The sequence below is a fragment of the Hylobates moloch genome, unplaced genomic scaffold (assembly GCF_009828535.3).
Source record: "Hylobates moloch isolate HMO894 unplaced genomic scaffold, HMol_V3 SCAFFOLD_5, whole genome shotgun sequence".
Classification (NCBI taxonomy): Eukaryota; Metazoa; Chordata; class Mammalia; order Primates; family Hylobatidae; genus Hylobates; species Hylobates moloch.
Genome location: NW_026652280.1, coordinates 5879166 through 6023344, shown reverse-complemented (window position 1 = coordinate 6023344; position 144179 = coordinate 5879166). Strand labels below are relative to the sequence as shown.

At 41.1% G+C, this 144179-nt stretch overlaps 2 protein-coding genes across 3 annotated transcripts; one reads left to right on the top strand and one right to left on the bottom strand.

The window, feature by feature from the left end:
- Window positions 1–56599: 56599 nt before the first annotated feature.
- On the bottom strand, window positions 56600–132548 carry FBXO15 (F-box protein 15). 2 transcript variants are annotated; one of them, XM_058438266.1, is made up of 11 exons: window positions 132385–132413; window positions 132209–132294; window positions 124963–125073; window positions 120534–120638; window positions 115232–115474; window positions 114225–114434; window positions 110798–110924; window positions 109303–109385; window positions 108175–108317; window positions 66329–66453; window positions 56600–56962 (listed from the first exon to the last, which is right to left on the bottom strand). In XM_058438266.1, exons 4-11 carry the CDS (start codon window positions 120635–120637, stop codon window positions 56693–56695), a joined length of 1305 nt encoding a protein of 434 aa, XP_058294249.1. In that variant the 5' UTR covers window position 120638; window positions 124963–125073; window positions 132209–132294; window positions 132385–132413; the 3' UTR covers window positions 56600–56692. The 2 variants fall into 2 exon arrangements, with proteins under 2 accessions (XP_058294249.1, XP_032007954.1); XM_032152063.2 differs by lacking the exon at window positions 132209–132294 and having other exon boundaries at window positions 132385–132548.
- A 673-nt stretch (window positions 132549–133221) lies between these two features.
- On the top strand, window positions 133222–142161 carry TIMM21 (translocase of inner mitochondrial membrane 21). Its single transcript, XM_032152062.2, has 6 exons — window positions 133222–133820; window positions 138452–138514; window positions 138613–138710; window positions 141298–141371; window positions 141455–141560; window positions 141660–142161. Exons 1-6 carry the CDS (start codon window positions 133520–133522, stop codon window positions 141762–141764), a joined length of 747 nt encoding a protein of 248 aa, XP_032007953.1. The 5' UTR covers window positions 133222–133519; the 3' UTR covers window positions 141765–142161.
- The last annotated feature ends 2018 nt before the right edge of the window (window positions 142162–144179 follow it).

The following is a 144179-nucleotide window of genomic DNA, read 5'->3' as shown; positions in this document are numbered from 1 at the left end:
AAAAAAGAGCCCGCATCGCCAAGTCAATCCTAAGCCAAAAGAACAAAGCTGGAGGCATCACGCTACCTGACTTCAAACTATATTACAAGGCTACAGTAACCAAAACAGCATGGTACTGGCACCACAACAGAGATATAGATCAATGGAACAGAACAGAGCCCTCAGAAATAATGCCGCATATCTACAACTATCTGATCTTTGACAAACCTGACAAAAACAAGAAATGGGGAAAGGATTCCCTATTTAATAAATGGTGCTGGGAAAACTGGCTAGCCATATGTAGAAAGCTGAAACTGGATCCCTTCCTTACACCTTATACAAAAATTAATTCAAGGTGGATTAAAGACTTACATGTTAGACCTAAAACCATTAAAATCCTACAAGAAAACCTAGGCAATACCATTCAGGACATAGGCGTGGGCAAGGACTTCATGTCTATGACACCAAAAGCAATGGCAACAAAAGCCAAAATTGACAAATAGGATCTAATTAAACTAAAGAGCTTCTGCACAGCAAAAGAAACTACCATCAGAGTGAACAGGCAACCTACAGAATGGGAGAAAACTTTTGCAACCTACTCATCTGACAAAGGGCTAATATCCAGAATCTACAATGAACTCAAACAAATTTACAAGAAAAAAACAAACAACCCCATCAAAAAGTGGGCGAAGGACATGAACAGACACTTCTCAAAAGAAGACATTTATGCAGCCAAAAAACACATGAAAAAATGCTCATCATCACTGGCCATCAGAGAAATGCAAATCAAAACCACAATGAGATACCATCTCACACCAGTTAGAATGGCCATCATTAAAAAGTCAGGAAACAACAGGTGCTGGAGAGGATGTGGAGAAATAGGAACACTTTTACACTGTTGGTGGGACTGTAAACTAGTTCAACCATTGTGGAAGTCAGTGTGGCGATTCCTCAGGGATCTCGAACTAGAAATACCATTTGACCCAGCCATCCCATTACTGGGTATATACCCAAAGGACTATAAATCATGCTGCTATAAAGACACATGCACACATATGTTTACTGCGGCACTATTCACAATAGCAAAGACTTGGAACCAACCCGAATGTCTAACAACGATAGACTGGATTAAGAAAATGTGGCACATATACACCATGGAATACTATGCAGCCATAAGAAATGATGAGTTCATGTCCTTTGTAGGGACATGGATGAAACTGGAAAACATCATTCTCAGTAAACTATTGCAAGGACAAAAAACCAAACACCACATGTTCTCACTCATAGGTGGGAATTGAACAATGAGAACTCATGGACACAGGAAGCGAAACATCACACTCTGGGGACTGTTGTGGGGTGGGGGGAGGGGGGAGGGATAGCATTAGGAGATATACCTAATGCTAAATGACGAGTTAATGGGTGCAGCAAAACAACATGGCACATGGATACTTATGTAACAAACCTGCACATTGTGCACATGTACCCTAAAACCTAAAGTATAATAATAATAAAAAAAAAATTCTCATGAATTTTCTTGGTAAACCAGAAAGGACTGGACATTACTCCATCATAAATAGCTTTTCTTAAACAAATGACTTTTACTTAATTATTTTATTTTATTTATTTAAGTTATTTGTATTTAACCTACTGGGTCGGGGAGGAAGCATTTGTGGAAGAGAGTGATGTCCTAGAGCAAAGGCTGGCATTGGAAAGGAGCTGGGGGGGAAGGCTTCCCCTCTGAGCTCTTTGCTCCCTGTCACATTTCCCTGGGAAGGCCACTGACTGACCCCCCTCTGATGACCATGAGATTAAAAAACAGCAGTACTTCCTCTTGGGGGTTGAATTGCATCACCCAATAAAATATGTTGGAGTCCTAGGTCCCAGAACCTCATAATGAAGCCTTATTTGGAAATAGGGTCTTTGTATAAGTAATCAATGTAGATGAGGTTGCACTGGATCAGAGTGATCCTGAGTTCAATATGGCTATGTCCTTATAAAATGGGGAAATTTGGAAACAGAGACAGACATGCACACAGGAAGAACACCATGAGATGATGACAAAGGTCGGGGTGATGCTTCAACAAAGCTAGAAACACCAAAAATTGCCAGAAAACTTCCAGAAGCTGGGAGCGAGGCCTGGAATAGATTCTTCCCCAGAGCCGTCAGCAGGAACCAACCCTGCCAACAACTTGATTTTGGACTTCTGACCTTCAGAACTCTGAGAATAAATTTCTGTCATAAGTCACCTAGCTTGTGCACTTTGTTTCAGCAGCTCTAGGAAATGAATGCAGAATGATTATCTTTGATTATTCACACAGGCCCTAATGCAATAACTGGTGTCCTTTAAGAAAGGGTAAGTGTGGACTCAGAAACACAGAGAATGCCAGAGGATAACAGAGGCAGAGTGATCCTCTGACAAGCAGGGAAGGCCAAGGATTGCTGGGAGCCACCAGAAGCTGAAAGGGACAAGGAAGGATCCTCCTTGCTACAGTTTGAATGTTTATCCCTATAGACCTCATGTTGAAATTTGATCCCAATGTTGCAGGTGGGTCCTAGTGGGAGGGGTTTGAGTTCTGGGAGAGAATCCCTCATGAATAAATTAATGACCTCCCTGGAGGAGCAGGGCAGTCTGTTCTCACTTTATTAGTTCCCTTGAGAATTGGTTGTTAAAAAGAGCCTGAAACCTTCCCCATCTCTCTTTCTCGCTTCCCTTCTCCCCATGTGATGTCTGCACACACAAGCTCCCCTTCACCTTCTGCCATCGGTGGAAGAAGCCAAGGCCCTCACTTCAGATGCAGATGTGGGTGCCATGCTTCTTGTACCACCTGCAGAACTGTGAGCCAAATATACCTCTTTTCTTTATAAATTGCCCAGTTTCACGTATTATTTTGTAGCAAGACAAAATGGACTTGCTACATTCCCCTAGGCCTGCAGAGAGAACATGGGACTGCTAACACCTTGATTTTAGACTGCTAGGCTCCAAAGTGTGAGAGAATACATTTCTATTATTTTAAACATTTTCGTGGTACAGTAATACCTCACTTCACAAATGCATCTTTAGGCAATTTTGTACCTGTGCAAACATCACAGAGTGCACTTACACAAACCTAGAGGGCAAAGCCTGTTACACACCTAGGCTACATGGTATAGCCTATTGCTTCCAGGCTACAAAGCTGCACAGCATGTTACTGTACTCAGTACTACAGGCAACTGTGACAGAATGGTAAGTATTTATGCATCTAAACAACTAAAGGTTACAAAGGTACATTAAAAATATGGTATAAAAGATGAAAAATGTATAGGACACTTACTGAGCTTACAGGACTGGAAGTTGCCCTGGGTGAATTAGTGAGTGGTGAGTGAATGTGAAGGCCTAGGACATTACTATATGCTACTGTCGACTTTGTAAACACTGTACACTTAGGCTACACTAAATTTATCTTTAAAATTTTTTTGTCTTCAATAATAAATTAACCTTAGCTTACTGTAACATTTTTATTTTATAAATGTTTTAACTTTTTTAAACTTTTTGACCCTTTTGTAATAACATTCAGCTTAAAACACAAACATATCGTACAACTATAAAGGTTTCTTTATACCCTTATTCTATAAGCTTATTTCTAATTTTTAAATTACTTATTATTTTTTTACTTTTCAAACTTCTTTCATTAAAAAACTAAGACACACACACACACACACACACACACACACACTAGCATACTTCTACCTACGTTAAGATGATCAATATCACCATCTTCCACTTTCATATCTTGTCCCACAGGAAGGTCTTCAGGAGCCATAATATGCATGGAGCCTTCTCGTGTGATAACAATGCCTTCTTCTGGACACCTCCTGAAGGACCTGCCTGAGGCTCTTCTTGAGGAGGTGCCGCCCTTTCCTGAAATATGTTCAGGGTGGTTTGCTTGGTGTGTTTCTTTTTTCTGACATGGATGTGCATGAGTAATATGTTGCACTACAACATTACGATGGCTACAGCATCACTAGACGATAGGACATTTTCAGCTCCATGATGGCTGATAGTCTTACGGGACCACTGTTGTATATGCAGTCTGAAACGTCATTATGTGGTGTATGACTGTATTTTGCTGCAACGGCCCTGGAAAACTAGCAGACCACCCCATGCCACAGACGCTACAGATATTGCTAGTGACTCACCAGAGACCAGGAAGGTGAAGAGTGACAGGCAGGAAATGCAGGTGGATGGGCCAGCCCCTATGGCCCCTTTCCTCCCCTCCCTCCTCACAGGGAACATTAGGCTACTACATTCAAGGGAGAAAAGGCCTCAGGGGCGGAAAGAAACAGCCAGCACTGTGGGGACTAGAAATGATAGAACAGCCAGATCGAGACTTTAAAATAAGCTTGACAAAGAGATAGGAGGTGATATGAATAACATAAATGAAGAACAGGCAGTTAACAAGAAAAATCATTGGGTTTGAAATAATAAACTCACTAGATGGAATAAATAAACTAAATAAAGGTAAATAAAATCTCAAGAGCTGAACAATTAGGTAAAGAAACTTACCAATCATTATTGGAAATAAAGAGACAGAAAATATAAAAGAATACATAAAAGTTATGTGAGCTAAGAAGTAAAAGTGTTTGTGGACTAATAAGAGACATATCAGAGAAAGAGAAAAAAATTAATTGAGAGAAAATATTGGAAAAATAATCCCTGAGAATGTCCTGAGTTAAAGAAAGGTGAAAGACTTCTGGAAAGACAGCAGACACAAGAAAGAGAATTCATACCTAGATATTAATATACTATAATAAAACTTAAGGACATTAAGGTTGATATGAAAATTCTAGAATGGCTGGTCAAAAATAATAAATTTGGCCAAAGCTAAAAAAAAAAATAGGTTAGCATCAGGCTTCTCAAGAGCATCTTTGAATAAACCATGAGGTAGTATTTTCAAAGCATCAAAAAAAAATCTCCAATGCTTGAACATAAGCAGAAGAGGCAATGGGTATTCTTTCAGTATAGTGCAGGATGTCATTCACGGGGCCTCTGGGATCATCCGTTCCTATAGGGACGTGTGTCTTTGATTGATTATCTATTGAATGATTTCCTTTATGACTCTGCAGGGGTAGAAGTTTGCTTGTAGAAAACTGTGGGAAATGCAAATGTCATTGTCCACAGTTATGCAAAAAAATTCATCTGGAAGAGATAAAATTGATTTCTTCTGGGTAGAAAAGATAACTCCACACATTACATTTTACTCCCCTATAGGGGTGCCTCTATTAGCAAACTGATTTCAGAATGCTTAACTCTGGTATGCGTTGTGTGTGTTCTTCAAATACTCTTTTGAATCTTGGTGGTTTCCTCATTAATTACTAAGTTGCATAAAATCTTTGGTATGTGTTCATTTCTTATTTGCATGTGAGTCTTATTTTTACCTTTTCAAAAATTATACTTTGAAAAATAATTAAAGAAAAAGAATGTCAAGCCTATGACTTTGGTACAACTGAATTATTTAAAAGTGAGTAAACAAAAAATATATTCTCAGATACATATAGATTCAGAAGGATTATCATACAAGGATCCTAAAAGAAAACACTCTTAATAGATGTACACAGGAGGATACAATGAAATATATGGGAATGGTGAGTAAATAAATTAGTAGGTTTATTGTTGTTTAAGAAAACAAGAACCTAAAAAGAGTTGAAGAACAACAAAAACAAAAAGTAAAGGAGGAAGGGAACGAGGATGAATATCTATAACAACTCAGAATTTAGAAGCTGGAGGAATATGAAATAGCAATTCACACCACCAGAATAACTAAAATGGAAACAAAGGAAAGTATCAAGGATAGATAAGAATATGAAACAATTAAAATTCTCATAAAGTGCTGGTGGGAATGTGAATCAGAACACCACTTCAAAGAACTGTTTGGCAGCATCTACTAAAGCTAAATGTGTGCATACCCTATGCCCCACCAATTCCATTCCCAAGGCATACATCCAAAATAAAGCCTTATATAGGCTCAAACACCAATAGACATGCACCACCATGTTCATCCCAGCACTATTTGCAGTACCAAAAGCTGGAAACAACCCAAATGCCTTTAAACAACAGAATCAATCAATAAACTGTATAGGCATGCAATGGAACACTAAACAAAAGTGGGAATTAATCATCTACAACTAAGTGCAACAATGTGGATGACACAACATGATTCCATCTGTGTGAAGAACCAAAACAAAAGTAATCCAAGGCATTAGGCATCCTTTTGGGGAGTGGAGGCAAGGTAATAACTAGCAAGGTGCATTGAGGACACAGGAGTCTGGAATGCTTGTCGTGTTCTGCTGGCAGATGTGCCTGCTGCACCCATGTGTGAATTCAGTTTGTGAACATTCACTTATCTATACACTTATGATGTGTGTCCTTTATGTATATTTATCATACTTTAACTAAAAGATTTTTTTTTTTTTTTGAGACAGAGTCTCGCTCTGTCACCCAGGTTGGAGTGCAGTGACGTGATCTTGGCTCACTGCAACCTCTCCCTCCAGGGTTTAAGTGATTCTTCTGCCTCAGCCTCCCAAGTAGCTGAGATTACAGGCGCATGCCACCATGCCCAGCTAATTTTTGTATTTTTAGTAGAGACAGGGTTTCACCATATTGGCCAGGCTGATCTCAAACTCCTGATCTCGTGATCCACCTGCCTCGGCCTCCCAAAGTGCTGGGATTACAGGCATGACCCACCACACCTGGCCTAAAAGGTTTTTTTTAATGAGGACAGCATCTTGGAGGTGGAAGTAGAGGGAACCAGAGAAAAGTAAGTTATATTAAATCACTTGTCCTATTCAGAGAAGTAATACTGAAATTAATAAGTTTAAGATAACAAGTATAGACTGGGTGCAGTGGCTCACACCTGTAATCCCCAGCACTTTGGGAGGCCGAGGTAGGCAGATCACTTGAGGCCAGGAGTTCGAGACCAGCCTGGACAACATGAAACCCAATCTCTACTAAAAATACAAAAATTAGCTGGGCATGGTGGCACATGCCTATAATCCAAGCTACTCTAGAGGCTGAAGCATGAGAATCACTTAAACCTGGGAGGCAGAGGTTGCGGTGAGCCAAGATCACACCACTGAACTCCAGCCTGGGTGACAGGGTGAGACCCCATCTCAAAAAAAAAAATAAGTATAATAAGTCAGGAGTAACCACACAAAGGATGAAAATAGTTCATGGTTTTTATGACAATAGAAAGATAAATTTAATCTATCCAATGAAAGGCAGAAAAAATTAATTTGCTATATAGAAAATAGGAAATAAGAAGGCATAAGTAATTCTTAATATTATAGTAGTCATGATAAATAAAATAGTATTAAATTAGCCAATCAAAAGATAGAAATTCTCAGATTAAACCTAAAAAAAACAGAAAAATTAGATCTAGTAATATATTGTGCATAAAAAAATTTAAATAAAAGTTTAAAATACATGAATAAAATGATACACCAAATTTTATTTTAACTAAAATACAATTGAGGTAACAAGCTTAATATTAGAAGAAATGGAATGCAAAGAAAACAAAATGTTGTTAAGTAAGAGGAATACCGTCTTCTGCTAAAAGGAGCAGTATATAAAAAATGATTATGAACAGATCTATACCTAACAATACAGATTTTAAAATGTATAAAAACAATTGTCAAAAAACGGGAAGCAATAAATACTTAAAGAAATTTACATTGTAATTTTTTAAACATACCCTTCTCAAAATGATAAATACAACTGGATGAAATATAAGCAGATATATTTAAATTTTAAATAACGCAGTAAACTTCCAGTAATATACATCTAACAAGTCTGCACATTGCACATAATCTTTTGGTTGCATTTAATACATTTACTCAGACACACACACACACACACACACACACAAATGATTAATATTAATCCCCAAAATATTCTTCAAATAAATTCCAGAAAATAACATTATAAAATTCTGTTCTCTAATTGTATTGCTTTAAAATTAGAAATAAATAACAAACAGAAAAGTAAATAAATAAATAATATACCTAGGAACAAACTGCATATTACTAAGCAATATTTTGTTAAAGAATAAATGAAAAAGAAAAATTAAGGAATTTTTTAACCTGAATACCTTGAAAATATTGCATACCAATTTTTGTGATGACAGAAAGAGCAATTATTTATAGGGAAATATATAACTTTAAATAAATTTATCAAAAAATTCACGATATTATAAACAAATAAACTAAATATCCAACTCAGAGTTAAAATACAAAGACCAAAAAGGAAAGAAAGAAAAAACAGAAAAGACAGAAGAGAAAGAAAGAGAGAAAGAAGGAGAGAAGGAGAGAAAGAGAGGAAGAGAGGAAGGAAGGAAGGAAGGAAGGAAGGAAAGAAGGAAGGAAGGAAGGAAGGTAGGTTAGTTGGCTTATAGGTTTTGGCTATAGCCAACTAAAAATCACTGAAAACAACTGGGTGAAATGGCCCAGAAAACAACTATAAAGCTTCAAGCCGAAAGGAAATCACGCCAGTCACTTCAATCCGTAGGAAATGAAGGAAATGGAGAACAATGGAAATGGTAAATTTGTTAAGTTAATATAAAAAACTCCAAATATATTTCTTCTCATTTCTTCTTTTAACTTATTTAATGACATAAGACTGTTTAAAGTGACCATTGTAATATTATATTGTTAGGTTCATAACATATTTATATGTAACAATATGACAACAATGGCTCAGAGAAGGAGGAGATGATGGAGCTACATTGGAGTTTCTCATTTTGCCAGAATTAAGTTAGAATTAGATTGCAATAAAGTAAAATGCATAGTTTAACTCATAGAGCAACTGTTTTAAAAACCACAAAACTATTAAAAGCAAAAATTATTTTTAAATCTACAAAGGAATTAAAATTGTACATTAAAAATATTTAGCACAAAACAAAACACTAAGGGAAGACGGGAGAAACAGAAAAGACAGAAGGCATAAAGAAAATAACACTAAAATGTCAAGTGTAAATCTCACTATATCAATTATATCAAATGTGAATGTTCAAAAACCCTAATTAACAGGAAGACACTGTCAAACTGGACAAAACATAAAACCAAATATACTCTGTCTACAAAGGATACACCTTAAATTCAAACATGTAAATAGACTGAAAATAAGTCGATAAAAAAAGGTATACATTGCAAACTGCAGCTATAAGAAAGCTAGAATGGCTATGTTAATATTAAATTGACTTTAAGACAAATAGTTTTAAAGATAAAAAGAAACATTTTATAAAGATAAAAGGGCCAATATATCAGGAAGATATAACAACATACGCATACCTAATAACAAAGTTTCAAAATACACAAAATACAGTCTGACAGAATTGAAAGAAATATAGGGATGATTCTAGTAATGATTAGAATCTTCAACAACAATTGCTGAAGATTTCGGTATCGTGCGCCCAATCATTATTAGAATATTAAGACAGAAATCATCAAGAACATAGAAGACGTGAAAAGCACTATCAACTAGTTCCATCACATTGACATTTATAGAACATGCCACACAACAACTACAAAACACACAATCTCTGCAAGCACATATGGAACACTCTCCAGCGTAGACCATATGCTGGTTCAAAAAACAAGTTTCCAAAAATTTAAATAGCTTGAAATTACACAAAGTGTGTTCTCAAATTACAATGGTATTAACAGTGGAAAGAAATTTCTCTGTAGCAACAGAAAGAAAATCTGGAAAATCTTCATATATTGGAAAACTAAGCAATATGCTTCTAAATAACCCACAAGTCAAAGAAATAAGGGAAATTAGAGAATACTTTGAAATGAATAAAAGTTTTGAAAATATCGAATTTATGGGATGGAGCTAAAGAAGTAATTACAGGGAAATTTTTTTATTATACTTTAAGTTTTAGGGTACATGTGCACAACGTGCAGGTTTGTTACATATGTATACATGTGCCATGTTGGTGTGCTGCACCCATTAACTCGTCATTTACATTAGGTATATCTCCTAATGCTATCCCTCTCCTCTCCCCACACCCCACAACAGGCCCTGGTGTAATTTAGAGCTTTAAACCTTATATCATAAAAGAAAAAGGTGGCTGGGCGTGGTGGCTCATGCCTGTAATCCCAGCACTTTGGGAGGCCAAGGCAGGCGGATCACAAGGTCAGGAGATGGAGACCATCCTGGCTAATGTGGAGAAACCCTGTCTCTACTAAAAATACAAAAAATTAGCCGGGTGTGGTGGCAGGTGCCTGTAGTCCCAGCTACTCGGGAGGCTAAGGTAGGAGAATGGCATGAACCCAGGAGGCGGAGCTTGCAGTGAGCCGAGATTGTGCCACGGCATTCCAGCCTGGGCGACAGAGCGAGACTCCATCAAAAAAGAAAAAACAACAAAGTAACAAATAAATAACCTAAGCTTCTACCTTAAGAAACTAGGAAAAGAAGAGCAAATTAAACCCAAAGTAAACAGAAGAAACAAATAGTAAATTAGAGCAAAGATCAATGAAACAGAATGACTGTAGGAAAATATCAATGAAATCAAAACTGCGTTCTTTCACAAAAAAAAATCTAAAAAAATAACAAATCTTTAACAAGACCAGGAGGAAAATAACGAAGACAAAAATTAGCAAAATTGGAAAAAGAAAGAGGATGTCATTAAGGAAACTAGAGAAATTTAAAGGATTATAAGAGAATATACGAACCATGATATGTTAACAAATGAGACAACTGAGATGAAGTGGGCAAAATCTAGAAATACAAACTATCAAAACTGACTCAAGAAGAATTTATATTCTAACATAAGTTTATAACAAGAAAATAACAACCCAATACAAGAAAAGAACGTGAAACGGTAATAAAAAGTTTCCCACAAAGAGAAACCAAGGCCCAGGTGATGTCACTGTCAAATTTTAGCAAATATTTAAAGCAATAATACCAATCCTCCACAATTTCAGAAAATAGAGAAGACTTTTCAAATCATTTAATGAGTAGTACTTCCTAGTATACTACTACTATCTACTAACATTACAAAGCCGTAAAAAGACATCACAAAACAAGAAAACTGCAAATCAATATTCCTCATGAATGTAGACAGCAATGCTTATTACATATTAGCGAACCAAATCCAGTAACATATTAAAAGGACTATACATTTTGATCAAGTGATATTTTCCTAAGAAGGGAAGGTTGGTTTAACATTTGAACATCAATTACTATGATAAACTATATTAACAGACAAAAAGACAAAAAACACATGATCATCTTAATAGATGCAGGAAATGTACTTGGCAAAATCTAAAATTCATTCGTGATAACAAATTTCAACAAAATAGGAATGGAAGGGAACTTCATCAGCCAGGTCAAGGGTATCTATGAAAAACCAACAGCTAGTATCATACTTATAGCTGAAAGGCAGATTGCTTTGGTCCCTAAGTTTTAGAACAAGATCAGAAACTTCTATTCAACACTGAACTGAATGGTTTTAGTCAATGCAGTAAGATAAGTATAAAAAGAAAGAGGAAAAGGAGAAAGAAAGAGATGTGGAAGAAGAAGGAAGAGAGAGGAGAAGGAAAGGAAGAAGAGGAGGACTGAAGAGGAAAAAGCAAAAGAAATGGATAGAAAAAAACAGAGTCATCTAATTTGGAAATAAAGAAGTAAAACTATCTTATCATCTTGGATGTAGAAAATCCCAAGGAAATCCTCTATTTCTCTCTCTCTCTCTCTCTCTCACACACACACACACACACACACACACACACACACACACACATACTATTAGAACAAATAAATGAGTTTATCAAAGTCATGAAACCCAAAATCACTATACAAAAATAAATTACACTTACATATGTTATTTTTGTATTATAAATTTTATAGAAATATAAAATGACAAAATTAGTGCATGATGAAACAGAATAGGTGTGTTTGAAAGTTTATTAAAGCTCACGCATGGATCAAGGAATTCAGGGGTAATGGCTATAATTACTGCTTCAATTTTTCTTAAGCTTTTTTTTGCCACTATCATTGTGCTTTCATTATTTTGGGCTTGTGAGATGTTAATTTCCGCCCCCCAAAAAACCTATAAATTATCAATATAATCCCAACCAACATTCCAGAATAAAATTTTTGAAGAATTTTTCAAACTCATATTAAAATACATAAAGAATAATAAAGATCTGCAAATAGCTAAGTAAACTTTTTAAAAGAGTAAGCAGAGAGGACTCTCCCTATGTGATATTAAAACATACTACAAATTAGTGTAACAAAAGTAGTATTGTGCTAGCACAGAGACAGGGACATATTCCCATGGGATAAAAGAGAGAGCTCACAGATTTGCCTGTAATTTTACAAGGAAAATAGAAAACAAACAGGTAATTAATGATAGGAAAACTTCATATACTCTGCAAGGAAAAAAACAGGTAGATTTCTATTTTACACCACATACAAATTAAAGATTTATATGTAAAGTGTAAAACTAAAAGGCTAATAGATGTAAATGCACTGGAGTCACTTTATGACCTAGATGGGGAGGGGGAAAACTTCTTTAAAAGTACAAAAACACAAACCATGAGGGAAAAGCTGGCAAATGAGAGTCTGCAAAATATAATGCCTATGACATATAAAGAGCATCTACAAATCAACAAGCAAAAATACACTTAATAGGAAAATGGGCAAAGGATAGAAATATACAATTCATACAAAGAGGAGCCCAGATGGCTAAGAAATATATGAACTGTTACTTGATCTCATACAAGTAATCAAAGAAATATGGAATAAATAGTGTATCATTTTACAACCACCTAAATGGTAAAATTTTAGTAAGACAGATAATATTATATACTATATAGGTGAGAAAGTAGGGAGGTAGAAACGCTGTGTACAATTGGTGAAATGGAAACTGTTATCACAGCTCTGAAGTGCAAAGTGGTACAATTTTGTTAAAGAAAGTATATATATATATGCTCCAGGATCCAGTAGTCTCACTCCTAGCTATAATTCCCAGAAAACACACACACACACACACACACACACACACACACACACACACAAACTCAAACAGATTTGTAAGACTCATGTACGAGCCTATCCATCTGTTTGGGTAGCAGGATGTTAAGGTATCCCAGTGTCTGTGGTAGGTTGTTACAGCAACAGCTCGCGATGAATTGCACCTCCCTGTGTGCACACCCATCTTTATGCACTCTCAGGTTGGCCACTTGAATTGCTTTTGCCAATAAGAAATTAGCAAACATGATATGGCAGAGGCTTGAAAGTTCTTGTACACTGGGGTTTGTAAAGGAGCCAAGGCTACTTGCTAGACACTGGTGACACAGAGTCCAGAAGATAGCCAGCACTTGCCTCCAGACATGTTACTGAGGAGCTACCTGAGATGATCCAACCTCTGCCGAGCAAACAGATGGCCACAGGCATATGAGGGACCCTGGGCCAGGCTGGAAGAACTGCTCAGCTCTCAAACCGTAGTTCCACAGAATCATGAGCAAGTAAAGTGTCATCTCCAGGCACAAACCTTTGAGGCGTTTTGTGATGCAGCAAGAAATAATTGTGCTATCATTATGGGAAATGAATAAGAAACGTGGAAAAATATAGACTGTGGATTATGATGCTCTGGTCAAAAAAGACCCAAACGAGGTATATATTTAGCAGTATGAATAGTCTACTAAAAAAAAGTGAAGAGAAAAAAAGAGTAAGAATGAGATTAATAAATTAACACCATTTAGGTGAATTGAAAACAGAAAATTCACCGTCTACTTTACAAGGGTACACATCTGTTTAAGGGTAATCAACAAGAATGGGAATCTAGCGGAGGGCAGCAGGAGTCAAGACAGGTGTGGAAGAGTAGAAATTCTACAATGTGGCATAATGTAACATGACTTGATGTAATCTCATTTCATAATACAGCAGAACAAAGAAAGGACCTGCGCAGGGGCCCACAACAAGTCCATTATGACCTGAAGAATCAGGCTAATCCCACTCTCTACAACTAATCAAAAATATATTTTTAAAGGGATTCTGAACTCAGATTCCCTTGCAAGTGTCTTTAAGTTCTCATTCTACCGTAAGCCATAAATAAAATTCTAAGTCCCACAACCATCTGAATGGATCCCTTCCCTTGGCCAATTGCACTCCAAAGTTAACCTGAAAAACTAGATCAAGCCATGATGGGAACGGGGAGCCAGACATACCTCATTTGTACCCCCCTTTCCTCTTAGAATTACTGATAGAACAGACTCTTTAAGTCTGATAATAAACATTTGAAATCTATTCTTTCTGAAGCCTGCTACCTAGAGGCTTCATCTGCATGATAAAACCTTGGTCTCCACAACTCCTTATCATAACCCATACATTCCTTTCTATTGATAATAACTCTTTCAACCATTTGCTAATCAGAAAAATGTTTAAATCCACCTATGATCTGGAAGCCCCTGCTTTGAGTAGTCCCACCTTTCTGGACTGAACTAACGTACACCTTATATGCCTTGATTGACATCCCCTGTCTCCCTAAAATGTATAAAATCAAGCTGCACCCCCAAACACCTTGGGCACATGTCATCAGGACCTCCTGAGGCTGTATCACAAGCACATCCTTAACCTTGGCAAAATAAATTTTCTAAATTGATTGAGACCTGTCTCAGATACTTTTGGTTTACACTACTTTCAAGAAAGCAAAGTTGAACTCAGTAGATGATGAAGTATGGCCATGGTTTATGCAAGAAAGATGACACAGAATTAAACACTATACTCAGAGAATAAACCTTGGTTCTTCATCTAAAGATTGGCAAATGAAACCACGTACTTATGTTTGAAGTTAAAATAAATTCATGCATGCATGCAGCATTTCCTTATGATTCCCCATTTAACTGATGCTTTTAATTAACTATCCAAATATTGGAGTACTTCAGGTACAGGGGCTTCTTCTGCATATACTATTGCATAGCACAGACTTTGAGAAGTGGATTGTATTGTGAATATCTTCCTTGTGTCATGCAAAGCCAGTCTAACACTCAAGAAAATGGGTGTTCCTCCTTTCATTCATCTAGAGGTGGAGAAATGAAGTTGATCTTAGATTGGTATCAAGGAGAACCTGGCCTTTCTCTCTGGAGGCTGAAGACACTCATGAAGGGGAGAGAAGTGAAGAAACTGACCTTCGAGAGCAGTGAACGATGTCCTTCTAGCATGGTGGAAAAGCAAGGCTTAGGGATGAACAGCTTGATCTTAGCCCCCCGAGAAGGACCACGACAGATTCCAGGTTCACTGGGAGCTTCTAATGAGCTTTATGTTTTCCTTTTCAGAATCACAAGGGCCTTCCTTCACTCTTGTACCTTCAATAAAATCAGTGAAACACTGCAGGCTGAAACTGGCTGAATTTACAGGAATCAAGACAGGAGCTGTGTGCATAGTGGAGCTGAAGTTGTCCAATCATGGCATGGTCCAGGGAGGTACTTGGGGCAGAAACCCAGAACAAAGGGTTATAGCTGGAAACCAGACCAAATGGGCGAAACACACAAACTTGCTCCAGAGACCACAGAAATAAATACTTGAGAAAGGCCCATGCCCTCATCATGGAGTGCAGCATTCCTCCTATGCCAACTGGGGCTTATAGGGAAGGCTACGGGGTGGGCAGCATGCAACAGAGCCAGCCCTTCCCTCTGCCTGCCAGCCAGCTGACCACCCTACTCTAGGAAAGGCTCCTCTTCCACTCAACCATCAGAGTTCTGCCCCTGCCTCCATCCCTGCCATCAGCCAGGGATGGCCCTCCCAGGATATTACCTGAAAAGGGAGAGAGAATTTTGCCTTGTCTCTTGCTGAGGAGTCCCAAGGTTGTGATTTCAAAGGGCCAGCACTTTGAAATTGCTTCCCCAACACTTGGGAAGGTTGAGAAGACAAGCAGGGACAGGAAAAAACAGAAAAGAAAACAGCTGACAAAGGCCTCCCCTGCTCTTTTTGCTCTGATTCATGGCCAGCAGCCCGCGGTCCACTCCTGTGGGGTGGGGCTGTATCCCTCTTTGTTTGATTCCTAGGATACCCAGGGTCCTGCTGGTAAACTCCTCCTTGGTTTAGTCGGTTTTTCAGACATCTTCCTGAGGAAAAGAATATCCAGAAATGTTAGAGGGAGCTTGCTAACCCTCAACAAGGCACATTCACTTCCTGGGGCTCCTGGAACAGAATATCACACCTGGGTGGCCTAAAACAGTGGTCCCCAAGCTTTTTGGCACCAGTTTTGTGGAAAACCATTTTTCCACAGATCAGTGTTGGTGGTGATGGTTTGAGGGTGATTCAAGCACATTACATTTATTGTGTACTTTATTTCTATTACTATTACATTGTAATATGTAATGAAGTAATTATACAACTCACCATCATGTAGAATCACTGGGAGCCTTTAGCTTGTTTTCCTGCAACTAGACAGACCCATCTGAGGGTGATGGGAGACAGTGACTGATCATCAGACATTAGATTCTTATAAGGAGAGTGCAACGTAGATCCCTGGCATGCACAGTTCATAATAGTGTTTGCACTACTATAAGAATCTAATGCTGCCACTGATCTGACAGGAGGTGGAGCTCAGGTGGTGATGTGAGCGACGGTGAGCGGCTGTAAATACAAATGAATCTTCCCTCACTCATCTGCTGTTCACCTCCCATTGTGCAGCCCAGATCCTGACAGGCCACAGACTGGTACTGGTCTGTGGCCCAGGGGTTGGGGACCCCTGGCTGAAAACAATGCAAACATATCCTCTCCCAGTTCTGGAGGCCAGAAATCCAAGATCGAGGTTTCGCAGGGCTGGTTCCTTCTGAAGGTCATGAGAAAAGGACCTGTTCTGGGTGCTCTCCTCGGCTTGGCAATGGCCATCTTCTCCCTGTGTCTTCCCTTCGTCTTCCCTCTGGGACTCTGTCTCTGTGTCCATATTTCCCTTTTTCATAAGAACATGATCATGTTGGATAAAGTCCCATTTAATGACCTCATCTTCACTTGATCACTTCTGCAAAGACCCTATTTCCAAATAAGGTCACATGCACAGGTACTGGGGATGAGGGCTTTGATGTCTCCTGGCCCCATGTCCTCACATCTCTCACTGTGCAATGGCCTCCCTGTTTCTGCAATGACCTCCCTGTTTGTTTCTGCATGTCCGCACTTGTCCTCACAGCTCAGGTGGCCTCTTCCACTCACTCCTCTGTCGTAGGCTCTGCTTGCCTTCCCTGGAAAGACATTCTCCAGGCTTGCCCTCACTCCTTGAAGACCCCCCGGCCCTCAGTGAGCAAAGAAGGATGTCATCACCCCCGCACAGACTGGGTAAGGACTCTAAAGAAGTCCTGCGGTGTTCTCATCACTGCCCCCCAAAACACAAAATAGTTGCCACTTTTCAAAGGAAATGATCCGTCTACCTCTGATTTTGCCTCCCCTCCTGGCTGAGCAATCCCTCTTTTCTGGTTCCTCTTGGCCTAGCATATTGCCCAAATGGCTTGGCATCCATCCAACAAGCAAGGCATGAAATAAATCATCATAGCTAAAATGCACACAAAATCAGAAGCAAGGCTCTCCCTGCACTGAAGAAGGTCTTGGGGAGAAGCAGAGGTCGCGAGCTCTCAGAAGTGGCTGTGGTTCACAGCCAGATGTCCTATCTCCATGCTGGCCAGGCACCCACGTGAGCAGGAAGGTTGGAGTCTCGCTGAGTGTGTGCCCTGGGCCATGACATCTGGAGGACATGAGCCTACCAGGAAGCGGGAAGCGCCATCGAGGCAAGCAGGTGCCAGGAAACACTCAGGGCCAACAGCTGCCTGTGAAGAGGAAAGGAGATGGCAGCACAGGAGAAGAACAGAAGGGCAAGGTGTGTGGTCCATCCCGAGATTTAATCTGCAGAGGTGACTGCACAACACAGACAGGTCAATGCCCTCGAAGGAAGGATTCTTACAGCTCCCAAGACAAGGGGCCACAGGACACAGCACAGGGCCATGGGCGGAAGGAAGCATCAGGGAGGTCAGGAGGCAGCAGACGTGGAGGGACAGGACAGCCCCACACCCGCACTGTGTGGGCCACAGGAAGGAGTGGGTGTGGCAGGAGAGGCAAGTGTGAGCAAGTCTAGGACTGGACAGTTTGTTATTCAGCGGACTCTAGGGGCAGGGTGATCCTCAGTTCAGTGCCTGGCCCTGGGGTGGCTCAGGGCAGGGGAAATGCTGGCTGGCGGTGTGAGAGGCAGAGCAAGGAGGTAGGTGGGATACACGCTTTGGGTTGTTGGTTTTCATATGAAAGGCATACCCTCAGGGCAGTCATTTGCTGTCTCTAGGAACTCGCCAGCCCTGGGAAGGGCTGTCTCACCCCAAGGACCAAAGCTCCCAAGATGCTGAAGCATCATAAAATACAGAAAATAAAACACATGATGAATACAGTGTGGAAATGTCTCAAATATCCTCTCAGAACGTATTCACTTGTTCAACTTTGTATCAATGAGCCAAGATCACGCCATTGCACTCCAGCCTGGGCAACAAGAAAGAGACTTTGTCACAAAAAAAAAAAAAAAAAAAATTCTTATTCCCAAAAATAACAGAAAAAAAATTACTGCTCTGTGTATGTAATGGACTGGTATGGTTAAATCCGTGTCCCCGCCCAAATCTCATGTCGAATTGTAATCCCCAGTGTTGGAAGTGGGGCCTGGTGGGAGGTGATTGGATCATGGAGGCGGAGTTTTCATGATGGTTTAGCAGCATCCTCCCTTGGTACTGTATTGCGATAGAGTTCTCACAAGATCTGGTGTTTAAAAGTGTGTAGCACCTCCCCTCCCCCTTCCTCCTGCTCCTGGCTGTGTAAAGTGCCACCTTCCTGTTCGCCTTCCGCCATGACTCTACGTTTCCTGAGGCCTCCCCAGAAGCTGATGCCGCCATGCTTCCTGCACAGCCTGCAGAACCATGAGCCAGTGAAACCTCTTTTCTATATATATTACCCAATCTCAAGTATTTCTTTATAGCAGTGTGAAAATGGACTAACACACACACCCTCTTCATGAATGCCAGATTGTTCTAAGAATCTAAATGTCACCATGTCACAACCCTGCTTAAAACTCTCATGTCCTCCCCTAAAGTTGAACTCCTTAGGAACACACACACAGGCCCTCCCATCCTGGCCTGATGAAGATATTCAGCTCCAACCCCTGCCACTCAAGAAGATCACACTATTTGCCTGGGATCTCTATGCAATCATGTCAAATAAAACCCTTACATTATCCTGTAGCACACGCCAGGCAGTCGGCTAAGCATTCACATGAATTACTTGATTTAACCCTTCAAACAATACGCCCATTTTACGTGAAAGGAAGTCAAGGCCCAAGAGCTCAAGTCACTTGGCTCTCCCACATACTTAGGAAGTGAGGGTGTTGGATTTGAAGCCGGCAGGTGCTTTTCAGAGCCATGGCTTGAGCATTCCCACTCTACAGCCTCTCTGGGCCTTGAGCCCCTTTGTTCTCCCTCATGTCCTTCCCTGGCCCCCTCACTGTGATCCACAGGGCCTCACTATCCCCTCAGCTGCGCTGAACTTTAGGCAGTCTTCCTCCTGACTGTAGAGCCTGATCTCCCTTTTCCTAGAGCATTTACTTTAGAAAATGTGCCATTGTGATTCCTTTATCTGCCCCTTTGAGATGTAAAGCTTCCTCCAGCCTCTAGCCAGTTTTATAGCCCAGGATTGTCTTCCTCAAGGACCTGGGGGCCATCACTTTGAAATACAATCATCAAGAAAGATATCTCCTTGGTTATGGTGATCATTTCACAGTGCACACAGATATTAAGACACCAAAAAGTACACCCTAAAGATATACAATTTTTATTTGTCACTTATACCTCAACAAAACTGGAGGAAAAGAAAGATAGCATCCTTATTTCTCAGTCTCTATGGGAAGGTGGGAACCTAAAAAACAAAGGCCACTTAGCAAGCACAGCTTTTCCTAATCCCATGGACCAGCCTCTGCCCTGACATACTTAGAGCTTTCTACCCTTCAAACCACTCCTGCTTTTCGTCTCAACACAGTTGAGTTCTAGCGTGCGCGCGTGCTCTTGCACTCTCTCTCTCTCCTATTGCAATAGTCTTGGGTAAAGTCTTTCTTGCCGTTTTTAACAGGCCTCTAGTGAAATTTTTCTTCTACAACTTTCCTTTTCCCACCACAGAACAGTCTTTGTGATGCCTCCTCACCCCGCCAGCAGGGGGCAGCAGGCCTGCTCCACGTGGCTCCCATGGAGGCCTTCCCACAGCAAGCAGAGACCACAGCAGGCAGGGAACACTGCATGCAGAGGCCACAGCGCACAGAGACCACTGCACGCGGAGACCACAGCACACAGAGACCACTGCACGTGGGGGCCATAGCACATGGAGACCACAGCACACAAAGACCACAGCAGAGACCATAGCAAACAGAGACCACAGCACACAGAAGCCACAGCACGCAGAGACCACAGTACACAACAGAAGCCACAGCACGCAGAGACCACAGTACACAGAGACCACTGCATGCGGAGACCGCAGCACACAGAGACCACAGTACACAGAGACCACTGCACACAGAGACCACAGCACACGGAGACCACAGTACACAGAGACCACTGCACGCGGGGGCCATAGCACGTGGAGACCACAGCACACAGAGACCACAGCAAACGGAGACCACAGCACACAGAAGCCACAGCACACACAGACCACTGTACATGGGGGCCACAGCACACAGAGACCACAGCACATAGAGACCAGACCACACAGAAGCCACAGCACACAGAGGCCACAGCACTCAGAGACCAAAGCACGCAGGGGCCACAGCACACAGAGATCACTGTACGTGGAGGCCACAGCATACAGAGACCACAGCATGCAGAGACCACAGCATGTGGAGCCCACTGTATGTAGAGACTACAGCATGCAAAGACCACTGCCCATAGACTGCAACACATGGAGACCAATGGCCCTCAGGACCATGTGCCCCATGGGTCTGCAAGCTCTCCCCAGACCAAAGCTTTCTCCTACTCTTCCTCTTTGAATTTTTCTTCCTCTTTTCTCAGCTTTCTGGCTCATATTCAGCAGAGTACATACCACATTGTGAATGCTAGTAAGAGTGCAATGAAATGATCACATAAATGAACTGGAAAAATAAAATAAATCTTTCAATAACTTATTTTAAATGAGAAGGAATGCAAACTATGAGAAGAGTATGTATTTCGTATGTACTACACTAGCAGTTTCTAGATTTTAGGATGAGGTTAATTTCAGCTTTCCAAGGACATGATTCAACAGCATAGGAAAAGAAACAAAGCAAAAAGAAATAATGCCAATTCTTGCAGTAGATAAATTCCAAGCCTCTGTACCTGATTCCCAATTCTACTCCACTTTTCCCTTTTCAGCCATGCTGCTAAGTAATATGCACAGACATAATTCTCTGTAACACACTGCTCAGTATAAACACAGAGAAATGATAACTGTATTAGCTGGACATTTATTATGGCCCAGGTGCTACCCATGTTATTTAACACAGCAATCTTATGAGACATTTTCTATCATTACACAGATGGCATTTCACAAATGACAAAACTGAGACCCAGGGAACCAAATCACACATACGAGGTGACTCGATTAATGGGCAGCAGAGCGCAGAACAGAAGCAAAGCTGCCCCAGTGGCAAAAGCAATGCTCTAGCCATTGTCCTTGCTGCTCCACCCTGAAGGCCAACTACAAACAAATGCAAACCCAGTTTGAAAGACTAGTAGTGATTTATCTCAAAAGAGACTAACAGACTAACACTCTTCAACTTTTTAAATTATCTGGTCTCTATCACATTTTTTTTTCTTTATTGTGTGCTATTAAATCACCACACCAAAACCTCAACAAAAAATTATCTTAATAATAAAACTTTTCTAAAAACTTAGAGGGGGGATATGTTTATATGGAGGCTAGAAAACCTTTTCAACTTTATAATGACTTTTCTCTCAAAATATTTAAATATTTCCTTCTCTTCTCTGAAGGTGTCAATGTGTTCCCTATTAAACTCTCTCTCTCTAAATTTTTTCCAATCTATCCATCTGACAAAGAATCTACAAGGAACTTAAACAAATTTACAGAGAAAAAACAACCCCATTAAAAAGTGGGCAAAGGACATAAACAGACAGACACTTCTCAAAAGAAGGCATACATGCAGCCAACAAACATATGAAAAAAAGTTCAACATCACTGATCATTAGAGAAATGCAAATCAAAAGCACAATGAGATACCATCTCATGCCAGTCATAACAGTGATTATTAAAAAGTCAAGAAACAACAGATGCTGGCGAGGCTACAGAGAAATAGGAACACTTTTATGTTGTTGGTGGGAATGTAAATTAGCTCAACCATTGTGGGTAATTCTGGTTCTAGGTCTTTGAGGAATTGCCACACTGTTACCCACAATGGTTGAACTAATTTACATTCCCACCCATTACTGGGTATATACTCAAAGGAATATAAATCGTTGTGTTATAAAGATACTTGCACACATATGTTCATTGCAGCACCATCCACAATAGCAAAGACATGGAATCAACTCAGGCCCATCAATCATAGACTGGATAAAGTAAATGTGGCACATATACATCATGGAACATTATGCAGTCATAAAAAGGAGCAAGATCAGGTCCTTTGCAGAGACATGAATGGAGCTGGAAGCCATCATCCTCAGCAAACTATCAGGAATAGAAAATCAAACACCACATGTTCTCACTTATAAGTGGGAGCTGAACAATGAGAACACATGAACAGAAGGAGGAGAACAACACACATTGGGGCCTGTGGTGGTGGGGGAGGGAGTGCATCAGGATAAATAGCTAATGCATGCAGGGATTAATGCCTAGGTAATCGGCTGATAGGTGCAGCAAACAACCATGGCACACGTTTACCTGTGTAACAAACCTGCACGTCCTGCATGTGTATCCAGGAACTTAAAATCACATTAAATTAAATTTAAAAAACTCTCTCTCCCTCTTTCTCTCTTGCTTACACACACACACACACACACAAAGGGCTATCCTTACTACTTCTCCCTATTTTCATTTTCATGTCTCCTAAAAAGAAACAAGAAGCATTTCAGCAAATTAAGACAGGCAAGCCACACTAAATGCCACAGTATAAATAGCCATCATAAAATATATTTTAAGAAATGTGCTAATTACAGGACCCATCCAACCGTCCAACCGAGGCTGTTGTATGACTCCATGCATAAATCCCGTGTCCACCTCTACATCCCTCAAGCCTGCGGGGGCAGCACAGGAGTCACCCTTTCCTCCTGCACCCTTAAGGCACAAGCTTGTCACTTCCACATCACACAATAGAAACCATATGTGGAAGTCCAGAGCATATGATAAAAACATAGTACCATCAACTGTCATTCTAATATAACTGAAAAAAGCAAAGTCAAAGTTTTAAAGTGTGCTTGCCCAATATTCTATCACAGAAACATGCCCACAACTCCACTGGGTGTGATGCTTTTGGCCCAACCCTGGGCCACTGGCAGCTCCAAAGAAGTCTTAGTTCTCCCTTTGCATTGCTTGTCTGGCTTCATGTCCATTCAGATTTCCAAACTTCCACCTGGAATGGGAAAGGAATGAAAGGAGCACCAGTGCCTCCCACATGTAGATGCAGGGCCAGCTGCCTTCCTCCCATTAGCTCCGCAATAATCCACGGCCATGGGCAGGTGTTGCTTCCTGTCGATGGATGGAGAACTCAGGATCTGAAGTTAAAAATGTTACCCATCACATTCTAGTCAGTGACACAGACACGACTGGAATCTGGATTGGTCCAACTTCCAAATGCTCATGCTTTCCACGTCACCTCCTATTTCGACAAGTTTATCAAGCAGTTTCTCTAAGTAACTCAGATTTTTAAAGTGACTTTATTTCAATATAGCCAACACAGGTAGCCAAAGTGCAAAGGTGGGGGTGAAGACAATTTCTTGTGGGGCCGAAAGCTCCTAAATTAGTGCCTTTTAATCAGAGCATTACCTGGCCAGAGCCTCCTCAGACCCAGCTGCCCATTGGCCTCTCTGTGCTCTCTCTGGCCCCAGCAGAACTCCTGCCCTCTTCCTAATGCCCGCCACCTTGCAGGTCCGGGCAACCAAAACCAAAGGATGGTGGCCCTTCCCCTATTTTCTATCACTGCCAAAATATATATATACACATATACGTCATCAAAATTATAAGGCCAAACATTTTATTTACAAAGTGTTTCATTTTATCATCTCCAAAGCACTTGCCCATTGGAGATATCATTTTATTTATCCTTTCCAGCTTCTTTAGGGCTTTCTGATTCACACCAAGCAAATAATGGTTAGAACCAAAAGGACAAGTCAGAGAATGAAATGGGGACATGGGAGATAAAGCTATAAATAAAAAGCCTCAGAACTGTCCTTCACTATCTAAGACATCGATTTGCTTTTAAATATTAAGTAGCAATTATCTCCTTGACCTACAAAAAGTAGAAGAGTGTTAAGGAACTTGCCAAGCACAGCAAAGAAAACAGCGTGGTATGTTCAGAAATATAAACCATTAACAAGTCACTCACTAAGCCAAGTTGGGCTACGGTGGCAAAACAATAACGAATTTTCATTCATTTGTTCATTATGTAAATTACATTTTCATTGGGTATTTGACATGTACCAGGCACTGTGCTTTATCAGTGCTCTAGGGAGGAACAAGAAGCCCAAATACTTTGTCTGTCTCTACTATTCAGAACCATCTTGCATCCAGCAGTTGAATAAGAGCTATTAGGTTAGAGCTATTAAGTCAGATACTTTTGACAATTTTCATCTAAATTTCCATCTTTTTTTCTAAAAGGTAGCATAGTCCTATTTTCAAACCCCTTTATGAGAGCCCAAAGTTGATGCCAATGTCCTCGATATTCATTTCTAACAAGAGAGCAGCAGGAGGTGCACGGAGTGGCACTCAAAACCCAGCCCAGTTGATGTATCCATTGCCTAACTGGTTGTGCAAATGATACATAGTAACAAATGGCCCCAGGGTGGCTCGAGGACAATTGCCTTAGTTGGTAATATGGGATGGACGTATGTGTCCTTCCAAAATTCATATGTTAAAGTCCTCACCACCAGTGTGGCTGTAGTTGGGGTAAGGAAGAAATTAAGGTTAAATGACGCCATGAGGGTGGAGCCCTGATCTGATGGGATTAGTGTCCCCATAAAAAGAGACTCCAGAGTTCTCTCCTTCCCCTGCCATGTGGGGACACAGCAAGAAGGCAGCTGCCCAAATCAGCTGGCACCTGATCTTGGACCTCCAGCCTCCAGAACTGTGAGAAATAAATGTCTGCTGTCTAAGCCACCTGATCTATAGTATTTTGGTGTCGTTGCCTGAGAAAATAAGACAGTGGCATTTTGTCATTCTTCCCATTTAAATCTGTAAGTTACAGCACAGCTTAGATTACACAGTCACACGTTACTGGTAACTTTCTCACAGCAGAAATTACCCATTGTTTTGCGTCAGTTCTAGTGTTACATAGAGTTAATTCTCTTCCAATCAAAGACTGGGTCTCTCCTAATGTAGTCTAACGGCTGGCAATCTAGCGTATAAAGAAAACAACATCAAGGAAAGTGATGGAAACGTCTGCAATAACATCACTCTCTTGTTGGCCTGATTTATTAATATTTTAAAACTCTGCAGATACTTCCTAGATCCCGTTTCTATATCTCAGGTTTAACTTGCATTTATAGTATCCTTTCCTCAGGCCTTCAAGTGTAGGGGATTGGCATGGAAGGGCTGAGTTAGAAAAGAGTTGGAAGGAGGTCAGAGGTTAACAACATCCATTCACTTTTTTTATATGATGTTCTTGAGAATTGCTGATTAATTATAGTAAATGAGTTTGTAGCTGTATGTAATTTATATATTGCCTGTTTGGCCTTATTTAACTGTATTGGTTTCTAAAAATTTAAATAAACCTAAACTTTATATGCATATATAAGTATGATCATGAAATTACTATTCAATATGTCTATGAAATATGACCTTACTAAGGAACACTGTTTAGATATCAAAATTGAGCACAGTGATATGATGGTACATACTAATGATGGTTTTCCTTTCTGTATGAAATATTTCAAGCATACCATCGTCCTTCATTGCTTTTTCATATTTGTCAAACTGGTTTTATATCACTTTTTAAAGTATCCTCAGTCCCACTAACCCTCTCTCCCTCCCTTCCCAAACATAATCTCTCACTTGAATTGATGTTTATCATCTCCATTCATATTTTTTAATGATTTTACTATAAATGCATGTTTTCATAAAACATACTGAGTGTTGGTTTTGAAGGTCTTAAAGTCTTACATAAATAATATCATACTGCAATGCTCTGTTTTTCAGATTTATCCATATTCATGCATGTGGCTCTGGTACATTCGCTTTGCTATGTAATATTAACATTTTATGAATATAGCACAATTTATTCATTTTCCTGTTGACAAATATATAAGATGTTTCCCATTTCTTGTTATCACAAACAATATTTTTATAAGCATTTTTCATCTCTCCTTGTGTACATGTGCACAAGTTTCCATTGGCATGTACTTAGAAATGGAATTAGTAGATTGTAGATTATGCACATTTTGAACTTTATTAGAGAATGCAAAATGATTTTACAAAGTGGTTATACCAGTTTGTACTCCCATCACAGGGCATGTGAGCTTTTATGCTCCACATCCTGACTGACACTTGGAATTGTCAGATTTTTACATTTTTGACAATTGAAGAATGTGAAATGGAATCTCACTCGGGTTTTAATGTGAACTTCTCTGAGGACTAATGATGTCTATTATTTTCATGTTGGTTCCTCTCCTGTGACTTGTTTGTTCATATTCTTTATCATCTTCCTAGGGAGCTTCTGGTCTGCAGCTTACTGCTTTGAAGGAGTTTGGGGTTTTTTAACTTATTCTGAACACCAATCATTTATCAGTTATAGGTTTTACAAATATCTCTCATTCTGTAGTTTATGTATGGAAATTTTTGTTTTAAATATAGACAATTTGATCTGCATTCTTCCCATGGCTTGTGTTTTTTGTGTCTTTATTTAAATCCCTCCCTACACTGGGATTAGATATTCTCCAATATTTTCATCTCAAATTAGAAATTTTGCTTATGTCTTTACTCTACCTGGAATGTATCGCCACGTGTGGTGTAAAGTAAAAGTCTAATTTTAATATTTTGCATATGGATATCCAATTTATTAAATGGTCTATCATTTCCATCTAATTGATAATGCTATTTTGCTGTAAATTGTTTCCATTATGCATGACTTTGTTGGTTTACAAAGCAACGTTTATCCTCGAGCTACGTCTTGAAAGTATGCCCTCCACACCGTTCTTCAGAATCGTCTTCTCCATCCTTAGTCCTGTAGTTTTCCATGTTTTTAAATTCACTCATTAAATAAAAAAAATTCTTTAGCAATTAGATTGCAGTGATATTGTATTTGTAGATTTAGTGGGAATAGACATTGCTAGAGCCTTTCCATCTATGAAAATGGTAACTCTCCATTTATTTACATTTTTGTTTGTGGCTTTTGAGGAAGTTGTAAATTTTCTCCATATAGGTTTTATATGTCCTGTGTTGAACTTGTTCTCAAGTACCATAGAGTTATCTATATTTGTTTCAGTTCGGCTTTTTGGCAATTATAAATAACACATTATTTAGTTTAACTTTCTGATTGGTGGGTTTTTAACGGAATTAAATTGATTTTCATACACAGATATTTTATCCAGAAGTCTTAATGAACTTTCTTATTTTAAAACTTGTCAATAGGTTAGTTTGGGGTGTCGATGTAGAAAATCATATCATTTGCAAATAACAGCTTAGTTACTTCTAATTCTTATTCATTTTTTCTCTTTACAAACTTACTGCACTGTCCATGATCTCCAAGCCATTTATATAAAGTTCACAAACAGAAGAAACTGAAACACTTAGGAATGCATAGTAAAATTATGAAAGTATGAAGACGCTGGGCACGGTGGCTCACGCCTGTAATCTCAGCACTTTAGGAGGCCGAGGCGGGCGGATCATGAGGTCAGGAGTTTAAGACCAGCTGACCAACATGGTGAAACCCCGTCTCTACTAAAAGTACAAAAATTAGCCAGGCATGGTGGCACGCACCTATAATCCCAGCTACTCAGGAGGCTGAGGCAGGAGAATCGCTTGAACCCAGGAGGCAGAGGTTGCAGTGAGCCGAGACCACACCACTGCACTCCAGCCTGGGCAACAGAGTAAGACTCTGTCTCAAAAAAAAAAAAAGAAAAGAAAGTATGAAGAAAAGTAAGCATGTAAAAAAAGTCAGGATAATCTTTATCTTTATGGAAATAATTCATCTCAGTATTGGAACAAAATGTTTGGCAACATATTTAGACAGGTCATTTCCCCCAATGGAAAGAAAGTGGATTTAACTATTTTCACCAAATTCTAATATTCTGTGAGTGTAGGAATGCAATGTATTAGGAAAATTATTTGCCTTTTTAGCCAGGAGTCATCTATCAATACCTTACTTTATATTTTCCATGCTGCTTAGCTGCATCTCAGTTTTTATTTTAAATAGTACTACCACATGGTCTCAATTGGCCTTTATCTTGTATTTAAAATTGTACAGCAAACAAGTGAAAACTGTCATCCTCATAGGTCAGATTTAACTATCAATTTCTATTTTTACTTCTCATAAGACAGATAAGCTCTCTAACTAATCATCCCTTCTTCCCGGCTCTACATTGTCTGCAGAGTTGGTGGAGTGGAAGGTAATTCTACAAATGACAGAAGTAGGAACATCTTATCTAAGATGCATAGATTAATAAAAGAAGGCTTATCCCACTGTTTCTTAGGTGAATTCCATCCCAATTATACAGGTCCTTCAGAGATCTCAGCTCTGGCTGAGGAATTACACTAAAGCTACATCCCCAAAACTAAGCTATTAACTTCTCTGGACACAGGCAGCTATAAAATGTCCTATGGGCAGAGACTTGGGCACCATTTCTAGTATTCATTTGTCTCTAAAAATAACTTGCCTAATTATATAAACAAAGTACTGCTTTTCTAATGGATATTAGCGGTGTAATTATTTGAGTCAAGTCAAAAGAAGATGTGTAATTGCATTCACTGCCACAAACTTGCTTGGATTCAACATTTGTTGACTGTCTACTATGTGAAGGATGATATCAGTTCATTACTGCAATTTCTCTTCCTTGGCAAACTTTAATGAAGTATGAAGCTTCATCAATTCAACGTGTTCTCTTTGTGGGCTTTATTTAGCATGCCAACTTGATCAGCAAGATTCTCTTCTAAATGACATCCTAAAGGTCTTTCTGAAAGTGAACCTCAAAGTTAGAAGCAGGACAGATAACATCGTTGACTCCCTCTCCAGTGCCCAGATGGTTACAATAAACACTGTAACCTCCATGCAGTCACAATGCTTGTAACTTTCTAAAATTGAACATTTTCAGCTGCATCCCGCCTTCCTCATCCACACATCCACCGTCTTCCTTTAGACACATGCCAGGGGAGTTGCTGAGGAGGAGGGAAAGAACTACACTGCGGCATCCAGCACCATCTGCAGCTGCTTGTTATATATACATTGGATTTCTGATCCCAGGATAGGCATAGCTGACTTCCTCTCATGTGGAGCCATTTCTCTAAGATTCCAACATGGCAAGTGAAAAAAACAGAACCATGAACCCATTTTTAATTCATAGAAAGTGTCTATTTCCTTGCCGCAAGTTGCCCGGGAACTTTAATTTGGGCTCTGAAAATTTAGGCATCATCTTCAAGTTAAATAGACACTGATGGTTGAAAACAGGGAAATTACTATTGAATCACAGACAGATCTTATTATAGAGTGTGATAGAGTAAATATTGTAGGGAGACAGGTAATAATTTACACCTGTTACGTACTCAGTAAATATTTGTCGAATTGAATGTAATAACTTGGGAAGGAGTGTGAATAAAAGCAGTTCTTTTCACTCGCTCCTAGCTGTAGTTTCTCCTGTGTTTTTCAGTATTGAACTCTATCCTCCACCAGACTTTCTAAGGACATGCATTAGCCCCACAAGGGATTCTCCTCTCATTACTATGTGATTTGTCATTCTGTACACTGCACCAATGGGAGAGTGAGCACACAATTATCTACCTCAGGGTGAAGTCCTGATGGCCTTGATTTAAGATTCAGAACTCTTATGGAATATTTTCCCAGAAAATTAGCCCTGTTAATGTTTCTGGAGGAAAGAGAGGAGAGAAGGAGTGTGCAGACACAATATATCTTTGTGCATTAAGAGTGTTACTGTGTGTTTGTCATTGCAAGCTACTAAATCCACACTCTAATCTATCACCCTGCAAGTTTTTATACAGGGACGAGTGCTGCTGAGTTGCATTCTACCTGTACTACATCAGAAACTGTTACTTTCATCCCTCATTGATTTCTTTGGAGAACTCCATTTTGGGTTGTGGGACACGAAGACTGTCACCATATTAAGAAGCGTAGAGTTGCTTGCTCAGAGAGTAATGTCATTGTTCAGCATGGAATGCCAGGATAAATAACAGTAACCTTTTGGTATTGAGCACCTGGGATGCCCCCCAGGCAGGCAGCATATTCCCAAGTCCAAGGCAGGATGGTTCCTGTCCTGTAGTCAGCGCTGCTCTGTCTGACCGCTAAGAGATCCATAGACTCCTTAGCTCAGCCAGAGTGCTGCCTCTGCCCACACTAAGATCACAGTTTCAACAATCCCTGGGTTAGGTTGTGTGAGTCTTGAAGGCAGCAAGGATCTGGGCTATCCCCCGTGTATACAGAACAATGCCTTTTATACCCTAGGAACTTAATGAGAGTTTTGTACATGGATGAATGAACGCATGAATGTAGACCTCTTAGACACATTTTCTGCTGTGTAGCTCCTTCTGCTAGCTGCAGTTTCTCAGGGAGATGGACAAACATCGCCTGGTTTATTCAGGGCAGATACAAACAGGGAACGTCTTCCCGCCCTAACCAAATATCTGTCATTACCCTGGAGTCTGTCATCTAGTCATGACTTTCAAAGGGGGATATTAATCTATTTCAATGAGCACTTTCTGAGTAAGTCTTTTTTATGAGCAAAGGAACATGTTTTGGGGACACAATGGTGAATACGAACCCACCCATCCTGCACCAGGGTATAAACCCCCTTCCCCAAGTGTCTGCCCCTCCTGGTTTAGGCTCTCTCAGGGCCATTTCTCACTGGGCTCCCCACCACTCCCCTGACCCTTGTCCTCCTGACTATGCCCCACCCCACTCCTCTCACCCTATATGTGGATGAAGAGTTATTTCCTAAAGCAAGGATATCCTCTTGACCTTTCCTCTACTTTGGTTCCAGATTCTCTGGTGACTCCTGAGCTGTGAGAGGCTGATGGGAGACTCCAGGGTTCTCAACACTGGGCCTGATGGCCAGCGGCACCATCCAGGGACCTGCTAGAAATTCAGATTCTGATTCCTGGGCAAGATAGCCAAATAGGAACAGCTCAGGTCTGCAGCTCCCAGTGAGACTAATGCAGGAGGGTGATTTCTGCATTTCCAACTGAGGTACCCAGTTCATCTCATTGAGACTGGTTAGACAGTGGGTGCCACCCACGGAGGGTAAGCAGAAGCAGCATGGGACGTCGCCTCACCTTGGAAGCACAAGGGGTCAGGGAACTCCCTCCCCTAGCCAAGGGAAGTTGTGAGGGACTGTGCTATTTAGCCCAGATACTATGCTTTTCCCACAGTCCTCACAACCCACAAACCAGGAGATTCCCTTGTGTGCCTACACCACCGGGGCCCTGGCTTTCAAGCACAAAACTAGGCGCCCATTTGGGCAGACACTGACCTAGCTGCAGGATTTTTTTTTCGTACCCCAGTGGCACCTGGAACACCAGCAAGACAGAACCTTCACTCCCCTGAAAAGGGGGCTGAAGCCAGGGAGCCGAGTGGCCTTGCTCAGTGGATCCTACCCCCACAGAGTCCAACAAACTAAGATCCACTGGCTTGAAATTCTCACTGCCAGCACAGCAGTCTGAAGTCGACCTGGGACACTCTAGCTTGGTGGGGAAAGGGGCATCTGCCATTACTGAGGACTGAGTAGGTGGTTTTCCCCTCACAATGTAAACAAAACCACCTGGAAGTTCAGACTGGGTGGAACCCACCGCAGCACCACAAAGCCACTGTAGCCAGACTGCCTCTAGATTCCTCCTCTCTGGGCAGGGCATCTCTGAAAGAAAGGCAGCAGCCCCAGTCAGGGGCTTATAGATAAAACTCCCATCTCCCTGGACAGAGCACCTGCAGGAAGGGATGGCTGTGGGCGCAGTTTCAGCAGACTTAAACATTCCTGCCTGCCTGCTCTGAAGAGAGCAGTGGATCTCCCAGCACAGCGCTCGAGCTCTGCTAAAGGACAGACTGCTTCCTCAAGTGTGTCCCTGACCCCCATGCCTCCTGATGGGGAGACACCTCCCAGCAGGGGTTGACAGACACCTTATAAAGGAGAGCTCTGGCTGGCATCTGGCGGGTGCCCTCCTGGGACTAAGCTTCCAGAGGATGGAGCAGGCAGCAACCTTTGCTATTCCGGAGCCTCTGCTGGTGATACCCAGGCAAATATGGTCTGGAGTGGACCTCCAGCAAACTCCGGTAGACTTGCAGAAGAGGGGACTAACTGTTAGAAGGAAAACTAACAAATAGAAAGGAACAGCATCAACATCAACAAAAAGAATAACCACACAAAAACCCCTTTTGAAGATCACCAACATCAAAGACCGAAGGTAGATAAATCCATGAAGATGAGGAAAAACCGGTGCAAAAAAAGCTGAAAATTCCAAAAATCAGAATGCCTCTTCTCCTCCAAAGGATCATAACTCCTCGCCAGCAAGGGAACAAAATTAGACAGAGAATGAGTTTGACGAATTTGACAGGAGTAGGCTTCAGAAGGTGGGTAATAACAAACTTCTCCAAGCTAAAGGAGCATGTTCTAATCCAATGCAAGGAAGCTAAGAACCTTGATATAAGGTTACAGGAACTGCTAGAATAAGCAGTTTGGAGAAGAACATAAATGACCTGATGGAGCTGAAAAACACAGCATGAGAACTTCGTGAAGCATACACAATATCAATAGCTGAATTGATCAAGCAGAAGAAAGTATATCAGAGATCGAAGATCAACTTAATGAAATAAAGCATGAAGACAAGATTAGAGAAAAAGGAAGGAAAAGGAATGAATAAAGCCTCCAAGAGATATGGGACTATGTAAAAAGACCAAACCTATGCTTGATTGGTGTAACTGAAAGTGACAGGGAGAATGGAACAAAGTTGGAAAACACACTTCAGGATGTTATCCAGAACTTCCCCAACCTAGCAAGACAGGCCAATATTCAAAATTCAGAAAATACAGAGAACACCACAAAGATACTCCTTGAGAAGAGCAACCCCAAGACATATAATCATCAGATTCATCAAAGTTGAAATGAAGGAAAAAAATATTAAGAGTAGCCAGAGAGAAAGGTTGGGTTACCCACAAAGGGAAGCCCATCAGACTACAAGCCAGAAGAGAGTGGAGGCCAATATTCAACATTCTTAAAGAGAAGAATTTTCAACCCAGAATTTTATATCTAGCTAAACTAAGCTTCATAAGTGAAGGAGAAGTAAACTCCTTTACAGACAAGCAAATGCTAAGGGATTTTGTCACCACCAGGCCTGCCTTACAAGAGCTACTGAAGGAAGTACTAAATATGGAAAGGAAAAACCGGTATAAGCCACTGCAAAAACATACCAAAATGTAAAGACCCATCAACACTATGAAGAAACTGCATCAACTAATGGGCAAAATAACCAGCTACATCATAATGACAGGATCAAATTCATATATAGCAATATTAACCTTAAATGTAAACAGGCTAAACGACCCAATTAAAAGACACAGACTGGCAAATTGGATAGAGACAATATCCATCAGTGTGCTGTATTCAGGAGACCCATCTCATGTGGAACGATACACATAGGCTCAAAATAAAGGGATGGAAGAAGATTAACCAAGCAAATGGAAAGCAAAAAAAGCAGGGATTGCAGTCCTAGTCTCTGATAAACTAGAGTTTCAACCAACAAAGATAAAAAAAAGACAAAGGGCATTACATAATGGTAAAGGGATCAATGCAACAAGAAGAGCTAACTATCCTAAATACATGTGCACCTGATACAGGAGCACCCAGATTCATAAAGCAAGTTCTTAGAGACCCAAAAAGAGACTTAGACTCCCACACAATAATAGTGGGAGACTTTAACACCCCACTGTCAGTATTAGACAGAATGACGAGACAGAAAATTAACACGGATATTCAGGACTTGAACTCAGCTCTGGACCAAGCAGACCACCTACAGAACTCTCCACCCCAAATCAACAGAATATACATTCTTCTCAGCACCACATCACACTTAATTCTAAAGTAGACCACATAATTGGAAGTAAAACACTCCTCAGCAAGTGCAAAAGAATGGAAATCTTAACAGTCTCTCAGACCACAGTGCAATCAAATTAGAACTCAGGATTAAGAAACTCACTCAAAACCACACAACTACATGGAAACTGAACAACTTGCTCCTGAATGACTACTGGGTAAATAATAAAATTAAGGCAGAAATAAATAAGTTCTTTGAAGCCAGTGAGAACAAAGACACAATGTACCAGAATCTCTGGGACACAGCTAAAGTAGTGTTTAGAGGGAAATTTATAGCACTAAATGCCAACAGGAGAAAGCAGGAAACATCTAAAATTGACACCCTAACATCACAATTAAAAGAACTAAAGAAGCAAGAGCAAACAAATTCAAAAGCTAGCAGAAGACAAGAAATAACTAAGATCAGAACAGAACTGAAGGAGATAGAGACATGAAAAACCCTTCAAAAAATCAATGAACCCAGGAGCTGGTTTTTTGAAAAGATTAACAAAATAGATACACTGCTAGCCAGATTAATAAAGGAGAAAAGAGAGAAGAATAAAATAGACACAATAAAAAATGATAAAGGGGATATCACCACTGATCCCACAGAAATACAAACTACCATCAGAGAATACTATAAACACCTCTACACAAATAAACTAGAAAACCTAGAAGAAATTGATAAATTCCTGGACACATACACCCTCTCAAGACTAAACCAAGAAGAAGTCGAATCCCAGAATAGACTAATAATAAATTCTGAAATTGAGACAGTAATTAATAGCCTACCAACCAAAAAAGCCCAGGACCAGACAGATTCACAGCCAAATTCTACCAAAGGTACAAAGAGGAGCTGGTACCACTCCTTCTGAAACTATTCCATACAATAGAAAAAGAGGGACTCCTCACTAACTCATTTTATGAGACCAGCATCATCCTGATACCAAAACCTAGTAGAGACACAACAAAAAAAAGAAAATTTCAGGCCAATATCCTTGATGAACATCGATGTGAAAATCTTCAATAAAATACTGGCAAACCAAATCCAGCAGCTCATTAAAAACCTCATCCACCATGATCAAGTTGGCTTCATCTCTGGGATGCAAGGCTGGTTCAACATACGCAAATCAGTAAGTGTAATCCATCACATAAACAGAACCAATGACAAAAACCACATGATTATCTTGATAGATGCAGAAAAGGCCTTCAATAAAATTCAACACCCCTTCATGCTAAAAACACTCTTTAAACTAGGTATTGATGGAATGTATCTCAAAATAATAAAAGCTATTTATGACAAACCCACAGCCAATATCATACTGAATGGGCAAAAGCTGGAAGCATTCCCTTCAAAAACTGGCACAAGAAAAGGATGCCCTCTCTCACCACTCCTATTCAACACAGTATTGGAAGTTCTGGCCAGGGCAATCAGACAAAAGAAAGAAATAAAGGGTATTCAAATAGGAAGAGAGGAAGTCAAATTATCTCTGTTTGCAGGTGACATGACTGTGTATTTAGAAAACCCCGTCGTCTCAGCACAAAAACTCCTTAAGCTGATAAGCAACTTCAGCAAAGTCTCAGGATACAAAATCAATGTGCAAAAGTCACAAACATTCCTATACACCAATAATAGAGAGCCAAATCATGAGTAAACTCCCATTCACAATTGCTACAAAGAGAATAAAATACCTAGGAATACAACTTACAAGGGATGTGAAGGACATCTTCAAGGAGAACTACAAACCACTGTTCAAGGAAATAAGAGAGGACACAAACAAATGGAAAAACATCCCATGCTCATGGATAGGAAGAATCAATATTGTGAAAATGGCCATACTGCTCAAAGTAATTTATAGATTCCATGCTATTCCCATCAAGCTACCATTGACTTTCTGCACAGAATTAGAAAAAACTACTTTAAACTTCATCTGAAACCAAAAAAGAGCCCATAGAGCCAAAACTGTCCTAAGCAAAAAGAACAAAGCTGGAGGCATCACACTACCCAACTTCAAACTATACTACAAGGCTACAGTAACCAAAACAGCATGGTACTGGCACCAAAACAGATATATAGACCAATGAGGTCTCAGAAATAACACCACACACCTACAACCATCTGATCTTTGAGAAATCTGACAAAAAGAAGCAATGGGGAAAGGATTCCCTATTTAATAAATGGTGTTGGGAAAACTGGCTAGCCATATGCAGAAAACTGAAACTGGGCCCCTTCCTCACACCTTATACAAAAATTAATTCAAGATGGATTAAAGATTTAAACCTAAGACCCAAAACCATAAAAACCCTAGAAGAAAACCTAGGCAGTACGATTCACGAGATAGGCATGGGCAAAGACTTCATAACTAAAACACCAAAAGCAATTGCAACAAAAGTCAAAATTGACAAATGGGATCTAATTAAACTAAAGAGCTTCTGTACAGCAAAAGAAACTACCATCAGAGTGAATAGGCAACCTACAGAATAGGAGAAAATGTTTGCAATCTATCAATCTGATAAAGGGCTAGTATCTAGAATCTAACAAAGAACTTAAACAAATTTACAAGAAAAAAACAAATAACCCCATCAAAAAATGGGTGACGAATATAAACAGACTCTTTTCAAAAGAAGACATTTATATGGCCAACAAATATGTGAAAAAAAGCTCATCACTGTTTATTAGAGAAACACAAATCAAAACCACAATGAGATACCATCTCACACCAGTTAGAATGGCAATCATTAAAAAGTCAGGAAACAACAGATGCTGGAGAGGATGTAGAGAAATAGGAACGTTTTTACACTGTTGGTGGAAGTGTAAATTAGTTCAACCATTGTGGAAGACAATGTGGTGATTCCTCAAGGATCTAGAACTAGAAATATCATTTGACCTAGCAATACCCAATATTACTGGGTATATACCCAAAGAATTATAAATCATTCTACTATAAAGACACATGCACACGTATATTTATTGCAGCACTATTCACAATAGTAAAGACTTGGAACCAACCCAAATGCCCATCAGTGATAGATTGGATAAAGAAAATGTGGCACATATACACCATGGAATACTATGCAGCCATAAAAAAGGATGAGTTCATGTCCTTTGCAGGGACATGGATGAAGCTGGAAACCATCATTCTCAGCAAACTAACACAGGAACAGAAAATCAAACACTGCATGTTCTCACTCATAAGTGGGAGTTGAACAATGAGAATATATGGGCTCAGGGAGGTGAACATCACACACCGCAGGGCCCTGGTGTGTGTGATGCTGGGGGTGGGGAGCTAGGGGAGGGATAGCATTAGGAGAAATACCTAATGTAGATGACGGGTTGATGGGTGCAGCAAACCACCATGGCACCTGTATACCTATGTAACAAACCTGCACGTTCTGCACATGTATCCCAGAACTTAAAGTATAATTTTAAAAAAGAAATTCAGATTCCACGGCCCCACCCCAGATGCTCTGAACCAGAAACTCTGGGGGTGAGGCCCAGCGAGCTGCATGTTAACTGACTCCAGTGACTTGCAGGGAGCTGGACTTGGGGGACCACTGCTGTAATCCACTGCCTCTCTCCCGACAACCTCCCAAGAGCTCCCTGGGTCAGGACACATGGTCCTGAGCAACAAGGTCAGTTCTGGAGCATGGAGCAGGCCTACTGGAGGAGTGCATCTGAGCGGGGGTGACCCACAGCAGGTGACAGCGAGAGGCCACTAGGCATAGAGAGGAAGGAAGGACACCAGGGGCAGGGGCTCGGCAAACAATGTAAAGCGCATGGTGTCAATCGGCCTTCTCCAGAGAAACAGAACCAACAGGAGAGGGACCTGAAGGAGTTGGCTCACACGTTTGTGGGGGTAGGAAGGCCACAATCCATAGGGCAGGCTGCCAAATGGAAACTTGGGCAAGAGTGGATGCTGCAGTTTTGAGGCAGAATTCCTTCTCCTCCAGGAAACCTCCATCTGTGCTCGAGGCCCTCAAGTGACTGGACGTGGCCCAGATTACAGAGGGGCATCTCCTTTGCTGAGTCAGCTGACTGTGAATGTGACCACTTCCACACAACACCTTTGCAGCAGCAGCACCTGTATTCATGTTTGATCACTTCACTGAGTACGAAGGCTTGTGGCTAAGCGGACACATAAAGCTACCCATCATAGCCACCAAAGACAGATTTCCCTTATGTAGAAGTTTTCTGGGGACCAGCATTAGATAAAACAGTTCAATCTAAGATTGCAATTTCCAGGACACCCAAGTCCTTGGATACTAACTGTCAAGACCTCCACAAAGGCAAAAGTGTGATGCTTCTTCATAAGGTGTCACCCCAGGAACACATGGCTAGAAGCTCACATGAAATCAATCCATTTTGCTACCCGCCTTAGCTTGGGCTGCGGTAGAAAAATTCCATGGGCTGGGTGGCTTAAACAACAGACATTTATTTCTCGCACTTCTGAAAGCTTGCTATACCTGACCAAGGTGCCCACTGACTGTTTCTGATGAGAATTCTCTCTCTGGCTTGCAGATAGCCACCTTTTCTCTGTGTCTTCACATGGCAGAGAGGGAGAGAGAATCCCATGTCTGTTCTTATAATGGCACTAATCCCATCGGGGACTCCAGTCCCACAACCTAATCACCTCTTAAAGGCCCCATCTCCAAACTGCATCATGCTGTGGATTTGAGCTTCAACATATGAACCTCGGTTGGGGAAACACAGACATTCAGTCCACAGCAACACCTGCACTAGGAATCTAAGTCAGTATTTCTTGAGAAGCTACTAGACACTAAATTAGTCAATGGGGATATTCAGTGAATAAGGCAGAATCTCTGACTTGAAGGTCATTAGTCTAATTATTAGCTAAATCTAAGTTTGATATCAATATATTTTATTTCTGATTAATATGCCTAATAGTTTAATTAATTACATGAATCTCCCCCCACTCCAAAAATAGTTGAAGAATTACATGGGAGAAATTCCCTTTCCTGAAATTCCTGGAAAAATCTGCAAAATAAAACAAGCTCTCCTACTACAAAGTTCAATTAGAAAGCTAAGCTGTCAGAAGATACAATGCAACCATGTGGCAATTGAGAAGTGTGTGTGCTCAGCTGCAGGATGTGGCCTGGGCTTGGGATCTGCTGCCTCCCTCCCAAGCTTGAGATCAAGTTCAGGGATACAAATCACTAGCTCTGAAATATCTCCTGACCTACTTACTAGCTCAACTGTCTGTGCAGTCTCCTTAAAAAAAGAGAGTGCACAGGGTCAGACTTTTCCCAAAAGCCACATCTGGTCTGTTTCTGAGGCAGGCAGCACAAAATAAAAGAGGTGCCAAGACCCCGGGCTCTGAATTTTAAGGCACCGTAACCCTGACCATGAATAAAATGAGTGTCAGCCAATGCCCTTCGCTCTGGGGAACAGGAATAGCCTCCTCTCTACTTCCTCGCCTTGCTGCTGGAAGCACAGTCCCTGGACAGACCCACAGTCAGCATCTCCTGGGAGCTTCCTGGAAATGCAGAATACCAGCCCCAGCCCAGCCCAGTCCTGCTGAATCCACAGCTGTGCTGTAACAAGCTCAGCAGGTACACCCTCCGACACTCACCAAAGGTAGATACTAGGAGGTGGCTAAGATAAGGCTGGGATGGGAGACGAGCAGGATCGGGTCCTTCTCAATAACCCCCTTTCTTTTTTAATCTCTTAAACCATCAAGCCTAAAACGATCAGCCTAGAAGTGGTGGCTGGGCTGACACAGGAGAGCCTAAGCAGGTTAGGGCGTCCTAATGCTCTCATGAGGTCCTCCACTAATATTTTCCATCATCCTTCATCTTCTTCCTGGGATCAGTTGAGCTGTTGCCTTCAAACATCTCTGAAGTCTATCAAAACACGGACATTATTAAGCTAATCTAAGGTCTTGGTATTTAGTCAGCTAACAATCCTCTAACAGCCACTTCCACAGAGTTCTGCTGGTTTGGTTTCACTGAACATTCTGCACTTAGCCTCCTAGACCCAGACAGGGGTAAGAAATGAGCCTCTCCACTCATCCTGGTGTTTGCACTGCACAGAAGAGACCTCTGAACATACAGTAGATTCCATCTAAAACCCACCCTTAAAATCACTGTGGTCAGCCAGAATTCTGTGTCCCCGTTGAGGATGGGGGAAGAGACAGAGGAAACAAGAGAGAAAAACAGAAACAGAGAGACAGGGATTAAAACAAAGACAGAGGCAAAAAGTGGGGGACAGAGAGACAGAGACAGAATCAGAGAGAGAGAGACAGAACAAGAAAGAGATAGAGAGAAGACAGAGACAAACACAGAGACAGAGGTACCAGGAAAGAAATATGACAGGCACAGATGAGGTGAAATCTCATCTGAGCAATGGAAGCAAAGCATTAGCACCACCAGCCACACACCCTGCTGGCCTTTGTGTCCCAGCAGACAAGGATGCGCTGCTAGGATGACTGCCAGCAGCCTCGTGACCTGCGATGACTGCCCGTTACTGTGTCTGGCGTGAGTCAGTGGCACAGCCCGCTCCCCACTGGCTGCATCCACAATCTATCTGCAAAGTCAATGCCTTGGTTTCTCCATCGCACCAGAGCAGAACAGGCTGCTGACCCTCTAGCCAATGGATGGCCTATGGCTATGACAGACAGCACCCACCACAGTGCAGTGGCTCTGGGCGGGAGAGGAGGGGTGGCCTTCCTGAGGACGTGGCTCCTCCTTGGATCTTGATCATTCATCACTTAGCTGTTAAACACTTAAATTTCTCTCCCTTGCTGTTAAATCCTAGGCTTCCCTTTGGCTCTAAGCTTTGGGGTTGAACCAAATGACAAGTGATCATCTGGGGACCCACTTAGTCACTCTGATCAGCCCCAGGATCCTTCATTAAGCTGCGTTCAGGAGGCTGGGGAACAGGCTGGGACCACTGGTGACCGCAGTGTGCCATGTAGGAACCGAGGGTTTGCAGATCAGAGTGGGTGGTGAGAGCAGGCAGTGGCCCAGGTGACGGTTTCTGCCACTGACCTGTGGGCAAGGTGTGATGCTGCTCTTGCTCTGGAGCCCAGGGAACATTCTCCCTCTGCTTCTCCCACCACACCTCTCCCAAGGGGCACTTTCACAGATGTCCTCCAAGGTACAGGGAACAATGCTTAGCACTCCAAGACCAACAACCTCAGCTGACCGGTTCTCAGTACTGCAAAGGCAGTTATTTCCTTCCCTCACCTCAACATCTGGTCAGCTGGCCTCCCAGATGGACATGGGAGTCAGTTAGTGCTGTAGGTGCTTGGCCCCATTATTCCTCTCACACCCCATGAGGTTCTTCTGTCATGCCAACTTCACTTATAAGCAAACTGGGACACAGAAAATTGAAGGAACCCACCCGACGTCACAGGGCCAAAGAAAGGCAGAGCTTGGCTTGGCCCAGACAGTCAGTGGCAGCCTTGACCTCTAAGCCAGAGCTTGAGACAGGAAGCCTCCCAGACAACGAATATCTCCCGGACCAGAAACATCCCTTGCAGCCCTAACAGAGAAGATGGAGCATTTGAATTTTGCACAAAAACATGTTTCCACCCTATTTTTACAGAGGCTGCTGTGTGGCCTATATAGCATGAAGGGTACATATCTGAGGTCATTTAGGAAGTCAGTGTGGCAATTCCTCAGGGATCTAGAACTAGAAATACCATTTGACCCAGCCATCCCATTACTGGGTATATACCCAAAGGACTATAAATCATGCCGCTATAAAGACACATGCACACGTATGTTTAGTGTGGCACTATTCACAATAGCAAAGACTTGGAACCAACCCAAATGTCCAACAACGATAGACTGGATTAAGAAAATGTGGCACATATACACCATGGAATACTATGCAGCCATAAAAAATGATGAGTTCATGTCCTTTGTAGGGACATGGATGAAACTGGAAACCATCATTCTCAGTAAACTATCGCAAGGACAAAAAACCAAACACCGCATGTTCTCACTCATAGGTGGGAATTGAACAATGAGAACACATGGACACAGGAAGGGGAACAGCACACTCCAGGGACTGTTGTGGGGTGGGGGGAGGGGGGAGGGACAGCATTAGGAGATATACCTAATGCTAAATGATGAGTTAATGGGTGCAGCACACCAACATGGCACATGGATACATATGTAACAAACCTACACGTTGTGCACATGTATCCTAAAACTTAAAGTATAATTAAAAAATAAAAATAAAAATAAAAAAGGGAGGTTTGAGGTGTTTCATGTGTGAAATCAAATAAATTGGACATGGTCACGTATTTATTTAGAAAAAGAAATTATAGCAAACTATATAAAATATAAAGTCTTTTAATATTTTTTCCCAAAATTGTGCTCCTGAAATGGTGGGCATGAACCTTTCTGCCTGTTGAATAGAACTCAGAAATGCATCATTGCCTCTGGCAACATACACCAAGTATTTATGTTATCTATGAAAGTGTCCTAACTAAAGAGTGCCAGTAGCCAGGTGTGGTGGCACACACGTATAATCCCAGCACTATGGAAGATCAAAGCAAGAGCATCGCTTGAGTCCAGGAGTTCAAAACCATCCTGGACAACATAGGGAGACCCCAATCTCTACAAAAAATAGAAAAATTAGCTGAATGTGGTGACATCCACCTGTAGTCTCAGCTACTCAGGAAGCTGAGATGGGACGATCACTTGAGCTGGGGAGGTCGAGGCTGCAGTGAACCATGATCGAACCACTGCACTACGACAGAGCAAGACTCTGCCTCAAAAAAAACAAGAGTGCCAGTAGATAATGTATAGACTATGTAAGCAGTATGCATGGATTGAAAAAATAAAGAATCATACTGGGATTACTGACAAACAACAAAGTTAAAATGTTATACCCATATCAAAAATATCTATGAGTAAAAGACTTTGTAACAAGAATATTAAAATATTTGGATTATTTAGGCAAAGAAGAGGAAAACACTGGGCCTTGGGAGAAAGCAGCCTGCCCATTCCACTTTCCCCTGGGCCCTCCTCAGCTCCAGGCCACCCTGCCTGGTGTCTTTTTGGCCTCTACCCAGAGCCCAACCCCAGCTCTTTCTTTTTCTCCAGTTCTCATCCTACTTGTGTCTCCCTCTGTCTACATCTCTCCTGGCCCTGTGATTTATCTCCTACCCTCTCCTTTCCACACACTTGTTGAGGACTTGCTACGCTTTGAGATCAACTGTTATGCTCAATACTTAAAAAATTGGCTCTATTGAATACTGAAAAGGAAGCTGCATTTTCCCCACGTTCTTCCCTTTTCTTTCCTCTCTTTTTTCTTATGCTTTTCTCCCTACCTGGATAACCTCAGTTTTATAAAACAAAAATCAACCTGTATTTCAAAGTGAGGTAGAAGGCACATGACTCCAGAGGTGGAGCTTGGACACCAGACCAAATTGAGGACTAGCTAAAACAGGGAAGAAGCAGATGCACCTCTCCTAAGACACACCCACCAGTGTGGATGTCAGTTTACCATTGCCATAGCAACATGCAGAAGCCACTGCCCCTTTCCATGGCAACAACCTGGTGACCCAGATGTTACCCCCCTTTTTCTAGAAATGTCTGCACAATCTGCTCCTTAGTTTGCATGTAATTTAAAGTGGGTATAAACACGGCTGCAGAAGGGCCTTTGAGCAGCTACTCTCAGCGCACCACCTGTGGGTAGCCCTGCTCTGCAGATGCAGTCACGGAGCTGTAACTGCCACCTCAATAAAGCTGTTTTCTTCTACCACCAGCTTACCCTTGAATTCTTTCCTTGCTGAAGCCAAGAACCCTCCTGGGTTAAGCCCCAAGTTGGGGCTCACTTGCCCTGCATCAAAGGCCCATGGAGACTTTTTCATTCCCTCCTCAGACCTCATCTCCCTTCTTCCCTGCACAGAGCACAGAACTGGGACACGGTGCACGTCATGGTCTGCTTCTCTGGTCGTCCATGTCTTCTCCTCTTGGAATCCAAAGTAGCCAGGGTGTTGCCTTGTGCTGAAGAAGCACAAAATAAATGCCTGCTGGCTTTCCTTCTTAGGGTCCCTGGCTATTGTTAGGGGAAGAACAGTTTTCTTGCCTGTGTTTTAGAATGAGTGGCATGAAGTGCAAGCAAGAGCCTGCTACTTAAGTATAAAGTATCAGCTGCAGCTCACAGAGAATGCATACATCTAAAACTCAGAGCTCATGCTAAAATCTGGAACAAAGGGCTTACATTCATCTGCTACATGATCCTCTCACCATTTTCATGGGGAGACTAGAGTATTTAAAATAACTGAAGGTAATCCTAAGTATTCTGTCCGAAAAGCCATATTTAACTCCTGATACAGGAACAAGTTTCAAACCCATATTCACAATTAAGGGAACGATTTTCTCACATCCACAGATGGGGACAGGGGAGATTCTGTACACAGAAGTAATATTCTCTGTTGCTATTAGGTTTTTCATAAATCATGGTGATTAAAATGCATTGTTATACTTCCTAATTTAATAACACCCTTGAGGAATAAATGTGATGGGAACATAAACCATGAGACTATAATGCATTGTCTGCCTCCAGAATAAAACTTGCAACATTTTCCTAATGCCAGTGTGGCAGGTTTTCCGTTTTTTGCCCCTCCATGAAACAAAGTTTTACCATCTGGGGACTGGGGACTTTTTTATACAATATAGCTTCGAGAATCTCTTTTTACAACAGTTATAGATGTACCATAATTATCTCCTTGTGAAAGAGAAGAGCAAACGCCTACAATTTCAGGTCAGGCATCACGCAGGTCTATTTCAGCTGTCCATGGAGCCCTTACTAAATAGATACATCAGCATAGTCATTTTACAGGGCTGCCACAGAAATGCATTTCTCCGGCATGGCCATTCATTCCACTTAAGCAAAACCAGTAATAGGGCAAATTCGCAATTTCGCTGCAAAACAGTGGCCAACAGAATCTTATTACGGAAAGAAAGTTCTTGTTCTGGGAAAATGGGTAGATGGGGTCTATAAATCTGTAAGCAAGCAGATAGCCACTTTGTATCTTATTCCAAGACAACAGCAATTCTTGCCCTAATAGTGCAAAGATCAGTATGTATTGCACAAACACAAGAATCGGGGGCAATATAAGACTGCTGGGATGTAGGCTGTATGTAAATAAAACATTGAATCATTTTTATTGCTGGCTCCAGAGTCTAGTTACATCAGAATTTAATAGTAGAATTAATGTAACCATGAACTAAATTTCTCATTTTAAAATATTTTATGATAGCAACATTAATAAAATTACAAACAAAATGTACTTAGAATCTCATGACTTCAACAAATCAAATTGCATTTATTTGTCCATTATTACTTCTAGTCTCTTATTAAAATATCTAAATTTTGCTTAGCTTAAAGAACACTGCAGTTAAGAAGTACTTGATAGTTTAAATCAATACAGAATGTTTAGAATGTTTTAACCTTACCATTTTAACCTTGAGGATGTTTAGGCTCTATTTATCATTAAAATATTTTTCTCAGAATTATAGCAAGATGAAATGCCATTAAAGCAACTTGATCGTTTGATTAATTACCAAGACTGCGTAAGTGAACTGTTTTCAGCTTTTCCTTTTCATTGGGACCAATTCTCATCCATGTAAATTTCACAATATAAATTTGATTCATTGATTTTTTGGATCCCTATCAAATTTTACCAATCACCATGTCTGCCCCTGAGCATTTTCTGAAATGACCATTATTTCTTCCCAGGCTAATGTTCTTATGTGAAGTTTTAACTACTCTCAGTTTTACTTTACATTGGTTATTTCCACCAAGTCTAGTTTTTTTTTTTTAATAATGCACCCAACAAACATCACTGTGGCTAAAATGACAGAGTTAAATACCCTGCTCTCTTTATATATACATCATATAAGACTTTCATTTTGTTTTTCACAGAGTTGATTGTAGATGACTAAGACGTCCCTTACAGCCCTAACTGAGAAGATAGAGCACTGTCTGCTTAGATGCAGCATAGATTGTTCCTCCAGCTTTTTTAGTTTATGCTTTGAGGCCCATCTCCTCTTCCTCTTTAAAAACAACTGAGATGAGGCCAGGCAGGGTAAGACTTATTCTATGAACCCCTAGTTGGGGGAAATAAGACCAGTGAGTCATATTTTTCTGAAACGTACTTATGGGCAGGTGTCGCCTCTGGGCTGATTCAACTTGGAGAGGAATATTCCAGCAAGAGTTATCAAAGGAGAGAGTGTTTCCTAAGAAAAGTGAGAGTCCTATTTCTAAAAAAGTAAAAGAATGGTTCCCAACTTGAGTGCCCGTCAGAGATGACGGAACATGGAAATACTGCCCATATTGTCTTCCTGAAACTTCCTTACTTTGCTTTCCACATTTAGGGCATGGTATAAGTAGGTCCACTTTTCTTTCTTCCAGATGGCTATACAATTGTCCCAGCATCATTATGAAAATGTCCATTCTTCCCCCACTGCTCTGAGATGCCACCTTTGCCATAAAACAGCTGTCCTTCTGTGTGCATCTGTTTCTGAGCTCTGTGTTCTGCCCCATTTGTCTATGTACTCTTTTCTTGCACCAAAGAGCACTCTAATTTCCTGTGGTGTTACACAAAGCCTTCCCATGTGATGGGGCAAGCCCTGTCACCTTCCGCTTCTTCAAAGTGACTTGGTTACTCTCAGTTCTTTGTGTTAGTATATACCAGTTTCATTGATTTAAGACATAGTTCTTTCAAACAGCCTTATCCCTGTTAGGCAGAATAAGCTTCACTGCATGTGTTTATTTATGCTCGGCTAAATACCTATGTGATGACCTTTTCTTGTGTGTCAAATGTTCATAATCCATCATCCACTGTCCAGCACCATGGGTGCACAGGTGGAGATATGGGACAACAGGCCGTGGGCTTTAGAATCAGGTCAATCCTAGCTTTGTCCAGGCCAATCCTAGCTTTGTCCAGTACCAGATGTGCACCTCTGGGCATTTGACCTCTCTGCTCAGTTCCTCATTTTAAATGCCATTTTCATACCAACTGCCCATAGTGTTTTGGGAGGATTTTTAAAAATATAGGTGAAGCTTGTTGCATAATGCCTGGCACATAATAAGGGTCCAACTTTTAAAAATGAAAGCTACTATTATTATTTCAAGGTGAATTTTTCACTTTCTCCTTTACCAAGATTAAGTCAGTGAGAAATCACAGGTGTTTCATCTTGCATCTCTGGGCACTTTTCTGAACCAAACACCTAAAGATTAATGTATTTCTTATGGCCATTTCACTGACTCAATCATGTGACTGTATGTCAAGCAGTAAACACACATTTTCCTTAGGAGCACTCCCGGAGTTCATTTTTATCATCACCAGGAGGCCAGAAGGTAAAGTGAGGGGGTTGGCACAGGCCAGCTGTCCAGGCTGAGGCAGGAGAAAGAGGCTAAGGACCTGTGTGCCCCATCGCATGTGACTCTAAAACCTGACAAATCCCCAATGTTTACACAGTTCTCAGGGCATGCACTCATCTCTGCACATCATATTCAGGAACAAACTGACGCCCACAATGTCCTGTGCAGCTGCAGTGATGGATGTGTGAGCACGCATCCTGCATCCCTGCCGGAGCTTGCATGTTGTGCTGGTGGCAGGGGACCTGACATGGTCTGTGGCTCCACCTTTAACCTGCTTTGCCTACAGCCCAGCCTTTTCTTCTAAGCTCTTCCCCAGGAGCCAGGTGGACCTCCTCGGCTGCAGTGGGCAAAGGAGAGCTGCCATTCAGCTGCTCTCAAACATGCATTTCATTTCCCCATAACAGTCCTCATTTCTTTGGGTGTCCTACGCACTCCCCTCCTTTCTTGCCTTGTGTTTAATTCCCAGAGCGGTGCTTAGTGAGCCTGCCTCACAGCCCCAGGGGCTTCTGCAGCTCGAGATGTACCCGGCAGTGAACTAGCTCATATTCCCCATAGCTCACAGGAACCTAGGGTTATTCCTTGCAGCCACAGAAGACCACAACATACTCCCTAGCCTGCAGGTAAATGTCATGATACTCCACGCACCAAAGGTTCACAGGTGCCTGAAACCATCCAATGTGTTAAAGGCACAACCTCTTTCCATTACAAGTATTGGGAAAACAGTTTCCATAGATTTTCCCATGAGAACATTTTGTTTCTGAAGAAGTTATGATCATTAGACTTAGGTGGATGTTAATGAAAATAAGAGACAACTATGGAGTTACATATAAAAGTCAACTTTCTAAAGGATGGTCGGATCTTTGACCTAACTTTGAATCAGACAAGATTTTGCATCTGGAGTTTACTTGAAATAAAAACATGTCCTTTTTTTTCTACACTAGTGGTAGGTATGCTTTCTTGTAACTCAAACTTGTTTTCTTTGCCAACTGCATGATTAAGAGTTTGCACCTGTTACTTTTCTTGACTTGATTCAGCTCAATGAGCCCTGCCTCGTGATTTTTTCTGTGTAGTCAAGATACCCCAGCACAATAATTCCTCTTGCTTTGCAAACAAAAAGCTTTATCTCTGACAAAGGAGTATGATTAGTAAATGCTTTCTTTTCATGTGTCTGACAACTGCATTTCAACACACACAATATTAAGATGGTCAGTCCTCGCAAAAAGCTAGTATTTCTACTGGGTATAATCTGTGAGCATTGATGACACACAGAACTTACATGATGTTAGCATATTTAATCCTTGAGAAATATCTCCCCTTCACCCACTGTTGATTCCTAAAGCCATTAAGTGGAGCAGAGCAAGGCAGCACCTGCAGCTGGTGGAATAAGTGATCCTTAAGGCCCAGGTGGAGTGATTGGGGTGCCTTGCAGAGGAGGCAGGGCTTAGAAGGAGTGGCTGGAAATTGGTTTGTTATTGTATCGTTTTCACATTGCTATAAAGAATTACCTGAGACTGGGTAATTTATGAAGAAAAGAGGTGTAATTGACTCACAGTTCTGCAGGCTTAACAGGAAGCATGACTGGGAGGCCTCCCAGAAGATGAAGGGGCGGCAAGGACCTTCTTCACATGGCGGCCGGAGAGAGAAAGCGAGGGAGGTTAAGTGCCACACACTTTTAAACCATCTGATCTCGTGAGAACTCACTCACTATCACGAGAACAGCATAGGGGAAACTGGCCCCATGGTCCAATCACCTCCCATCAGCTCCTTCCCCAGACATATGGGGATTACAATTTGAAATGAGATTTGTGTGGGGACACAAGTCCAAACCACATCAGTTTTTTTTAATGCTGCACCCATTTAATGTTTGACCCGATTTTGAGGATAGAGGCTGGTCAGTTCCCTTCCTGAGCAATTAAGTCCACACCCCAACCAGTTCCCTTATCAGGCTCTCATTGTCAATGTCCACTATGTGCCAGCCTTAATGGCTCCAGGGCCAGGTACCAGACAACTAGGATATGCCCACAGAATTATTCAAGTTAGGCAATACACAGGGAGGCTGCGAGACCTAGCTAGTCTCCCTCCACACCCAGCTCACCATTAACAGGCTGCCCCTGCAACGCCAGCTGGCTGTCACCCTGTCCCCAGGGGCAACTCCCAAGTGGCCCTATCTGGCAGCCTTCTCTCATTTGGAGCTGTATGTAACCAAGAGTTCTGCCCATCATCCATCCAAATGCCAGGATGTTGTGGGCATGAAAAAGAATCTTTAATCCTATAGGTCAGTGGTTGAGTGTGACATTTCTGAGCCTCAGTAGATGCGAGGGCTGCACAAACAGGAGTGGGCGCCCTGAGGCATGAGGGGTGGGGCCCTGGCGTAGTGCAGAGGGTCTCCTTGTGCCTGAGCCTCTCATCACAATCTGTCAGAGCCCAGGAGCAGAAGCGAGGCATCTGCAGGAGAGGGGTGATGGGAGATGGGATGGGATGCCCTGAGGAGGAAAGAGATTCAGGATGATGGGAGTCAGGTGGGCATGAGAGCGCCAAGCATCCAAAGGAAAAAACAACAATGAACTTGTGGTGCTGGGTTGAAACTGAAGACACAGGGGTGAATTCACGCTTTTCAATATCTGTGGATATATTAAGTTCGTGCAAAAGTAATTGCGGTTTTTGCCATTAAAATGGCAAAACCTTTGCACCAACCTAAAGAAAGGCTATAAGTGAATGTGTAGCGCACGTATGAGGGGGAATACTTACATTCCTGATGCTGTTCTTGGATAGGAACTGAAGCAGTGACACCTCAGTAGGAATGAGCATGCCTGGCACCCAGATCTTTATTTCCAAATACTCTCCACCAGAAGGAAGGCACGCTCTTTGAAGAAAGGCTGATTCCAGGGCTGTGGCAGGGAAAGTACAGGATGAGTCTGAACCACCTCATTCCAGAAAGGAAGTGTCCAGAGAGTGATGGGGGACATATCAGAGAACACAGAAGCCAGCTCGCCAGGGCTTCTGCTAGACAGATCTGAGAAAATTTGAGCACAGAAATAAATAATAATGGTAACTGATTACAACCCAATGACAAAAAAGAAAACCATGATTCTATACTGATAGAAACAAATAAATATGTTAAAAGTTTGCTGATGAATAGGACAGTTACCTAGTTTCAAAGTACCTCCCACAAAATAATCATCACAAAGGTGGGAAAAGTAACCAGAGAAGATGCCAGACACCATTGTCATCCAGGGGCTGCAGGGAACAGTTTGGTAAGGGGACAAATTGAAATCCTATGACTCCAATAGGACACAGAGAGAACACAGCGAGAACCCAGCACCACTTCTGCAATATTTCTGACAACGATGCTGTATTAGTCCGTTTTCATGCTGCTATGAAGAAATACCTGAGACTGGGTAATTTATAAAGAAAAGAAGTTTAATTCACTCACAGTTCTGCATGGCTGGGGAGGCCTCAGGAAACTTACATTCATGGTGGAAGGGGAAGCAAACATGTCCTTCTTCACATGGCAGCAGCAAGGAGAGTGCAGAACGAAGTGGGGGAGAAGCCCCTTACAAAACCATCAGATCTCATGAGATCTCACGATCATGAGAACAGTATGGAGGTAACTGCCCCTATGATTCAATTACCTCCCACCAGGTCCCTCCCACGACACGTGGGGATTATGGAAACTACAATTCAATATGAGATTTGGGTGGGGACACAGCCAAACAATATCAAATACATAACATCAGACAAGCTCATACTGAGGGACATTCTATTAAATAACTGACCTGTCACATTCAAAAGTATCAAGGTCATAATAGTCAAGAAGCCTGGTGAGCCATTCCAGAGTGAAGGGGAGGAGAGCCACGGGCCAACCAAACACAGCAGCTGATCCTGAACTGGACCTTCTGCTATGAGGTCATTATTGGGACAACTGGGGAAACGTGAATGGGGAGGTCTAAGCATGAGATCATGGTAATCAGTTGTGTTGATTTCCTGACTGTAGTGGCTGTGATTATGTTATTAGGAGACTATCCTTGTTTGTAGGAAATATACATTAAAGTATTGAGAGGTGATGGGGCAACCTGTTAACAACTTACTCTCAAATGATTCAGTCATTTAAAAAAAGTTATTTGAACTGCACTTGCAACAGTTCTGTAAGTTTGAGAGTGCTTCAAAAGAAAAAAACCAAAAATAATTATCAAACTGAACCCCTTGATTAAAAAAAAATATATTGTCTTGTCATTTGGGAACCTGGAGAAAGACATTTTTAAGTGTACCCCAAAGTAGACTTACCAGCTGTTTTCAAATTGCTAACGTTTGGAAAGCTCTGGTCACCTAAATACTACTAGGGTAAATTACTTTCCCCCAAGATCCTTTGCTCCAGATACTGGTCCACTTCCCTTTCTCACACCCTTAATCATAGGAGGACAAGAGCATGCAAATGTTACTTCTGCTCAGATTCCCACCACGACCTCCCACCTGTTATCCCTGCCTTCACGTCCTCCTGCTCCAATCCATCCTTTCCCATCTGTGTGGAAACCATGTCCAACCAATGACAGTTCGTTTTGGCCAAATGGAGGTGGAGTAGTTTAGAAACAAAATTTTCATTTATACTCTGATTTATATCTTCCTATTATTTGAATGTATTACCTTTGTATATGAAAACAAAACAAAACATATAAGAACTTCCGATCATGTAAAGAATCAAGTCCAACTCTATCTGGACATGCTGCTCCCTTCTCAGCATGGCCCAAGCTGTGGCAGGTTTACCTTCCCCAGGCTGTAACCACAGTAAGCCCCTCTCCATGCCCTTTACGCACGGGACTCTTGAGCAACCCTAGGCTCTTGTGAAATGGGAGAATTCTCCTGTGAAGAAAGTGGCAGCCCTAAAGAACAGACTTCCTAATACTCGTATTTGGAGGTCCCAGTACCAAACACAGTGCAGGGCCCAATTACTCCTGTGTAGGCATCAGTTGACAAGTGGGTCCCCTCGGCAGACCTCCTGCTGCGCTTCTGGGGCCTCAGTCTTAAATATGAGCAGACAGCAGAGGCTCCAACAGGCAAGCCTGAGAGCAAGGCAAATTGACTGACAAAGACAGCCTGAATTCCACAAAACAAAGGGCATGGGAAGATGTGAAAACCTTTATTTTTTTATGTTAACTTTTTACTTTGAAACAATTTCAGCTTTACAAAACAGTTGCAAAAATATAAGAAAGCTTTCCCATATGCCCGTCATTCAGACTCGCCAAATGTTGACACCACATTTTGATATTAAAGTCAGGAAATGAACACTGACATGCTATGATCTAAAGCCCCTCTTCACATTTCACCTGTGGTTCCATTAGTGTCATCTTCTGATCCAGGATCCCATCTGAGATCATGCGTTGCTTTCATCTGCCCCCTCCAGTCGAGGAGACATTGCCTTTTATGACCCCGACACTTTTAAAGGGGAATGTAGACTACAAGTACAAATATAAGTGCAGAGTTCCCTCCAATCTGTATTTGTCTGATGTTTCCCCATGTTTTCATCCTTGTTATACATTTTTGATAAAATGCCACAAAGTGATAAGGTGTCTTTCTCATGGCATGATCAGGAAGCAAACGTCTGCCCGTTGCTGACGCTGCTAAGCACTGGTTAAGGTGCTGTCCTAGGCTCCTTCACTGTGAACTTCCTATTTTTCCCTTTGTAACTAATATTATTTTGTGGCAAAATCTTTGAGACTATGTCAGTATCTCCTTTCTCATCACACTTTTACCCACATATTTTAGTATCTACTGAAGAGTCTTGCCTAAGACTATTATTACTACTATGGTTTTGCCAAATGGTTAAGATAAAAACTTTATTGAAAACTGAAATCAATAACCTAGAGATGCGTGCAGAACTTGGCAAACTACAGCCTGAAGGCCAAATTCAGCTGCTGTTTTTATAAATAAAGTCTTTTTGGAACACAACCATGCCCATTTGTGTACCATCTATAGCTGACTTCACACTACAATGGCACAGTTGAGGAGTTGCAGCAGACACCATATGGCCCACAAAGCCTCAATTATTATCTGGCCCTGTGCAGAAAAAGTTTGCCAACACCTGCTTTAGAGAAAATATTACATTTATAAAACAGACACAAATGCTTTAGAAAGAACTAGAAAACAGAGTTCTTACAAAGTAAAACCCTGATCATCAAAATAAAAACTATAAAAATGATGCAATATTCCATAAAGCAGAACAAACGACTAAAAGACAGACGATAAGATGGAAAAGATAAGGCATTTGAGAGAATCAATCCAGAAAGAATCACAGTTAACAAAACTGAAAGACAGCAAAGAAACTACTCTCCGATTTTTAAAAAATCCAAGACTTAAGTACCCAAGTTCACAGATAAAAATGACCCATAATGAATGCAAAAAACCTATTCCAAGGCACATTGTCTTGAGATTTTAAGATACCAGGAGAGAAGAGTAAATCCTAAAAGCTTTCAGCGACTAGAGAAAGAGAGAAGACCACATACAGAGGAAGAAAAGGCAAAGTGGCATTAGATAACAGCAACAACGATAACAACTGTCTTCAAAGTTCCCAGTGAAAACATTTTTCTTCCTACAGTTTGGTACCCAATTAAACTATCCATCAGACATTTTTCAGAAATTCATAGATTCAAAATATATCTTCCGTGTCATCTTTCTTAGAAAGCCACAGGAGAACGTGTATCACTGAAAAAAAGGATATGAACCAGGAAAGAGGAAGACAGGATTCCATAAAATGGAGGATGCATGCAGGGAACCCCAGAATGACAGCTGCCCAGCATGGCTAGAGAACAAGCAGTTCACAGCAAAAAGAGATGGATCTCCAGGGCTGAAGTATCCTGGGAGAAACAAAAAGTAGAATTCATAATCTGATATGTTTAAATATATTTAGAAATATGGAGGCAAATATAAGAGACAGCTTTAAAAGCTGAATATTAATATCTCAGACATGTGTAAGTTACATTGGGACAGGGTGTCCGCTAGCATCTTTCGGTTGTGTGTGGCATGCACACCTGTTTTGATGAGACTCTTAAAAGCACCAAGGCTTTATGTGCACTGCCTCCTCCGCCTCACCCTTCCCCATTGCTGCCCAGTAAACCTCCCTTCCAGGGTGAACTCAGATGTCACCTGAGACGTAAGGGACTCCCAGAATCATCAGTCAGAATTGCTCCCTGCTTCCTTCATGCTCCCATAGCTGCTGGTATATCCCGATAACAGTTTCCATTGGTTTGACAAATCGTTATTGAGTATCGATTATGGAGCACCTGGCATGCTCCTAGGTGCTGGAGATGAAGCAGTGAACCAGAAGTCGTCATTGTCCCTGCTCACAGGACTAGCAGTCTGGCAGGGAAGGCAGGCGTTCATGTCCACGGAGCTCCGCTGTGCCATCCCTGGAGGTCCTTGCTTCCCTCCTCCATCCAAACATCATTAAACAGGAGGTAGAGAACAGGGCTTCTTCCCCCGCTCTGCTATGTTTCCAGTATTGTCAGGACATCTAGTCCCTCACAATTTAACCCAGGGGGTTCAGGGGGGTCTCCACGCATTTTCTCGTGGTTGTATTCCAACGCAGCTCTGTAAGCGGCACTCGGCATCCCTGGCCTCTCCTGAGTCCTGGGCCTCATCTGGGCTCAGTGCTCAGGCCAGTGCCTCCTTCCTCCCCTGACGCTCACTCAGCTGGGGCAGACACTCCACATTCTCTCATTGGTGACACCATGAAATAACACAGCCCAGTGCTCACAACATCTGACCACATTTCAAATTCCTCTCTTCCTAAGGACTTTGGCCCAAGGTCGTGGAGGAAAGGAGGGTGGAGAACGGTGTCAGCAGCAGAAATCCTTTTACTCTCACGTTTTTTGGGGTAAGAACATAATATCTGTTCCCCATCTTCACTTGATTGCTGTCTTCAGGCTCTTTATTCTGCACTCTCACATGCTCACTATCACACACATACCTCCAAAGAGAAAGTGGCCAGGTCACTAAACAGGAGAAGAATGAAACACAGAGAGGGGGCATGTGCTCATGCACACCTGAGAAGGAGGAATATGGCAGGACGTCGAAAACCACCTCAGAGGGGAACTTTCAAGTGGGGGATAAAAATATAATCAAAACAACCAACATAATCTAAAACAAATGTAGAACCAAATGCCCTAAAATAACATAGGCTTAGATACTTATCACCCCTATTTAAATCCTGATCATCTGTCAATTTTCTTAAAATATTTCTGCAGAGGAAGTTTCAATAACTCATCCGTCTCTATCCCCACTCACACAGAGCTGGTGTCCCCACTGGACTTGTACTGTGCCTTGCTCTTTTAAGTTATAACTTCCTTATGATTTCAGATATATCTTTTCTTGTTAATGAGGCCACTGGTCTATTTAACTTTATTAAATACCAATATGGCTGCTGACTGTCATGAATGTAGCACTTTCTAATTCTAGTGAATATAATCAAGTTTATATTAATATTTAAGTACATTTTCTCATTTGAGCTTCTTACCAATAAAGAAAAACTATTATCTGTAAGAACACACCCCTACACACACACACACACACACACACACACACAGTGATCACATGATCATTTGCTTAAGTAAAAGTTCTTAGATTTTTAACGAAGGGTGGAAGAGAAGTAAATACCTTTTTTTTTTGTTTTTATATGAAGTTTCACTGTTACTTTTGTTTTTAAAATTTAATTGAATCCTTCAAACATTAACTTAAAAATGACCCATAAATCATAATTTCTAATGTGAGATGAAAGGCATTGCACAGCACTCTGCAGATTTGCTTTATTTTAACTTTCAACACCAAGAACAAAGCCAGTCAAAAATAAACAACTAAATAACAACAATAATTTGCCACCTACTGCTAATATTCAGTCCCAAACCAATGGTTGATTTTTGCGATACTAAGGTAAAGGACCAAGTTGACAATAAGGTACTCTTCGGTCTCTCTGATCCACACCAGCTCCACGTGCACTCTTCCTTCCGCATCAACGTAGTCCACGTTGTACGTCTGTCCCAAGAAGCTAGGGCCGTCAGAGGGTGTGGTAGGTGATCTCATGCACACTGGGGAACTGAAACACCAAAAGGGTTTCCCATGTTCATCCAAAAGAGTTACGTCCATCATGGAACAACTCTGCAAAATAAACACAGATTGACAAGGATAAAAAGGCCAATCAGACCTGATTTTCACAGAAAAATCGCAACTCTGTAAAACTCACTAGAAATGCTGCATGTGGCATCAAAATCCAGAATACTATCATTCATTTTTCATGGCCTACTTCATAACCTAGACTATACTTGGGCTTTTGTGTGTCTCATCACTTAATATTCATTCTCAAATATACACAGGAGCTCTCACGGGGCTCAGTTTAGGACTTAGCACTGGGAGCTCAGAGAAATGTCACAAATATTGTCCATCTCTTCATGGAACTTAAAGTACGGTGGCTACAGATGTGACACAAATCACACCAATAACCAGTCAGTGCCTCCGAGCATGAGGCGCCGCATCACCCTGAGAAGCAGTGTGCCTGTGTTCCTGGGTCTTCACTGCCACCACCAGGCCGATCCCTCCCCTCTTCTGAGAAACCTCCTGCTTCTCTGAGGCTCTGAACTTCAGCTCTGCACCCATGCTCCATGCCCGTCTCTGACATGTGCCAGCCTCCTGTCCGCCCACTCTCATTTCCAGGACTCTGGCACCAGCCCTGCTGTCTGCCTCTCCCTCTCACTCTCCCAAGTCTTCCAAGTCTCACTGTCATCCCAAGTGATCCCAACATCCGTGGGGACCCTGGTGGAGCCTCCAGTATCCTGGACTCTCAACTCCTGAGCTGGTCAACTCCATGACCTCCTCCTCAACTTGACCTCAGTTATTCACTCCCACAATCACATCACCGACACATCACTTCCCAGAAGTGGTCCACTTTCACTATCAATGCCTCAGGCACCCTGTCTTCTAACTGCCACCCTTCGTCTTCCAGCTGACTCACTGGATGACTTCCACTACAACTGTACTTCAGATCCACCCAGTGTTTTCACCCTGCAAGCCATGACCTATTAATGCATCCTGAAGAAAATTTAGCAGCACACAACTGTTTGTCAAAATAAAATGAAACAAAATGAAAGAGAACACAGTCAGCATGCATTGCACATAGTAAGCATAAACGTCATTTCATGAATGCTGTTTTCATTCCACATGAATGTGTGGTCTGTATATGCCCACACCGCAGTGGATATGGAAAAAGGCCTGAAGAGCACTGCCCATGGACCTAGCCCACCCGCTGGCCAGCCCTTCCTTCTCCCGCCTCTTCCTTTCCACTTTAGATTTCACTGGCCTTTGCTGGAAAAACACTCTTGCCAATGCACATACCTCCCTCACTCCCCTTGCATCACACCTTAGGTCCAGGTCCAGCAAAACCCCAGCCCGGAGGAGCGCGGTTATTTTCTGTCTGTCTGGACCTGAGCACCAAGCACAGCGGAAGGGCTGCACACAGAGCTGCTGGGTACCCATGCAGCTGCACCATCCTCAGCGCAGCCTGAGGGTCCCACCCTGGCTCTCTGGGTGGCTCCCTCTCCGCCTCATGGAACAACGCCTCATCCCCTCCCTCAGCCCTCTGCATCCTGCTAGGAGGGTGCTCTCTGCAGAGGACCTCGGCCTTCACAGAGAGGGGAGAAGGATGTTTTCCTCAACTTCTCACTGCAGATCCACAGCCCAGCTCCTCTGCGCCCACCTCTCCTCGCATGTGTTTCTCATCTGCTCCTCCCAGGTGTGGCCCAGTAACCTCCTGCTGCAGCGTAGCCCATCTGGCAAAGGCACGACGTCCCTCTCTCAAGTGACTACTTCTATCCTCCCATCAGCTTTTAGCCTTCAACACATTCAAGTAACTCCCATCTTAGAGAGGCAGAGAGAGAAACAGCCTCCCTGGGCCCCGCAGGCCCCTGCTCTTCCCTCGCTTCCCAGACAGCCCTCTCCAAAGAGCTGTCTCCGCTGGATTTGTCCATTAATACCCATTCACTCATCAAACTGCTCTGGCCTGGTATCCTTTCTCCATCATCTGACCAAACATCTCTTGATAAGGTCACTAAATCTAGTGACCATCTGTCTGTCTGCTTCTCAGCAGTGTTTAGGTTTTCAAGAAAACAGTGAAGAGTAATTTTACCTCTCCAAATGCATCCAGAACCCACAACCCCTGCAGCTCTCTACCCGCTCCCATTGCTGAGGTTCCTACAGCTTGGTCCTAGGCCCTATTTTCACTCTATGTAATCTCTCCCCGTAAATGGAACTCATCTACATTTGCATCCTAACTTATCACCAACATGCCTGTGATTCCCAAAAGTTTATCTCCAGGCTGAACTTCTTTTCTAAGTTCAAGACCTAAATATTCAAGTGCGTACTCAACTTCTGGATCTTTCAAGGGTCCCTCAAGTCCAGCAGGACTACACCCAAACTCAGGACCCTCCCAGCAAAGCTCTCCTGGTGCTCCTCGTCCCAGGGATTGGTGGAACCATCATCAGTCATCTGGCTGTGCATGCCTGAAATGTCAGCGTCATTCTAGGGGCCTCCCTCCTAGCCCTGACGAGCCAACCATCACCCAATCCCGTTAGTTCTTACCTCTTTTGAATTGCTTTACTTTTGTCCATCTCCATTGCCACTGCCCTAGTCCAAGTGCTATGGTCTGAATGTTTGTGCGCCCCAAAACCCGTGTCTTAAAATCTGATCACCAATGTGACTGTTTAGGTGATGTGGTCTCTGGGAGGTGATTAGGTCATGGGAGCAGAGCTCTCATGAATAGGACTGAGGTCCTTATAAAAGAGGCCCAAAGAGCTGTCTCGCTCCTTCCACCAGGTGAGGACACTGCTAGAAGGTGCCTCTAGGAACTAGGAAGAGGGCCCTCACCAGACACCCATCTGCTGGTGCTTTGACCTTGGTACTTCCAGCCTCCAGAACTGTAAGAAATAAGTTTCTATTGCTTAAAAGCCACCTAGCTGATGGGGATTTGTGATGGCAGGCCAAGCAGACTAGGAAACCAAGTTACTGCTCTTCCTTTAAGGAGGCAGCCATCTAACTGATCTCCCCACTCATTCTCCATATTCAGAAAACAAACCTTTACAAAACGTGAGTCTGAGCATATCACCCTGAGACAACTTTCCATGGCTCTCAAGAAAGAATCAAATTCCTTCCGGCTACCATTAAGGCCTGACCTGGCCTCACCTGCCCATCCCACCTCATTGCACAGAATGCCACCTCTTGCCATCTGTGCTCCAGCCACACTGACCCTTCACCCTTGAACACACCATGCCCCCAGCTGACAAAGAGCCACCCAGGCTCCCCTGCTGAGAGCTCCTCTCCCCATCTTCTCTTTGTCCTTCTCAGCATTCAGTTCAAATACCAGTCCCTTGGGAAGTTTCCCTGATACTCTCATCTCAACTGACCATGTACCCACTGAAACTGACTTGGCCCGGCCAGTGCAGGTAGAGATGGATGCTAAGCACCAAAGGGGTAGGACTTAGGCCAGCTTGGCTCAGCATCGTGCCCCTGGCCACCTGCATATGCACACAGTCACTGAAGCTCAGCCATTATGTGCCGAATGAATGAATGTGTGTGATAAAATGAGAGGGAGGCAGTAAGAGTAGTGATAGAGGTGCTGGTTGTTATTAAACACTAAGGTAGGACAGCAGGACCCCTAATGCATCAAGGCAGCAAACACCAGGAAATAAGAGATGGAAGAGACACTGACGAGGTAGGCAGAGCAGAATCTCGCATCTGAATGGGAGAGTAACAGGAACGGAGGTTTTGTCTCCTAATCGTTTGCTTACCCATTACAGAAGCAGATGATATGAGGAAGAACAAACGTGCAAGTTTTAGACATGCTGAATCCACAATGTCCATGAGGAACCCAAGCCACTAAATTCACCAAGTGAACAGATATAGCTAGGTGGAGGCTTGAGTCAGGGGAGGAGGCACAGCTGGAGATACTGATAATTATTACAATAATATTATGAATGAGCTATATTTTAATTGTGGTAAAATAAACATAAAATTTACCACCTTCACCACTTGACTTCTATATTTCAGTGGCTTACATACCTTCTCATTGTTGTATAACCATCACTACTATCTAATCTCCAGAACTCTTCATTTTGTAGAACTAAAACTTTGTCCCCATTAAACCCTAACTTCCCACTTCCTCTCCTCCAGCCTCTGGCACCCACCATTCTACTTCCTGTCTCTATGAATTTGACAACTATAGGAACCTCATATAAATGGAGTCATATAGTATTTGTCCTTTTGTGACTGGCTTATTTCCCTTAGCATCATGTCTTCAAAGTTCTTCCATACTGTAGTATGCGTCAGAATTTCCTTCCTTCCTAAGGCCAAATAATACTTGATTGCATGGATAGACTACAGTCTGTTCATCCACTTATCTGCGAATGGACACTTGGTTTTCTTCTACCTTTTGGCTACTGTGATTAATGCCTCTATCAATGAGGGTAGATGGTGTGAGCCATGTTTTTAACGTGTTGTATGTTCTGGAAAAATAGGAGTTTACATCCACTATTTTATTTAATTCTAAGGAAGCTAAGAAGTAACGTCAAGGATAAAATCTTCTAATGCTTATCTTTTCAGGATGGCTCATTATTTGCCATGACTTCTGCCCCACATTTGTGTTTTATCAATTGTAATTTAAATGCTACTCTTAGATATCAGCATAAACTGAGCAACTATGTACCACTGCTTTCACAAGTTATAACTAATTAGATGTGGCCAAAAATGCTGACCATTTGGACCTGAGTATGATCAGGTCAAAGGGTCTCGACTCAATACATGTATATCTTGGAGAAATTTAAGGAAAAAAGACATTCCAAACATTGAAAAAATGAGATGGTTTAATAAGTGACTGGCATGAACTGGCCGCTATCTGTGCAGGAGACCTGGGTGAAGAAGCAGCCAGCATGAAACACTCTAATCCCTGATGGGAGAGTGCATGCCAGAGCCTAAGGCCCTTCACATCAGATGAGCTACACAGTGAGACCGCCCAGGAACCCCTCAGACACCTGACCTTGCTCCTGGATGCCTTTCCCAGGCAATTGGCTGCAGTGGTCCTGGAACACTAGTGACCAGCCCCACACAGCCTGTTCCACAGCACCCACTGTTTCCTGCGTGACAGGGACCACCACACACAGAGCCTGGGCTGCGAGGAGGACACCAGAGTGGGGAGCAGGTGGGAAAGAAGAAAAAACACCCTACACTGCAGCCTCACTGAGGCTGAGAATGGGGCAGTCGAAGCCAATACTGAGGGCCAGCAGATGGCTCTGTCTTCGGCAGGCAGCCGGAGCCCTCCTGGAATGGGCATTACCACTGTGGCCGTTTTAGAGAGAAGGCTCTGAGGCCTAAGCACCTCTGATATAACACAGCAGGTGGGACTGCACGGTGCACCCATCTTCCACACCCCACCACCCTGAATGACCTTAGCCACTGGGCTAGCAGACACTTGACTATGTTACTTACAACCTCACCAAACCCACCAGCATAAAGATGGTGGTTAGATCCTATGGGAGGAAGGAGGTGGAGCCCTGGGTCCCATCACCTGCGAGAAGGTTGAGGAGGAGAAACCCTGGCAGAAGTCAGGAAGGAGCAGCTGGTGGAGCACAAGGGCTCCTTGGGGAGGACGCTGCTCAGAGCCCTAAGCCATCAGTGGGTGTCTCAGTCTTTCTGCTCTCCCACCTCCTCTGGTGCCAGATCAAGAGCTGGGAGCTGACTCTCTTCTGAAGCCCTCCTAGTTCTCAAAGTCCAGCATTCTCCAATTCCCTCCTAACCTAAAACATGGCCTAGCACACAATAGGCACATCAAACTCTTTAACAACATCCACAGATAAACCAAAATCCAAATTCTTTCCTGAGGGTTTCAAGGCCCCTCCTGACCTGCCCTAGCAGCCTTTCCAATGCCCCCCAATCACTCTCCCTCCTGTCCCCGGGCGCTAGCACACCCCAGGCAGGACAGCCAGCTAGGAAGAGGCCCACCTCAGCACCAGCCGCAGTGGCACAGTGGGTCTCGCACTCCTCCCCGGGCCAGCTGCCCCTCACCCCTAGAACCTCACTCCTTATTTCCCATCCTGTCCAAAGCATCTCTTTCTCCACTGGGTTCCTTCTCCAGAATAAATCACTCCCAACCTTCTGGAGGGGGATGCATGTCAGAACCTCCCATGAGCCTTCCTCCCACTGGCCCTTTCCTCTTTCTCCTCACAGAGATTGTTTTCAGTCATCCTCTCCTAAATCAGTCCCTCTCACTCTGAACGTCCAGGAGGCACATATCTGAGCAGTTGGTAGACCTCACCCTCCCTGCAGGAGGAAGTCTCTCCTCACCTGTTCCCCCATGGACCAGTGAACTACGCCAGGCTCAAAACTCAGCGTCTGGGGAGAGTGCAGCACTCGCATGTGTAGGACTGTCCTGTTCTTCCTGCAATGTTCAGTTGTATCAGCACCAGCAGCCTTAATCACCCATGCAGCTGCAGTGCTTGTCAAGCAAAGTGGCCAGGGTGCCTTTCTCATGGGCCACGGCTACCTGCAACATGCTGACCCATGATGTGCCCATAGCAGGCTCTACTGAACTCAACTGTTCTTACATAAAGCTGAACCACAGAACCACACTGAAATATCTAGTCTAAATAAAAATTGATGCCAATCTCCATACAGATTTAGAAGTAACATTAAAATAACATCAAAAATGCCAAGGAGTGAAAGAAAAACGTAAAAGAAACATACGGGAAAAGCCTCACCAAAAGAAAATCCATCCATCTGAAATTCTGATAGGCACTGGGAGAAGACAGAGCAGGAGAGTATTTCACTTTGATTACCTGACTTATACTGAAGACTGCAGCAAGGTTACATTGAGAGGGTAGCCTGGCTGTTTCAACATGACTTTGTAAAATAGCATGGTAACCACTTACAGAGCAAGCGTCCTGCATGGATTCAGTACTAACACATGGCCACTGAGAGCATCTTTAAATGAAGAGTTCTGGAGATTAGACAGTAGTGATGGTTATACAACAATGAGAAGGTATGTAAGCCACTGAAATATAGAAGTCAAGTGGTGAAGGTGATAAATTTTATGTTTATTTTACCACAATTAAAATATAGCTCATTCATAATATTATTGTAATAATTATCAGTATCTTTTGACCTTTTTAAAAAAAAGGAATAAAAAACTGACCTACTAATAATGTGATTTTTAAAGAATTTTAAAGTTTAGTAATTTACCACATAAACTTATGCTCTGTTGAGTTTTTGCTCCAGGAACTCAAGCTAAAGATACTTTCCACCTGAACTACTGCCACACCAGTAAGTGTTGGAGGTCACTCAACTCTGAGGTTGGAGGAAGACGGAGATTCTCATGGAAACAGCAGGTCCCAAGGACATCAGATGTCCTTTCATGACCGCACATCACTTCAACCAACACGACGCAACTAGGCAGCATCCTCCGTCATTATCGTTAATATTTTCTCACTTCTTTGTCCTTCCACCAGCATCGTATTTGGGTGACGTACTTTCTCTGTAGCCTATGCTCTGACAGGCATCATAAACTGTGTAGCAGAAGCTCCTCACCAGAGGTTGTGTCTACAATTTCCAGAAGGAGTGGGGTTTTTATTTTACTTTTTTAAAAAAGTCTTATGTACCTAAGAAACTTTCTAAGCTAACGTCCATGCTTTAAAAAAAAGTTTTTAACTCATTCCAAGCAATTTCTTAAAATACGTGTTATCATTTCACTATTCTTAGGGTGATCAGACTCCTGGAGAGAAATACCTGAGCTGCACAGCAAATACAAGGCATATGACATCACTGATCTGACTTTTTATTCTTTTGGGAATTCTGAGGACAGCTTAGTCTTAATACTGATCCGAAGAGCACAAAAGGCAAACAGAAAATAAACCACATCTACCCTCCAGGCCCAAGGGAGATGGTACAAGCTTTTGAGCTATTTGCTATCTTTTCCCGAAGCCCATCTGAGAAAAGGAATTTATGGGGAAAACTGTCCAGGGACATGCAATCCATTCTCTACTTTAAAAATTCAAAATCCTGCTTTCAGATCAAGCTGTTTTTCTAAAAACCTGTGCACCTGAGTCACATTGGTTTAGCAACCTACAGAATCACTGCTTGGAGCTCATGTAAAGGTCCAATTTTGAAGCTGTATCTTCAGCTTCTCTGAGAACTTCTATGAGAAATCTGTGAGTGCATCTGCTGCTAAGATGCTATTTAGGGTTGGTCCATTATGTAGCTTAGTCTGTCCTACATAAAGTCCCATTGGAGATTTTGTTTTTAATGATCAGAACTGGGATAAAGCTTTCTTTGTATAATGACTACACTTCCCTTTTTTCTCCCAGTGAGAACTAAATGACTGCTCTCATCTTGCTCTGGACTACCAGAAAACACAGAATTATTTTTAAAAATTATGCTGACCCTTTAAAAGACTAACATATTCACATTCTGCCTTTCTTGATCCTCGAGGTCTGTTTTGATGTGAATATTTTATCTTAGTGCCAATTTTTATTATAAACTTTACTGAAATCTGAAGAAAAAGAAAGAAGGTAGGTCTGTTCTCTTAAAGGCATGAAACAATATGATGTGTGATAAACATAATTTTTACCAAAATTTAAACATTTGTTATGAATAAATAGGATTTGTAAAATATCTCATTGTATCAAATATCAAGTGGCTCAAGGGACAGTGCTTCATGATAACACCACTCTTGGTCCCGGTCGTCATCATTAATAGTTCTAACAAGGTGCCCATGCATAGCGCAGTATAAAGCCATGTTATGGGAGGCCCCCGCAGTCACATGAGATTGATCCCACTGGTCCCTGGGACTGTGAAAATCTTGTTCATCCCACAGAATAAAGATGGAGAGTGACAAGAACCAGGAGCATCCATGGGCACAAGGACAGAAGAAAGCAAAACTGTGAGAACATCTTTCCCCTCTTCCTCCTCCTCCCTCCTTCCCTGCCACTTCCCAACCACTAAATCAACTCTCCCACCCATGTGGCTAATCTTTTATTTAACAGTTCAAGGAAATCCCTATATCCTGGACTAAGAATTTATAACTGCAATAAGTTTTAAATTGGTACATGGATGATCAAGATGTTTTGGTTAGATGCTGCCTGCCTGGTCCAACCTTCAGTTCCACTCTCTTTCCACAAAACAGAGGGGCTTTGAGGGAGTAAGGGGCTGTGATCAACAGTGTTCTGAAATGCTGCTGCAGACTACCTGCCCCTCCAACTCCACCATACTCAGTGACAAATGAAAGGTACTCAATAAGCATCTCATGAGTGAATCCACTGGTTGTCAATGGCTAACAGAATGTGCACCAACTTTCAGAAACCAGAACAATAAATCCAGAACTATAAAAGAAACATCATACATATATGACTATATAATTTACATATATAAACAGACTTTTTATTATATAGAAATCAAGTTACTTGAAGAAAAGAAAACACTTCTGTTTTTTACCTTTATACAGCCATCAAAAATATCAGTTTTCCACGAGAGGCCAACTTTTCCAATAAGAGGTAGGTGTTCTCTGTTATTTTTTAAATGTATAACAATGAGCTTCACGTGTCCATTTTCAATATTTCCTGAAAAGATGTAAGATTGTTTCAATCACTGTCTTCCAATGCAAGACGACAAGCCAAGCATGTTCAGTAGGCAACTTCATGAGGATACCTCACCCTGGTAAGCCCTGGCCTCAGCGACAGGGGCAACATGGGCACAGCAATCCCAGCCTCTGGCTTGAGGCCAGAGTGATGCATCTGTGTCCCAGAGACAGAAACATTAACAAGTGCCCAGAAAGGTGATGTCAAAGGTGAGTCGGGGGAAGCCGGCTGAGGTGAGCCTGAATAGCCACCTGTCACTGATGGAAAGGTGGTCGCTGAAGGAAGAAAGGGTTCTTCTGATGTGGGTAAGCCAACAGTGCTGAAAACCGATATCTAGAATTACAGAGCTGAAGAAAGCAGGTGCAGAAATGGCAAAGAAACAAGGGGCTGGAGAGCAGGCGAACATGAAGAGGAGTGGAAGAAACTCATATGAAATAAACCAACACCTCTGCATAGGCTTGTAACTGAGTGAGAGTGCGTGCACACGCCCACCTAGCTGGAGGCCAAACCCTGGCCCTCTGCTGCCAGCTCCAAGCCAGCTACTGGCAGCCTGGCCACACGGAGGAGCCCTTGCACCCACACAGCACACTAGCCCTGCTGCCCTAGGCCTCCTGTGGCAGGGAGAGCCGCGGCACCCCTCGGTTTCACACAGACACAAGCTTCCTGGTTCTGTCTGAACACACCCTGAGAAGTAACCATCAGGCACAGCAAGACAACTCATACCCGAGAGTTCTCCAGAGATGGAAGTCTGAACAAAGGGAAGGTGCAAGTCACAGGGCAAAGCAGACAGAAAAATCATGGAAAAGAGCAAGTGTTCTCCAGCCCTGGCCTGGTTATTTCACGAGACAAAATAAAACCAAAGCCAAGCTGCCTTGGGAGCCAAAGCTCTGTTCTAGAAATGTTATACAGTGTTCTCCAACTTCAGTGTCACCAGAAGGTTAAAGCCCACACTTTGCCTGGGGCCTCTTTTGTGACCCAGTAATATGCTTTAAGTGAGAGACGACACAGAGGCAGGGTTTCCAGCCCCGCAAATGGGAGCTCCTTGCCCAGATGCCACACTGCTGGTTTCTCCACGTCTTACTTCTGTTCTAAGGACAGAGGCAGCCCACATTTTCCTCTCTACTGCTGAGTAATTAGCAAGAAGAGCTGTGTAGCTTCCCTTCCACTCTCCCCAGGCGTAGGAAGAAATGCCAAATGACACGGACCCTTCCCAGGCAACAGCTCTGCTGTCACCTCATCACCTCGTCACCTCAGCAGGGCTTGACAGAAGCAGGGAGGAAGTGTATGAAAAGCGAGGCCTCAGTGGAGGCACAGTAAGGACATTCTGAATGGACCAGATATGACTCCGCTCTGCCCTGCACTACTGCAGCCATGTGCAAAACCAAGGGAGGCCTCTGACTGGTGCGGCAAAGGCAGGCAGCTGACGGCGCCTACAGAAAACCAAGAGCTCATCTTCCACACAGCTTGTCCCCAGGACACGGCAGAAAATGCACTCCAAAGTACAGCAGCCAATAACGTCTCAATGGCAACTGTCTGAGCTAATAAACATCAAATCCCTGTAGGAAGCAGAGACTGTTATTTTGTTATTACCAGGTATTCTCCCACTTCAGAACAATTATAACACTGTGGTGTCTCAAAAGGTCAGAGCTCTTTCCACCAACCCTCTGTAACCACTTATAAGACAGAGAAAGGTTAAGCTCTTCCTACATTTAAACAGTCTGCACATGGAACAGATGTGTGAAAGTGTGTGTATATAAAATAGGTGTATTTTTGAGTAGTTATTGTATACCAACCACTGAGTTAGACACTTAATAGCTTAGAAGAATACTTTAACACCTTAAATAATAATATTAATTAGGTAACATAATTTCCTGAATTCATAGGTGATAAAACTGACGCAGAGAGGTTAACAGTAACTTGCCCAAGGTCAGATCCCTGGTCAATGGCAGAAACATGATCCAAACCCTGTTCTGTGTCCACAGTCTGTGTTACAATAGAGTAAGAAATGTGCGAAACATATCACTAATTAATTATCTACTAGCCAGTAATTTATAATGCAGATTCAGATTCTCATGTTTGTTTTCATACTACTCCCAAGAGAAAAGCCTATTTATAAATTAGCAAGCAGGATACACTAGGGAATCACTATGGCTTCCCAATACTTGAAGTAATGGCTCAGCCTATGAGTCCCACGCTCAGCCTCCGCTCCCAGCCCTCCTTATAAGCAGGTCACTGGTGATGCAGGCACCTTCAATGAGACACATGTGTTCCTGCAAACCTGGAGTCAGAAATGAGCACTGAGAGGAGGAACAGAACGGGAAGAGCCATCTGCTGGCAGAGGCAGTGGCAGGGGCCTGCGCCTCAGGCTGGCAGGGGCAGAGGTCTCGAGGCTACTAATGGTTACTATACTGGCGATAGTTTCACAAGAGAAGCCACAGAGCATGGCTTTGCATCTATAAACATAGAGTGTGGCTCTGCTAGGAGACTACGAGCAAGCATATCCTTTATTAAATTCCTGTGCTCCTTAAGTCATTCAGAATAAATTCTGTTCTTGGAGACTCTAATCTTAACCTACCAATACACAAGACCATCTGCAAAATTCAGCAAAATACAATTTGAGGCTCACCATCCTTGGTTTCCAGTGACACTGTACCTGTAAGCATGGCCTTTAGACTCATAAAGACCTCATTCCAAACCCTGCTCAGCCATTTATTAACTGTATAACCATGGTCAAGTTCCGAACTCAGTAAAATACGGATACAAATAGCACTTGATAAGGCTTTGTGAGGATGAATGCAACTGATAATATTAACATTATACAGTAGTTGATTATGTATGCCAAGCTAAGTGTGTTAAGTACCCTCTATGCTTTATCTCAATAATAATATTCTATCTAAAGACTGCCAAGAGCATTGTCAAGCAGAATGTGGAGATGTGCCATGTTTGTAGACTGGAAGACCCAATATAGTGAAGATGTCCAATTACCCAAACTTATCTATTAAAGTTTCACACAGTCACAAGCATAATCCCAATAGGTACTTCAGAAAATGGTTTATAAATAATTAATACTTATATAAATAATAATATTGGCAAGATGATTCTAAACTCTGTATGAAAACGCTATGGACCTAAAATAGCCAAAACAATCTTGGAAAGGAAAAAAAAAAGTTGACTTCAAGACTTACTATAGAGCTACAGAAATCAAGACAGTGTGGCATTATTTATAAAGACACACAGATTGGCTGGGCGCGGTGGCTCACACCTGTAATCCCAGCACTTTGGGAGGCCAAGGTAGGTGGATCACCTGAGGGCAGGAGTCCGAGACCAGCCTGGCCAACATGGTGAAACACTATCCTACTAAAAATACAAAAATTAGCCAGGTGTGGTGGCAGGCATCTGTAATCCCGGCTACTCAGGAGGCTGAGGTGGGAGAATCACTTGAACCCCGAGGCAGAAGTTGCAGTGAGCTGAGATCGCACCACTGCACTCCAGTCTGGGCAACAGAGCGAGACTCCGTCTCAAAACAACAACAAAAAAGACACACAGATCAATAAAATGGAATATATTGGTTCAGAAATAGACCCACACTTTTACAAGCAATTGATTTTTGACAAAGTCATCAAAATGATTTGATGAGCAAAGAAAGTCTTTTCACAAATGGTACAAAAACAACTGGACATCCACACTGGGAAAGAACATCAACTTATCTTCCAACTTACACAAAACCGGTTAAGGACAGATAACAAACTGAAATGCAAAAGCTGAAACCATAACAATGGTAGGAAAAACAAAGAAGAATATCTTTATAACCTGGGATAGAAAAAGTTTTAAAACAGGAAAAAACAACCGGGAAATTTAAAATTGATTAGATTTCATCAAATGAGAAACACTAATTTGTAACACTTTCATAGTAAGTCATCAGATGTACAAAAGAGAAAACATGTACTAATAAGTACTAATAAATATGCTATAATGAATTATCTGCTCTGATTTTTCTAGGTAATTACCACTCAGAAAGGAGTATACTGTTTCTAATGCTTTACCTATTATAAATTCTTGGGGAGTATAATCTGAACTAGACACAGAAAAAAAATTAATATCAAGAAACTCGATAATATCAAGATAGAACAAAAAGTCACCTATTTTTGGAATTAAAACAATAAAAAGACGATAACATGATATATACAAAAACAACTGAAAAAAACTCAAAAACATTAAAGAAGAATTTCATAACGAGATCACCTGCACTTATCAGGTTCTGCTGTTAAAGAGCTAAACAATCTCATACCTCTAAGGCCCATAACTTGTTTTTCATACCCTTGATATTTTCTATTGTGTCTTACAGAGTAAGCACTGAATAGTGTTTTGTTTTGTTTTTTTTTTTAGACGGAGTCTTGCTCTGTCGCCCAGGCTGGAGTGCAGTGGTGCGATCTCAGCTCATTGCAAGCTCTGCCTCCTGGGCTCACGCCATTCCTCTGCCTCAGCCTCCCAAGTAGCTGGGACTACAGGCACCTGCCACCACACCCAGCTAATTTTTTGTATTTTTAGTAGAGATGGGGTTTCACCGTGTTAGCCAGAATGGTCTCAATCTCCTGACCTCATGATCCGCCCACCTCGGCCTCCCAAAGTGCTGGGATTATAAGTGTGAGCCACCATGCCCGGCCAGCACTGAGTAGTTTTTAATTGGTATTTTAATAGAAAGTATATTACAGAAAGTCTTTAGGATATAGAGCAAATCTAACAAAATATGGAAACATAATAAGAATTTGTTCACGAAGGCAACACAAAAATAAGTATTAATAAATGGAGAAAGATGCAGGATCTACATAAAAGCATTTCTCCAGGGTACTAGAGGGAAACTTAAACACAAGCATATCTCAGACATACTGCAGATTCAGTTCTAGACCACAGGAATAAAGCAAATATCACAAAAAAGCAAGTCACATAAATTTTCTGGTTTCCCAGTGCATATAAAAGTTATGTTTATACTATACTCTTTTAAATGTGCAATAGCATTATGTCTAAAAAATAATGTACATATTTTAATTCAAAAATACTTTATTGCTAATAAATGCTAATGACCATCTGAGCCTTCAGCAAAGCATTATCTTATTGCTCGTGGAAGGTCTTGCCTCAATGTTGATGGTTGATGACTGATCAGGATGGTGGTTGCTGAATGTGGCTGTGGCATTTTTTTAAACTTTTATTTTGGTTCGGGAGTGCATGTGGAGGTTTTTTACATAGGTAAACCGCATGTTGCAGGGGTTTGTAGAGATTATTTCATCACCCAGGTAATAAGCATAGTACCCAACAGGTAGTTTTTGGATCCTCACCTTCCTCCAACCCTCCACCCTCAAGTAGGACTTGGTGGTATCTGTTGTTCCCTTCTTTGTGTTCATACGTACTCTATGTGTAGCTTTCACTTATAAGGGGGAACATACGGTATTTTGTTTTCTGTTCATTAGTTCACTTAAGATAATGGCCTCTAGCTCCATCTATGTTGGTATAAAGGACATGGCTGCATAATATTGCATGGTGTACATGTACCACATTTTATCCAGTCTACCACTGATGGGCATTTAAGTTGATTCTATGTCTTTGCTATTGTGAATAGTGCTGTAGTGAACAGATACATGCATGTGTCTTTATGGTAGAATAACTTATAGTCCTTTGGGAACATACCCAATAATGGGTTTGCTGGGTCAAATGGTAATTCTCTTTGCAGTTCTCTGAGAAATTGCCAAACTGCTTTCCACAATGGCTGAACTAATTTACATTCACACCAGCAGTGTATAAGCATTCCCTTTTCTCCACAACCTTGTGAGCCTGTGTCATTTTTTTGAATTTTTAATAATAGCCATTCTGACTGGTATAAGATGGTATCTCACTGTGGTTTTGATTTGCACTTCTCTAATGATTAGTGATGTTGAGCATTTTATCATATGCTTCTTGGCAGCATGTATGTCTTCTTTTGAAAATTGTCTGTTCATGTCCTTTGCCTACTTTTTAATGGGGTTTTTTTTGCTTATAAATTTAAGTTCCTTACAGATGCTGGATATTAGACCTTTATGAAATGCACAGTTTGCAAATGTTTTCTCCCATTCGATAGGTGTCTGTTTACTTGGTTGATAGTTTCTTTTGCTGTGCAGAAGCTCTTTAGTTTAAGTAAGTCCCATTTGTCAAGTTTTGTTTTTGTTGCAATTATTTTTGGTGTCTTCATCATGAAATCTTTGCCAGTCCTATGTTCAGAATGGTATTTATTAGGTTATCTTCCAGGGTTTTTATAGCTTTAGGTTTTACATTTAAGTCTTTAATACATCTTGAGTTGATTTTTATATGTGGTGTAAGGAATTGGTCCAGCTTCAATCATCTGCATATGGCTAGCCAGTTATCCCTGCATCATTTATTGAATAGGACATCCTTTCCCCATTGCATGTTTTTGTCTCTTTGTTGAAGATCAGATGGTTGTAGGTGTGTGTGGCATTATTTCTGAGCACTCTATTCTGTTCCATTTGTCTATGTGTCTGTTTTTATGCAAGTACCATGCTGTTTTGGCTACTGTAGCCTTGTAATATAGTTTGAAGTCAGGAAATGTGATGCCTCTAGCTTTGCTCGTTTTGCTTAGGATTACCTTGACTATTTGGGCTCTTTTTTTGTTCCATATGAATTTTTAAATAGTTTTTATCTAATTCTGTGGAGAATGTCATTAGTAGTTTGATAGGAATAACATGGAATCTATAAATTACTTTAGGCAGTCTGGCTATTTTAACAATATTGATTCTTCCTATCCATCAGCATGAATGTTCTTCCATTTGTGTCATCTTGAATTTCACTGAGCAGTGTTTTGTAATTCTCACAGAATTATAAAATAGATCTCACAGAAGTCTTTCACCTCCCTGGTCAGCTGTATTCCTATTCATAGGTATTTTATTCTTTTTCTCTTAATTTAAGTTCTGGGATACATGTGCATGACGTACAGGTTTGTTACATAGGTAAACATGTGTCATGGTAGTTTGCTGCACCTATCAACCTATCACTTAGGTATTAAGCCCCACATGCCTTAGCTATTTATCCTGATGCTCTCTCTTTCCACACACACACTCCTCGACAGGCCCCAGTGTGTGTTGTTCCCCTAGGTATTTTATTCTTTTTGTGGCAATTGTGAATGTGAATGTGTTCTTGATTTGGCTGTCAGCATGGATGTTGTTGTTGTACAGAAATGCTACTAATTTTTGTACATTAATTTTGTATCCTGAAACTTTGGTGAAGTTGTTTATCAGATCAAAGAGCTTTTGAGCAGAGACTATGGGGGTTTTTAGGCATATAATCATTTTGCCTGCAAACAGGGATAGTTTGACTTCCTATTTGGATGCCTTTATTTCTTTGTCTTGTCTGATTGCTCTAGCCAGGACTTCCAGTACTATGTTGGAGTGATGAGAGAGGGCATCCTTGTCTTGTTCCAGTTTTCAAGGGGAATGCTTCCGGTTTTTGCCCATTCAGTATAATATTGGTATTGAAATAGACGGCTGTTACTATTTTGAAGTATGTTCCTTCAATGCCTAGTTTGTTGAAAGCTTTTATCATGAAGTAATGTTGAATTTTATCAAAAGCTTTTTCTGGATCTATTGATAATCACGTGGTTTTTGTTTTTAGTTTTATTTATGAGTCACATTTATCAATTTGCATATATTGAACCAACCTTGCATCCTGGGGATAAAACCTACTTGATCATGGTGGATTAGCTTTTTGATGTGCTGCTATATTCAGTTTGCTAGTATTTTGTTGAGGATTTTGGCATCTATGTTCATCAGGGATATTGGCCTGAAGTTTTCTTTTTAATTGTGTCTCTGCCAGGTTTTGGTATCAGGATGATGCTGGCCTCACAGAATGACTTAGAGAGGAGTCCCTCCACCTCAATTTTTTGGAATAGTTTCCCTGGGAATAGTACCAGCTTTTCTTTATACAGCTGGTAGAATTTGGCTGTGAGTCCTTCTGGTCTGGGGCTTTCTTTTGGTTGGCAGGCTTTTTATTACTGATTCAATTTTTGAACTCATTACTGATCTGTTCGGGGATTCAATTTCTTCCTGGTTCAGTCTTGGGAGGGTGTATGTGCCCAGGAATTTATCCATTACTTCTATGTTTTCTAGCTTTATGTGCATAGAGGTGTTCATAATAGTCTCAGGGTTTTTGTACTCCTCTAGGGTCAGTGGTAATGCCCCCTTTGTCATTTCTGATTGTATTTATTTGTATCTTCTCTATTTTTTATAACTCTAGCTAGCAGTCTTTTAATTTTTTTCAAAAAAACAACTCCTGAATTCATTAATATTTTGTACAATTTTTCATGTCTCAATTTCTTTTAGTTCAGCTCTGATTGTGGTTATCTCTTATCTTCTGCTAACTTTGGGGTTGATTTGCTCTTGGTTCTCTAGTTCCTCTAGTTGTGATGTTATATTGTTAATCTGAGATCTTTCTAACTTTTTGATGTGGGTGTTTAGTGCTATCAACTTCCTTCATAACACTGCCTTAGCTTCGTCGCAGAGATTTTGATATATTGTATCTTTGTTCTCATTAGTTTCAAATAATTTCTTTATTTCTGCCTCAATCATTTCCCAAAAAGTCACTCAGGAGCAAGTTGTTTAATTTCCATGTAATTGTATGGTTTTGAGTTATTTTCTTAGTATTGATTTCTATTTTTATTGTGCTGTGGTCCAAGAGCATGGTTGGTATGATTTTGGTTTTCTCTATTTTCATTTGCTGATGATTGTTTTATGTCTGGTTGTGTGGTCAATTTTGGAGTATGTGCCATGCACAGATGAGAAGAGCGTATAATCTGTTGTTTTGGGGTGAAGTGTTCTGTACATGGCTATTAGGTCCATTTGGTCAAGTGTCAAGTTCAGGTCCTGAATATCTTTGTTAGTTTTCTGCCTTGATGATCCAATACTGTTAGTGGGGTACTAAAGTCTCCCACTATTATTGTTTGGTTATCTAAGTCTCTTCATAGGTCTCTAAGAACTTGCTGTATGAATCTGGTACTCCTGTGTTGGGTGCATACACATTTAGGACAGTTAGGTCTTCGTGTTGAATTGAGCCCTTTATCATTATGTAATGCCCTTCTTTCTTAATTTTGATTTTTGTTGGTTTAAAGTCTGTTTCGTCTGAAATTGGAATAGTAACCCCTGCTTTTTTTCTCTTTTCTGTTTGCTTGGTAGATTTTTCTCATTCTACATCCCTTGGGTCTATAGGTGTCACTGCATGTGAGATGGGTGTCCTGAAGACAGCAAACCATTGGGTCTTCCTTCTCTAAACCCATTTGTCACTCTGTGCCTTTTAATTGGGCAATTTAGCCTGATTATATTCAAGATTTGTGTTGCTGTGTCTAGATCTGTTGCTGCCATCGTGTTGTTAGCAGTTACTATGTATATTTGTGTAGTTGCTTTATGGTGTCACTGGTCTATGTACTTAGTGTGTTTTTGTAGTGGTCAGTAATAGTCTTTCATGTTTACAACTACCTTGAGGACCTCTTGTAAGGCAGGTCTGGTGGTATCAAAATCTCTTAGCATTTGCTTGTCTGAAAAGGATCTTATTTCTCTTTCCCTTATGAAGCTTCATTTGGGTGGATATCAAATTCTTAGTTGAAAATTATTTTCTTTAAGAATTCTGACTAAAGGCCCCCATTCTTTTCTGTAGGGTTTCTGCTAAAAGGTCCACTGTTAGTTTGATGAAGTTCCCTTTGTAGGTAACATGCCCCTTCCCCCAGCTGCCTTTAATGTTTTTTCTTTCATTTTGACCTTGGAGAATCTGATAACTACGTGTCTTGGGGATGGTCTTCTTGTGTAGTGTTTCACAAGGGTTCTCTGCACTTCCTGAATTTGAATGTTGGCCTCTCTAGAGAGGTTGAGGGAATTTTCACAGACCTTATCATAAAATATGTTTTTCAAGTTGTTTGCTTTCTCTCCATGTCTTTCAGGGATGCTGATGCATCGTAGATTTGGTCTCTTTAATCCCATGTTTCTTGGAGATTTTTTTCATTCTTCTTCATTGTTTTTTCCTTATTTTTGTCTGACTGAGTTCTTTTGTAGAGCTGGTCTTTAAGCTCAGATTCTTTCCTCACGCTTGGTTGATTCTGTTGTTAATACTTGTGACTGTATTCTGAAATTCTTGAAGTGAGTTTTTCAGCTACATCAGCTCAGTTTGGTTCTTTCTTAAATGGCCATTTCATTTTCCATCTTCTGTATCATTTTATTGTAGTCCTTAGATTTCTTGAATTGGGTTTTGACATTCTTCTGAATGTTGATGATTTTTGTTCTTATCCATATTCTGAATAACATTTCTGTCATTTCAGTCATTTCAGCCTGGTTAAGAACCATTGTGGGGGAACTAGTGTGGTCGTTTGGAGGTAAGAAGACACTCTGGCTTCCTGAGTTGCCAGAGTTCTTGCAATGGTTCTTTCTCATCTGTGTGGGCTGATGTTTCTTCAATCTTTGAAGTTGCTGTCCTTTGGATAGGTGTATGTTTTTGCTTTTATCTTTGATGTCCCTGGGGGTTTGATTGTGATGTAAGGTAGACTGAGTTGACTGGTTTCATTTCTAGTAGATTTTGTGGGGGCTAACGCTCAGCTCAGCACCCTTAGGCTGCATGTTTTAACTCTGGAAGACTGATATCACGACCCCAACTTTGTTCTTTGACCCCCCTGACGATGGAAACCTGCTGTGTCAGAAGAGCCAAAGTGTTCCCAGAATGCTGGTCACAACACTCTGATGGGTGGTGCCAGATAAAGCATCATGTGGTGGTCATGTGGTGGCAGCAGGATCCATGCTTGCTTCCATGGGCGAGCAGCAGCAGCACAGCAGGGTGCATGCTTGTCAGCTGGGACACAGGGATGGTGGGCCCAGAGAAGGGGGTGGGGCAGAGAAGGGGACAGGCTGCTAGGGTCCATACACACATTCAAACCCACAGCTGTATTGGCACAGGGGCAGGGTGCTGGTAGGCGTAGAGCTGGCGACTTCCGTGCATGTGTTCATACCAGCAGAAGTGGCAACACAGGGTGGGGGCAGGCCTGCTGTTGTCCATGCACATGTTTGTGCCAGCAATGCACATGGACAACAGCAACAGGCGGGTGGTGGGTGTGCTCATGCCAGCAGCAATAGCATGGTGGAGCGCACATATACCCACATGCTGGAAAGAAAGGTAAGGCGAGGTTCACTCACACACGTGTGCCGGCAAAACAATGCGGGGGTGGCTGCAGACAAGTGCATGCTAGCAAAGTGGTATAGGATAGTCTGCAATGAGGAATGAATGCATGTGGCTGGTGCGTGTCAGCGAGGGCCACTCTGCTGGTGCTCTCTGATGGTCAGGTGTCGTCTGCCAGTGCAGGAGCTATGATGTGGGTCCAAGACATGGTTGGGCTTCCAAGACAGCACTGCAAGCAGGCACAGCCAAGCTGGGACCCTGGGAGAGGCCAGTAGACATAAGGGTGCTCAGGTGAGTCTGGCCTCATTTCATGGGCAAGATCACCCTGCTCCGTTCATGAAACCACTTTCCCTGCTCATCTGTAAGAAGCAACTCCTCATCCATTCAAGTTTTATCATGAGATTAAAGCAATTTAGTCACAGCAGGCCCCACTTCTAACTGTAGTTCTCTTGCTATTTCCACCACATCTGCAGTTTCTTCCTCAAGTGAAGTCTTGAACCTCTCAAAGTCATCCATGAGGGTTAGAATCAACTTCTTCCAAACTCCTGTTAATGTTGATATTTTGGCCTCCTCCCTTGAATCATGTGCGTTCTTAATGGCATCTAGAATAGTGAATCCTTTCTGAAAGGTTTTCAATGGACTTTGCCCAGATCCATCAAATGAATCACCATCTCTGGAAACTATAGACTTATAAAACTATAGACTTTTGTAAAAAGACAAGAGAGAGACAAAAGAGAGACTATAGACTTATAAAATGTATTGCTTAAATAAGACTTAATGGCTGAAATTACCCTTCATGGATTACAGAATGGATGTTGCATTAGCAGGCATGAAAACAACATTAATCTTTTTGTACATCTCCATCAGAGCTCTTGCATGACTAGATGTATTCTCAATGAGCAGTAATACCTTGAAAGAAATTGATATAGTCTAGATATGTATCTCTGCCAAAATTTCATGTTGAAATGTAATCTCCAGTGTTAGAGGTAGGGCCTGGTGGGAGCTGACTGTATTGGAGGACAGATTTCTCACGAATGCCTTAGTGTCACCCTCTTGGTACTATTCTCATGATGGTGAGTGAATTCTTGCAAAATCTGGTTGTTTAAAACTATGTGGCCTCAGGCCGGGCGCGGTGGCTCACGCTTGTAATCCCAGCACTTTGGGAGGCCGAGGCGGGCGGATCACGAGGTCAGGAGATCGAGACCATGGTGAAACCCCGTCTCTACTAAAAATACAAAAATTAGCCGGGCGTGGTGGCGGGCGCCTGTAGTTCCAGCTACTCGGAGAGGCTGAGGCAGGAGAATGGCGTGAACCCGGGAGGCGGAGCTTGCAGTGAGCGGAGATCGCGCCACCGCACTCCAGCCTGGGTGAAAGAGCGAGACTCCGTCTCAAAAAAAAAAAAAAAAAAAAAAGTATGTGGCCTCTCCCCTCCTTACTCTTGCTCTAGCTTTTGCCATGTGATGTGCCTACTCCCCACTTCGCCTTCCACCATGATTGTAAGCTTCCTGAGGCCTCTTTAAAAGCTGATGCCATTCTATATCCTGTACAGCCTACAGAACCTCAAGCCAATAAAATATCTTTTCTTTATAAATTACCTAATCCCGAGTATTTCTTTACAGCAATGTGAGAACAGACTAATACAGGAATCTTGCTTTCTGAGAAGTGGGTCTCAATAGTGGACTTTTTCAGTAAACCATGCTGTAAACAGATATGCTGTCATCTAGGCTGTGTTGTCCCATTTATACAGCAGAGACAAAGTAGATTTAGCAGCCTCCTTAAGATCCCTAGGATTTCAGAATGGTAAAAGAGGATTGGCTTGAACTTAAAGTAAACAGCTGCATTAGCCATGAACAAGAAAGTCAACCTGTCCTTTGAAGCCAGGCAGTGACTTCTCTTCTCTAGCATGAAAGTCCTTGATAGCAGCTCCTTCCCATAGAAGACTGTCTCATCTAAATTGAGAATCCGTTGTTTAGTGTAGCCACCTTCATCAATGATCTTAACTAGATCTTCCGGAGAACTTGCTGCAACTTCGCCTCAGCACTTGCTGCTGTACCTTGCACTTCTATGCTGTAGATATTTCTTGTTTTCTTAAACTTTATAATCCAACCTCTGTTAGCTTCAAACTTTTCTTCTGCAGCTTCCTACCTTTTATCAGCATTCACAGAATAAAAGGGAGTTAGGTCCTTGCTCTGGATTACGTATTGGCTTAAGGGAATATTGTGGCCAGCTGGATCTTCCATTCGACAACTAAAACTTTCTTCATACCAGCCATAAGGCTGTTTTGATTTTTTATCATTTGTATGTTCACTGGAGTGGCACTTTAATTTCCTTCAAAAACTTTTCCTTTGTATTAATGACTTGGCTGTTTGGTGCAAGAGGCCTAGCTTTCAATCTCTCTTAGCTTTTAACATGCCTTCCTCACTAAACTTAATCACTTCTAGCTTTTGATGTAAAGTGAGAGACATGCAACTCTTCCTTTCACTTGAATGCTTAGAGGCCACTGTAGGATTATTAACCGGCCTAATTTCAACATTCTTTTTTACCAGGGAACAGAAGGGCCTGAGGAGAGGGAGAGGGACGGGTGAAGAGCTGGCCAGTGAAGTAGTCAGAACACATACAACAGTTATCTACTAGGTTTGTCATCTTACATGGGCACTGTCTGAGGTGCCCCAAAACAGTTACAATAGTAACATCAAAGATCTCTGATCACAAATCATCAGAACAGATATAATAATAATAATGAGAAAGTTTAAAATATTGGGAATTACCAACATGTGACATAGAAATTCAAAGTGAGTACATGCCATTAGAAAACCGGCACCAATAGATGTGCTCCATGCAGAGGTGCCACGAACTTTGGAGTTGTAAAAACTACAATATCTTAGACTTCCAGATCCAACATGGTAGCATAGAAGCAAGCTGGATTCACTTCCCTCAACAGAAAACCAAAACAAATGCACAATGCTAAGATTATCACCAGAAATATTCCAGAACTCAAATACAAGAATGAGATAGTTCCTGAGGCCACAGAGAAGTGAAAGACCCTGAGCAGATGGTAATAGAATTGGATTTCACATCTGTGACACCCCTCCCCCATTCTACCCATAACCAAGGGCATAGAAAATTTCCCTGCAACTCATGGTCTCCACAATGCAAACCATGAGATTAAGGTGGACAACCAGCTTCCCCACCATCCTGGGTTCCCTGGCAGGAGACCTGCCCCTACTTTAAGCCATGGGAAGTACTGAGAGTGCCTGAAGAGAGAAATATCCTTGAGGACAGGCAAAATCAAAGTGGAGAGGTGAGACTATCATCCCCAGCCCTGGAAATGCAGCTCAGTAACTCAGACAAAGGAGATGCCAAATCACTGTGGCTGTTCAGTAGCACCACACTACAGGACGGATGTTCCACTGGTTCCTGGGCACAAACCCCTAGCCAGCCTTCTCACACTGCCAGGATATACTCTTTGGGGCCTCCTGCATCTGAGACAAGTAGTACTCCAATTAGTTACTACAGCCAAGGTGAAAATGGGCTTAAGGCACAACCTAGAGCCAAAAAGGAGCCAGCAACTTGGCAGTAAATAATCTCTAAGCAAATATATCCCATAAAAAAACAAAAGAAGCCAGACAGAGAAGACTGGAATAAATAACTAATCATTCAATGGAAAGATATAGCCATATAGCCACAAGAAAGAAGAGCAAACAGGGAACCATAATCTCCCAAAGCAAAAAAAAAAAAAAAACACACACACACAAAAAAAACAAACAACAACAAAAAACAGTAACTGACCCTAACAAGATGGCGATATGTGAGCTTTCTGACCAATAATTCAAAATGGTAGTTTTAAGGAAACTCAGTGATCTCCAAGATAACACAGAAAAGCAATTCAGGAAAATAAACATGTTGATAAACCAGGAAAGCTGAGAAAAGACACAGACCCTCTGAAAGAAGTGGATTACTCCCGCAGGATACAGGACACACACCAAATACTGTGAGTACCCAAGCTATGGAAGTAGGAAAGGGGAATCACCCACCCCAAAAACACACCCTCATTGGAGAACCTGAAGGTCTAGATCACGGGAGAACATTCATGGGTCCTTAGTCAATTTAGAGAGCCGAGTGAAATAGTGGGGCAGAGGAAGCAGTGGGAAAAGCCCTGTGGGCTCTCTGGATCCACAAGGAAGCCATTTCTGCCTTGCCTAGGAAGGATCCTTGGGGAGGGCTGCCAGAGGAACTGGGAAAAGACCAAAAGGAAAAGGAAACCTCCAGCTAAACTTTGTAACAATTCCAACTGAACACAATGTCTCCTGGCCAGAACTTGGAGGAGGGTGTGAATCCAGTGTGCAGACTCCACAGGTGGGGAGGCACAAAAGCCCTCCTTGCTTTCACAGTTGAGAGGCAGGTAGGCTGGGGCAAGTTCTCAGCCCTGCATAGCCACGGCCTGGAAACAGACTTGGTGCTGTTGCGGGGGTGGGGGATTGGGGGGATGGGGGGTGCGGTGGAAGCGAAAGCAGCCTTTTAAGTTGCATGGGAGCTGGGTGAGGCCTGTGACTGTTGGCTTCGCCCCGCTTCCCTGACAACCTGCATGACACAGCAGAGGCAGCCATAATCTTCCTGGAAACATAGCTCCATTGATGTGGGAACCACACGTCCATCCCCCACAGCAGCCACAGCAAGACCCACCCAAGAAGAGTCTGAGCTCAGACACGCCTAGCCCTGTCTCCACCTGATGGTCCTTCCCTGCCCATCCTGGTAGCTGAAAACAAAGAGCATATACTCTTGGGAGTTCTAGGGCCCCACCTACCGCCTGATCCTCCCTATACTACTACAGCTGATGCTCTCTTAAAAGCACAACCTCCTGGCAGAAGGCCAACTAGCACAAAAATAGTGCAATAAACAAAATTACAACTAAGGACCCTTGCAGAGTCCACTTCACTCCCTTGCCACCTCCACTGGAACAGGAGCTGGTATCCATGACTGAGAGACCTGCAGACAGTTCACATCACAGGACTCTGTGCAGACACCCTCTCCTCCCCCCAGTACCAGCCTGGAGCAGGTAGACCTACTGGATGGCTAGATCCAGAAGAGAGATAACAATCACTACAGCTTAGCCCTCAGGAAACCACATCCCTAGGAAAACAGGGAGAGTACTACATCAAGAGAACACCCCATGGGACAAAAGAATCTGAACAGCAGCCTTGAACCCTAGACCTTCCTTCTAACATAGCCTACCCAAATGAGAAAGAACCAGAAAAACAATTCTGGTAATATGACAAAACAAGGCTAATATCCCCCAAAAATCACACTAGCTTACCAGCAATAAATCCAAACCAAGAAGAAATCCTTGATTTACCTGAAAAGGAATCCAGAAGGTCAGTTATTAAGCTAATCAAGGAGGCACCAGAGAAAGGTGAAGTCCAATTTAAGGAAACCAAAAAAAGATACAAGAAATGAGGGGGGAAATCTTCAGTGAAATTGACAGCATAAATAAAAAACAATCAGAACTTCAGGAAATAATGAGCGCACTTAGAGAAATGCAAAATGCTCAGGAAAGTCTCAGCAATAGAATTAAACATGGCAGAAGAAAGAACTTCAGAGCTCAAAGACAAGGTTTTTGAATTAACCCAATCTAACAAAGACACAGAAAAAAGAATATGAAAAAATGAACAAAGCCTCCAAGAAGTTTGAAGTTATGTCAAATGACCAAACCCAAGAATAACTGGCATTCCTGGGGAAGAAGAGAAATCTAAAAGCTTGGAAAACATATTTGGGGGAATAATTGGGGAAACTTCACTGGCCTTGCTAGGGACCTAGACATTCAAATATAAGAAGCTCAAAGAACACCTGGGAAATTCATCGCAAAAAGATCACCATCTAGGCACACTGTCATCAGATTATCTAAAGTTAAGACAAAGTAGGCCAGGTGTGGTGGCTCACACCTGTAATCCCAGCACGTTGGGAGGCCGAGGTGGGCAGATCACTTGAGGCCAGGAGTTCAAGACTAGCTTGGCCAACGTAGCAGAACCCCATCTATACTAAAAATACAAAAATTAGCTGGGCGTGGTGGCACATGCCTTTAGTCCCAGCTATTCAGGACGCTGAGGGCAGGAGAATCACTTGAACCCAGGAGGTGAAGGTTGCACTGAGCCAAGATCACACCACTGCACTCCAGTATGGGCCAACATTGAGACTCCATCCCAAAGAAAAAAAAAAAAAAGTTAAGACAAAGGAAAGAATCTTAAGAGCTGTGAGGCAAAAGCACCAGGTAACCTATAAAAATCTATCAGATTAACAACAGATTTCTCAGCGGAAATTCTACAAGCTAGAAGGGATTGGGGCCCTATGTTAAGCCTCCTTAAACAAAACAACTATCAGCCAAAAATTTTGTATCCAGCAAAACTAAGCTTCATAAATGAAAGAAAGATACAGTCTTTTTCAGATAAACTAATGCTGAGAGAATTTGCCACTATCAAGCTAGCACTACAAGAACTGCCAAAAGGAGGGCTAAATCTTGAAACAAATCCTGGAAACACATAAAACAAAACCTCTAAAAGCATAAATCTCACAGGACCTATAAAACAAAAATACAATTAAAAAAAAGGTATACAGGCAAAAAATAGCACAGTGAATGGAATAGTACCTTACATCCCAATACTAACATTGATTGAATGTGGCCTAAATGCTCCATTTAAAAGATACAGAATGGCAGAACAGATAATTCATCAACCAACTATTTTCTGCTTTCAAGAAACTCACCTAACACATAAGGACTCACATAAACTTAAGGTAAAGGGGTGGGAAAATACATTCCATGCAAATGGACACCAACAGCGAGCAAGAGTAGCTATTCTTGTATCATACAAAACAAACTTTACAGCAACAGCAGTTTAAAAAGACAAAGGGGGACATTATGTAATGATAAAAGGCTTTGTCCAACAGGAAAATATCACAGTCCTAAATATACATGCACCTAACACTGGAGCTCCCAAATTTATAAAATAATTGCTACTAGACCTAAGAAATGAGATACACAGCAACACAATAACAGTGGGAAACTTCAATACTCCACCGACAGCTCTAGATAGGTCATCAAGACAGAAAGTCCACAAAGAAACAATGGATTTAAACTATACCCTGGAACAAATGGACATAACAGATATTTACAGAACATTCTACCCAGCAACCGCAGAATATACATCTATTCATCAGTGCATGGAACTTTCTCCAAGATAGGCCATATGATAGGCCACAAAACAAGTCTCAATGAATTTAAGAAAACTGAAATTATATCAGGTACTCTCTCAGACTACAGTGGAATAAAACTGGAAATCAACTCCAAAAGGAACCTTCAAAACCACACAAATACATGGAAATTAAATAACCTGCTCCTGAGTGAGCACTGGGTCAACAATAAAATCAAGATGGAAATTTAAAAATTATTTGAACTGAATGACAAAATGAGACAAGCTATCAAACCTCTAGGATACAGCAAAAGCGGTGCTAAGAGGAAAGTTCATAGCCCTAAATCCCTATATCAAAAAGTCTGAAAAAGCACAAATAGACAATCTAAGGTCATACCTCAAGGAACTAGAGACAAAAGAACAAACCAAACCCAAACTCAGCAGAATAAGGGAAATACCCCAGATCAGAGCAGAACTAAATGAAATTGAAACAAAAAAAATACAAAAGATAAATGAAACAAAATGGTGGTTCTTTGAAAAAATGAAAAAAATTGATAGACCATTAGCAAGATTAATCAAGAAGAGAGAAAATCCAAATAAGAACAATTAGAAATGAAATGGGAGATATTACAACTGGCATCACAGAAATAGAAAAGATCATTCAAGGCTACTATGAACACCTTTATGCACATAAACTAGAAAACCTAGGCAAGATGGATAAATTCCTGGAAAGATACAACCCTCCTAGCTTAAATCAGGAAGAATTAGATACCCTGAACAGAGCAGTAACAAGCAGTGAGATTGAAATGGTAATTTAAAAATTACCACCAACAAAAAAGTCCAGGGCCAGATGGATTCACAGTTGAATTCTACCAGACATTCAAAGAATTGGTACCAGTCCTATTGACACTATTCCACAAGATAGAGAAAGAAAGAATCCTCCCCAGATCATTCTATGAAGCCAGTATCACCCTCATACTAAAACCAGGATAGGACATAACCAATAAAGAAAACTAAAGACCAATATCCCTGATGAACAAAGATGCAAAAATCCTTAATAAAATACTAACTAACTGAATCCAACAACATAGAAAAAAGGTAATCCACTATGATCAAGTGGGTTTCATACCAGGGATGCAAGGATGGTTTTACATAATGCAAGCCAATAAATGTGACACACCACATAAACAGAATTACAAATAAAAATCACATGATCATCTCAATAGATGCTGTAAAAGCATTTGACAAAATGCAGCATTGCTTTACGATTAGAGCTCTCAGCAAAATCAGCATACAAAGGACAAACCTCAATGTAATAAAAGCCTACAAGGAAAACTACAAAACACTGCTGAAAGAAATCATAGATGACACAAACAAATGAAAACACATCCCATGCTCATGGACGGGTAGAATCAATATTATGAAAATGACCATAATGCCAAAAGCAATCTATAAATTCAATACAATTCCCATCAAAATACCACCATAATTCTTCACATAACAAGAAAAAACAATCCTAAAATTCATATGGAAACAAAAAAGAGCCCACATAGCCAAAGCAAGACTAAGCAAAAAGAACAAATCTGGCGACAACACATTAACCTGATTTCAAACTGTACTATAAGGCCATAGTCACCAAAACAGCATGGTACTGGTATAAAAATAGGCACATAGACCAGTGGAACAGAATAGAGAATCCAGAAACAAACCCAAATACTTACAGTCAATTGATCTTGAACAAAGCAAACAAAAACATACAGTGGGGAAAGGACACCCTATTCAACAAATGTGCTGGGATAATTGGCAAGTCACATGTAGGAGAATGAAACTGGATCCTCATCTCCTGCCTTATACAAAAATCAACTCAAGATGAATCAAAGACTTAAACCCAAGGTGTGAAACTATAAAAACTCTAGAAGATAACACTGGAAAAACCCTTCTAGACATTGGCTTAGTCAAGGATTTCATGACCAAGAACTCAAAAGGAAATGCAATAAAAATAAAGATAAATAGCTAGGACTTAATTAAACTAAAGAGCTTTTTCACGGCAAAAGAACAGTTAGTAAACAGACAACCTACAGAGCGGGAGAAAATCTTCACCATCTATACATCTGACAAAGGACTAACATCCAGAATCTACAAAAATTCAAACAAATTAGCAAGAAAAAAACAATCCCATCAAAAAATGGGCTAAGGATATGAATAGACAATTCTCAAAAGAAGATATACAAATGGCCAATAAACACAAAAAAAATGCTCAGCATCACTAATGATCAGGGTAGTACAAATCAAAACCACAATGCGATAACACCTTACTCCTGCAAGAATGGCCATAACCAAAAAATCAAAACATAACAGATGTTGGCATGGATGTGGCACAAAGGGAAAACTCCTATACTGCTGAAGGGAATGTAAACTAGTACAACCACTATGGAAAATAGTGTGGAGACTCCTTAAAGAACTAAAAATGTAGAACTACAATTTCATCCAGCAATTCCATTACTGGGTATCTACCTAGAGGAAAATAAGTCATTATACAAAAAAGATACTTGCTCATGCATTTTTATAGCAGCAAAGTTCACAACTGCAAAAATGTGGAACCCACCCAAATGCCTATCAATCAACAAATGGATAAAGAAACTGTGGTGTATATGTATATAATGGAATACTACTCAGCATAAAAAGGGATGAATCAATGGCATTTGCAGCAACCTGGATTGGACTGGAGACTTATTCTAAGTGAAGTAACTCAGGAATGGAAAACCAAACATCATATGTTTTCACTCATAAGTGGGAACTAAGCTACGAGGATGCAAAGGTGTAATGACACAATGGACTTTCGGGACTCAAAGGGAAAGGGTGGGAAGGGGGTGAGGGATAAAAGACTACAAATTGGGTTCATTGTATACTGCTGAGGAGATGGGTGCACCAAAATTTCACAAATCACCACTAAATAACTTACTCATGTAACCAGATACCACCTGTTCCCCCAAAAACCTGTGGAAATAAAATTTTTTTAAAAAAGAAAAGCAATTCAGAAATGTATCAGAGAAATTTAGCAAACAGATTGAAATAATTATAAAAAGTCAAACAGAAATCTTGGAACTAATGAATATATTTGCTGAACTGAAAAATTCATAGGAGGCTCTCAAAAATAGAATGGATCAAGCAAAGGAAAGTATCAGTGAGGTAGAAGGCAGGCCTTTTGAAAATACCTAGTTAGAGGAAAAAAGAAAAAAGAATGAAAAGGAATGAAGACTGCCTACAAGATATAGAAAATTACCTCAAAAGGCCAAGTCTAATAACTATTGGTGTTCGATTGAAAGTTGAGCAAGAACAAGTAGTAGAAATCTTACTCAAATAAATAATAACAGAAAACTTTCCAAAACTTGAGAAAGATATATCCAGGTACAAGAATACTAGACAACACCAAACAGATTTGACTCATATAAGACTACTCCAGGACATATAATAATCAAATACTCAAAGGTCAAGCACACAGAGAGGATCCTAAAAGCAGCAAGAGAAAAGAAGCAAATAACAAAAAAGAGCACAAATTCATCTGGCAATAGATTTCTCAATAGAAACCACACAGGTCAGGAGGGAGTGAAATGACATTTTCAAAGTGCTGAAAGAAAACGAAAACTGCCATCCAAGAATATTGTATCTGGAAAATCTATCTTTCAAATATGAAGGAGAGATAAAGTATCTCCCACACAAACAAAAGCTGAGATAATTCACCAACACCAGACCTATCTTCTAAGAAGTGCTAAAAGGAGTTCTTCAGTCTGGAAGAAATAAATACTAATATGTGAAAAGAAAACATTGGAAGATAGAAAACCCACTGGTAAAATTAAGCACACAAACTCAGAATATTCTAACACTGTAACTGTGGCGTGCAATCCATTCATAACTCTACTATGAAGCCCAAAAGACAAATCTATCAGCAATAATAGCTACAGCAACGTGTTAGGAGATAGGTAATATAAAAATATGTAAACTGAGACAACTAAAGGTCAAAACATAAGGTGAGGAGTGGTAATTAAAGTATGTAATTTTTTTCTCATTTCTTTATTTGTGTCTATTCTTTTCTTTGTGTTCTAAGTTTTCATCTCTTTAAAATAACTTGTTATATCTATAAGATGTTTTTATAAGCCTCATGGTACAAGAATGAAAAAACCTATTAATAGATTAACTAAAAATAAAAAGCAACAAATTAAAATATTCTACCAGATACTATAACAACAAAAAAAGACAGAAAGAAAAGGACAGAGGGTTACAAAACAACCAGAAAACAAGCAACAAAGTGGCAGTAGTAAGTGTTTCCAATCAGTAACAACACTGAATGTAAATTGACTCAATTCTCCAATTAAAAGGCAGAGTGGCTGAATGGATAAAGAAACAGAACCTAACTATATGCTGCCTACAAGAGACCCACTTCACCTATGAAGACACACGTTTACTGAAATGAAAGCGTTAAAAAAAGATATTCCATACAACTGCAAACCAAAAAGAAAAAGTGTAGCTGTACTTCTACCAGATAAAATAAACTACAAATCAGGATAAAATAGACTGTAATAATGGAGAAAGAAGGTCACTAAATAATTACAAAGGGGTCAATTTGGCAAAAGGATACAACAATTATAAATATCTGTGCATCCAACAGCAGATCTCCCAATTATATAAATAAATATTAATAGATCTAAGGGAAGGGACAGGATACAATACAATAATAGTAGAGTGCTTTAACATGTCTGCACCATCCCATGTCTACTGCAGCACTATTCACAATAACCAAAATATGGAATTAATCTAAGTGTAAATCAATGGCTGAGTGAATAAAGAAAATGTGTAATATATACAAAATGAAATATTATTCAGCCACTAAAAAGAATGAAATCCTGTCATCTGCAGCAACATGGATGAAACTGGAGGTAATTATATTAAGTAAAATAATCTAAGAACAGGAAAACAAATATTGCACGTTCTCACTTATATGTGGGAGCTTAAAATGTGTATCTCATGAAGACAGAGAGTAGATTAGTCATTACTGGAGGCAAGGAAGGACAGAGATGAGGAGAAGTTAATGGGTACAAATACAGAGTCTGACAGAAGAGATAAAACCTCGTGTTAGATAGACCAGTAGAGTGATTACATTTTATGATTGCCTATTATATATTTCAAAATAGTTAGAATTAAAAAATTCAAATGTTTCTAACATAAAACCCCTTAAAATGATGAACATCACCAGTATATTATTTGATCTGCGAAAGTTATATAAATGTATTATCACATGTATCCTGAAAATATGTACATCTATTAGGCATCAATTTAAAAAAATTATTTCCCAAAAGATTTTTTTTTTTTGAGACGGAGTCTCGTCCTGTCACCCAGGCTGGAGTGCAGCAGTTGCATGATCTTGGCTCACTGCAACCTCTGCCTCCCAGGTTCAAACGATTCTCCTCCCTCAGCCTCCTGAGTAGCTGGGATGACAGGTGTGTGACACCATACCCAGCTTATTATTATTATTTTTTTTTGTATTTTTAGGAGAGGTAGGGTTTCACCATGTTTGGCAGGCTGGTCTCAAACTCCTGACCTCGCGATCTGCCCACCTCAGCCTCCCAAAGTGCTGGGATTACAGGCATGAGCCACTGCGCCTGGCCCCCAAAATATTTTTTAAATGCAGTATGTGTGAAGCATAATAAAACAAAGAACAATAAAGCAAGGTATGTCTGTAGTTGGAGGGATAGATGAAAATTCCAAATAAAAATATATCCATTCCAAATTAATACAGATTTAATATGAATCTGCTCAAAATACAAAGAAGATATTTTAAAATCTGGCCAGGTGAATATTAAAAACATCTAAAAGCATAAATGGATAAAAATAATCAAGAAATCTTTGATAAAGTTCATTAGTAAGAAATTTTATATTGGGAACATATTTCATGACAAAACGAACAAGGAAAGCTTGAAGTATCTTCTTGCCCAGTAGAGATAAAAGAAGGTGCACTTATTCTTAACAGACAAGAATAATTCTAAGAGGTAAGGGTACAGGAATCTGTAGGGTATGTGTAATTTTTATGTTAATCAAAAGGAAGCATAGGTTGAAAAAGGAGAAATACTCAATCTAAAGAAAATATAGCTGAGTATTTGCCTTTTATTCAAGAGTAGAACTTACTATATTTACAAAAATTTGAAAGATGCAACATTAATTATCAACATGCAATTAAAAACCTCTGAGATTCAAAACAATATATACAAAATTAGAAGGCAAAAGATAAAATGGGAAAAGATTTTCAACAAATGTAATGCATATAAATCTTATAAACATTTAAAACAATGGAACCAATTGAACATGAATAATGAATATTCAATTAGAAAAGAAATATGATAATGAACAACAATAACAGCACCAAGCATATTTGAAGCATTCTTTAGTACCTCATAAGGTAGGTACTAATGTTTTCCTTATTTTGCAAGCAAGGACACTGTGGTAATTGATTAAGTTTACACACATAGTAAGAGGTGGTACTGAAGTCAGATCCTAAGAAGATTCCCCTTAAACAGTCTGTCATATGGTTGCTATAAAAACCATAAACCTCTGTGATAGTCGATTTTTAAAATAGTCAACCTAACATTCAGGCATATGCAAACTTAAAACAATCAGATGTCCTTTTCACCTCTCAAATCAATAGATATTTTTCAAAATAATGGTCATGATAACAGTGCTACAATCATGAAAAGTGGATACTAAATGTCCAACATTAGGAAAATGGGTCAATAAATCATAAAAATCCCAAACAATGGAATATTATACAAATTTTCAAGAACAATTTAGTGGCATTTGAAAAACACTCACAATGTAATTTAAAAGGAAAAAGAATGTAATATTGTTCACATAATGTTGTCTAAGGATATAAAGAGAGCTATATATGTGAAAATGAACCAAAATATAAACAATAGTTTTCCTGAATGATTATTTGCTTCTTTATAAATTCTACATATTCTGAATTTTCAAATCGCATAATCAAAAAGATTTTTTTGTTTTATTTCACTTGACAATAATTAAATATATTTATGGGGTACACAGTGATATTCTGTAAAAAAAAAAAACAGGAAATTCTGTCATTTGTAATAATATGGATGAATCTAGAAGACATTATGTTCAGTGAAATAACCAAAGAACACAGAAACAAATACCGCATGATCCCACTTATATGTGGAATTTCAAAAGCTGAAGTCAAAGAAGACATTAGTTTTTTAAAAGTATTTTAATAGCAACTCAGATAAAAAGTAAAATGTGACTGGTTTCCAGCCCATTTTTAAAAATGTTGGAAGTCACCACTCCATCCTAACAAGTAAAAATCAAGTCTTGTTAGATCTACAAGAAAAGTGAAGTCACAGGGCAAACCACTGTCCCAAAATTGGAGAGACAGACAGGAGAATACAGAGAGTCGTAGCTCTATTGAGCCAAAACCTCCATAGGCACCAGTATAAAAAAAAGGGGAAACCTGAGCTGTAAATGATAAGCTGCTAGAGACTCAGTGTGGGCAAGTATGAGAATTAAAAACTTCAGGGAGACCCAGTCAAGGGGGGTGGGCACACTTATGTGAGTTTTACCTCTAGAAGCTTCACCTGCTTCTCACAGTGAGTATCAGAAAAATATTTCTCTATTCCCCTGGAGAAGGGAGGGGAAAGGAAACACCAAAATATACCACAGCATTCTGTGCTACTTAACAAGGCTTTTCCTCAAGAGAAACTAACTAGAGAATAACCTACTAGGGGAATTATCGAGCCTAACCTACCTGAAGGAAGAGAAACACTAAACCGCAGCCCTCTCCCTCCAGCCATTCTGGAGGTTGTAAAGCAGGGGACTGAGAAGCGCCTGTGAAGTTCACAATCTGGGGTCACAGTAAAGTGGGGGACTGAGAAGCGCCTGTGAAGTTCACAATCTGGGGTCACAGGTTCACTCAAAGACTGAGATCTAACCAAAGGACTAGAGAATGCTTACCACACACACACACCTTACCACCACATTACTACTTTTTGTGGTTCCTTTTACCCAGGACATCATGTCCAGCTATCAAGAAAAAATTACAAGGCATACTAAAAAGCAAAACACACAGTATGAAGAGACAGAGCAAGCATCAGAACCAGACTCAGCTATGGCAGGGATGTTGGAATTATCAGACTGGGAATTTAAAACAACTATGATTAACAGACTAAGGACTGTAAGAGATAAAAAAAAATTTTTTAAAAAAGACAGCATGCAAGAATAGGTAAGCAATGTAAACAGAAAAGTGGAAACTCTAAGAGAGAACCAAAATAAATGCCAGAGATTAAAAACCTGGTAACAGAGATGAAGAATACCTTTGTTGGGCTTATTAGTAGGCTAGAGCTCAGTAAGTAATTTCTGAACTTAAGGATATTTTAATATAAACCTCTAAAATTGAAAAGCAAAGAGAAAAAAAAAAGACAGGAAAAAAAAAAAAAACCAGAACAGAATATCCAATAACTACAAGAAAACCACAAAAGGTGTAATTTACATGTAATGGAAATACCAAAATGAGAAGAAAGAGAAGGAAACAGAAGAAATACTTGAAACAATAATGACTGAAGATGTCCCCAAGTTAAAAGTCAGACATCAAACCATAGATACAGGAAGCTCAGAGAACACCAAACAGGATAAATGCTCCCCAAAACTACACCTAGGTGTTTAATCTTCAAACTACAGAAAATCAAAAATGTTAAGATCCTGAAAGAAACCAGAGGAAAAGAACACATTATTTATACAGGAGCAAAGATAAGAATTACATCTGACTTTTCCTCAGAAACCAGGCAAGCAAGAAGAGAATAGAGTAAAACATTTGAAGTATTAAGTGTTGAGAGAAAAAATCCACCAATGAAGAATTCTCTACCCTGCAAAATTATCTATCAAAAGTGCAAGGGAAATAAAGGCTTTCTTAGAAAAACAAATATTGAAGGAATTTGTTGCCACTAGACCTGCCTTGTAAAAGAAGTTCTTCAAAGAAAAGGAAAATGATCATCTGACAAAGGGCCAATATCCAGAATCTACAAAGAACTTAAACAAATTTACAAGAAAAAAATAACCCCATCAAAAAGTTGGTGAAGAATATGAACAGACACTTCGCAACAGAAGACATTTATACAGCCAACAGACACGTGAAAAAATGCTCATCATCACTGGTCATCAGAGAAATGCAAATCAAAACCATAATGAGACACCATCTCACGCCAGTTAGAATGGTGATCATTAAAAAGTCAGGAAACAACAGATGCTTGAGAAGATATGGAGAAATAGGAATGCTTTTACACTGTTGGTGGGAGTGTAAATTAGTGCAACCATTGTGGAAGACAGTGTGGCGATTCCTCAAGGATCTAGAACTAGAAATACCACTTGACCCAGTGATCCCATTACTGGGTATATACCCAAAGGATTATAAATCATGCTACTATAAAGACACATGCACACATATGTTTATTGTGGCACTATTCACAATAGCAAAGACTTGGAACCAACCCAAATGTCCATCAGTCATAGACTGGATTAAGAAAATGTGGCACATATACACCATGGAATACTATGCAGCCATAAAAAAGGATGAGTTCATGTCCTTTGCAGGGACATGGATGAAGCTGGAAACTATCATTCTCAACAAACCATCACAAGGACAGAAAACCAAATACTGCATGTTCTCACTCATAGGTGGGAGTTGAACAATGAGAACACATGGACACAGGGCAGGGAACATCACACACCAGGGTCTGTCAGGGGATGGGGGGCTCGGGGAGGGATAGCATTAGGAGAAATACCTAATGTAGATGACGAGTTGATGAGTGCAGCAAACCAACATGGCACATGTATACCTATGTAACAAATCTGCATGTTGTGCACATGTACCCTAGAACTTAAAGTATAATAATTTTAAAAAAAGGAAAATGATAAAGGTCAGAAACTTAGATCTACATAAAGAAATAAAGAGCACTGAAGGAATAAGTGAAAAAATAAAAGCTTTCACTTCCTTATTCATAATAGACCTAACAGATAACAGTTTGCCCAAAACAGTAGCAGTAATAATATATTCAAATACATATACATATGTGTGCATATATAGTGTATATATATGTGTGTATATATATATGTGTGTATAATGTGTGTATATATGTGTATATATGTGTGTATATATATGTGTGTGTGTATATATATATATGTTTATGTATAAGTGAAATGAGAAACAGCAATAATACAAAGATTAGGAGGAAGGAATTTGGATTATTTTGTTATTATAAGGTATTTTCACTACCCATGAAGTGGCAGAACGTTATTTGAAAGTGAAACTGGATTTGTGATAAATATGGTAAATTGTAAGGCAACCACTATACAAGTTTCAAAAGAAGTATAAGTGATATGCTAAGAAAGAAGACAAAATGGAATCATATAAAATGCTCAATTAAAACTACAAAATGCAGAAAAAGCATAGAATACATAAACATGAATAAAGAACAAAAGTAACAAATAGAAAACAATAACAAATATGGTATATATCTCACCAACTGTATCGATAATAACTTTAAACACCAGTGGTCTAAATATACCAATTAAGAGGCAGAGATTCTCAGAGTTGGTAGAAAACAAAACAAGACCTAACTATATATTGCCTATGAGAAACTCACTTTAAATGTAAAGATATATACAAATTAAGTGGAAGGAAAAAAATATACCATGCTAACACCAATCAGAAGAAAACATAAGTAGCTATCTGTCAGACAGAGCATACTTCAGAGCAAGGAAACTTACCAGGGATAAACAGGGGCCATCAAATACTGATAAACAGATCAATTTTCCAAAATGCCATAACAATTCATAATGTGTATGTGATTAACAACAGAACATCAAAATATCTGTGGCAAAAACTAATAGAACAGCAAAGAGAAATAAACTAACCCACTATTATACTTGGAGACATCAACACCTCTCTATCAGAAATTGACAGATCCAGCAGGCAGAAAATCAGTAAGGACGTAAGTGAACTCAACCATGTTATAAATCAACTGAGTATAATGGATATTTATAGACTACATCATACAACAAGAGCATAATGCACATTCTTCTCAAGCTCACATGGAACATTTACAAAGATAGACCACATTATGGGCCATAAAACCATAAAACACACCTTGGCCAACTGTGGTGTCTCACACCTATAATCCCAGCACTTGGGAGGCCAAGGCAGGCAGATCACCAGAGGCTCTGTCTCAAAAAAAAAAAGAAAAAAAAACATAAAAGACACCTTAACAAATTTACAAGACTGGAAATCACACAGTGTCTGCAAACTGATACAATTAAACTAGATATCAATAACAGAAAGTTAGCTGGAAAATTCCAAAGTACTTGGAGACTAAATAACAGATTTCTAAATAACACATGGGTCAAAAAAAGAAATCCCAAGAAAAAATTAAAAATGTTTTGAAGTAAATGAGAATGAAAACACAATTTAACAAATTTTGTGGGAGGCAGTAAAAGCAGTGCTTAAATGGAAATTTATGGCATTAAATTCATATATTAGAAAAGAAGAAACACCTGAAATCAACAATCTAAGCTTTCACACCGTAAAAAAACTAGAAAAATATGAGCAAATTAAATCCAAACTAAGAAGAAAAAAAAGAAATAATAAAAATTAAAGCAATAATCAGTAAAATTAAAAACAGAAGATCAATGCAGAAAAATCTATGAAACCAAAAGCTGTTTTTTTGGAAATAACAATAAAAGCAATAAGCATCTAGCAAGGTAAACTAAGAAAAAATGAGATAATACAAATTATTAATATCAGAAATGAAAAATGGGAATATCAGTGTAGCTCCCATGGATATTAAAAAGATAATAGGAGAATACTATGAACAAAGCAATGCCCACACATTTGATAATCTAGATGAAATGGACCAATTCCTTGAAAGACACCATCTGCCAAAATTCACACAAGAAGAAATAGATAATCTGAACAGGCCTATAGCTATTAAAGAAATTGAATCAATAATTAATAACCTTGTAAAACAGAAAACACCAGGCCCAAATGGGTTCACTGGTAAATTCTACCAAATATTTAAGGAAGAAATAATATCAATTCTCTAAAATCTCTTTCAAAATATAGAAGAAAAGGGAATACTTGCTAACTCATTCTATAAGGCCAGCTTTGCTCTAATTTCAAAACCAAAAATATTGAAAGAAAAGAAAACTACAGACAAGTATCTCTCACGAACAAAGATGCAACAACCCTCAACAAAATATTGGCAAGTCAAATTCAACAATGTAGAAAAATAATATATTATGATCAAGTAGAATTTCTCCAAGGTCATCACAGCTGGTTCAACATTGAAAAACAATTAATGTAACCCATCACACAACACACTTAAGAAGAAAAATCACATGATCATAACAATACATACAGAAACAGTATTCAACAAAATCCAGGAAAAAACAGGAATACAGGGGAACTTTCTCAACTTAATAACGAATAGCTACATCAACCCTGTAGTTAACATTGTGCTTTATGGTGAGAAACTCAAAACTTTCTCATTAAGATCAGGAACAGAGCAAGGATGACTCCTCTCATCAGTGCTTTTCCACATCATCCTGGAAGTCCTAGCTAATGCAGTAAGACAAGAAAAGGAAATAGAAGGTATCCTGATTGGGAAGGAAGAAATAAAACTCTTTGTTCAGAGATGACATGACTGTCTTGGTAGAAAATCCAAAAGAATCTAAAAGAATGGCCAAAATCCAGGACACTGACAACACCAAATGCTGGTAAGACTGTGGAGCAACAGTAACTTTCATTTATGGCTGGTAGCAATGCAAAATGCTACAGTCACTTTGGAAGACAGTTTGGCCAGTTCTTGGAAAATTAAACGTACTCGTACCACATGATCCAGCAACCACACTCCTTGGTATTTACTGAAAGGAGTTAAAAACTTGTGTCCATAAAAACCTGCAAATGGATGCTTATAGCAGCTTTATGCATAATTGCTAAAACTTGGAAGCAACCAAGATGTCTTTCAGTAGATGAATAAACTGTGGTACATCCAGACAATGTGATATTATTCAGCACTAAAAAGAAATGAACTATCAAGCCATGAAAAGACATGGAGAAAACATAAATGCTTATTACTAACCAAAAGACACTGGTCTGAAAAGGTTAATACTGTATGATTCCAACCATATGATATTCTAAAAAAGGAAAAAGTATGGAGACAGCAAAAAGGCTAGTGGCTGCCAGGAATTAGGGAGGAGGGAAGGATGAACAGGTGAAGCTCAGAGGATTTTTAGGGTAGTGAAACTGCTCTGTATACTACTATAATAGTGAATACAGACCATTAATATTTGTCCAAACTCATTAAATGTATAACACCAAAAGTAAACCTTGCCATAAACTATGGTAGGACCTTGGGTGATTATGATATGTCAACACTGTCCACTCTAGTGCAGGATATTAATAATGGGAGAGGTTATGGTTTTGTGGGGCAGAAGCTATATGGGAAATCTCTGTACCTTCCTCCCAGTTTTGCTGTGAACCTAAAACTGCTCTAAAAAGTACAGTCTATTTTTAGAAAAACTCAAATGATACAAGCAGCAAACTTTGTTATTTAAGATTTACCTCCCTTAGATTCTTTAGTATTCCTCTTCCTCTCAGTACTGATAAAAATACTACAACATACTGCACCATGCAAAACATTTTTCCTTCAGCTTCTGAAAATTGGTAATAATTAGCCTGATACAAAGATCAAATAAATATACATTTCTTCATACTTTGCATTGCTGATCAGGCCCTTTGGCAAGCTCTATTTATACTTCAAAGACACAACTGGACTATTTCCTGTCTTCTCTTTCACAGGGTGGCACCATTACCTTATCAAAGCGCTCGTGGACAGCTATGCTGAAAATAGTTCACACAGCAAGCCTCATACTGTCAATTCTTAGGAAGATCTGCTTGCCAACCTGACCCTTGGATGTGGTCTAGGCATTTGGATTTCAGGAGTGTTCTCACCCACCATTCCCTACCCAGTAAGGGTGGTCCCTGTACCTAAACAATTTGTACAATGTGGTTAATGCTGAACATCTTCTTTGCTTCTGAGAGTCCGAAATTCTGCTAGTGCCAGGCAGAGGCTGCCTGTGTGACAAGCCCACAGTAAAAACCCTGGGTGCTGAGTCTCTAATGAGCTCTCATTAGAGCTGTCTAATAATAGACATTTCACACGTCTGGTCACAACTCATTCTTGGAGGAATTAAGAGCACTTTGTGTTGATTCCACGGGGAAGGACTCTTAGCTTGCACTGGTTTCCTGCAGACTTCACCCCATGCCCTTTTTGTCTTTGCTGACTTTGTTCTGTATACTTTCACTGTCATAAGTCTTAGCCAATAATGCAACTATATCCTGAGTCCTCGGAGTCCTCCTAGTGAATCACTGAAATTAGGGAGCCAATGTCATCTATTTACATTTCCAAAAGAATAGAAAACAAAAGGTATACAGAAAAACCCACGGGCACTGTTATAAGCTCACCTTAAGTTTTCATTTACAAATTACTCTTTCAGTATTTCCTTCACTGTTTACCCACATTCCCTCTTTCCTCTCATAAACCAATTCAGATAGCAAAATATTTCTTCACCTAAACTTCTTTTTAGCTTAATTTTAGTGGCAATACACAAAGAAGCAGGTAACAATATGTGCAAGTCTAGGGATCATACATTTTTCTTTGAAAAGAAATTAGATCCTTTTTAAAATTTTCAACATAGCCGTGACTTGACAAAGTAGCAGAACACATAAAAATACAAAGAAAGGACACTTCCCAGTTCCTTGGAGGAGTATGACAAAGTTCCAAAGAGAAGCAGTCAAACCCACAAGGAAAAACAGAAAGGACACGGATCCTTTTTATTCACTATCAGGTAGTGCTGAGAGGTCAAAAAGGCTTTCCCCAGACACAGCTTCTTACTGAGGGAGAACAATGTCTAGAAGCATGAGCAGTATTTTATGGAATTAGAGGACCTAGGGTCCTCCTAACCACGCCAAAATAGAACATCCTCAGATCTGAAAGGACAACAGAGGAGGAAAAGCAGAGCAAGACTTAGTGTCCACTGGCCTGGGAGCCGAGCCCGCTGGAGACATATCAGAACTCAAAGCTAAGAGACACGAGCTGTTGCCTCAAAACGGATGACTGCAGCACGGGCTGGGCTGGAGATGTTGCTGGTCAGCCAATGAGGTGACGCTTATTTCTGAGCATTTACCACTGAGTCACTTTGGAAATACTCCTCCCACTCTGTGACTTGGAACCTAACCCCAGGCACCAAGAGTTAAATGGGTTCTTCTGGTTTGTTTTTAGTAACAGACATTGAAAAAAAATCAAAGGACCTTGTACCAAAGTTCATGGGACAGAGTTAAGAAAATAGAACTAAGGGATATTTTGTTCAGAGAAAATATCGTGACCAAGAGGTGGACGACATCAAATTGTCAGAACTCACTGTGAATACTTCACTGGGATTGTTCTGCCTGAAAACAAACACAAATCCTTTCATTGTTTGCATTCGCTACATATTCAATTCTAGAAATCCTTTTAGCCAGCATAAGGCACATTATTCTACAGAGTGCATTCTATACTTTCTAAAGAAATAGATATGTATCTTTTAAAGGATGAAGATACACACTGATACGTAGATATATCATAATGCATAATGTATAATCAAAATAGCTACTCATTACTTTTTCTATGAGTCTAAGATTTATTAAAATATGAATAAAGGGTTTATGTATACAAAAATAATTTGACAGAAAAATCTGGAACTGTAAAAGATGTGAAAGATGTTTTGCTCCACTCCCCTGGGTATCTATTTCTTTAATGATACTGTACTTTCTTGGTCACTGTAGTTTTACAGTGGTTAACATCTGCTAAGCCAGCCCCCTCTCAATTCATTTTCAAAACTTAAGGCCTGGATGGTGATCACACAGGTGTTTTCTTTACAATTATCTGTCTTATGCACTTCTCTGTGTGTCATTTCACCATACAAAGATGTTTAATTACCAAAAAAAAAAAGGAAAAGCAAGGGAACAATTAACACAACAGACAGAATAGTGGTTCCCTCTGGCAGGAAAAGAAGCAGATGAGAGCAGGTTGGGGACATGCAGGCAGCTTCAAAGTTTGTGGTACTGGTCTATTTCTAAACTGTGGTGGCTACACGATTTTTTATTGTATTGTTTTTCTGTAGCCTGTATACATAGAAAAGATTATACTTTCTCATTAAAAATTTGAAACAAAATTTCTCAGCCATTTCATATGCATATGTGCATTTCCAAAGTGATTTTAGACTCTACTTTGCAAGTTTGATAATAAATTACTATTGGGGTTTTTAATAGGATTGCAATGACTTGGTGGACTTAATTGGAGCATCCATAAAATCCCTCACTCAAAAATAGAATCCTGGAAATGTCCATACAGAATGGCCAAATTCTGGCTCTATTAATAAATTATGTCATAGTTGAAGTTTTATCCTTTCCACTCAACCCTACTACCCCGGCCTGGACCCTCCCAGTAACCTGTCTGGACACTGCAACTGGTCACTTCATCCCCACCCCAGCTCCTCCTGGTGTGCCCTTCCTCAGAACCTTCCAGAAATCCTTCATGCCACCCCTCCCCACTCATGCCTGTGACTGGATTCCCAAACCTCTCTCTGTCCCTAACCCTATCAGGCAGGGATCACATGGAGGCAGGGCTTCCCTCTGTGTGGCCCATCTCCTGCATTCAATAACTGTTTGTTAATGGACGAACCCCAAACGACCCAGCCTCATACCTTTACTTCCCGCAGCTCCCTACAGCCTGCCTGGTTAGTGTCAAGCCAGGCTTCACAGGTCGCTCGGAGGATGAACAGAGCAGAGAGCCACCTACATTCCAGAGACCTGATGACAGAACATTTTATCCTTGATAGGGAGAAAGTCTTTTTCAAAAAATGGGGGCAAAGTGATTTATCCCCAAAAGCAATGCCATAGCTGAACTTTACTAAATATACCGCATGGTACCACAAGAGAGTTTCTCAAAAACTACAGAGGACATTCTATTTGTATAATACTTTTTAAAATGTTACAAAGACACTCTGATGGCAACAGCGCCCTCTGCTGACTCCTAGTAGTGCAACCACGGGAAGTGGAAATATACTTGAGTCCACCTTGGAAATCTACTTTGTCATTTTTTACTGGGGGGAAAATCATCAAAGGCGAATTATTCCTAACTCAGTTCTGCATTCTCCTTCATTTAACTTAACCTCTTATGCGTTGTAACAATCATATAACCATCAAGGGGTTTATTAACATTAACACAAAATTGGCTTAAATGTTACTCCAGCAAGTCAGCAGCCTACCCTGACCACACTTACAATGCCAAAACTTTGGAAACACACTGACAGTCACACACACACAAGAAGATACACTCTAAAAGCGCATCACTTAAAAGGCAAAAATATACAGGAAGTATATTACAGGAAGCAGGACGTACCCAGCTCTGGAGTCACACGGACCTGAGTGCAGACAGTGCCACCTACTAGCTTTACAGAACAGAGACCTGACTCTCTACCACCTTCTGATTCCTCATCAATAACGTGGGGAGGTAAAAGTACCCACAGCTCAGGCTGTGAAGAGGAAGTGAAATACTTAACACGAAACATTTAGCAGAAACCTATAATGAGTGCTCATAAATTTTCCCTATTATTATCATATTCATCATTATTAAGGGTATACTTTAGGTATGAGGAATGCAATATAAAAATTAATCAACATTATGCTGTTATTTGTTTGCAATAATGAATGGCAAGTCCTCTTCTCTGAAGTTCTAGATATTCCCCTGAGACAGACCTAGCACCTAACAAGCCCTAACTCCTCAAGAATAGAGTGATGGGATAATTCTACAAGTATATGGATTCCAACATACATAATTCTACATATATATTTCCTTTTTTTTTGCTCTGTTGCCCAGGCTGGAGTATAGGGGCACAATCACGTCTCACTGTGCCCTGGAACTCTCAATCCTCCCACCCTCAGCCTCTCAAGTAGCTGAGACTACAGGTGCATCTAATCATGTCCGGCTAATTTTTGTATTTTTTTGTAGAGACAGGGTTTCACCATGATGCCCAGGCTGGTCTGGAACTTCTGGGCTCAAATGATCTGCCTGCCTCAGCCTCTCAAATTGCAGGTACAAACATGAGCCACCACACCACACCACATAAAGGTAGGCCAGGGTGTGGTGGCTCATGCTTGTAATCCCGGCGCTTTGAGATTCATAATGTTAATAATCTTAATATCCCCCTTGATGATTTTATGACCTGTATATATACACATATATATATGTGTGTATATACACACATATATATGTGTGTATATACACACACATGTCGTATAAACATCAAGGGGTCTATTAACATTATACACAGAGAGAGAGAGAAAGAGAAAGAAAAATGATTTTTAATGGCAAATAATGTTATAAATGAATAAATTCTGTATAAAGACTGTACAGGAGTTCTCTGTACAATGTAAAATTATTTCATAATAAACATTTTTAAAACTGAAAGTAATATAATTAGTGTCTTGGAAGCAATTTTTATAGAATAGTTGGTATTCTGCAAAAACTATGTCTTATAAGCCATCTCAGATGAGAAACGGCACAAGTTCCTGATGTTTGCCTTGTAATGAGAGGATGACATAGACACTAAGTACCTAAACACAAATTTCATTTTTATTTGTGTAGCCAAGTAACCTATCATAGGTACAAAAGTAGAAAGTACTCTGCCAGACGTTGAATTTGTGAGGCTTTTTCTTTCCAGAGAGAAGTACACAGTCACGTACTTTAGAAGGGGAACTCTGATGCCTTTCCTCTGGGTTGTAAGAGAAAAGGAATCAAGGCAGTGGGGGAAGCCCAGCAGTGGCAGCTCTGGAACAGCACAGTGGCCTAGGAACTAGGCCCCACTAGCCTCCTGGGGCCTCCCCAGACCCTGGGAGGCAGGATGAGGGCAGGGCTTCCCACTCCTGGTGGAGAGGCTCAGGCCCTCGCTGTCGCCTTGCTTTGGTCCCACAAGGAGGGCCAGCCTGCAGCTCTGCTCTGCAGCATCCTGAAGCTGCATCTTTTCCTCTAGAGGCAACAAGAACTGCAAGAGCTTTGACCAAAAAGATCCTGGCCAATGCGGCTGAGAATCCTTTAGCTAAAGAAACAGAAAGAGCTTTAAGGTAATAGGCTCAGAAGAGTCTATCTAAGAGCCCCTCAACTGCATGGCCTTTGGGAGCCACCCATTCTCTTTGTGATATTTATGTGCAAGCCTACTATGTGCCATGACAGTCCTGAACAAAATAAACCAAAATACTGCCTTGTGGAAGTTACTTCTCTTAAACATATAAACTACCTAAATAAGTAAACTCAGTATGATAGATAGTGCTATGGAGAAAATTGAGGCAGGCAGGTGAGAAATAGTGAGAGTGAGGGCTTCTAGGTGTAGCAAAGTGGGTAAAGCCTCACTGAGAAGCTGTCAGTGAATCAGGCTCAGAGAGACATGACCCCCAGGACCCATGCTGAGATCTGGGGTAGTAACGCCGCAGGCAGGAGGGGCACACCAAGAATGTGAGGCCACAGAAAGCCTGATACAGTCAAGGAACAGAGAGGAACTCACCAAAGCTACAAGAGAGCTAGAGTGGGGAGGACATTAAAGGATAAGGCCAGAGAGGGGATGGCAGCAGTGTGGGCTGAGGTGGGGGAGGCAGAGTGGGGACACACAGGGCTCTGTAATGGTGCACAAGGTTTAAAGGGGAAGGAGAGCTCTGAGGAGCAGCTGTGGCTGGGACCAGCCAGCCATCTCACCTCATCTCTGTGGAAATCGCATCTTGTTCCCCCATTTCCCAGGCCAGCTGCTCACAGTGGTGGCACCAGGTCAGGCTAGATGCACAATTCAACACTCCACGAGGGTTGCAGCCATGGAGAGCAGAGACTCAGTTCTCTGCTAATACTGGCATAGAAGGCACAGCGTTTGTACCCTTGGTGTGCATTAGGGCACACTGGGGGCACCCTCAACAATGTACACAGTGTGTACTTAGTCAGAGGGATATCATAGTCTCCAGTGTTCATGAATATAACAGAGCTTCAAAATACACATGGCAAAAACTGATAAAACGGCAAAAAAAAAAGTACACAAATTCACTGTCAGAGTTGGAGATTTCAACACCTGTCTCTAATTGATAAAACAAGTAGGCAAAAAAAATCAACTCTCTCAACCGATATTACCTAATTAATATTTTAGAACACTCTACTCAACAACAGCAGAACACATTCTTCTCAAGTACACATGGAACATATTCCAAAATAGATCATATTCTGGAACATACAACAAATTTCAGTCACTTTTTAAAAATTCAAGTCATACAAAGCATATTTCCTGACCACAATTGAGTTAAATTAGAACTCAGTAACAGAAAGATCTCCAGAAAATCCTCAGATATTTGGAAACTAGATTACACACTTCTATCTAACCCATATATCAAAGAAGAAATAAAAGGGAAATTAGAAAGTATTTTAAAGTGAATAAAAATGAAATAAAACATATCAGAATTTGTGGGATGCCACTAAAGCAATACTTAGGGCAAAGTTCATAGCACCAAATGTCTCAATATGATAATATGAAAGTTCTCAAATCAATAACTTCCACTTCTCCCTTTAGAAACTAGAAAAAGAGCAAAATACAACATAAGCAGAAAAAAAGTAGAGAGAATAGAAATCAACATGCAAATCAATGAAATACAAAACAAAATAATACAGAAAAAAAGTCAATAAAACCAAAAGTTAGGTCCCTGAGAAGATGAATAAAATTGATAAACTTCTGGCCACACTGATCAAGAAAAAAAAGAAATACACGAATTACCAATATCAGGAATCACGTCATGTCACTAGATTCTATAGACATGAAAAAGATAATAAGGGACTATTACGAAGAACTTTATGCCAATAAATTCAGCAACTTAGGTAAAATGGACAAATTCCTTAAAAGACAAAAAATACCAAAGCTCACTCAAGAAGAAATGAATAACCTAAATAGCTCCATCTCTTTGAAAGAAAAGGAAACTGTAGCTAAAAGTCTTCTCATAAAGAAAGGTCCGGGCTTGGATGAATTTTACCAAACAAGGAAGAAATACTACCAATTCTATGCAAAATCCTCCAAAAAATCCAAGAGGAAAGAATACTTCCCAACTCATTCCATGAGACCAAAACATCACAAAGAAATCACAAAACAGCTGGAAGATAAAATGAAAGAGAAGTAACAAGAATTAAATACTTCATAAATATCTTAACAAGAAATGTGCAAAACTAGTATGAAAAAAATTCTGAAACACTCCTAAAAGACATAAAAGAATTTTTAAACAAACTGAAAGACGTTCCACATTCTTGGATGGAACAATTCAACAACAAAGATGTTAATATACCTCAGGTTAATGTGTGGAATTGAATAATTCTGATAAAAATGCCAACAAACACAAGAAAACCTAGCAATCTTCCTGAGCCAAAAAGCAAGGAAGACTCAAAGACAAACGGGATATCTAGAGGACACAGAAGCAGCCCGAAACAGATCCCACCGACCAAGTAACTTCAAAAAGAAATGACTATAAATTATTGAATAAATAAATATCCAAGAGTCCAAAGTGACATTAAACAAGGGTGGGGGCAAGGAGGAAAGAAGAAGAGCTCACATTTCTTCCACCACAGGAGATGACTAGTGCATCAGTGAAACCGTGCTCCAGAGTTAAAGAAGCTAATGACTAACAGCAATGCTTGAGTTTGCAAGATGGCAGATAAGAAAAGAGGCAACTTACTAAAATAATAAAACTCCCTCCACTTGTAAGATAAAACTGGCTGAAATCAGTCGGAACCAATATGGCCAACAGGAGTTTTCACAGATGGAGCTTTCTGACATCACAGCCTGAATCCCCACCACATTTCATATTAACTCCTCCTGAATTTGCAAGTGACCCATGAGGGCATGAAGAGGTAACTGCACCACGCCTGAGGACTTTCCAGACCTCCCTTTCCTTCCACCAATCACCTACTAATCCCAGAATCCACTCCCTAAACCTTCCCTAATAAAATTACTGCATTAAAGCCAGCATGAGGAGACAGATTTGAGCTGGACTCCTGTCTCCTTATTAGCGGGCCAGCCATGAAAAGCTTTTCTTTTCTCAAAAACCTGGTGTCACAGTATTGGGTTCCAGCACATCAGGCAGCAAGCCCCTTTTGCTCTGTAACATCAATTTCTTCATCTGAAAATTGGCAGTTAAAAGGAAAGAATTAAGTATTTGCTCTGCCTTTATAGAAGTTCACCCAGGTGATAAGAGAAAGTTCTTTACAAAAGCTCAGTTGATAAATATAGAAACAGTGACATAATTAGAAAATCAACATTTTTAAACAAAATATTTGATTTAGGCAAAGATCATAATGGGTGTCAAGTCCACTAGACGAAAGACTTTGGAGGACCAGGATATTTGGAAAAAAAAATACTTTCAATAATGAAGATATCTAGTGGTCACCATCTTAACCAGATGATAAAACCTGGCATTACTAATACTGGGACAACCTGACATTATATACCTCTCAATATAATGCAAAATGAAGTACATAACTTCCCTTTTAAAATATTTTTACCAGAAATGTTAAACTTGAATCTAAGCAAGGCCTTACATGAAACTCCAAGTTTACAGGCTACAGAAGAATGAAACCAAAAGGAAATAATCAGATAAGCTAGAATGGGGCATTCTCCACTCCCTCGTTTTTCCTGCTTGGCGTAAGTCTCCTCCTTTCCTGTCTGCCCCAGCCTCTGTCCTGGCTTTGGTAGGTGTGGCAAACAGTGACACAGTACGTAGAGGAGAAAGGCTGGTTTCTCTTTACTCTCATCCTGGAGCGGCACGGGCCCTGCTGGCAAATTTACCACATTCCTTTAAGAAAGAAGGGAAGAAGTCTGGGGAAAGCAAAGAGCATGGAAAAATAATAAGGAAGCATCAGTAGAGAAGATGAGTAGGGGCTACCCCCAGGAGGTGGCATTGAGAGTGACGGTGGTGAAGGAGACAGAGCCAGTGCTGAAGAGACTCGGTGCGGTGAGGACGTTCACAAGCCCTAGGATGACACACGGGTCTGGGAGGTGCCAAAAGATTATAAACTGACCAGTGGGGGCAATCCTTAACTTGGTCATCAAAATTGGTTCCCTCACCTCAACCTTTAATTTCATAATGAAATAAAAACTCAATTAATTTCACCTTTCTTGGTGAAGAGATTGCGAAATGTACCACATAGGTAGAAAACCCCACCGCTGTGCAGATCAACATGGAGTTGGTAGCCGTGCAGTCCATACTCGGGGCTATCATCCAAAAAGGGGCTATGTGGAGGCAGTTCATAGGGCCTGAAAAGCAAAACAAAAGAAACATACACATTTGCCAACGCCAGGAATAAAATTCTTGGTTTGAAAATACTTTTTAAAAAATTATCATCCATATCAAAGCACTACCTCCTACAAATGAAACTCCATAGGATTCCCTATGATTTTCAATACCATGAACTTAAAAGACTGCTCAATGTTCCTTTTACCAACTTCTATAAAAACAGGCAATGATGTGAGTTCTGTAGGCAGCCACAGCCCAGCACGGGTGCACATGTTTCTGCAGCTGATCCCAGGATGGCCACTCTACAAAGGCCACTCTGCCCTCCGTGTTGTTCTCAGTGTCCAGGGGACAAAAGTGCTCAGCAGGAAAAGACACCGAACACCGATCTGCAGGACAAACACCCAGGCAGACCCAAAGCCAAGACAAAGTTTTATTCAACAAGAAAAACATGACTACATAAGGTGACAAACTCAAAAATACTCAGGAGCTTCTCAGGTAATTTAAAAAAAGAAAAACAAACAATGAGTAAGGGAGTCTAAGTCTACAGGAAAAGGGTGAGAGCTGTAGTGAAATGGGAAGCCTGTGCCCCACCTAAAGACATTCAAATTCATTAAAAGACACGCACTGTCCAGACCGGGCAGAATCATCCGCAGGCCAGGTTCAGCCCAAGGGTCATGAGTCTACATGCCTTACAAGATGTGAAAATTCACATACGAGCAAGAACTTGAAGGACAGTAGTGGCATCTTGAAGTAATCAAGCTATCCTACCCGTATAAATAATACCCTACTAGGTACAAACTCCTTAACCCAGAATAAATAAAGCAAATATGTACTCATGAATAATCCAATTATTTTAGCAACAGCTAATTATGCCTGTTGGTTTGTGTTTACTGATTAAAAACAGAATATCTCTGCAGCTATTCTCAGGATATTAAGATGGCATCAACTTCTAATACTTTATATTTACTGTACAAAAATTCAACACACCCACATATAAATACATACATAGTGGCCGAGCCTAACGTGCTCCTCTCCACAAGGTGATGAAAATGAAGATTTGCCATAACAAAAGCCAGTTCTTCCTCCTTCTGAAAAGTTAATTAAGAAGAATACGTATTTCAACCAAAATGTTTAAATTTTTCACAAGGTCGTTGTGAAGACCACAGCACACTCATCTTGCAGATAGATGCAGTTTCTTACAAACGTGAGATCACCACAGTGCTAATGCATTATTACTGCTAATATGTTATTACCATCTAATAAGACTTACATTTCATATTGACAGCAGGACCACAATTCACCCAAATATGCAGAGCACACAGGAACAAGAGAACTCACAGCCTAGAGCTTGTGAAATGTCAAAAGATACACATGATAGTTGTGAAACGATGCAGTTAGTTCCAGGCTGTTTCAAATTCCTTTCAAAGACTTTCACAGATACCAGATTAATTCTACAAATACTGAACTTTACTGACACAGTGTTCCTCTTGGAAGTAACTGCTTGATTTGGCCAACGTGGTGGGAATGATTAGATTCAATTTCTTCACTTGTCCATCAGGTTGAATAGCAGAAAATGCGACTACTTGGGGACTGACCTCCATCTCTCCCCAGATTCACAGCTGACACTGATGGGCATAGGTGACCCCAAATGGTAAATCTGAAGGTGCCACTCTCCAGTAGCCAGGCAGAGGACAATTGAAGCCACCAGAGTGCTCACAACTCTGCACCCGACACAGCTGGATGCATGCAAGTCACGGAATGCAGAGCAGGCAAGCTGCGGTCTCACCCACAAGCCACCTTCACACAGAAAGGGGAGGAGGGAAAGAAACACTGATGGCCACAGTCGGCTAAGGAAAAGGGATAAGAGGACGGTGTTGTCTGAAGCTAGGGTCTTAATTCTGTCTAGTCATTGTAAACTAATGCATAATGCCAACTCAGAATCAGATTTGTGAACTACCATCTTAAAATATCAGCCAGACCTGGTGAAACGAGAAATCTTACGCAGAGAGAAAGGATAACATCGTAGACAATTGACCCTGAAGAGCAGATTTCACTGAATGTCGCACCTACAGGATCAGAAACAGGCTTGGGAGACGGGCATGCTGAACACATAGTAAGGGAAACGTTGTCAGAGAAACAGCGTGAAAGGAAGAGAAGAAGGAACATGGACTGATTGGAAGTGGGAAAGCCACACGACATTAGAGGAATAACATGAAGGAAAACATGAAGGCAGGAAGAGGTTGTTGTCTATGATAGCAGAACAGCAGAACAGCAGAACAACAGATAGCACAGTTGTCTATGATAGCAGAACAGCAGAGCAGCCTCAGTGGAACAGAGAGGGCCATGTTAGCTTGAAAAAATGAAGTCGGTGAGATGGTAAATGGATTGCAGTTAGTGAAAAGCCTTAAAGGATTTTACATTTGAAGTCATACATAATGGTAAGTAAATGTGGTATTGTGATGGGGAAATGACACAGTACATACAGGGACTCAAGTCTTACCTTCCACACTCCCACCAGGAGGCCAGGGTGCAGGCAGAAGATCCGAATGAGTCTGTCACAGCCAATCATGGTAGATACGGTCAAATGACTCAGATCGTACTTTGCAATTAAAGAATGCCATCGGAGTCTTTGAACGTTACGCCAAGGAAAGGAGAGAGAGAAGTGAGCTTTCCTGTCTATAGTGTTGTCAATTCTCTTTAGTGTATCACAAGTGTGTTTGAAGAGTATATTAATGATGTGCTCAAACTAAGTGGCACATTGACAGGGTGGGGACACAAATGAATAAAAGGCAAAATGGATACATTCAGATTTCCAGCCCAACTAGGTTTTTCTTCCCCTCCGTCTTGCTCTTACTGTCAATTCAATGACCCAGCCAGGAGGAAGCTGAAGGACCAGGAAAGTGATGAAGTGGCAGCACTGTCTCCTGTTCTATTCCCTCCAAATCCAGCACAATACAATCTAAAGTAGACTCTCAATATGTATTCCTAGTCAAGCGAGTGAAACGACACAGAAGCAAAGATACACTTTCAAGTGACATAAGAACGGGTGGTCTCAGGAGGTGGCTGGAAAGCAGATGGGCCTTTTATAGTTATTATCAAGGATAACTCAGAGATAGTGAAAGTTGACACATCAGAAATAAACTTAAACTAAATCACCAGTGTTTTCATAAAGGAGACACTAACACAGCATTAGACTGAAATCCCTAAGGAGCTGGGGCCACGTTTCATTCAACAGTTGGTGCCCAGCACCTCAGGCACAAGCCAGCAGGCAATAGGAATTCAAAAGTACATTAAATAAGTACATTAAAAAGGACACCAGCTGCAGTCCTGCTTCAAAGTGGAAGGGACTGTGAAGCATCAAAACCAGATCTGCAGCTACCACATGACCCTAGTCCCATGTTCAACTCTTCAAAATAACTTCTTATGCAGAGAACCACAACTGGGTAAGGAGAGACAGTCGGTGAACATGTGTGATGTAGAAATTAGAAATAAACCCAGCATATGCAGAATACACTTGGAGGAGGATAAATGCAGAGTCAGGAACCTCACTATGGAGTCAGAGAAACCTGAGGTAAAACCTTAGCTTCAACCTACAGTGACTTTGCGACTATCACAGGCTGGTTCTTTGTGTGTGAAATCACCAGCCTGCTGAGTGGGGACGAGAGCGCAGGGCATGGGGCAGGTGCTCAACAAACAGCAGTCCCTGCTAGTATCATTAATGTGGATAGAGGAGGCTGGGTGGGGATGTGAGAAACATTCTTCTCTGAAAATCTGGCTGTAGAGGTACTTATTAAATAGACTCTGAGAACACGCTGAGTCCTCATGCGCTTGGCCTTACAGCCACAGACACAGAAACTAAGGCTGACGTTGCCCCAGCACTTCTCACAAATTTGGGGTGGGACAGCACAAGCTACGGAGCAGAAAATGCTGGCAAGGAAGAAAATTTGGAGTCTGACTAAAAAGGTATAAATTACAGGGAAATCCAGATTACATCAATAAGGCTTTCACTGTTGTTGAAAAACATTTCGTAGAGGAAACAAAAAAGACCCAAATAAAAATCACAAAGTCTCGTCTTGGCTGTCAAACAGATGCATACAAGGATTTATATTCCTGCATGATGAAAGCATTCACTTACAAACTTGCAATAAAAGTGCCGATCAAAACAAATTCCTAAAATCACTTTTAGTTTTGTTTATCACAGTTTATCAAAGGCTGGCTGAAGTCCATTGAAGTTTCATGGAAATAAATTACATCAAATGAATTTTCCCAATGAATTCTAGCATTTGGTACTATGTAGTATCTATTACTTCTGACCTTGATGACCATTTCAGGGAAATACTATCTTTAACTGAGCTTTATAATTCAACTTTATCCATTTAACTTAATTCTTCAGGATCATTTGAATTAATGTTAGCCATTATGTCCTAATATCTGTAAGTAACATTTCATGATATGCCAAGTAACATATTGCTTAGCAAAACTAGTACAGTTTGTGGACTTATTTTCCAAACGTAATTTTAAAATGCATAAAGCCTAATTACTACATTAGAAAAAGCTGGCTTCCTTCATGATCCCATATGAAATTTCAAAGATTTATCCAAATAAAAGTACCATTTTTTAAAAGGTAACTGTTTCCAAAGTATCTTCAGTAATATATTTAGGAAAAATAATTCATTTTTCATCATAACATTAAGAATATTTTTAGAGTACAATAAAACCTGGATTTGCCAGCACCAAGAGGTCTGAATAGTCTTACATTCAGAGCATGGGAAGAGAGCTCGGTAATCACTAAAACAATGTTCAAAGAGCAGGCGCCATGGAAAGGAGCCAAAAACAAGGTCCCCAGTTACAGAGCTGAAAAAAAAGAAAAAAAGGTGTCTGTATCCAGGGAAACCATGAAAGAGCCCTGTCCCTCCATAGAGATGGCAGGCACTAATGTCAGATATCACAGTATCCTCCACGGCAAGGACAGACAGGAGAGAAACCAATGGGTGGAACTGCAGCATGCAAGGATGGTAAGAAAACAACATGGTAAATACTCCTGAAAAGTCAAAGAATACCGAGACAGTGAAGGAGACGGGAGGGCAGGAAACCAACGCAGGAGAAGGCAGGTATTACCTTTATATTTGCAATATAACTTATATAAAGCTATGTTAGCTTGCTCCAGAGATGAGGATGCTATGCATGCCATAATCCAGCTTTTGGGAGGAAGCAATCAGTGATGAAAAAGACAGCCTGAGAGAGCTGCTCAGAAAGGCAGATGCCAGCCTCATAGTGAGTATGGACTCAGTGCAAAGCCACCTGACAACAGAATAGTAAAGGGCTCACTAAGCATTACCCATGTGCTGCACACTTAGCTAATCTACGCATTTTATAGTGATATCTTTTGATCGACCTTATTCACTGCAGTCATATATGCTAAATACTATGCCAGTATAACAATCATTCCATTTCATAGAGGAGAGAATGGAGACACAGAAAGAGTAAGTTACTTGCACAAGATCACATATCTAGTAAGTTCAACAGAAGGCAGACAAAATAACTAATAATTATGACTTGGTTTCCCCATATTTAGACTATGATTAGTATACCACTTACTAACGAAGGAAGATATCATATATCTTTCTGTTACGATGGTTAAAACGAAAAACCTCAAAGGTTAGCCATCAATCATCCAGGAACTTTTGTTAACTACGACATCATTCTTTACCACTAAAGACAACCAAGATATGAGGAACTTAAATTTAGACCTAATCAGAAATGCGATAAAATGCACTCTTTTCCTCTTCGACATTAATGCAGAATGTACATTTAATATGTGATAAAATTAAAAAATGCTGCTCTTATTTTTTAATTACAAAAGTAATGCCAACTAATATTTACATATAAGATGCTCTCGCTCAACAGTTCTGCTGATTGGTACTTACCTATGTTTGGTGGGAGTTTTATACCAGTCTGTAAAAACTGGTGTCACGCCACATAAATCTAAGGTTGACAATGATGCTAGGCACGGCCATTTTTTGCCATACCACGTAACAGTAACTGACGTGTCATTTATGGAAAGATCAACATGCTCCATGATATATTCTTTTCCACTTTTCTCTTTCAGTATAATTGCCCAACCTAAACCAAATATTCTGGGGAAAGAAAAAAAACTAACAATGTTTGCCTCATTGAAAAAAAAATGCTAAAGGCAATTTCACGTATCTTCTCTAAAGCATCTAGTTCCTTAAAAGCCAAAGTCAAAATTCTCAGAACATGCCCAGTATAATTTTCATTTCAACAATAACACTCTCTTTAGACTTTTTCTCCTCACCTAACACCCACTTAACATCCAAGATTTTCCAGGTACTAGCAACATATAAATAAGACAAAGGTTCTGCCCAGAAAAGAGACCTTGAACATTCTTACTGTACTATAGCAGATAAGTAGGTTACTTCTGCTTTTCATTAAAACTTTAGGCTATTTACTAGTTATCCCTCTGTCTCTGCAGGAAATTGGTTCTAGGAACCCCATGATACCAAAATCTGTGGACGTTCAAGTCCCTTATATAAATGGCATAGTATCTGCATATAACCTACGCACCTCCTCCCGTATTCTTTAAATCATCTTGAGATTACTTATAATACCTAATACAATGTAAATGCTGTGCAAACTGTTGTTATTACGTATAATGTACTGGCTTTATTTGTATTCTGTTTTATACTGTTATTATTGTTTCAGGTTCCCCCTGACCAATACTTCTGATCTGCAGTTGGTTGAATCAGCAGATGCAGAAGGCCATGCGGAATAGGAAAATGATACATATTTTATAGATGCACAAAACACACAAAAATACTAGAGATAGTCACACACAATCTAAACTGCACATATGTCCTATGTACACGATACTTTGAGCTGATGCCATCATTCTCTTTTGGAACACATTGCGTACCTGAGGGCCTCTTTGGTCTTAACTGGAAGACCTGTGTAAGGGTTGACAGGTTTGAGAATGTCAGCTAGTGCGGCTTTTACAGATGCTATTTGTTTTATGATATATTCTTTCTTCCAATAACCAGCTTCTTTATCCTGAACTGACAGAAAGCTCATAGACATAGCTATCTTCTCTACTGAATTAACTTTCCAATTTGATCTTGTAGGTGAAAAAGCAGTTAAGTAGATTCTGATCCAAATAAAACTGGAGGGAAAAGAGGAAATATGTTAACTAAGAGACACTGTCACCTACCTTAGTCATAATATATCAAATTAGAGATGCATAATATTTTCAAATAATCCAATTCCATGAATAAGCCAAGCTGAATATTTACAGTTGAACGTTCATCCTGTTAAGTGAATTGCAGCTTGAGACTTAGTGTTTTAAATTCAACGCCACCAAAAACACATTTTAAAAAAAGGAAAAGCCCATTTCCCAGGGTCAGGTCTCAAGTGAGTAATCTCATGTTATTTAGGATCATCCAAACCACTGCCCTCTTATATCAGTAATAGAATAGGAAATATATTATTTAAATGTAACAGAAAGTAGATGTGGTATGATTCTTGTTTTTAAATAGATACATGCTTTTAAAAAGATCAGAAAGGATGTCTGTACACACACCAAGAAATTTCAATAGGGAACAATGGAATTGGACATTCTTTTTGCTATTTTTTAACTTTCAACAAGGAATAGGCTTTCACAAAGAGAAAAAAAGTGAAGGTTTTTAATGGTAACAACTAAACAATAGTTAACATTAAGTTTTTTCAACACTTACTATGTGTCAAGCATCGTTTAACCACTTTATGTATTATACATCACTCATTTATTCCTCACAAAGAAACCAGGAGGTGCTGGTATTCCTGTCCCCACTGCATAGATGCTGTAACTGAGGCTCAGATGCAAGGTGAGCTGGCCCAGGTCTGTGCACTCAAGTGTATAGTGAAGCTGGGATCTGAACCAGAGCTCATACTCTTATCACCTGGGTTTCACTACCTCTTCAATCAAAAAGAAATGGGTCAAAGAAACTGAAGAAGCTCCCCAAATTCAGACAGCCAATAAGCCTCAATGTTGGAATTCAAACTCAGCTCTGACTCAAAGTCTGTTCCTTCCACTCATCTCTACTAAGAGGCCGGGAGAAGCCCCACGAGTGGTGGCAGTGAGCTGGCCTGACGGCTCCTTCCTCTTCAGCCAGTACTCTCCACCAGGAAAGAATAGGAAGACACAGGGAAAACTGAGGCAGCGGTTAAAATCAATTCTTTATCTGAAAGGCAAACTTTGCATTTTAAACATTAATGATTTGCTCATTTGTCTCCACATTACTACTCAGAGCAGCATAGGATGAAGCAGTCAACAGCCTGGAGGCTGCAAGGAAAAAGCGATTCCCCCACAGAGCAGTGGTCCTGAACTGCAGCAGGACCCCTGGGGATCACTGGATGCTCCGGGGAGACAGAGCTATTTCCTTAACCGCAGCAGAAAAGGAGCATTTCTCAAACACATGACTTCGGAACACCACCTCCTTGACTCAGACGTTACATGGACTTCCCAACAAATGCAAGCTCACATACAGTCAGACCCTGGTTGAATTCTCTTCCTAGTGTGGATTTCTCAAGTCATTTCTCACTCCACAAAATCACTTCATGCCTAGCTTTCATATTAAAGTGTTTGTGTTTTCAATTCAGAAATTTCTAGACTTTCCTATGTAAGCAGACAGATGCAATGCCATGATGAGTTGAGTACATTTAAGTAAAGCTGAAACTGTTTCACCAAAATCCTTTGAATAGACACTTTTAAAACTCCCTTTGCATAAAAGCTTGCTTGTGTTTTCTTCACATTTATTTTACTCAGCATCTCACCCTATGTAAGTATTCCTTTAGCAGGACCTTTATGGAGCCTTGAATTCCTCACATCAGCACGACCTAAACAACCTCTGATACTATTTTTACATGTGTTAGCACTAACCAACTGCAAAAACAAACACTGCCGCAGAGATGGGAATCACAGCATAAACTCCACATGCAGTTAGTAACAATAACCACACCTAACATTCATATGATGAACTATGTTCACACACATGATCATACACTACTTACCGTAAGTGAACCTAAGTAAAAACATTTTACACTGCAGATGGTTCCCCTTGATTTTTTATAATATACAAATGTTAAGGTTCAGATACCTTTCACAGTCTCCAAAACCCAAACACATTTACTTCTTGATCCCCAAATGCTCCATCCTGTTAGAAGGCCCAGTCAGATTCAACTTTATAATTCAAAAGGGCATATTTATCCAATAGAACTACCAACAGGCTCAGGGAAACTCAAACAAGTTGTTTAGAAAATGGGGCCAATTTAATGTTCAGATAAATAGTGTTTGCCAGAGTCCATGGCAAATAAAACCCCCTTGTGATAAACCAGATGCCACGTCATCCACACATCCCCGTTATTCCCACGCAGAGACAGGGCTCATGCAGAAGGGAGTAGCCCCCGCTGCTGGGATGGGGCACTGGGGAGCCCCCTGCCCTTCAAGAGTGTCTGCCCATAAGTCATCAGTGTAACTCACTACACTGTGTGTGCTTGCCCTCTCTTCAGAAGCAACGCTTAGAATACACTGTAAACTTTTCAAAAACACATATTGATTACTTGTCCAATTATCACACACTCTTTTCTGTAGTCTGACTTCATGATCAGACATTGACTTTAAGAGTCAGACTATGACTCTTTAGGTCCTTTAGTAGGACCTAAAACGTGCAGTTCAACTTAGCACAATTAAATATGTCCTTTGAAAAAGAAAAGAAATGTGAGTGCAATTTCATCAGTAGCTCATATTTCCAAACGGCAACTTCCAAGAAAGTGAGGAGGGCACACAAGTAATACTAAAAGTATGCAAAAAACATCACTAGAGCCATGCTCCAAATCTGATTCCAGGCCTGGTTTCTTCACCATGCAGGTGAAGTGGAGAGAGGAGACAGTAAAGAAACTAAGAAATATACAATCTATCAGCTTATCTGAAGAGTCTGACTTCTACCCTTAAATAAAGTGGGAACCCTCCAGAATGCTAGTTTTAGACATTTGGTTGACTCCTTCCTTGAAAAATGCCTCACTGTGCTTTCTTTTAGTGACCACCTTCATCTCTTATTAGATCATTGTCTTAGTCTCTTTGTGTTGCTACAAAGGAATACTTGAGGCTGGGTAATCTGTAAAGGAAAGAGGTTTATTTGGCTCATAGTTCTGCAGGCTATACAAGGAGCTACAACACCAGAATCTGCCTCTGGTGAAGCCTCAGGAAGCTTCTACACGTGGCAGAAAACCAAGACGAGCCAACTGTGCAGAGATCACATGGCAGAGAGAGAGAAATAGAGTGAGCGAGCAAGAGAGAAGGAAGGGAGATCTGCCAGGCTCTTTTAAACAACGAGCTCTAGAGCAAGAACTATAAGGAAGGCACCAAGCCATTCAGGAGGGATCTGTTCCCATGACCCAAATGACTCCCATTAGGCCCCACTTCCAACACTGAGGATCAAATTTTAACATGAGGCTTGGAGAAACAAATCTCAACTACATAAACTACAACAATCATTAAGGAAGGGAAATGTAGAAATTGCTCTAATTCATTCTATAACTACTGTGAAGAACATTATTAGTTCATTCATTGATATGTGTGTGTGTGCATGTATTGACATACACAGACATATATTCTTCCATATCCATATGGGAAACATCTCTTCAAATTAAAAGAAAAATCATCCTTTCCAACTAGGGAACAGTGTATGTCCTCTTCAGAGTATGACAATGGTTGAGGACAGCTTTAAGGAGATCTGAGGGCTTATTCTGAGTTCCTCACTTAAGTGGCATACACCTAACATCAAAGATGGCCTAGATTAGTCATTTCGGAACTTGACTATTCATTAGTATGACCTGGAGAATTTTTTTTTTTTTTTTTTTTTTTTTTTTGAGATGGAGTCTCCCTCTGTCTGTCGCCCAGGCTAGAGTGCAGTGGCGATCTCAGCTCACTGCAAGCTCCGCCTCCCGGGTTCACGCCACTCTCCGGCCTCAGCCTCCCAAGTAGCTGGGACTACAGGCACCTGCCACCATGCCCGGCTAATTTTTTGTATTTTTAATAGAGACGGGGTTTCACCGTGTTAGCCAAGATGGTCTCAATCTCCTGACCTCGTGATCCACCTGCCTCGGCCTCCCAAAGTGCTGGGATTACAGGCGTGAACCACTGCGCCTGGCTGGAGAATTTTTAAAATACAGATTTCAGAGCACTAAATTATAATCTCTAGAGATGCAGACTAGGGGTGGAAATGTTTTCAGCTTTCCCAGCTGGTTCATATGTAGTCTTCTCTGGATGGCATTTGAGAACCACTGCACTAAATGACATTCTTGTCCACCATGTTCCAGGGTTAACTAATACGACAGCCCTCCTTCTGCCATTCTCCGTCTCCTTACCCAGCAAACAAAACTGTCAGTTAAAACCGGCATTCCCTCTCATCTTGCTGATCTCCCCAGCTGACATGTAGGTTCTATTTAAGAACGACATTTATCTGATCTTTTGATGCTAAATGAGAGAGGGGACCATCTCTCCCTCTAAGATACAATTCTGAGATGCAGGCTAAGATTATAGTGACAAACAGAAGCAGAGGTTTCTCCCCTTCCTTCCTAGATCCGCCCCCTGCAAGCCCAGATGACCACAGGTGAACCCCTCTCTTTTGGCTCCCTTCTTCCAAGCCTACAGCCTCCAGGACAGGACAGTCTTGGCCTCTCTCTATCCATTTCACTCTCCCCAGAGTAAGTTAACTTGATTGGCATGTTTGGGAGGAGAAGCTAAGTACACCTAACTTAGCCTCTTCCTTCTCTTTCTTTAGGATCTGCTTGGCCATCAGCAGAGAGCACTCATTCTGCTCTGCAAACGCAGGGCCAGGGTCAAAGCCAGCAGGTCCCTGCAGTGCTGCCTGAGACTCTGTGGTTAGGTCTGATTCTGTGGGGAATACAGCCAAGACCTCCTGGCAACAGAGCTGAAGCTGCATTCTCTAACAGCTACAGCAATAACAAGTTTGATTTTTTTGTTCCATGCAAAGTATATTCCTTTAAGCATATAAATGCAAATATTTGAAAATTTCATAGTTAAAGCATTTGACATTTCCACTTGTGTGTAAAAATACTCTTGAATTCTCTTAAATTCTTAAAAATGGTTAAAAAGTTACTAGTTTTCCTGACTTCCATCAAACTGTCATCAAAACATAACAGAGACTTGGATTTCTGCTTACTTGTCATTGGCTAGATGATAAAAGCGCCTGCTCACACATCCAGTACACAGAAGGCTCACAGCATCCAAGTAGGAAAATATCTTCAGCAAGATTTCTGAAGGCATTCTGCAAAAACAGAAAAAGGAAAAAACAAAATCACCAGAGTGGACCAGGGCTTAATCTGCAGATTACCCAGAAAACAACTGGCTGCTCATCTCTAAATAGAAGGCCATAGACAGACCCCTCCTGTACAAGAGGCAAACTGTACCCTCACCTTCAATTATTTTCTTTATTGAAATGTTCTGGTTATTCTAATTCTCATGACATAAACCATAAATACAGCCAAGGGTTGGAAGAGCTAACTTCCTCAGCATTTTAATCACGTTCATACACTGTGAATCAACAGGCAGGATTTCAATGTCCCCCATGAAACTGTGTATTTTTTTTATTATTATTTTTGTAGAGATAGGGCCTTGCTCTGTTACTCAGGCTAGAATGCAGTGGCATGATCAGGGCTCACTGCAGCCCAGAACTCCTAGGCTCCAGCCATTCTCCTGCCTCAGCCTCCCCAGCAGCTGGACTACAGGTGCACGTCGCCAAGCCTGGCTAATTTTTTGTATTTTTTGTGCGATTTCACCATGTTGCCCACCAAACCTGGCCTAAACTAGGTATGTTTCTTTAGTGAGATAAAAAGAGAATCAGAGAACATATTCTTAGGTGTTAATAAGAAAAACACAGAATCCCTTTCCCCAAAAAAGTAAGTATAATGGGAAATAGCAGCTTATTCCCACCTCACCCACACCGATCCCAGGCGCCGCCTTCTGAGCACCCTTGGGCTTTTGACTGCTTCCTCTGGGGCTTCAAGGAGACACCAAGGGCCATAAGTTTTTTCTGAAGTGTCTATTTTATTTGTATGCCTAAATATGATAGTGAGATAGTCTCAATATTCCACCTATTTCTATGATCTCAGAATTCTATAAAACACAGTAATAATCTGAAAGTGACTAGTGGCAAGAAGTCAGGAGTGCGCTTCTGTGAATCTTCAGTAAAAGGGCAAGCAACAACAGAGCTACCACAGATTGTATCAATGGTCGGTGGGGGGGAGTTCTAGGGATAAAGGAGTCAGGGCAGAAATCTTTTGTCCAATTTAAAAGGGCTTGCCCACACTGTCTACTTGTGATTGTCATGATTTTAAACTTGTTTATTTTTCAAGAAAATCAGGTTACTGGGTGTTTCATGGGAAAAAAAAATCAGTCCTGTAATTCCGATAATACTGAGAAGAAATAAAGTAGATCCTCAGAAAAAAAACAGTTAACGCCATTCCTGTTGGATATGTATCACCATGTAAAGGTCCCCACTGCTCAAAGCGCCAGCTATAGTTAACCGAGACATTCTGAGAGTTTAAACAAAAAGCTTTGCTTAAGCATTAATTAAATCAGTCCCCAAAATAAACCCCTCCCATTCAGAGTCAATAAATTAGATCCTTTCAATGAGAAAAAGTCTCTAATGTTAGAGACAGCAAAGTTGCTAGAAAACACGCTTTTGTGACCATAATACATTGCATACAATTTTTATATTTTGATTTAACTATTTCACAAAACTTCATATCTATTATTTTTTAAATCAGTACACTTAAAAAAAAAAAAAAACAGAGCTGGGCTTAAAGACATTTCAGAAAAGTATCCAGCAACTGCCAGAATTATTTAACTGGAATAAAATCCCATTCAAGACAGGCATTCAGCAGGTTTTTACCTTCCTCCCCACTGGACTAACCTAATGAAAAGGGGGTACTCTCTGTGTCCTTCTAGCAAAAGGAGAAAATTTCTACTTTATAGTTAAGACAGTGGAGATCGAATACATTTTTAATCATTGTTCAAACAATTTCTTCTAACCTGGTACAATCAACGTTTATACCCATATTGGATGAGTTTCTGTTGGATTCTAGTTATTTCATTTTGTGTGGGTTAAGGAGACAGGATGATAGGGACGTAAGGGAAAGGGGAGGTGAGAGGCAGGACCGTTAAAGAAGTTCAGAATGTAGAACAAAGAAACTGCTTTAAACCAACAATCTTCCCTGAGAATGTTAATTTGTGTGTCTTCATTTTCAGTACTGTGGGAATTCAAATGTGAACATGTCCTTGTCCCTGCTTCATATTGTGCATCTATCCCAATATTCCTGCTTTCCTCACTTTCTTCCCCCTGTTCCGATGGAGAACACTCACTTCCTCCCATCAAAGCACCTGTGCTCTAGGTCCCCACTGTTTCTGCACAAGGACCTCAGCCTCCGGTTCCTGCCTCCCTCTTCCACACTGTTCATATGAGCCTCTGAATCATCCCAAATCTCTCATCCTGAAACTGCACTCTTCCTTTGCTTCTCCCCACCCCGATCTCTCTGGAGCCACCACCTAATTTCTAGGCTCCCTCGCACTGCCAAGCTCTGGGAAAGAACAAAAGAAAACAAAACACTTGTCTACACCTGTTGCCTCCACCTTCATGCCCCCCCTTTTTTTTGGCTTTTTACATTTCAGTGTGGAATAGAACACATGCAAATATGAACATGAGCGGCCAGCCCCTTCCCTTGCATTCACCTGCAACAGTTGTGAGGGGCCACCATGCCCTGCCGCCTCCTCCCCCCGCCTCCCCAGGCCCCGGGTCACTGACTGCTCTTGTGTTGCAGGCTCTCTCCTCTTCTGCTTCACGCACAGCCTCTCCTCAATGTCTTGGACCTCAGGGCTCTTCCCTGCCTGCTTGGTTGGTTCTCACTGCCCCAGGTCCTCCAAGCTTGCTCCTGAGTCGCCTTTGCCTTCCCTTCCCCACCCTTTCCCTAAGCCACCTCACCCAGCTCCATGACTGCTGACCCCGCCAGGCCTCATCCTGAGCCATACTGACACATCCATCATCCATCTGGCATCCTCCTTTGCACTCATCCCAGGCATCTCAGCTGTAACCAGTCCAAAGTCATTATCATGGCCCTCTCTTCTGCCCCGACCCCACCTCTCTTCCATCTCAGTCAACAGCACCTCAACCTGTGCTACTGCTTCAGCCAACAGCTCTGGATTCCTACTTGTCTGTTTCCCCCTCACACCTACACCTAATTCATGAACGAATCATGTCAGCTATGCCTCCAACTATATCTCCCACTTGCCTGTGTCTCTCCATCTTCCCTACTTCTAGAGAAGAGAGGTAAACAAATAAACAAGATAATTTGGGAAATTACATGACAGCCACACTCCTCCCCAGAGCCTGGTAGCCCCGCCTGATGGGCTCCCCCACCCCTACACTGTTCCTGCAGCATCTGGAGCCCCCCCACCACCCCTCTGGTCTCCCCTCGCTGGCGAGCTCCTCTCAAAGCTCTGGAATCTCAATGTTCAGTTCTCATCTTAAATGCACCTTCTCAAATAAGTCTTTCCTTACCATGCCACCCCATTATTCTGGATATGGGGATCCATTTGTTTTCTCGACAACAGGTATCCCAACTTACTGTATTTTAAATCTGCCACCCCGACTAATCATCAGCTTCATGAGAACATGTGAGCGGCTCACCATCTGTGTCCCAGCACCAAGAACAGTATCTCCTACAGAGTAGGTCCTCAAATATTTAATGGATGGACTAACCAAATGAAGATTTGCTCCATTTCTCGTATCAGATGACTGTAAAACAGCCTATTCCCAGAGCATAGGAATTTAAGCTGAAATTAACGTCCTTAATTAAATATCCTTTTTGGCTTTTTTAAAAATACACTGAAATGTGTATACAAATACGTACACTGTTAGCTGAGCAAGCTATGATACAGTATTAAAAGCCCAGAACTTGAAATTAGGCAACTTACGTCTGAATTACACAGTTCTGCAATATGCAGACTACGTGGGCCTAGCTTCCTGCAGTGTAAAATGTCTCTCTGTGATCATCTCAAGCTTTCAGGCTCCCCACGAGGCTTAGCATATAATCAGTGTTCCTCAAATGTTGCTACAGTACAAATCTATGGACTTCCGAGCATCGATTACACATAATAATTTTTTAAAGCTTCTGTGGATCTTGGTGCTGAGGGTCACAGTACAGAATCTTGCCATGGCAAATGGGTTCCCAGATATTGAAAGCTGAGAAATGAACAGAGCTCTTGAGCTTTCAGGAAAACACACTTTAATCTTCTTTCTCCTTTTTCAAGGGTCTTTATCAACTCAAAAGTGAATATTTTTGAAGAACATTTTAATAAAAGGAAAATTCAATTTACTTGTCACTTCTTGAAGTTTCGTTTCATAAAGTTCATCTCATAAGGATAGTGGTGACAGGCCCATGACTCATCAAACGCTCCATGCTGTACTGTCTTCCTACACAATCCTATTCTTAGCAAGCTCAAAATAGCAACTTGGTATATACAGCATCATAACTTTCTCTAATAACCCCCTGCCTAGAGGCCCCCAAAAGTGACAGTCTACTTCTGCTACTTACCCATCCAGGAACCCAGAACAGCAGGAGAAAGAGCTCTCCCAGTGCTGTCCACTTCTGGCATGGCACCTCAAGGCAGCAGAGCCTGCAGAAAGCTTGACCCCTGGCCCCTTTCTGAAAGTAAATGTGGGAAATTCAAATTATGTAATTATCAAATGAGGTGAATTATGTATTCCCTTCTACAAAATTCCAAAGGATTCATAAACTCCAAAGATTACTCATTGAAAAACTTAATTTCTGCAAAGAAAAAAAGGAAGGGAGGAAGGAAAGATGGTAAGGAAGGAAGAAAGGGAGGGAGAAGGAAGGAAGAGACAGTGAAACCTTTAGTGTCCTGGTAAGGAAACCTGAAGACTGTACTTACTCTGATGTGCTTTCACCCTAAGGTTTAGAAATATACACTCTCATTATAGGCTTTCAACATGTCAAAGAGTGCTATCAAATACATTTAATGGAAACAAAAAGGATAAAGTTAGTGTACTGATTGGCCAATTTGGATATAACAGAAACCATTAAAGATGTTTTTTAAAAAAACTTACAATTAGTGAACTAGAACTGTCAACATAAAACATAACTTACAACTTTTCTGATCTTTGAGGGTTCCAACTCTAGCTTTTGCATAAATTCATTCAACGTAATACATTTTCACTGGCCATCTTTTTATTTTAGTGGTACAGAAAACGGTAGTGCATCTTAGAATGAATGGTTTTTTAGATTCAATGAAATAGCGTATAATATTTTTATGCAGTAAGTCTTTTTAAGAGGTTCCTAAAATAAATTTTATTAAGATCAGTCCTCAAAACCACTAGTACTCAACAACACCTTGAGGGAATCTGAAACACCAGAAAATCATACAGCTCACAGCCTCCATGTCTAGGCAGCAGCACACCCAGAGAGCCACGAGTGGTTACACTATTTCTCTAGGAAAGGTTTGGAAGCTTCTGCTTTAAGCAACATACAACACACAGGTATTGGATATTGGTGCACCTCCTTCCTGATGTGCTATTTAAGAAGTGGCTAAATCCTAGAGAGTACATTATGTATATGCTCAGTTCACCAACATCATTGCTTCGAATATGTACTTTGTGCACTGACAGTTTAACCACTCTCAGTTTTTCATACCAGGCCAATTCCCCAGATATAGTTGAAAGAACATTCACAAAGGAGGGCAACAACTGGGAGCAAAAAAAGAGGTGCCTTAAGAACTTGGAAGAAAAAGTAATTAACCAATCCCCCTGAAAGCTGAAGTATGAAATCCACAATCGGTCTTAACAGAGGATGGCCCTCGACTCTGAGCACAACCTATCAGATGAGACAAGTGGTGAAAAAGGAGGCCTTGCCCTAGGCATCAGCTGGCCAGGTGACAGTGTAGCCTGGAGCCTACCGCAAGACAGCATCACGATATGCAGTACACACTCAAATCACCCACTGGCACCTGGCTGCCCTGCTCCCCAGGCACACTTTCCCACATGCTTCCGAGCAGCTACAGAGTAAATTCCTCTTCCCTTTGTGAATTTTTCTCTCTAGAAAAAAGCACAGTAGCTGGTACAGGGTAGGCCTTCCACAAATATTAGTGATCAGCTGCTCCACTGTCATCTCAACAAAGAAGTTGCATAAGGTAAACTTTTCCAGATCCTGTAAGAGTAAAAAATGCACCAAGGAAAAAAATGCTGGTTCCACATGCCTTTCCATCCCAGCTTCATGTAAAAGTAAAAGGTGCTTAAGGTACTTTTGGTCTTATATGACTTTCTAGCCAATGGTCTTCAATCTGTGCTCTGCAGGGCAGGAAGACAGGGAGAAAGGACAGGAAGAAATGCTAATTTGGAAATTTTTGCAATACCCTCTCCTCCTTTAATCAGATAATTCTACCTGTGTTATATTATTTTTGTACTTCTGTTAGAAATTTTGCTTAAACACAGATTTCCACAGGAGAAAAGCTTACGCTCCATTAACATGGTCCTAACATCGTAATCATAAGTAAAATATCATTTCCTAATTGCATTCATATCCTAAGACTGCCTTCACAAACTGGGTGAATCAGAACAACAGAAATGTATTATGTGTTAGTAGCCAGATGTCCAAAACCCAAGTTGTCAACAGGGCCGCGCTCCCTCTGAAGGCTCTAGGGAGGATCATTCTTTTTTCTGGTGGTTGCCAGAAATCCTTGCTGTCCCTTAGTTTGTGCCAGCATAATTCTAATCTCTGCCTCCATCTTCACAGAGCAATCTTCCCTCTGGGCATATCTGTCTCTGTGCCTCTTCTTGTAAGGATATCATTCATGTTGCACTTAAGACCCTCCCTCATCCAGTATGACCTCATCTTAACTAATTATACCTGCAGAGACCCTATATCTAAAGAAAGTCACATCCTGGGGTTCCAGATGGACATAAATAACTTTAGAAGGTATAATACACTTTGTCTACTGTCAATAGTCAACACAGTAAAATTTGTAATACATTCTAAAATTATTTAAAAGCATGACTTATTTTTAAATGGTTATTATTCTTGTAAAGTCTGTATTGACTTACATTACATATTCAAAGACAAAATATCTACAATTGATAAAGGATTCTAACACTTAAGCTTCGAATAAAGGGAATTTCTATCATTCCTTCATCAAACAATAACAATTCCTATCAGGAGCTCCAAACCTGTAACCCTTAAGCCCATGGGAGTGTGGGGTTTGGCTGTACCTAGAATCTGAGTCCATACATACCCTAAGCATCATATGAATAATTATATATATATACTTTAAACATAAATATTATTGTAGTTCATAAAATATTTTATTTAAGATATTAAATAAATATCTTACTGAATCAGTAACAGCTTTTTGTCATTATGTATTTCCTCAATAAGATGCCAGAAAAATAAAAACTGTTACCTTAGGCCTTTCCAAGAGAACCAAAGAAAAGTAAATTCATCTGATGGATCAATTTTAATCTAGCAATTGGCAAATACCAAATAAATGATGATGATTCATGCTGGCTATGTTACAAAGAAACAGGCATCCTCATTGACTGCCCGTAAGACAAGATACAGTGGTACAAACGTTATGGAAAGCCAAATCTGATATTGGAAACCAGGATCCTTAAAAAGCACATACGCTCTTTTAAGCCAGGAATTCCACTTCTAGAAATGTGCACAGATAGTTCACTCAAGAATGTCCATCTCAGAGTTCTCTGCACTGGGGGGAAAAAAAATACTAAAATCAGTATAGGGATTGGTTAAATTGCATGGCCTCCATAGAGTTAACAATGTTTAGTCAATTGAAATATAGATTTTCAACCCAGATTAAGTGTTTAAATTAGAAACAGGTCCCTGATGTCCTCCAGGTGTCTATATGGCTTGCTCCCTCACTTTCTTCAGCCATTTACTACAATGTCACCATCTCACCGAGACCTTCCTTGGCTATTTTATTTAAACTGCAATCCAGTCCCCTCTGCCACACACAGATGCACTTTGTGCCCTTTCTCTGTTTTTCTCCTTAGCACACATCACCATCCAACACTATACATTTTACCTGTCTGTCTTGCTTACTATCGCTGGAACGACATGGGCAGTTATACTGCATGGGTTTGTTCACTGCTGATTGTTCAGCACCCACAATATGCCTGGCATGCGAGCAGCATTCAATCAATACTGCTGAATCACTAACAGTATAACTAACTGAGAAAGCAGGTTATATCAGCATATACTATTAGGCTGGGGCAAGAGTAATTGCGGCTTTTGCCATTACTTTCAGTAACAAAAACCACAATTACTTTTGCACCAACCTAATACATAAACTTATTTTTGTATTTCTCTAAGAGGAAAAGTAAATATATGCATACAAAGAAAAGAGGTCTAGAGAGACCAAGGTTTAACAGTTAATAGATCTGATTCACAGGATTACAAAATTTGTTGGTGACGGTCTTTTTAAATGGGGAGGATTTAGGGGGCGTAACTCCACGTATGTTCTAATTTTTCTTAGCATATTGAATCTGTAGTAAGTTGGGGGGTGGGGGTGTTGTTTTAATTTCAAACCTAAGAGTCACATGCAAAAGAAGGCCAGGGAATCACAGTTGGACAGCACAATCCTTGAGACTGGAGCAGTGGTTCTCAAAGGCATTCCTAGCAACAGAACCCTTGCAAAGAAACTGAAACCAGGTCCCCCGAAATCTGGGGATACAGTCTGCAGCAAACTCAAAACTTCTTAGAAGTCTCCCAATTGATCTTAAAAATTAAAGCAAATACTACATTCTACTAAATAATTTGTCTGTCTTTGTCCTATCGTAAAATGTATTATATTATTTACCAGTTAAATTATTTAACATTTTCCCAAAGCCTTTGTGTTGATTTTGCAGACAAAGAAGATGCTCTATGTATTCCCTACCCACTACAACTACTCGTTTGAGAAGCACAGTGCCAGGGTGCTTAGATGTTTCCAGAATACATACTGGCTTAATCCACCACCAAGTTCTTACTGAAAACCTTAACTTGTGTGTCCCAAATTTACGAAAGATTACTGTGAAAACGTCAGTGAAATAAAGTCACCTGTTCTGTAAACATTTGTGCATATAAAATATATATAAATAAAATGATCTTAGTAACTTCCTCAAAGTCATGCTGTAACTCCCCCCACTCAAAGATAGTTTTAAATAATGATTAAGCAAATAAATCCTGTTTGGTACTAGTTATTTTTTTTTAAGTATCAAATGCTTTTCCCTAATCTGAAACCCTAATTCAGTAACGAATGGATATGCCTCTATCTTTGGCTAAAACATTTAACAGGGCTTAGTTAGTTCAATTCTACAAATACTTCTTAATCATATACTCTGCACAAGGTAATGCATAAGCGCTTTAAGACATTTCATCCTTTATTTAATTGGAATATGAAGGCTATTTTATCACAAACATGTTTTCACACTTTTAAAACGTCAAAGATTATTTCTTGCTGTTTTGTTTTTCCACAATTGAAATGGATCTCAGAGTCCCTCATTTCAGTTTACAAGGCTAAGGCTCTAGCAAGGCAACTAAAGGGACTTAAGGTCCCAAGCTAGAAGCAAAGACAGTCTCTGAGACCCCCATCTCTTCAATGTCCTGTCAGAGCTCTCTTTACCGTGTCTTACATGAGATCATACATCTCATCAGTGTACCTTTTAACACGACTGGAAACACATTTCTATTTATCCATAAAATAAATCCACTGCACTTTTTTTTTTTTTTTTTGAGACAGAGTCTGGCTCGGTCGCCCAGGTTGGAGTACAGTAGCGCGATCTCGGCTCACTTCAAGCTCCGCCTCCCGGGTTCACGCCATTCTCCTGCCTCAGCCTCCTGAGTAGCTGGGACTACAGGCGCCCGCCACCATGCTGTGCTAATTTTTTTGTATTTTTAGTAGAGATGGGGTTTCACAGTGTTAGCCAGGATGGTCTCGATCTCCTCACCTCATGATCTGCCCGCCTCCGCCTCCCAAAGTGCTGGGATTACAGGCGTGAGCCACCGCGCCCGGCCCCAATTGCACATTTTTAAGGTCCACATAATTAACAAATCAGCAAGTTCTATTTATGTTTTTATGCGGATCTATACGTCTATAAGGTTAAGTGTAGACATACACTGATACATTTAGCAAGATAAATTTAGTTTGAAAACACTTTTTTTCAAGTGACAGGTTTTTGTCTGATAGCTTTGAATAAGTCCAATATTTTAAAAACCTATTGACTGTGCATTTTAAATATCTGGCAAATCAAATAAATTACAGCAGGTACAAATTAAGCCAACTTAATACGCTTTCTGCTACACTTCTTACAGTTTGTGATATTTATACATATTCACATTTTGTGTTAAAAAGGGAACACTGATTCCTTAACAACATCTAATTTTCCACAGCGAGACATTAAAATAACCACCTGCTTTGACCATAGTCAATCATTCTATTTTTAGCAGCGGACTTTTCTTTACCAAAAGTAATGCATACATTTCCAAATCAGCTTGAAATGCTGGTTCCCATGCCAGGCATAACGACAGGCCCTCTAATTATATCAATCCAGGAAGTTCACTCAACTTACAAAGGGTAAAAGATTCATCACATAAAAATCATTCTGCTTCCCCCAATACAGCACTATGTAAAGACTAATTTTAGTAATAGCAGCAAATTGATTAAAAGTTCAAGTTTCCTATTTAAATTCCTGCTTTTTCTCCTACATAAAAGAATTTTTGCAGGCATTGTCACCATTCTATTTGTGACAAGGCTTGTGATATGTCTAGCATTATAGGTATTCAATTAAGAACTATTATCATAGCACTAAGCAACAGGGCTGGGCTTCTGAAAACAGGTAAGAGGAAGTAATGGAGACCTAGAGAGGACACAGGACATAGTTCTGGAGATTCTGGGGGGAAAAAACAAGTAGTTCAACTAGTATGTAATAGACTCCCTTTGTATGCTTAAACATAGACCATTGGTTTATTAGAAGGCAAAATATGCATGACTTTCCATATTTATAAATCAAGGAGTCTTACAAGTAGAAAGATAATCCTCAAGAATGTAAACCATTCTTGGCATTATCCCTCCATCTGTAAACTAACTGCAGTGATGGGTACACAGCTAGGGAACAGCTCACGATATAATGAGAGGGATTTCATAAGGTACCATTATGCACGCTGATACTTCTGATGCACTGGATCATTTTACTTCTTCACGCTGCAGATGCTTCTGGAAAGCAGATGCAGCCTCCTGCTCCTTTCCTAAGTCTTCAAAACTGCCTTCTCTCCCACTGCAGGAGAGGACCACGCTTCAGTTCCAGGAAACCCCAAGAGAAATGGAGAGACGAGCCTCTAGGGAGCAGAACAAGAATACCACAGGCTCCTGCATTTAGACAGGAAGACAGGCAGAATGGGACTAGGAGCTGAGCAAGACCTGGCGATGTAGACAGCAACTTAGCCTTGACGTTGGAGGTGCAGAAAGTGCTGTCCCCCACCCGCCAGACCAACCTGCCTGCCAGAAGTATCTGGTTTTGATAAGGTTTTGATGAACAGACTCTACTTTCCTAAGTTGTAAGGTCATGAAAAACACGAAGGGAGATTCTTGGTTACAGAAGAGCGAAAATACAAAGGCAGGGGTGGAGCACACGTGAATTTAGGGCACGCATCCCGGAGAAGCGACCTCTTGGACCTGCACCTGTCGTGGCAGATGCGCGCATCCCCGGCCACAGGCGCCGCGAGAAAAAAATATTTCCCCGAGAGGCTACTCTATTTGTGTCATAACTTAGGATACCCCAAGTTGCAGGGTAGAAAGGATTTCCTCCGGTCGTTCTTCCAGACCCTTCTCACGTTGAAGACGGCCGCAGGCCTTGCGCCAAGCTGGACGAATAAAATACACGGTGAAGAGAGCGGGGCCGCACAGTGATGGGCTTCCCGCCAGCGGACCCCACCCGCAGGCCCTACAGTCACCTGAACCCAAAGGCCCTGGCGCGCCCCCGGGCCGCGCCACTGCCCCTGCTGGGCCCGCGCAGCGTCTGGAAGCCGAGCCAGTGCTGCTGCATGATCCGACCGCGTCCAGTCGCCATGGAGACAAGGAGCTCACCACAGAACCGCGCCAGGACTGAAACCAAGAGCGCACGCGCCGCCCCACGCCCGCACGTCGCCACACCCCTTATGCGCATGCGCACGTGGGCAAACGTACGGGTACCCTGGTGCGTGCGCAGACGGCACCGCGCTCCACACCCGCTCACAGACCGGGCTTCTAGAAACTTCCGGGCCCCGGCTTCTTTCACCACCCCTAACATTCTGCCGCCACGGGCGCCAAGCCAAGTTCGCGGCTTAACCATTTAAGAAACCCGCGCCTACTTTGCAGCGGCCTCGTTCATCCCCACTTGCTAACTCTTTATTGTCCAGTTTTTCTGAAAACACAGTGAAACGCAAAAACTAAATCATTTGCCCACGCGGAATAGCAAGACCACAGTCAGAGGGGGTATTTCCCACTGTGCACAGTCCTCTCTATAAGGATCAGGAGAACACGTAGATTGTAACTGCTAATTTGGCTTTTGCAAGTCCCGCCTGAACCACGTAGGGTCGGTGGCACCAATTCCCCGACCAACGCCCCACTTTCCCGCCGCTCCAAGGACGCGCAGCGTCTGCGCAGGCGCTGGGCGCGGAGGCGTCTGGGGGCGCGGGAAGGGCCTGCGCCGTGCTCTGGCCGCCTTGAATTGTGGGAGATGTAGTCTCTTTTGCGCGCCTCATTGCCGCATCCAAGTTAAGAGCGAGGTTTTCAAACTACTATTCCCAGGAAGACGGGGGGTTTCCCAGGTGACTTTGCGAAGGCATGGCGGGGACACTGTGAATGTCAGCCCAGAAGGTAATCAGAGCATGTTAATTCAAATAGAAGACAGAACGGAAGGTAGACATCAGGTTCTCCCTCGAGACTTTTCGTTTTCATTTACGCTGCGGAAACTGACGTTTTTGCCCAACACGCCATGTAATGTAAACGTATAGGCTTGAGTACATGTCCGGCCGCATGTGTAGTGAACCCTAAAGCTTTCCTAATTGTAGTTAGCATCGTCCCTAAGCGGAACGATTTTCTGTGAACATGATTTGTACTTTTCTACGAGCCGTGCAGTATACGGAGAAGCTGCACAGGTCCTCGGCAAAGCGATTGCTTTTGCCACACATCATGCTTAACAAAGCCTGCTTGAAGACTGAGCCCAGTTTGAAATATGGGCTTCAATATCAAAAGAAAACGGTGCGACCTAGATGTATTCTTGGAGTCACCCAAAAAACCATCTGGACGCAGGGACCGAGCCCCCGAAAAGCAAAGGAGGATAGCAGCAAACAAGTGTCTGTGCACAGGAGTCAGAGAGGGGGAACCGCTGTCCCAACATCACAAAAAGGTAAAAAGGAGTATTTTAATTATTGGTCTTTCAACAGACATGACAAGAGCTGCCAATGCCCTTTTACACCAAGTTCACTGCTAAAGGTGAAAAAGCAATTCACATGAATTTTTAAAAACCGTTTAAACATAACTTAGAACTAGAACATATAGACCTACAGTTTTCTTCGCAGATTGGAACTCAGATTTGAAAGTTAATCTTGAATTTGATACCACTTTTTTCATTATGTCTGGGAAATTTTTCTCAAGTTGTATTGGCTCTGTTACATATAATAAAGAGTAATTGGATAGGATAAAAAAGAGAGAGACAGAGAGATTATTGACTCATAACCGGTAGGGAAAACTTTCACATGTTACCTGCAATAATAGAAAAACATAAAATAGGGAGGATGGAATGTAATTTGTCAGGGAAAGTCAGAGATGTGTTCACAGATATTTTAAGATTTTTTTTAAATTTCTTCATTTTGCATGTGATTTGTAGGAAAAAAAAGACAAAGCAATTTAGACCCCCATGATTATACCACACGAAGATGACTATTTTTAACATTTTACACTTTCATACAAATACCTTTTAATAATTTTTAACCCAAAAAATTGAATCATATTCTACCAATTGTTTTAGAATCTGCTGACTATGCCGAAAACCTAGTTTTTCATTCATACTAGTTCAGTACGAAGGAACAACCTGTATGCAGAGGTGAAAGGCATGGAAGTGGCAAACAGCATGTGCGTCAGGTCATCTGGCTCAGGCAACAGTGCTCCTGCTTGCACTGCACACCAGACCTGCTTAGGGACCCCTTCCTTCATCTGCACCCCATTCAGAGGTGACAGTCCTCCTTGTTGCTGAGTGAATGGATGGGAGCAACATTCCCAAATATGGAATATGCTGCGTCCAGAATTCAAAGAGGCCTATGAAGCATTGTGGTAGGAGGTATAGGGTACAACAATTGTCTTTTACTTGGAAGGGCATGCCCTGGCACGCCCCAGTGTAGCCCCATGAGGTCGGCTCATGTGTTGATGAGCCTCTGCATCTTTGTTGGACCCACCTCTCACACTTGCAGCTTGTCTGACCAAGCCTTGTAACACACTTGCCACTTGTTACTTATGGGCTCTGACATGATGGCATAAGTATAGCAAATGTGATATTCTGCTGAATGTCCAGAACAGCATTATTCAAATAAAACTTTCTGCATAGAGATGTCCTATATCTGTGCTGTCCATTTGGGTAGTTCTGGCCACTTGTAGCTATTTTGAACACTTGAAATGTTGCTAAAATATGTGACTGAAGAACTGAATTGATTTAATTTTAATTAATTTAAAATTGAACTGAAATAGCCATGAGTGGCGAGTGGCTACTGTATTAGACAGCCCAGGTCCAGAAGGTTTCAGTCCCTTAAGACTGTTATGACAGAGGGTGAGAGAATTAGCAAATCCTGGGCAGGATCATAAACATACACTGTTATTATCTGTTTCATGTTACTACAGACTACTCCCGCTGCTGCTTCTGAATAGAAGGCGTTCTTCAAATCAATGGCCAATACCATGAGATTGTGTTAATGCATTCCCCTGTAAAGTTACCATATGTGGTATTACATGTGTACCCTGGCTGCCACTTGGTTGAGTTTGCAGTTAACCACTGTCATTCTCCAGCACCTATTTGTGTTTTGTAAAGGAAGAAAGGAAGACTGGTAAATTACAAGGGACTGTGATGGGGATCACCATTCCGGTATCTAAGGTCTCTAAGAATACCCTGCCATTCCCCATAGATGTGATATCATTTTTAATTTATTATCTTGGTCAGTGAAATGGCAGTTTCAGAGGCTTCCATTTGACTTTTCCCACTGTGATAGCTCTTAACCCACTTCCAAAGGAACTAAAGTGGGAGTTATTGTTGCCAGTTACTCAGTACATCCCCTTGATTTATACATTTGGAAATCACAGAAATTATTACCAGGTAAGTCCCTGGACCCACCTGTGAGCTTCTTACATCCCAGTGAGGCGGGGCGGTCAGGGGGTCATCATGACTCTTTGGGTCCTTGGGTATCACTGTCAGCACAGACTGTGTCCAAATTGATAACTATAGGTCCTTTTGGTGAAGGACGGGGGGAGTCAATTACATATGCTTTCCTTCAGTAAATGGGTTCCAGGTCTGAAAACTGATTCAGGTCCAGAAACTGGGGCAATGTTCAGGACTTTGCATTAGAGCAGCTGCCTTCAGCCTCAGGAATCATCTGTAGTTAATTTCTCATGACTGTGTAATTCAGAAGTAGCCTTGTCTGCTGCCCTTGTGTCTTCGCCTTGGGAACACTGTGTTCTAGTCATCAACTCTGTTGCTTTCTGTAGGTCAGACACTCCCAACTGCCACTCCAGCCTTGCCATTAGTTATGATGGTTGCACCCATCTTGGCTTCTGTTTAACACCCCAGCCTGGTCTCTGCTTCAGAATTCTTTCATCTCCATTTCTGTCAGGGCATCCTGCTCTATAAAGATGTAACTGTGGCTTCCTGGTGGCTTTGGTACACAGTGTCCTCCTGTCTCTCCTAAGAACATAGTCAGCTGGTGGGTTTTCAGGCTTTATATCTTATATCTATAGTGGCATCCCCATTCTTGGAGGCTGTTGAGCCTTTCCTCCAGTTTGCCATGGCTGTTCTGTCACTTCTACTTAATGTGGACCATCACTGTCTCAAAGTTTCCAGGAGCAGACCTAGCCAGCTGCATATCAGTTCCCAGGGTGCTTGCCTGGTTGCTAAATTCATCACAGGAGCGTGCCCCATGCTGATCAACTCTCAGCCGGTTTTGTGTTCTGTGCCCTTGACACACCACCCTTAAGAAGCAGTGGTGTCTATGTTCCCCCCACCGCCCGGGGGGGCCTCCTGCTCCTTCCGAGTGTTGTTCCTTCTCATCCTTCTCATGCCCCGTTGTGTTGTAACTTGGCCAGGAGGGGAGGTGGAGAGCCCTCCTGAGGGCAGCACGTATCTTGCTAGGCAGAAGCCCCCACCCACCCCTCGCCCAGTTTCCAAGATGGAGGAAGTGCCCACCTTTACCAGACACTGAGCTGCTGCTTCAGGGCTAGAGGGGTCAGGAGAATCGGGATTCAAGGTTTTTTACAACATTGACCTCAAGGGCCCCCTACCCAGCTTTAGGTTCCCTTTCCTCCCAATTCAGGACCCTGGCCTTGGCGTGGGAGGTCTCATGGGCTTGAAATGCCAAACTCCCGGAAGCCCTTATGCCCCAGACCTGACCCACGCATTTTCTATCCTCTGGGTACAATTTGAGTCTTGTTCCTCTGGGGAGGAGGCTCCTGCCCTTGGCACTCACCTTCATTGATGATTAGTTACACACATCATCTCACCGTCCCTCTCCATGGCCCCAGCCACCGCCGTCTGATGTAAGTCCTAAAAATTGCTGATTCCTCCTAAACTCCCAGAATAACAGATCAGCCAGTACATTCCCTTCCGCCAGCGTTCCATCCCAGGTCCCCATTGGTGAGAGCTGCATCAGCTGCACTACAGCTCTATGGCAGGTGCTGTCGGTACCCCCCTACCACCAGGGACAGGGTCCTCATTGCCAGCCGGTGGCCAGCGAGCCAGCTCCAAAATCCAAATTGAGAGCTGCTTACCACTCCCGGTAGCACCCGTTGTAGGTTGGCTTCCCAGGGAAGTGGGATTTGCGTGAGGTTTATCAGGGAGTGCTCTCAGAATACATCTTGAGGGATGAGGGAAGCAGGACTGGGCAGAGGGAGAGGCTGAAGTGCATTTGCAGTTGGGACCTCAGCTGCTGCTCTGGGGACCTCTGGAGCTGAGCTGGCCAGTCACTGTCCTACCTAATGTGGGGGCCGAGTCTTGTGCTCCGCCTCCTGGGTTCAGGCCATTCTCCTGCCTCAGCCTCTCAAGTAGCTGGGACTACAGGCACCCGCCACTGCGCCCGGCTAATTTTTTGTATTTTTTGTAGAGACACAGTTTCACCGTGTTAGCCAGGATGGAGGATGGTCTCGATCTCCTGACCTCGTGATCCGCTGGGATTACAGGCGTGAGCCACCGCGCCCGGCCCCCTGACACCATCTTGATTGAGTTTCTCTAGCTCTCAGAGTGTCTGTTTAACCCATATGCACATATTTTATTAGTGTGAGAAAACAAATGTCTGGTCTGTGCATCTTCTTCATTTTCTAAGTTTAATTCATAAATCTTTCTGGCCAACCAAATTCCTACTCTGAACACAGTTCTGTTTTTATGCACCAGTCAGTGTGGGGTGGGACTGGCATTCGAGCTAGTTACTGACTGTTAAGAGTTGACACCCATTTTGGTCCATTCAGTCCCTTACCCATTTGGTTGACAAAAGCCAGCACTCTTCCTAATCTGGGAATGTTGCCTAACCTACGGCAGTTGTGGACTGGATCACTTGTTAAAAGGATTTCTTCATCCTAAATTAAAACATAGATTCCCAAGCCCTGCTCTGAGAATTCTACTGAGGCGCTGACACACAGGGAGTTTTCAAAACAGCTGCCCCTGAACACACGCAGACCCTTTGCTTTGATCCGGAGGCTGTTTTTCTCTCGCAAGAAGCGCAAAAGCAGCAGACAAGCATGCCTGCTCCCAGCCAGCACACATAACCCATTGGTGTTTTCTCTTTACAGTGAAAGAAGCCGGAAGAGATTTTGCCTATTTAATAGTGGTGCTTTTTGGAATCAGCATTACAGGTTGCAAAAAACAGCAAGTATAAGCCCTTGAATATTTTTTAAGCTGGCCTTTTTATGTTGCCCTTGCTTTGCTTCATCTTTGTTTTCTGTGATTTCAGGTGGCTTGTTTTACACGATTTTCAAAGAACTTTTTTCTTCATCCAGTCCTAGCAAGATATATGGGAGAGCCTTAGAAAAATGCAGATCACATCCTGAGGTTAGTTCTCAAGGTTGAGTTACATGAACTCTGATGAGGGGGAGAAAATGTTTGGGAGGAGGAAGTGGGCAGAATTCAAGAACCAGTTCTCACGCTAGTGAAATTGACATAATAATACATAATGGTCGAGTCATCACTACATTATTAGGTCTTTGTTCTTTAAGAGAACCCAAAACTCAGTATAGAGATGTTTTCATGCTAATTGTACAAGACAGTCATTTTGCTGGGTGTTCATAGATATTAAATTCTTAGAATACACCAAAATATCAAACTCACGGTAAGTTTCTAGTCTTTTTAAAGCCTGATGCATGACCTCATGGTCGTAATGTCATTGCTGACACTTACCGAAAATGTGTCTGTGCAGGCACTCTGCCTAGGGTCTCATTGCATCATCTTTATTCAGTCTCACAAAAACCATTCGTGTTCGGCACTACTTTGTCTTCAGTTTGCAGAAGGGGAGACTGACACTTAAAGAGATTAAGTAACTTCACCAGGATCACTGAGCTAGTAAGTGGGGGAGCCGGAACCTGAATCCAAACAAATCCAAAATTTGCTTCCAAATCTAAGCTCTTAAGCACAGTCTGCCTCTACCCTTCCCTGGGAGGAGTGGACATGGGGAAGCTGCCTTGGTTCTTTGAAGAACCCTGTCAAGAAGGAAGGCTTTAGATGTGGCCTTCCAGTCACACATAGCCAGTGTGGCCTGGGAAGTGTCAGGTTTCTTACTACCTGATGCAAGCCTTCAGCACTGAAAATATTACTCATTGGAATACAACTTCATTCACCTTGAAAGATAACAGCAGGTAATTGTCTGCCATTATCATCATAAACATTAGGGCTGTTCTTCACACAGACCAAGGAGTAACATCGTAGCTCGCATTTGCAGCCCCTGAAGAGGAGAAAGATTTGAAATCTACAGCGTGCTCAGTATGGAGCCCGGTGCTAATCTTCCCTGGGGCCCTGGCTCTGAATGTTCCACCAGTTTTTCTAATCATGTCAGGGTGGAAACCTCAGAAGCTAATGATCTCTGGCATCTTTCCTTTTAAATCCACTGATTTCTCTTCATTGAGCTCTGGACAGCCAGTGGTAACCATGGAGAAAGAGGCAGGGAGGGTAAAGTATCTCAGAGGTGAAAACCAGGAAATAAGGAAGGTTCCCATAATAGTTATTGGGAATCCAAATTTTATCTGACAAGAAACATTCTTTACAGACTCCGGAAATACCTGTGGGTGGTAACCTTATTAAATGTTAGGACGCATCTCTGGAAAGAGATGAAGAGTTGCTGTTTTATTCACAAACTCAGCCTTTCATAGATTTTTCAGCATTTTTAACAAAAAACTCCACAGAATATACAAAAGTGGGATATTATTAAAGTCATAACTTCATTTGCTGCCTGAAAAAGCTCTGCAAATAATAATTAAACTTTAACAATTTTGTCAACATTTTTTAAGGGGTACCCTTCTCTTTGCTGGGTCCTGTGTCTACTGGAGAAACAAAATCTTGATGGATGTTGACATTTATGTGTTTAATAAATTGTTCTATTTGTGCTATACAATTCTGAAATATCATCTTACATATTACTTCTTTTTATCCTGGAAAATGTGATACTGAAGATACTCCACAAACAGACAAAATAAGATAAATTTCATGGAGTTGAGGGTCAAACTTTTTTAGTTTAATATCAAATTTATATTTTTTAGAGGGTTCCACAGTATTTGCATTTTGAATTCAATAAAAACTACATTTCTACTTCATGTGGATTTTCTCATTAGAAATAGTAGATTCACACCTGTAGCTCTGATTTATTTTAAATGTCATTATCTGTTTTCTTTTTCCTCACTGTGTTTAGTAACTTTAAAAATTGTTTGAGCTCATGGTTTTAGTATTAGATGCTACTAATTAATTACATTTCATTAAAAATGTTCATACATTTTATCTTCAAACCATAAGGGGTTAGTAGAGAAACATCTGAACTCTGTTGTTATGTTTGTTTTCTGTAAGGGGAGCAGGAACTGCCTCACGTCAACCTACATTGCTCTGAAACTACAAGTCACACCATAAAGCTAACTGTTATCATCTTTGTGCATGAAATATTTGTTTAAATTATTTATGGGATGATTTTTGTATAATAACCCTTTTTTCAGTTTTCTTATTGGAGTGGTCATTTTTTTATTTGTTTGTTTGTTTTGAGACGGAGTCTCGCTCTGTCACCCAGGCTGGAGTGCAGTGGCACGATCTTGGCTCACTGCAGCCTCTGCCCACTGGGTTCAAGCGATTCTCCTGCCTCAGCTTCCTGAGTTGCTGGGACTACAGATGTGCATCACCACACCCAGCTGATTTTTGTGTTTTTTAGTAGAGACGTAGTTTCACCTAGTTGGCCAGGCTAGTCTTGAACTCCTGACCTTGTGATCCACACATCTCGGCCTCCCAAATTGCTGGGATTACAGGCGTGAGCCAGGAGTGGTCATTTTTGAAAAGGTCTTAAGCTTACTGATTTTTTTTTTCCTAAAATCATTTGGTTTGTTAAAAATTATTTATTTAGGAAGCTTAAAAAAATAACACAAAATAAAGCACTGTCCTTGTTCTGCAGGTGATCGGTGTCTTTGGTGAGTCTGTTAAAGGCTATGGGGAGGTGACAAGGCGGGGTCGCCGGCAGCATGTCAGGTACTGTGGCTTGAATTCAGAGGAAGCTCTGGGGAGATTTTTAAATGAAAGAAACTTAGACTGATCTTTCGTTTTCTCGACAGTTTCACTGAATATGTAAAAGATGGGCTGAAACACACGCGTGTGAAATTCTACATTGAGGGCTCTGAGCCAGGGAAGCAAGGAACAGTGTACACGGAAGTGAAAGAGGTGTGGGAATCATGGGACGTGGGGTCAGAGGTTCTGAGCGCAGTGTTATTTAAGTTCTGGAAAGGAAAATAATACCTGGAAACACTACATTTTTTTCAGAACCCAGGAAGTGGTGAATATGATTTTCGATATATATTTGTAGAAATTGAATCTTATCCTAGAAGAACTATTATCATTGAAGATAATCGATCCCAAGATGATTAAAATAATCAAGCAAGCAGGTTTCTGATGGATGTTGAATGGCGTGGACTCGCTACTCCGTTCTTCACAGCTGCCTTCCAGAATGTGTTCAAAAGAAAGACAAGAAGGAGTGTATGGTTTATAAAGTGAGTCTAATACAGTGTTTGTTGCATTTAAACAAACTAGACATTTTCTTACGGAAAAATTATGAAAGACAGCATATTAGCATATTTTATGTTCTCCCATTGACTCAATCATGACAATGTTTCTGCTTTAACACCATCTTTCATGATTAGAGATGTTTGTTATTGAAAATGTTACACCATGTAAATAAAGGAAATAGATTTTAGTATTGTATTCATTTTATATTATAGAACTGCATAATGTCTACAGAATAAAATTAAAACTAACAAGTATGTCATTAGCAGCTTCCCTCCACTTACTTTGGAATCTGACTTGAGATAAACATGTGAAAATGGTTGAGGGCCATAGGGAACCAGATGGTAAATACATTCTTCAAAATTGTGTGAGTTTTAGGAATCTGTCTCATATTTCCCCCTTCATGAATTAAGGGCCTTGTACATAGCGGGAAAAGTACACACTCCCAAGTTGGGTAGACCTGGGCACCCACCCCATCTTTTCTAGCAGTTGTGTGGTCAAGTGTCCCTGTTGTGTGGGTTGTTAGGATGGCAGTGTGATGAGAGGTAGAAGCCTGGACCATAGAAGGCAGCCATGAAGTGCCCTCATCCCCTTTAGAACTTACTAAAGGGGATGATACTTCTGACTGCCAAAAGAGCATGGGAGTGAATGAGAGACATTCAAATACGTGTGTGAGTCCCCCTTAAAAAAAAAAGCGGGTGGGGGGGCGGAATTCTATTTTATTTGAAATATTTGCTGGGGATTTGGAAAAAAGTGACCTTCACTTACAAGATCCCAATTCCATATCTATGTAAGTGCTATGTGCATTGGGAGGGATCTAGAACCATGTTTATCTGCGGTGGCTTCAGTGTGAGGTATCCCCTCTGACGTGTTTGTTCCTTCTCCCTTAGGACTGTCTGTAGAGGAATTTCTGATGTGTTCTTGAAATTTTGGGATATTCAGGATAGAGAGACCTCCAGGCAATCTATCTCCCCTGTTTACTCTATCTCCCTGCTTAATTTAGTTTCTTGGTTTGGCTGCTTGTTTCAGATGTTTTTAATTATAAAAATTTCCAACATTTAAGGAGTATAGAAAATATCATAGCAGACACTCTTGTCTCCCTGACGTAACACACTTTGAATGAGGCCTTAACTTAGGCTTTCTCTCCTAATCGTTTTTTCCTTTGCTATAGAATGTTCAGTTTCAGTATTCACTGAAATGTCAACATTTAACAGGCTGAGAAGTTCCACTTGCTATCCTAAACTCAAAAAAGCAGTCCCGCTCTTCAAAGGACCTGCTCAAACTAGCTTGCTGAAGAAGCCCGACATCTGAGCTCAGGTGGGGATTTAGCCACCCTCCATGGACCTGTCATTTGGCTTAAGACTGTTTGCTTTTTCTATATTCATTTTTATGCACCTGCCATTTTACGATATGCTCATGCCCCTTTAAGATCTGAGCTTTTGGCCAGGCGCTTTGGCTCGGGCCTGTAATCCCAGCACTTTGGGAGGCCGAGGCAGGTGGATCACTGGAGGTCAGGAGTTCACGACCAGCCTGGCCAACATGGTGAAACCCTGTCTACTAAAAATACAAAAAAAAAAAAAAAAAAATTAGCCAGGCACGTTGACGCACTCCTGCAATCTCATCTACTCAGGAGACAGGAGAATCGCTTGAACCCAGGAAGCAGAGGTTGCAGTGAGCCGAGATCATGCCACTGCACTCCAGCCTGAGTGATGGAGTGAGACTTTGTCTCAAAAAAAAAAAAAAAAAAACAGATCACAGCTTTTATAATTAGAAATAAAACTAAATTACTTTTTCAAAAGGAAAAATCTCTGTACCGATAAGCGATTCTTCTGTATAGCCACAAGAAAATGTGATGTGTAACTCTCTGGATCTCTGTTTTCATTCCCTCTGATGTACCCTACTAAATGTTAAAATTTCTCTTTTTTAAGACCCTCTTTAATGCACTTTGATTGTGGTGTCTCTGTCCATGGGCTTACTCCCACTTTTTCTCTGAATTCTAGGGCACTTATCTGACTCTGCCTGGTATCTCCTTCTGTCATATTTGGGAGTTTGCAAATGCTCTGGTCATTTTCCTCCAAGGCCTCTGTCACTCCTCCACACCTGATCAGTGAACTCTTTTCACAACTAACTCTAGAGCAGACTCTCCTGTCACTGTTTGCTCTTCCTCCTTAATGAAGAAATTATATGCAAGGCAAGAGGTTATCAGAAGTTCTGCGTTTAGCCCAGTGAGATTTCCAGCCTAACTACCTTGCATGCTCCCTTCATAACTATTGTTGATCA

What these genes read in the sequence shown, in the direction of transcription:
- FBXO15 (XM_032152063.2), bottom strand. Translation starts at nt 132,500, where the DNA reads ATGGCGACTGGACGCGGTCGGATCATGCAGCAGCACTGGCTCGGCTTC. An exon ending in TATCATCTAGCCAATGACAA is followed by an intron (nt 115,475 to 120,533) that starts GTAAGCAGAAAT and finishes TTTTCCCTCCAG; the next exon opens with TTTTATTTGGATCAGAATCT. An exon ending in ACGTTAGGCTCGGCCACTAT is followed by an intron (nt 108,318 to 109,302) that starts GTATGTATTTAT and finishes TTTGCTTTTCAG; the next exon opens with GCCCTATGAACTGCCTCCAC.
- TIMM21 (XM_032152062.2), top strand. Translation starts at nt 133,520, where the DNA reads ATGATTTGTACTTTTCTACGAGCCGTGCAGTATACGGAGAAGCTGCAC. An exon ending in AATGCAGATCACATCCTGAG is followed by an intron (nt 138,711 to 141,297) that starts GTTAGTTCTCAA and finishes CTTGTTCTGCAG; the next exon opens with GTGATCGGTGTCTTTGGTGA. An exon ending in GGTCGCCGGCAGCATGTCAG is followed by an intron (nt 141,372 to 141,454) that starts GTACTGTGGCTT and finishes TTTTCTCGACAG; the next exon opens with TTTCACTGAATATGTAAAAG.